The 144179-nt window shown below is 34.1% G+C and overlaps 1 long non-coding RNA gene across 1 annotated transcript, besides 5 other annotated features; it reads left to right on the forward strand.

The window, feature by feature from the left end:
* The first annotated feature begins 30349 nt into the window (after positions 1 to 30349).
* Positions 30350 to 92509, forward strand: LOC105370255 (uncharacterized). Its single transcript, XR_942058.2, has 4 exons — positions 30350 to 30398; positions 61116 to 61213; positions 71446 to 71500; positions 92155 to 92509. It is a non-coding gene; the product is annotated as an uncharacterized LOC105370255 (long non-coding RNA).
* Positions 34049 to 35308: an enhancer, noted in NCBI's record as "VISTA enhancer hs126". NCBI's record gives its function as "enhancer in: limb[6/7]" and the evidence as "EXISTENCE:transgenic organism evidence [ECO:0001131][PMID:17130149]".
* Positions 34049 to 35354: a biological region, named in NCBI's record as "VISTA enhancer hs126".
* Positions 34729 to 35354: an enhancer, noted in NCBI's record as "NANOG hESC enhancer chr13:71344289-71344914 (GRCh37/hg19 assembly coordinates)". NCBI's record gives its function as "activates a minimal SCP1, AML or CMV promoter by ChIP-STARR-seq in primed H9 embryonic stem cells {active_cell/tissue: H9 hESC(primed)}" and the evidence as "EXISTENCE:reporter gene assay evidence [ECO:0000049][PMID:30033119]".
* Positions 48533 to 49947: an enhancer, noted in NCBI's record as "VISTA enhancer hs540". NCBI's record gives its function as "enhancer in: forebrain[6/9]" and the evidence as "EXISTENCE:transgenic organism evidence [ECO:0001131][PMID:17130149]".
* Positions 105498 to 106360: an enhancer, noted in NCBI's record as "H3K27ac-H3K4me1 hESC enhancer chr13:71415058-71415920 (GRCh37/hg19 assembly coordinates)". NCBI's record gives its function as "activates a minimal SCP1, AML or CMV promoter by ChIP-STARR-seq in primed H9 embryonic stem cells {active_cell/tissue: H9 hESC(primed)}" and the evidence as "EXISTENCE:reporter gene assay evidence [ECO:0000049][PMID:30033119]".

Here is a 144179-nt window from a genome sequence, read left to right on the forward strand (position 1 = left end):
CTAAAAAGTAATTGTTAAGATTAGTTTAAACGTACAAGAAGTTCATGGGGGGAGGTCTGTGAAGGATGAAAGGGGAGATAGCTGGAGAAGTCAAGAAGAGTCTTCAAGACCATGAGGCAGTCTACGCCTGTGAAAGAAGAGAAGGAAGAAAGAATCAGGTAAGAGAAGCCTGAGACCTCAGATTTCAACACAGTTCTGAGAAAATCTTTGCTAGGCCAATGGGAAACTCCAAAGTGAAAGTGGTTTTTTAGAGGAGACCCACGTCATGCAAGAATGCCAGTGCTAATATTCAGGTTGTGCTCAGGCATTGCCTCAGCAGCTGGGTAAAGCATGGCTTGGCTTGAATGAATGTGGAGGTGCAGTCGAAGAGGACATACTTCCATGGTCTCCATAAAAAGGAATGATTTTTCTTCTATTATCTTTCCAGTATTTCTGTTTATGTTCTATAACCTATAGATTTTTCAATCAAATACATATTGTAATTGTGAAAAATTCAAGTTTCAAATGATATTTACCATTCATGCAGTATTAACTGTATATCATATGTTATACTATTTTTTCTGCTTATAATAACTAACCATTACCTGAGTCTTCACATTTTATTTTTCATTTTCATTTTTATTTTTTTGAGACAAGGTCTCGCTCTGTTGCCTGGGTTGGAGCACAGTGGCGTGATCATGGCTCACTGCAGCCTCGACCTCCCTCCAGGACTCAAGCTATCCTCCCACCTCAGCTTTCCAAGTAGTTGGGACTGCGGGTGCACACTACCACACCCAGATAATTTCTGTATTTTTTTAGAGACAAGGTCTCCCCGTGTTGCCCAGGCTGGTCTCCAACTCCTGGGCTCAAGGGATCCCCTTGCCTTAGCCTGCCAAAGTACTGGAATTACAGGTGTGAGCTTACAATACGCCAATTAGCCATGTAACCTTGGCCAGGCATGTTCCCTGTTTATAAAGAACTTCCATATACATTTTAATATTTTCCAAAATAATTTTTTGAAATGAGTAATATAGTTGCTCCCCATATTTATATGAATAATTTGAAAAACAAACAAAAACCGTTACTCTTCTAGTGTGGCTGAGCAAATAAATATTCAATTACAAGAAGCTGGGTTCTGGATATCTTGATGTTTTTCATGTTTTTAAAATAATGGAAATGCCCATCCTGTCTTCAATTTGTTTTATCCACATTATTGTGATTTTGGTATGAGTAATGAGAGGCAGCCCAGGGTAATAATTAGGAACATGGCCTCTGGAGCCAAGCTGCCTGGGTTTGAAACTTAGCTCTGTTATTTACTAACTGTGTGACCTTAGGCTAAGTCACAAAATCTGTCTAGGCTTCAGTAATCACAACCTTTAATGGTGATGATGACAGTACCAACTTCATAGGATTAGTGTAAGCATTAAATACTTGTAAATTCTTGCAAAACACTTACACTTGTAAATACTTGTAGAACACTTTGAAAAGTGCCCAGCACAGAGTAACTGCTATACAATTGTAATATTATTACGTAATGGATAAAAACACTACATTTAAGAAATATTAAGAAATTCTTCCAAGGCAAAGGAAATAAACATATTCATTATGATTTTTAAAGATGAAAGAATCAGCAGAGGCAACTTAGTTAAGTACAATATGTCAATGAGCCATGTAACCTTGGCCAGGCATGTTTCCCCTCTGGACCTTAATTTCCTCATCTGTGCAATGGTGTGTTTGTACTAGACAGTTCCCAAGGTATTTCCTGGGTCTATGGTTTTATGGCTTCCAAGAATTTAATTTGGTATCATTAAACCCTGAGAGGAAAAAAAAAGATTTCCTTTTGACCTTTTGTTTCAGGGGGAAAAAATCTACAAAATACTTAATACAAAATTTCAAAAGATCACAAGTACCAAGCATGTATGATTATTACATTACTCAAAACCACAAATAGCATAAAAGAAAGTCATTTCAAGTTAGTGTTCAATATTCAATATTGTGTAAGATAGTTTGATTGTTTTAAATTAAGATAAATTACATGCGCTGTTTTTACTTGCAAGTAATTTCAGGAATTTCTTTAGAAATTTTGCAGTCCAAAGTTTTTGAGATGTGTTGAAAATGGCCACTTTAGATAGGAAGACTTTTGGAAAAACTGTGTGAAACTTTTCTTTTGTTATATGTTTTTTGAGTCAGATCCAGAAGCAGTGGTTAACCTAGCAACACTGACAAGAGTCGTAGTGGTAACTACATTATCATTTGATCTTTAAAACTTTGTTATTCATGTGACATTGAATTATTTCTTGCCTAATTAGCTTAATTATTAGTACATACTGTAGGTAGGACCAAAGTTTTGAATTCATAGCATATTATAATAAAGTGGTATTATAGATGAAATATAAATATCATGGATTAATTCCACTAAGCCTTAATTAACTGTAAGCTAGACATTTTATGTATGTCATCATCGAAATCTCGCAGAGGATCCTGTACAATGTCCTGTTGTTTTCTCCATTTCCCAGAAGAGGATACCTAGTCATCTCAGAAACCATACTATTTAATAATAGCTAATAGCTATGACTTATTTATTATTTTTATATATTCTGTTAAGCGTTGCATGTTACAATGCATAGCAGGATATCTCTCTGGGTAGAGAAGCATTGAAAACATACAGACTGGACTTCCATCTATATGTCTTTGCCTCAGGACTTTTCTCTGTCTCCAGAGCCCACTCGGCTGGGATGGAATTACCTGAAAATTAGTGTACATGCACAAGCACACGCACCTGTACATACACACACACACGCACACACACACACACAAAGTCCAACATCCTCAACTAATCGTCTGGCTCCTTGCTCTTCAGTTAGTTCACTCTGAAGACCTTGTTCAATACAGCAGAGTTAAGCTCTAGCAGCCTTCAGTGATGTTTGCTAGATAGTGCAAATTCTATTAGCCACCTTCCTCTCTCAGTCTCACTTCACCTGTCTCCACCAGACTTTCCTGGAATTACCACCATGACAAATTTCTTGTGTTAGGATACTTGTCCCTGACTGTGCTGCTGGTGGAATCCAAAATGACACACCACGCTATTTAATCCTTTTAAGAACTCAGACGAGTAGGTGTTATTTCTTCAGTTTTTCAGAAGGAGAAATGAGGCTTAAAGAGATTAAGTTATTATACCCAAATCACACAGCTGTTAGGAAGTAGCCTATGGTCATATTCCTGCTATATAGTTTCTAGAATCTAAGATCTTGAACTCTATCTTACTCCACATTTTGAGTAAATGTATTGAAATTCTATATCTGAAAAAGGACAACTAAATCACCATTATTGTATAACAAATATTTCAAAACATGACCTACTTACATTGCCCTAACTCCAAAAATAAAGGGAAGCATATTTAATAGTCCATGAATCCAATATATTTTGTTGAATCTGATCGCAACTATTATTTCACTAATGATCAGTATTCTTCACAGCATAATGCATACCTTTTATTATCATTTGCTGACAAAAATCTAAGGCAGAAATGTATTTTTCTTAAATATTATGGAAGTCTGGTATATTTTTCTTATCAAACAATATAATGCCACTGATAAAGTGGAAAATATGACCCATTCTCCTTAAAATAAAATTTATTTGAAGCCAAAGAAGTATGAGTAGCAAAAAAAAAAAAATTAAATCAGAAGGAAAGTATAAAAAGTGAGATCACTTTTCAACATTTTCACTAAGAACATGCAACGAATTCTAGAGAAGAACTCCTTTCTTTCCTTGTTAATTTCACTAAATGGTGTCTCAAAATTAAAGATATGTATTTACTCCTGAATTTGTGATTGCGTGTTCACTTTCTACCAAAGTTAACTTCAGGAAACATTGAAAACAAGATGTATAAATGGTTGAGCGACCCCAAATTTAAAGTTTCAGTCTCTAAATTCACAAACCATTCCCTTGAACTACCTGTGTTATTTAGAATAGACATATAGATCTCTTAATGGTTCATATTTCAAAGTATATAGGATGACTTATGACATTTCTACTTTTTATCTTTGCAAATTTCAACAAATGAATAATATTAAAAATTCAAACAGCATAGCTAGAAAGACATTAAAGAAGAGTTGAGAACAAATTGATTCCGTGTTTAGATTGATTTGGATGACTGCTGATGGTAGAGATTCTCTGAAAGTTTCTTTGAAGAGTGCATGCTAGAATTCTACTTTGCTTGTTTTGATATACTTTTTCTTTGTTCAACTATTTTCTTTAACTTCTTTTCTTAATTCCCTTTTATAAATACAGTTTGGAAATAGTAAAATAAAAAAACATTTATATAGTCCTTACTATATTCAAAAGATAACCCCATCATATTAATTATTAGTTTATTCATCAAAAATTCCTTTTACTATAGTGTAATCACTATCCACATTTACAAATGAGAAAACCAATATGAAAAGGTGAGAAAGATAAGAACAGGCCATGACAGCTGGAAAATGGCATGGAACTATATATTAGATTTTGGCATTGCTAGAAGCTGGGCACTGTATATTAGATTTTGGCATTGCTAGAAGTTGGCCTCACAGTCACAAAAAGACTTTAGTCGAACATTTTAAAAAATTCACAAAATACGAATATCAGACAAGGTTACTCTCTTCCTATTGTAGATCAGAACAAAAATAATAAAATTTCATAATCATGCTTTACTGGGGGCAAAAATAAGAACATTATCTGTATTATAAAAGTGGCCAGACATTCCCCTAGGAGTGCTGCTTCTTTACCAATTACAGCTTTAGGCTTGCCCTGGTCTTTTCAATTTGTGGATAAGAATTAACAAAATCCCCAAGAAATATCCCCATTTCCTGACAATATTCAATCAAAGCAAAGCCTTATTTCCTTGGATTCTGTCCTAACACCTAATGCAGGTTCAGGTCCCATATTAAGTCCCTTTGGATACCCTCTTACTGAGATGCACACGGTTTCTCATGTGTGTTCTCCTTTGTTGCAGCAGGTTCATCAGCACAGCTTCATTGAACATAGAAATTAACACAAGTGTAGTATGTATTGTTAGATGTGCTACTGGTAGTCTTTGTCTAAAGGACATTGATAAAGATTAGGTAATTTTCCCATAGTCACACCACATGTAAGTGGCAAAGATTAGATTTCAACCTAGGATAACTTAACTGCTTTCATTATTAAACAAAAAAAAAGTGATGTGGAAGCCAATTTAGTATCTAAATTAATATCTTCACCTTGTCGAAAAGTGGAAGGATTTGCCTAATGTCATATAAGTAAGAAGACAGTGCAAGGAAAAAACCGTCACATCAGAACAGATTTTGATTTCCACATACTTTGTCCTGCACATAGGATTTTTTGTTGTTCTTCTTAATTTATTGGTAAAAGTGTTAAAAATATTCTTTTAACAGTGGCTATCATAAACACTATGCTGCTGATTGGTGCTAAAATTGAGATAATAATTTATATTAAGCCTACTCTCAGTGAAAATTGGAGATAGTAATTTATAATAAGCCTGCTTCTGGAAAATAAATTCCTCAGGTCAAAGATTGGAAAATTATTTCTAGTGAAGATACCCAAGAAAAAATCATGCAATATTTTCACTGCTATATGGTACTAAATAAAAATAAAAATTAAACAATGATGATAAAACAAAGCCCTTCAAACTTCATGAATGTCAATAAGTATTCTGATTATTGTGAATAATATTTAGCAAGCTTCCTTTTTAAAGTAAAATTGATTAAGAGCAGTGGTGTATTACTGAGAATGACTTGCTATTTTAATATATATAATAAAAGTATAGCCAGGCATGGTGGCTTGCACCTATAATCCCAGCACTTTGTGTGGCTGAGGCAGGAGGATTCCTTGAAGCCAGGAGTTCAAGACCAGACTAAGCAACATATCAAAACTCCATCTCTACAAAATAAACAAACAAACAAACAAACAAACAAACTGGCATGGTAGTGTGTACCTGTAGCTGGGAGGCTGTGGCAGGAGGATCACTTGAGCCCAGGAGTTTGAGGTTGCAGCTATGATTGTACCACTGTACTCCAGTCTGAGTGACAGAGTGAGACCTGGTCTCTAAAATAAATAAATATATATATACTTATATATATATATACATATATATATATATATATATATATAGAGAGAGAGAGAGAGAGAGAGAGAAACAAGTAGTAATTCTGGAACCAAATATAATTTTAAAATGCTTTAGAGAGGTTTTGTTTATTTTTATATATTCAGAATAATCCAAGTAGTCTTAAAAGGTTATATTTTTAAAAAGTTATACTGATATTTATGTAAAATAATATTTATAATATATTTTATTATACAATATTTAACTTCCTATTTCATTAAAAATATATTAGATGTATATATATCTGGACTTTTAAAATGAACATTTCTATTATTTTTACAGGTGATAATGGGGATACAATAACTTATACATATTTGTAGTGATCAATTGATATGTTTTTATATATGTATATACCCACAAAACATATATGAGTGCATGCATTTGTATACACATATATGTACACTCATGAAACCAGCACTACAATCAAGATTATGAAAATCTCAATCATACCAAAAAGTTTATTACAGCCCTTTGGAATCTCTCACTTCTAACAATCCCCAAATCTTCCTCAGTATCCAGACAACCATTGAACTGCATTTCGTTTTCTGGAATTGTACACAAATGAAATTATATAGTACAAATACTATTTTTAAATTTGGCTTCTTTTACTCAGTATAATTATTCAGAAATTAATCCATGTGTAGTATGTATCGTTAGTACAGTTATTTTCATTGCTGAGTACCAGTCCACTGTATGCGTATACTACAGTTTGTTTATTCTTGCACCTCTTGATGTACATGAGTGTTGATGGACTTGTTGATGCACATATGAGTGTTGATGGATGTATGAGTGTTGATGGACATATGAATGCTGATGGACCTCTTGATGCACATATGAGTGTTGATGGACATATGCATGTTGATGGACCTGTTCATACACATATAAGTGTTGATGGACATATTAGTGTTGATGAACCTGTTAATGCACGTATGTGTGTTGATGGACATATGATTTGTTTTGGCCAATAAAAATTGAGTTGCTGTGATAGCTGTGTACAAGTATTTATTTTAGTTTCCTATTTTCTCCTTTTCTCCCTTTTTTGGCCTTAATTCAGTGGTTTTAAAAATGCCACTTTATCTACTTTGTTGGCTTTTTAGCTGTAATTTTTTTTTGTTTATTTGTAGTCATTATGGTAAGATTTATAGCATACACTTTTAACTTATCACAATAATATCATACCTCTTCACATGTAATAAAACAGCTTTACAATACATTTTCCTTCACATCTGTTATAAATCCCAGTCTGCATTGTTATTATTATGGCTTTAAACAGTAATTTTAAAATTCTGTAATTTATAGTAAAATTTTAGTAAAAATTTCAGTAATTAAAAAACAGTAGGCTGAGCACCGTGACTCACGCCTGGAATCCCAGAATTTTGGAAGGCTTAAGTGGGTGGATTACTTCAGCCCGCCCAGGAGTTCCAAACCAGCCTGGGCAACATGGCAAAACCCTGTTTCTACAAAAAATACAAGAATTAGCCAAGCATGGTAGCATGTGTCTGTAGTCACAGCTACCTTGGGAGGATGAGGTGGGAGGATTGCTTTGTCCCAGGGAGGTTGCAATCAGCAGTGATTGTGGCACTGCACCTGAGCCGAAGTGACAGAGCAAGACCCTCCCTCAAAAAATAAAACAAAACAATGATCAAAAAAATAAAGAATAACCAAGAGTATTTTATTTGATCATCTGATATGATTTCCTTCTGCAAGAAATACATTATTTAATACTTACTACAATTCAGATCTGCTAGGGATAAATTATTTCACTTTTTACATGTCTGAAAAAATCTTTAGTTTACACTTATTTTTTAAAATTTATTTGCCTTGAATATAGAATTTTAGATTTCATGGCGTTTTTAATTACTGTTTTTGTGGTTGTTTTACCTTTCAACACTTTAAAGATATTGTTCCACTCTCTTCTAGCTTGCATTTTTTAGTATAAGAAGTTGGCCGTCACTGTTCTCTTCTTTCATATGTATGTAATTTCTTCTCTGATGCTTGTGCTTGCAGTTTATTGAGCTTCTTTCATGTATGGGTTTATCGTTTTCATCAAATATGGAAAAATTTTGGTCATCATCTTAAAATATTTTTTCTGCCCCCTTATCCTTCCTAGGGCCACTTACTTGTGTATTCCACTCCTTGAAGTTGTCCCAGTTTACTGATGCTCTCTTCACTTTTTATTTTCATTATTTTCCCTCTTTATTTAATTTTGGAATGTTTCTATTGCTTTTTTTTCATGTTCAGTAATCTTTACTTTTGCAGTATATAATCTGTGAATGTCACTCGTGTATTTTTCATCTAATATACTGCACAAATTAAATTTAGATTTGTTGTAAAATATCATTTCTGTCTCTACTTAATATGCTCAATATTTCCTCTGCCTTTTTGAATGTATGAAATATATAAAACAACTTTTTATTTCTAATGTATTACTGCTATAATCTGTTTTATTTTTGTGCCTGTTTCAAATAATTTATTTTCATTCTCATTTTGAGTTGTATTTTCCTGTCCCTTTGCATGCCTGATGATGTTTAAATTGATCTCAGACATATTGAATTTTACTTTGATATTAAGTTTACTTTGATGCTGAGTATTTTTGCATTGCTATCAATATTTCTGGGTGTTGTTCTTGGATGCAATTAAGTTTTTTGAAAAGAGTCTGATGTTTGAGCTGTGGTTCCCAACTGAAGATGTTTTGGATGCCCCCTCAGGGACATTTGTCATTTTCTGGAGACATTTTTGGTTGTCATAAATAGTAAGGCTGCTTGCAAGTGGCATGTAGTGAGTAGAGACCAGAGATGCTGCTAAATACAGCACATAAAACAGCCCCACACAAATAATTATCTGGTCCAAAATGTTAATAGGGTAACTGTTGAGAAACCATGCTTGAGAGGCTTTCTTTTAAGTTTTCTTTCATGACACCAGACCAACCATTAATATTTCCACTAATGAGTATTCCCTTACGAGTATTCTACCTGATATTTCAAAATAATCAGATTTTTCTAATATGGCCTTTGAGGCACAGACAATTCCTAGCTCTCTGTGAGCTCCAGTAAGTTTCCTCACTTCCTTTCATGTTGTTATCCTCCCCATCCTCACATTGTTTTCTCATACTAATCCTCGGAAAGTGTTTAGTTGGACTCAAGAGGGCCCCTCTTTGGATTTCCAGAGCTCTGTATCTCGGAGGTTCTCCTCTTGGATATTCTGTCCTGTGAACTACAGCCTCCTTGGACTCCAAGGTCTCCCAGCTCCAACTTCTCTGCTCAGGAAGATCACAATGCTCCACCTGCATTCCCCATTTCCAAACCCTCCACTGTGGTTTGGAAATTCTACCAGGTAGCACGATGGGGCAGGTTAGGCTCACATTGTTTGTTTCCCTTTTTTTAAGGGAGCTCTGTTTTCCACTAACAGTTTTCCTATGTCTGAAAAATAGTTGTGTATCTTTCATCTGATATTTTTAGTTGTGTATGCAGAAGGGTAAATTTGGTGAGTATTATTCAAATTTGATCAGGAGTTTCTTTTTATTTGTTTTTTAGGTGAGTAGTATTCAAAATTGAAATATAAACATACACATTCTTAGGGAAATGGATTTGTTTCATAAATTTAACAATTTTTTTTTCTGAAGAGCACATGATATATTTTAGAAGGAATGTTTCTTATATATAAATAAATACGTTAGATTGTTGAGATTAAGTGTTACATGTTTTCCCTATAATTATTTTGAGAGTTAATATGTGTCTGGCTGGAAGAATTTTAACATTTTTTTCCTCACTGATATTTGAGTTTTATATACATAGTAAATGATCAGCCTACAAACTTATACACAGGATAGGCAAATATGGCTGCTCTATTAAATACAAACAATTTCTTCCTCTAGGTCAAATCTCTTATACATTTACCAATAATTATAAGAAAAAGTGTTAACAAAACATGTCTTCCTTTTAAGCTGCTATATTATAGATCTGTAAAACATATCACTACTTATGAGGTGGTAAAAACAGACAAATATGGAGGCAGCAGTTTTGAATAAAAACTCCATTCAGTCTTCCTGAGTTTCAATACCTTGGACTACTGGTACATGAGCTAAAGTTAGAGGATGTTTGGGCACTGGGGAGAGTGATATTATCCTCTAGAAATGTTGTGATGATTAAAGGAAATGATTAATACGACAGAGGAGTACAAAACTACAAAGTAAATATATGAATATAAAATAGTCTCCCAAAGACTCTAGGTCTCATTTCTCTTGTTTGAAAATGCGGTTAAGGATACCATTAATAGATAATATTTAGTAAGCACTTTGAGAGCATACCTTTCTACCTTGTGAACAGCCCATTGCATGCGTTATTTGATTCTTACAGGAGTTCTGCTTAGTTACTATCATTCTGTTTCACAGGTGCGGAAACAGAGGCACAAAGAAATAACCTTCATTTCAGGAAGAACAACCAGTGGACTGTTTTTAGTGCCAGAGTCAAGACGACGTCTTCTGATTCCACCTGATACTTATTCCATATACAAATAGCAAGAACAATGTCTTAATACTTTTGATTCTCTTACCCAGCAAAGGGTCCTTAGTAGACGTGAGCAAGAACATGTCTATTTCAATAAACAAACAAGTAAACAAATAAAATCTATCATGTTATGAAACAATAAAAGAGCTTGGTGGATATAGAATGGGGAAAAGAGAATTAGTTTTGAGTCAAAATATCTGGATATGAGTCTTTGTTATGCAGTTAAATCATTCACCAAATATCATTGAGAGCTCGATTCTGTCAGGCTCTCTGACACATAAAAAAAAAAAAATAGAGAACTATGGGCCAGGCACCGTGGCTCACGCCTGTAATCCTAGCACTTTAGGAGGCTGAGGCAGGTGGATTACCTGAGATCAGGAGTTCAAGACCAGCCTGGCCAACATAGTGAAACCCCATCTCTACTAAAAATACAAAAAATCAGCCAGGTGCAGTGGCGCACGCCTGTAATCCCAGCTACTCAGGAGGCTGAGGAAGGAGAATCGCTTGAACCTGGGAGGCGGAGGTTGCCGTGAGCCGAGATCAGGCCACTGCACTCCAGCCTGGGCAACTGAAGGAGGCTTTGTCTCAAAAATAAATAAATAAATAAATAAATAAATAAATAAATAAATAAATAAATAAAAATAAATAGAGAACTATGAATATTTGGGGTTTTAATTGTCATTGCTGTTGTTTTATAAAAGTTACTTTCTTTGATGCCAGGTTAGTTCAGAGTGCTTATCAATCTCCTTTCTCAATTCATTTTAAGTGAGAAAAAATCCTGACCATTTTGAATTAACATATTCTATTGTCTTCTGATAACTAATAGTTATTCAACGTAATGAAAAGAGCTGCTTTTGTTTCATAATATCAATTGTGTGAAACTTAGTAAAAAATATTCTCTTCCTATTTTTCATGAAAGATAGTTCCAGTAATTGTTTCTAGATCTTTAATTGGTTTGGAAGAGATAAGTAAAATTAACCTTTCAATACTTTGTAGAAAGTAGGACTCCAGAAGTTTAGATTTCTACTAATTATAAAACAACTGCAACTCTGCTACTCCACAAACACATCAATAACAAGTTTTTAATACCAATTCACTGTATCTCTGTTTTGGGAAATTATATTTAAAAATAAAGAAAACCTATTTAAAGTAATATTATTTCAGTAATTTTTTTCACAGGTGCAATTTGATACACATTATAATGTCGTGATTCTTTTCTAAAGCCACTTTGTATTGGGACATATGAATACTGTCACATACTGGGTCACTGCAAGCTGAATATATTTTCTAAATCTGTTAGCTATCATGTCAGCAGTTCTTGGAAAACAGATCCAAAACAGCAGATGGCTGAGAATTTAGGCTCCCTGTACTTAAACTGGTAGTAAAGATGTCATTGCTAATCCACAGACCTAACTGAATCTTTGAATTCCTCAACAGAATGTTTCCATATATTGCTTAATCATTTTCCAGACTTGCAGGCTCAAGGTAATCTGACTCTTAAATACTGCATATTAATCTGTCATTACATATAGCTTATGGGATTTTTTCATGGATTGACTTACAAAGAAACAGTTTTGTTGATACATAGTTAAATCATTTTTCATGTGTCTGATTCTCTGGAAAAGAGAAAAACACATATAACTTTACTTAAATCAGTAAAGAACTAGCATTTTAGATATAATTTATCTGTATAACATACCATATTTGGCATATGAATCAGAAAATGAATCATAGAATCAGATTTGACCTCCAACGGAGAAGTGAAAGGGTACATTATAAATCTATATCTGCCAATAGTCACCTCAATAGTTTATGATTTTACAATCAATATTAAATATAATGATAAGTTAATTGTACTTAATTTTGTTTTAAATTGAGTTATCAATAAATTCTGAAATTAGATTTTGGAGAAAAGAACTTTAATTGTATTGGCAATGTGCATTTATGAAATACTTATCAATATACTCTGATACATTTGATTTTGGATGTTGAAAGAAAAACTACATTCATAAATTTTTCTATTAGAATGATGTTAACAAGGTTTGATTAATATACATTACATATACATTGTTTATTCTTAGGAAGAATAAGTTAAAGAAGCAGCAGTTAGGTTGCTAATTTTTTGTTTATTAAGGAAGAAAGATGTTAATTAGTTAGGAGTACATTGAAAAAGTGTTAATATATTTCTGAATATATATGAGACCAAATATTCAAGTTATTGAAAATTAGAACATCTGAAGAATATCTCCTGGTCATTGCTCTCAACAAACTTTTATAGAAGACTTTCAGAAGACAGCACACTACAGTTGTTATGGGATTTCAAAATATACTTTAAATTTGTTAATTCCACTTGAGATAAATGAGAAAAACCACATAATCTCCACACCCGGTCTCAATTATAGTTAAAGTTCTTACTCATTATTGATGCAGGTTCCATCAAAGTGATCAAAATACAGTAATTGGGAATTCTGGAAAATTTTACGGAATTGAATATTATAGTCTGACAAATTTTGGAAACTCATGATTTTCATGGTATTTGGCAAATTGATGTAAGAATAATAAACAGAATCTCCAAATTCTCTGAAGAATATATATGTATTCTTAATATATTATGTGAATATACAATATAATATATGAATATGATATATACATATATTTTTATATATATGGTTTTGCTTTCAAAACTCCCCAAGCAATAAATGGATGTGACTTATATAAGAGCACTAACTGTTTGAGATCACTGAAAATACATCATGAAAACAGTCACAAAACAATGTTTCTTTGAGTTGAATCATATTCATAATTTTGAAATTAAGAAAAAGAGATGCAGTGAAGTAATTAACTTTCCTTACCCATATAGTTAGTAAGTGACAGAAACAGGGTTTTCATTTTGTTCCTTTCATTTCAAAGTTCAGATTATTTCCAGTAGTGCCTTACATTGCCAGAAATAAGTATCTATTGGCAGGATGGAAACATAATTCTATAGAAAACAATACTTTAAAAAAAAAAAGCAGTATGTTGGGGAAGAAAATAAACAACAAAATATATATATATATATATTATCTAGATAAAATTTAAAATATTATGTCAAGCAGCATGATTTTACAAGGTAAAAAACATACATACAATTATTTCAATTTGGGAAAGATTATATTGTGGGCAAGCACTTTGTTTTATAGTGCTTTTTATAAATATCTGCATATATTTACATTAGAGAAATAGGAGAGGTATTGATGGCAGTGGTAAGTCAATATAAAGAAGAAATCATTAACAGTAAGAGATACATAAATAATTGAACTGACTGACTCAAAATTTAGCTACTTAACATTAAAATTGTTCAAAAACAGTTTGGATAACAATAATAGACTGTATCACGTATATGGTTTTGTCTAGTTCGTTAACTAGTTGATATAGTTGCTATCGATTCTAACAACATGAAAATAATTTCAGGGTGCTTCGTTACTTAAAATTTTAAAAAATAAGTCTTAATTACAAATTGGATGTATAATAAACACTAAAAAGTATTATTATGATGTATGAAAACAAATTTATTTTAAAATAATAGGTTGTCATTTACCTAGTCCTCTACATGTTATAATACATTTGTATAAGAACTACTCAGTCTAATGGTTTAGTAATAATTAAAACAAATTGTCAAAAAATTGTTTATATTATGATCAGTATATTTTATTTTTTAAAAACATCAGTAAATATATAAAGAAGAAAAAATATATTAATTTTAAATATAAATTTAGGTTCTTAACTAAAATTTAATTTACAGGTAACTACTTTGTAGTAATTCATATATTGCTCAACTTAAAGAATAAAGAAATTATCATACTTTCATCAGCAGGAAAAGGATTTTGCACAGAAATCACTATGATACATGGTTGTAGATATTCATTTACAGAGTGCCCCTTGTATTTTGCCCATTCTGAAAGAAATATTGTATCAGCTCAAGAAGTACACTAATAAAATTATTTAGGAGTCATATACTACTTCTGCACACACACACACACACAAACTCACTTTTTTTCATTAACTTAAATCAAAGATGTCTTTTGACTAAATTTAAGACTGAGTCGAGAACAAAAGATACATCATCCTTCAAGCTACTGAAGATCGGGGGGCTGCCTCTCTCTCAGGAGTAGAAATCTCTCAGATCCCTATCAGTGAGACTTGGTTCTGGAAATATTTGTCCTTTCTGAATATCAGCCAGAGGCTGATAGAAAAGCAGGAGGCAAATAAAGATATTTCTTAACTTTGCAAGCTCTTTCTTCTCTGGAGCTTTTTCCAAAGAATAGTTTTTATGTGAAACAAACTGATAGCTTCAAGTTATAGCCCATTGAAAGTGGTCTGCTTACTATTATCTGCACCCATACAGTAATGTGGCACCTTATCTAGAGAGTGAGGCCAGTGGACCAACCATAGTGATAAATTTGACATTTCAAGAAAACGTGTTTTTGATGCTAAATCAGCTCACTTATTTCCTTCAATGCCCTCCTACTTTGATTTTTGCACACACAAAAATGTGATTGAAAAGTAAATTGAACAGGAGAATTATTCACAATTTTTCCCCTAACTAACCTACAGACTTTATTTGGATTTCATCAGTTTTTTGACTACTGACCACTTTCTATTCCAGAATCCAATAGAGAAAACCACATTGCCTTTAGTCATTATCATCACAGTCTAGTCTGGGACAATTTCTCTGTGTCTTCCTTGTTTTCATAATCTTGACACCTTTTGAATACACTGGTCAAGTGTTTTGTAGACTGTCTTTTGATTTGGGTTGATCTGATATTTTCTCATGATTAGACTAGCTTTATGAAATTTCTGGGAAGAATACCCCAGAGATGGAAGACCCTTTTGTTATAGCATCATATCAGGTTGGACCTGTCATCAGCATGACATTAGATAATATCCTGATTATCTAAATGATGACAGTTTATTTAAAGTGTTGGCTGCCAAGTTTCTCCACCGAAAAGATAGTGCTTTTCCTTTTTTGGAAGTGAGTCATTAAGTCTAATCCATATTCAAGGGAGAGGAACTAACATCCAACTCCTGAATGGGAAAGTATGTCTATATGTTATTTGAACTGCTTCTACATAGATTTGCTCCTTCTTCCATATTTTTACTCAATCATTTTTATAGCAAGTGTATTTATTTTATACTTTGGGTTATAATCTTCTACTAACCTATTTATTTTGGTGTTCACATGTTCTAGCTTTGTCCATTGGAACTCTGTCATTCCTGTGTCTCACTCACATGACTTTATGCTTCTTCTATTTCTCTCTGTTTCGTTTTATGTCTGGTGAAGTGACATTTTAGTACTGAAAGATGCTCCAGGCTCATATGACATGTTCCCTGTTCTAATTCTAGAATGAAACATTTCTTTAAGAAACTCTGATTTCTTTTATTGGAGAAAGATATTTAGAAAACAAGATCTGACTGTTGGGTATTCCCAATTTAGTTTAAAAATATCATAGGATCATCACATGCTCACAAAATCTGTTTTTTTTTCTAACAAAAGATACTTCTGGTAAAATGTAATCTCAACATTATGAATCATGATATTGGAGGGGAGTTGAGACAGCATCACAAACAAATGTATAAACAATTACACAATTATCAGATTTGAATTTGAAAAGTGTTTAACTGTTAATATAAATGTTATTTATTTATTTATTTATTTATTCCAACCCCACTTGATTGTCTTGTGTTAGGAGGTGAAATACTTGCTCTCTATGTAAAATACAATGGCTGCCTCAAGTGGGTCACAATCCAGTGGGGGAGTTGCCTAAATATATTAATTATAAGAAAATAAAGAAAGTGCAAAAAAGTGCTATGAACTAAGTGCATATGAGCAGAGGGAATAACAAAAGTAGAAAATAAACTCAATGTTGAGAAGACCCTTCACTAGAATACCATTTAAATAGAGTCTTAAAGAAGACAACTTGGAAGATGAAAGTTTAGTGATGCTGATGTGGAAAGCAAGTTAAAAATTCCATACATAGAAAATCTCTGTTCTATACGAAATCATGAATAAAGTCATCAAAGTCATGTGAATATTCATGGCATCATGAGGAATCAGTGTTACTGGAATTGCTCTAGACGTACATGGGAGTGCATTAGAAGAGGAGGCTGGAGAGGTAGATTGGGACAAGAGACTGTAAAGAGAATTTCCCAAACTAGCACATATAAATAAATGGAGTCTCTATTGTAATTCCTATTATCTGAAAAGGTTGAAATTAATTTATGATAAGACAGTTTTGCTTACTTTTTAATTACCAGCTGAAGACTGGGAATGTGCCATATTGATTCTCAGTTTGGTACAATGTATTAGTGTAGTTAGAGAAGGCTTCCATGGTCAGAGGTGTGGGATTGAGACCTAGGCTCTGTCAATTATGAACTATGTAACCTCGAACAGATTATTTTATCTCTCGGATACTCATCTCATCTAAAAACAGTATGGAAATAAACACCTCTTAGGGTTGTTGTAAAGATTAATTGCAATACTACAGGGCACATCTAGACAGAGTATAAACAATAAATGTCAACAAATATTATTTAAATTTTGTCTCAGTGATTATATTGGGCATGATAGATAATAGAACTACAAAGGACTGGCTGGCTGGTCATGCCCATAGCAGCTGACTATGTCTATAGTGAACAAATCCTTTGATAAAGGAGCAATTGCCACAAATAATTGGGGCAAAAAGGATCACAAAGGTGAAAAATACCTTCAAAGTTAGCTTTCTTTTTTTATTGTCAAGGAAACATCTTCAAAATTTAAGCTGACTCAAATAAGGTCACTGAGCAAGTTGGTGCAGAGCATGTGGAGTCCAAGCCTCCCTTTCTTTGTTTGTTATCTCCTTGTCAGATACACAAAGCCAGTGATTCTGATAGATAATTATTGTATTGATTAATTAATGCTTGGATTATCTTCTAAACAAATACACAATTTGTTTAAAAATATAAGTATAAATTAACTCATTAAGAATACAGACACATAAACTCAAAAATTTTAATGGGAACAAACTATAGTATAATTTGCATTTGATCTCTTTTATTCTCAATCTTCTGGCCCCTTTACTAACATATTTGTTCCTTTTTTTTTTTTTTTTTTTTTTTTTGACAGAGTTTTGCTCTTTCGCCTAGGCTGGAGTGCAGTGGCGCAATCTTGACTCATTACATCCTCCGCTTCCCAGGTGGAAGTCATTCTCCTACCTGAGCCTTCCAGGTAGCTGGAACTATAGGCATGCACTACCACACCCAGCTAATTTTTTTTTTTTTTTTTTTTGTATTTTTAGTAGAGATGGAGTTTCGCCATGTTGGCCAGGCTGGTCTCGAACTCCTAACCTCAAGTGATCTGCCCATCTCAGCCTCCCAAAATGCTGTGATTACAGGCGTGATCCACTGCACCAGGCCTCATATTGATTCCATTCAGTTGAATAGTGGGGTAACTTTAAGCATTTCTTCAACTTTTTCTAATATTGTGCATAAAATTATAACAATTTCAAATAAATTAAAAAAAACACAATTTGAATTGCACTTGAATTACTCTCCAGGGGGCTCAATTGTAATCACTATATTCAAATATAGAAGTATTAATAACTAATGACTAAGGTAGCATAATTTATATGAATAAAGATTTTCATTAGGTTTAATAAAATATACTGGTTCTTCTTTTCTTATATCTTTGATAAAACAGTCTCATCATATCTTATGTCTCTCTCTTCACCAAATTCTTAATAATAATGTGGTCAAAATCTAAATTACCACAAAAGATTAACAACTAGCGTATGTTGTTTTATTTCATTGCTAATATTATTCTGTCTACCCTTTGAAAAGGAGACAAAAGTTAAGGGAAAATTTGATGTTATGTGTCGATTTAAATTACATGGTGTTTTGTAGGCTTGAGATAAAATCAGCAAAATTACTAATATTTTCTATAGTGGTGATAATTGACAATACATTGTTTTTCAAAGTATGTACTCAAGAGAACTTCTAAAATATTCTGTGACTCTTGTTAAAATGCAGATTCGTGGACTTAATAACGTATTACCTGAGTTAGAATCGCCAAGGTTGTATATTTAACAAGTTGCTGGTTTGTTTCCTAAGCTGATATGGTTTGGCTCTGTGTTCCCACCCAAATCTCATCTCGAATTGTAATCCCCACATATCAAGTAAGGGACCTGGTGGAGTTAATTTGATCATTGAGGTGGTTTCCCCCATGATGTTCTCATGATAGTGAGTGAGTTCGCACATGGTCTGATATTTTGTAAGTGTTTGACAGTTCCTCCTTCACACTTTCCCTTTCTCTCTCCTGCAGCCTTGTGAAGAAGGTACCTGCTTCCCTTTCTGCCATGATTGTAATTTTCCTGAAGTCGCCCCAACCATGTGGTACTGTGAATTAATTAATTTGCTTTCCTTTATAAATTACTGAGTCTCAGGGAAGTTCTTTATAGCAGTGTGAAAACAAACTAATGAGCATTTTTTATGTTGAAGAACCTCTGGTATGCTGACTCTTTAAGAGTTTGAGTATTAAAAAAAAGTTTTCTGTCCAGCAAAGCCTTAATATTGAGCATAGTGCATAATATTCTCACTTAAGAATTTTCAAATTAGCTGAATAAACATTCTAAAAAATTCTAGTTAATGGAATTAACATAACTTTTCTGTGACTATATGGAAATTATCTTACATACTGTAAATTCAGAGGTATACATAATTAGACTTTGTCTATATCTGTAAACACTGTATTATTTGAATAATTTTGATTGAATAACTATTTTCTAATTTAGATTTATATCCTACCAGCAAAGGTCATTACATTATAACATTTATTTATTTTATTGTGATTCTGAGTTATATTTTTTAAAATTTATATCCTCATTTTAATATTTTATAAACTGTATATAGTATTTATTATACATGAGGTATTGCTTTATGAACTATTCAAATATTAAATTATGTGATTTCATAACAGTTCTAAGAGTTAGGTGCTATTATTTTCTCCATTTCACAGGTGAGGAAACTGAGGTATAGAGAGGTTATAAGATTTGCTCAAGACCTTGCAATTGTCCTAAGTTGATGAAACCAGAATTCAAACCCAGACAGTCTGGCCCAGCATCTATATTTTTAACTCATGCTCTGCCGCCTGTGACATGAGATTGATAAATTTGGTTGAGGTCAAAAGTTGGAAGCTTTGATTTTATTGGGCTTTCTGCCTAATTCTTTCTATAGTAAGTGAGAAAGAGGCCAATTTTTAAAAAAAATCTGTTTGAACAAGTCTTAATAGAAATAAATCCTTTTGGCAGGCTTCTCTAAAATGTCTTATTTTATCTTGCAGAATTTGCAATTAAAAATATTTCTTCAAAAATTAACATTCCAACTTAGTGTGATAAAGTCTGACTTTTATTTTCGTCTTGTAAAATCAGTCATCAACCAAAAAAAAAAAAAAGGAGGAATTGCAGAGGGTTTTGTTTTGTGTTTGACTTCACTATTTCTATTACAGTAGCTCTTCATCACCATGGACTTGAATGTTAAGAAAAAAAATTAATATGGCTTATAGCAGTAATCCTCTTAAATGCTTGAGACTTTGCCAGCTTTCAACTAACAAGCCAGGTTATTAACGGCTGCGGTCCTGCAACACTCTGGGATTATTGTCTAGGTCTGCTGACGAGGCATTGCTAGTGACCAGTTTGTAAAATGCAATCTGTTATTTTATTTCATAACCTGATCAATGATTAAAACTGCTTGAAGTACAAAAATATGCCTTCCCAACCAGCTGATGATTTTTGCAACATAGAATTGAATGTCTCCTTTTATGTGTGATTAAAGGTTCTGATTATTACCTATGTAAGTTATCTGGCAGCTTTTTTGGGGGGCTTTTGGTTTGATCAAGCAAACTTGAAAAGAACATCAAGATTAAAAAAAAATTAACATTACCTTTAACTAAAAAAAATGACAGCTCTGTAAGAAGACTGTCTCCCCTCACCTGATTCTTAATATGGAGTTTCTGACAAGTATAGAGATTTGCCTTAATTATTTATTCATTTCATTGAAATCATCTTCATCTGCTTTAAATTTCTAATAAGTCTATTTAAATAAAGAGAATCCTATTTGAATGTTGATTTTATACTTTAAAAATCATGAAGGTGTCTGTGTTTATAATGAAGTGCAGAGGAGGCAATGGTAATGATTATATCAGTAAGTGGCCAGAATAAAATTGCAAATCCCATTAGCTAATGACATAATGGCATTTCAAACCAAGTTACTATAAAATAGTTCCAGATATCAGTAGATTAGAAAACAATAATAAACCATTATTGCTGCTAGAAAATATGGAAGATGTAATCTGAAAACAAAGAAAAAAATAATCCATACTTTCTCACCTTTATGATCTGAACAAGTTACAACTTGTAGAACACTTGCCTTTGGTACAGCCAATAGGGCAGCTAGTTGCCTTGTTCCCTATGCCTAGGTTCAGGCTTCAAAATCTGGCTTCAGGTTTTGACATAATGATTTGTTTCATTGGTTTGGTTTGATTGTCTTATTAAAAACCCAACAGCTCTGATATGAAGAGTTTCTGAAGCTCTATTTTTTCATTTCCCTTGTGGGGTCTAGATGATGTCCTGCAAATTTGCTTTTCATAGGTATCCAAATTCAGCATAAATTCACCTACTGGCCCCCACCCTTTGCAAAAGCACCTTTTCCAGTAAAGTATGTGTATTGAAAGTGTTAAGTGTTGGGATTTAAATATAGCACAATACATATGAAGATAGGTGAGAGAGACGTCTGGTATGGTGGACGTTTTATTTTCAGTGTAGTTCTAAGGATGGTTTTTCATGTCTTTTAAATAGGAATGGATGACAGGTTGGAAGCATGTTCTAAAAAATTCCTCCTATATACAGACAGGGACATACACACAGATACATGTACGTTTAAAGAATAGTATTACAGGCAGGAGAATAAAAAGCAAGACAAATGTGTGCAGAAAGGAAAACTAGGCAGTTATTCCTACCTGAATTTTCACTCGTAACTCTTCTGAGAATACTATATCCTACAATAATCCTATATGTGTCAAGTATCAAAATTGTATTTTGGTGAGAAAGGTTATAAAGAAAATATGTTTTTCAGCCTTACATTTTGGAAAATTCTAACTTCTTATTTGCTTCTTAGTTGCTCAGGTTTCTGAAAATGAAATTGGAAATCTGAAAAACAAACCTTCAGAATTATAAACTAAATTGTCTTACAAATTTTTTAGATCCTATTGACCAGTCCAATGCCATTCTACCTCATGAAAAAAATAATAATAAAATAAAAATATTTTCCCTTGTCTGGAAGCATTTATGAAAGCTAAAAATGGCATGCTGAAATTTCAGGATGATATGTCTTGTTGTATTTTGTCCCCCAATTCTTTTGATGATAACTCATGGAGCCCCTGCATTTTGCAAATCTTTGCAGTACAATTTGGTAATAATTAAACACAATGGCCAAAAATAATAGCTCTCCATATTACTTTTGCCCCTTTCCAATTTATTTCACCCAATGTAGTTGTTAAATTGCAATCACAAAGTAAAAATTCACCAATCATGCAGAACAACAAGTTTAATTTGTTGATCCATTTTAACATTCAAATCTCCCTACCAATGATTTTAGCAATGATTTATACCTCAATGTAAGAAAGTTGCATATGTATATTTTTAAGTCTATTTTTTTTGTAGGGAGATAATCATGATACAAAACTGAATTAATGAATGAGAAGTTTCTACAAAAGACAAGTTAAAACAAACAAACAAAAAAAACCAGGCTGTAACAAGGACATAATTGAGGGGACAAAGGCAGATACGTCTTATTATTTAGTCTGAAGTAGGAATTGGTTGCTTAAAACCTTTATTATATTTTTAAATTGGTAAATGCAGTGTAATTTTCTATAGATATAACCATTGGTTAAAACTGAGGTTTTATAAAATTATTTTAATAAATTCTGATAACCCATTTATGTCTTTTATTCCAAGAAATCTAATTCTGCATGTCAAGTTCCAAGTGAGTAGCCCAAGAGAATACACTTAAATGTATCCACCTATTATGTACCAAAGTAAAAAACATACATGTTTGTGGTTCTGCATTAGAAGTGGAAAAGTTGGATCTGCATCTCCAATCTGTACTTGCCAAAGATTCTGATATTTCCCAAGTCTATGCAAATATACATAGATTTTCCTCCATCAGGTATAAAGAACATGTGTGAAGATGAAATAACTCAGCACAAGAATGTATTCATACAACATTCGTGTGGAAAATTTGAGAAGTATAAGACGGCATAAATTTTCTAAAATATAGAAAAGGTGTTTCCTTTCTTTTTGTATTTACATATATACATACATATATATAAATATATCTCCTATGAATCTGACAAATTATAATATATAATAATACATTGGACTCTTGTTGCACCTTGCTCCTGAAATTATTAAGGGATGTTCACATTGGTTATCTCATTTGTTTACCCACTATTCTTCTGAGGTAGAAGAAGTTATACTGTGATATCTTTTGTACAGATAGCACTTTTCAAAGCTTCATTTTCACCTACAGAATGGCTCAATCAATGACAGAAGGCAATTTTAGGAAAAATTGTTCATATACCAAGCGGATGGATACCATCCGCTTAAAAATATTATCCACAACATATTTCTCAGCATTGTCTGGTATATAAAGTGGTAACAGAGTACTTTTTAAAGTTTCTTACCACTGAATTATATAACAACTCCTTCTAATCTCCCCAAAATTGGATTAAATCAGATTAAGCACGTGATAGTAACAAAATAATAATAAAATTAGTAATGGAGATGATGGAGGTGGGTAAAAGGGAAACTAAATTCTATATAGTTCCCGATATTCAGAAAGATTTCTAAAAAATACTTGGATTTCAATATACCACACTGAAGATTGAGGCCTTTGTTCATTGTTTTTCCGATGGAAAAGAAAAGAAACCTGAGGCTTTGCAAGATTTTTCAGTGAGATGCTTCTGACAAGTGATCAAATCATTGAACACTCTTCTTGAAAAATAATGTTCAGATGTAGTCTAAGTATACGCCCTGTGACAGCACGAACAACCTTTCCTCTGTATTGACATTCATTCTAATAATAGAAAAATGTAGACAGAATATCTGACACCCCCACCACACCAAACAAGACTGTGACTTCATGTCTGTGATATAAAATCTTATTAATGGAAATATTCTCATTGTTTAAAAATGGTTTTGAAACTGCCTTTTTACTTTTGATTACATGTTACCAAAACAATAGGAAATGTGGTAGATAGAAGCACAATGAAACTTAAGAAATAATAGTCTTATTCAAAGAGTTGTAAACGTTGCCTAGTAAAATGATGGCCCGCATCAGATCAGGAAATTGACATATTTTATTAGCAATATATACATAAATATCTTGTCAATGCTTCTATAAACAAAGACACTTTTTAAAGTCAATCTTTAATATGAAAATTTTCAAACACAAAAAAGTACAGAGTATATTATAAAGACTTTTCATGTACCCATCACCTACAGCCAACTTGATTTTATAGAGATACTACCCAATTAATCACTTGGTTAAGTAAACAGATTATTTTAAAGAAAATCTCAATTTCATATCATTTAGCAGCAAATTACTTCAGTATATATCTCTAAGAAATATAGAATATTTTTCTAAGACATACTTCATCTTATCAAACCTTTCAAACATTAGCAACAATTCCTTAGTATTATCAACTGAGTTAGTTTTCTAGGTTTCCCTAATCATCTATTTCTTAATTGTTTCTAAAAAGTTCATATAATACAATCAGTTGATGTGCCTCTACCTCTTTTTTATTCAGTAAATTAACCCTGCATTCTGCTTTCTATTCCTTATGACTCATTTTTAAAAGGAGCCGGGCCATTGTCATGAAAATAATTTTGTTTATTTCATAATGTCTAGTCATATGCCATGTGACTCTATTACTTACATTTCTTCTAAATTGATAGGTAGCTAAATATATGACTTCTGATTGATCTAATTCAGATTTGAGTTTTTGAGAGGAATGCCTATTTTCTCTAGTTGTAAGACTCAGAATCTTTGTAACTACGTATCAATGAAATACAATGTACTTTGGGACTAATTAAATCTCATTAAGTTTCAGTTCTACCATTTATTAGCTTTAGTGTCTGACCCTTAGAAAATTGTATACCCTATTTGTCACTCAGCTTCCACAAATTATGCTTCTTGTTTCTTCTCTCTCTTCAATGCACTGTGACCTTTAAAAAATAATTTTACTTTGTCAATATTGAAACTCATGCCTTCTCCTCAGTAACTTTTTTTGTAAGGATGGGAGGAACAATTCAGTTATAAAGCTATTGGCAGGCGATCTTTTATAAAATGTTTTGGTGTCTGATTATTAACCTACAGAGGTAAGGAGTATTGTCAAAACATGATTTTTTTCTTGAGTAGCTAAACATACACTAATAGATAGTGGTTACAAGGTGTTTTATTCATTTTCTTTTAATATTTTACAGAAAGAAGCTGTTGAAACAGTCCATCTTACAACCCTTCTCTGGTAAGACATGTGAGTGAACTAAATGCAGCTAACCTAGCAGCAGATGCAAGGAGGGTTTTCACAGAGTCTGATACTAGAGGAGTCAAAACTTTGGAGATCAAAGGTCTTTGGGGCTGAACAAAAAAAAAAGGCGAAGATTAATCTGTTTGAAATTACACAATAATTTATTTTAGAGGGGAAACTGTACATGCTTATTTTTTCTTTTGATGTTTGTGTGTCATTATTATACATTATTCATAGCTAATGTAAAGGGTATTAGTTATGACTATGACTTGGTTTTCTTTCTTTCTTTCTTTCTTTTTTTTTTTTTTTAGAAGGAGTCTCACTTTGTCGCCAGGTTGGAGTGCAATGGTGCAATCTCAGCTAACTGCAAGATCCACCTCCTGGGTTCAAGCGATTCCCCTGCCTCAGCCTCCCGAGTAGCTGGGACTACAGGCACGCACCACCACGCCCGTCTAATTTTTTGTATTTTAGTAGAGACAGAGTTACACCATGTTGGCCAGGATGGTCTTGATCTCCTGACCTCGTGATCCGCCAGCCTCGGCCTTCCAAAGTGCTGGGATTACAGGCGTGAGCCACTGGACCCAGCCATTATGACTTGTTTTAAGCAGGGTCTGAATCCTAAATTGTAATATTTTTAAAGTGCAAGAGGTTTTTTATATTTTCTTTATGTACATCTATCTTATGTTCTGGCTGTGTAACCCATTAACTCTACACATCAGAGTGGGAAGTGATATCCAAAACATTTCTAAAAGAGCACTGGTTAACCCTATTTCAGTGACTCAAATGTCATAAAACACGTATACCACATGATAAATGTTTACTGAGCCCAGAAAAAGCCAGATAGTACAGTTTAAGTCCTAAAAATCACATAATTTAAAAACTGCTGAAAGAATTGGGGACTTTAAACCAAAGACTAAAGCTCGGCTTGGACCAAATTTTTAATTCACAAAACAAGCTGTCTTCATAGTTTTAAAAAGGAGGATTGTGAATTATCAAGTACAGTTACATCTATGTTACATAAAAGTGAGAGATTCTTACAAATAGAGTTAAAGAGCAGACTTATTCTACTTAATATGTGAAATAATTTCTCAATCATTTGAGTTGATTCAAAACAAAATCAATTCTTTCTAGGTGTCACTTAACTAACTGTAGCTCATTTTCACACATATGGCACTATTTTTTTTTTTTTTTTTTTTTTTTGAGGCGGAGTCCTGCTTTGTCGCCCAAGCTGGAGTGCAGTGGCGCGATCTCGGCTCACTGCAAGCTCCGCCTCCCGGGTTCACGCCATTCTCCTGCCTCAGCCTCCCAAGTAGCTGGGACTACAGGCGCCCGCTACCACGCCCGACTAATTTTTTTTGTATTTTTAGTAGAGACGGGGTTTCACCGTGTTCGCCAGGATGGTCTCGAGACCCTGACTTAGTGATCCGACCGCCTCGGCCTCCCAAAGTGCTGGGATTACAGGCGTGGGCCACCGCGCCCGGCCCACATATGGCACTATTGTACAGCTGAGTGATGGCTCAAATAATGAAATTGTTGATTGTTTTTAATTGTATTTTTGTGTCCCCTCAACATTTATATACTGAAACCCCATATCCCCAGTGTGATGGCATTAGTAGGTGGTTCTTTGACAGATAATTAGACAATGTTCTTGGGGCCCTCATGAATGGGATTTGAGCTCATATAAGAAAAACAAAAGAAGAAGAGGAAGAAGAAGAAGGAGGAGGAGGAGGAGAAGGAGGAGGAGAAGGAGGAGGAGGGAAGAAGAAGGAAGAAGAGGGAAGAAGTACTAGAGCTTGCTTACTTTTTCTCTTCTCTCCGCCATGTGCAGATGCAACTAGAAGACAGCTGTTCGCAAACCAGGAATAGGGCCCTCATCAGACGCTGGATCTGCGGGTACATTACAATTGGACTTCTCAGCTTGGAAAGGTATGCCTACAAGGTTTTTGACAAAAAAAAATAGTCCAACTGGAAAGAATTTTTTTTGTATAGTTTAATATTGGAATGGAATCAGAGTGGATAATTCAGTGAAATACATATAAATACATGGTGGAAATTCACTATTTTTACTTCTATTTTGATTTTAAAAGTTACAATCAGTACCCATTCTAGCTCTGTTCAATGGTGAAATCTACTGGCATATTATTAAAGCTGTCAGAGGAAAAGGAATGTTGGCAAGCCATCAGTTGGCAAATGTGAACAGGGGTCTTGGCTCTTATCTTAAGGACAGACATTATCAATTTGGATAAATGATTTTGTACACCAAGAGGTATGTTTTACTTATTTATTTGCTTGTTCATGGTACAGCTGTAAGTCAAATGCTTTATTATTTGTTAAAACATCTAAAACTAACTTCATTTTTGTTCTAGTATAGATTAGAATGATCTAGAGTTTTCCATAATACATACCTAAAAACTCAATATCTAAGGCACATGATCAATTACAGCTTTAAAATCAAGCAACAACAAGCTAACAAAGCACATAAAACACAATACTTCATATTTATCAAAATTTGTATGTCCTTTCTGAGAATTACCTGACTCAATCTGTAGAGAAGTAAGAAGTAGGCGGGATTCCTTCACACTGTCTTCCCCCAAGTTCAGGCACCTAATTTCGACAATGTAACATTTTGCAGATTGAAGAACAAGAATTCTAGCCCTATTATGTAAAGGGAAGTTTAAGACTCAGAAAAGAAAAATGAAAAGACTCAGAAAAGAAAAAAACTTCATGAGAATTTTCTGAGCTATGCCTATGAGGTATGCCTGAGTCCTATGCTCTGATGTCTAATTTGTTTCCCCATAATAAATGTAGAAATGTAGAAAATTCCAATGAAGTGAAAAAAATTTAAAGAATTGAATGTGAAGGTGAGGGAAGACATGGGTTTAGATACAAAAGAATAGTGAGTTTCAAGATTATAAATTAAAATTTTGTTTTGCAGAATTTAAAAACAAATTATAATTTTATGCTAATAAGGGTGAAGTAATTAACATTACTTGAAATGCTAACCACACAAAATACACCATGTATTATAACTAATTTAATACTCACAAACTTGGGGTGCAAAAATGTATAATTCATCACATTTTTTCATTGGGAAAATAGGTGCAGGGCTGATAAGCAACATATTGCCAAAGTACCTATAGAGGCATATGTGAAAGCTAGATTTTCAAACCTTTCCTATAAATATTTCTACTGAACCTGATTATAGAAGATGAGGTAGGAAGGAGTATGCATTTCTGTCCCACTATCCTATATCATAAAGACCTAACCTAAGTCAGTCATTTATGAAAATCATTCCTGGCAAAAATCAAACATACGTATATGATTATAATAATGTAATCCTCTATCAGAGTAAGAAATATATTTCATACAATTTTATCTGCATGTGTAGTAATGTGTTAATACCAGGAAAATATGACTTTGAAGACATTGAAAGCTGACTCTCTCTCTCCCCCTCTCTGTCTCTCTCTCACTATATCTATGTGTGTGTATATATATATAGAGAGAGAGAGACAGAGATCTTTAACCATTATGCCTTAGCTTAGTTCAGTACAGAAATAACTTGTGTTTTCAAAAGGCCAATTAAACACTTACTTCTTTTTGAGAATCTATGAAATAGTTTTAAGTAGCAAAGTCAACAACAGTTAACATAATTAAAATGGCATTTTTAGTAAGAATTTTATTCCAACTTGTATTAATGTTTATTTAAAAATATTCTTGCCTTGTGAACCCATCTGTTTCCTGCCTATTATGCTACCTAAATTCTGTAATCATAGTACTCAAGGGAGATTTTCACATAATTTTTTTCATGATATAGAAAGCATTCTACATTTCATTCAAAAGAAATAATTTGATTCAAACTCCAAAGTAGCTGGGAAGAAACTGTTGATAAAATTAAAAACTGAGACGTCTTCCTGAGTTAAGTTTTTTCTTATTGTAAGTGACTGTATTATAAATTTCCTTCTCTTGACAGAAAAAAAAAAAGAAAGATCTCCAGTCAGTCAATGAGTCACAGTTTTGAACTTTAAAAATTCTCACTAAAACAGCAGCAATATTCTTTTGAATATATGACTTTCAAATCACCTTTTGAGCATATTGAAATCAATTAAACAATAAGTATATTCTCATTTACAAAAGAAATCAATCAGCTGTCATTTTTGATTGATTATTCTTAGTTGGAGTGGTATTTAATTTATGAATTTATTACACATTTTTCAACTACTATAAAATGGCATATGAATTAGGAGTGATGTCTCATAGTAAATGGACAAAAATTTTAGTCATCTCTCAATACATTTTGTGAAGTCTTTCTTGAACCATAGGATCAGCTGTTATTGAATAAGGTAGGTTATTTTTATTAAGCATGAAATGATATTGCCTTACTATACTGTCAAGGACAAGCACATTCGCAAAAATTGAACCTAAAATATGTGCCCAGGGCAAATTAAGCTAACTATATTTTGTGTATGCATATGATATTCAAAAACACCATATGTAATACCTTTCACTGCGAAAATATGCTTTATAGGACCTAAGTAATCTTTGTGAATAAGCTTACCTAATGTACACCCCAGTAACCCTCCACAGGTCACTGACCACTGTCATTGTCTAAATATAAATCAGAAGAATGCTTTCTATATCCACATTTTGAGATTATCGAATTGGAACCATTGATAACAAAAGTAGTATGGTAGGTATAGTCTTCCCAGAGTGAATAAGAATTTTATCACTGGCATTGTTTATAATTACTACAGTTGTCACTGAACCAAACTAGGCCTGGTTGCCTGCACACAATGGAAATCCATCAACACTGAAGCACTGGGTTTTGCAGTAAGAAAGGTTTACTGCAAGTGGACTGGCAAAGGGACAGGAGAAAACGCTCCAATCTGTCTCCCAGAGCTAGGGGCTGGGTGAGGTTTTGCAAGCATAGGGCAATGAGGCATGGTCTGATTGTTCCTTGGTCTTGATCCAAGCCAGGGCTCGATCTGATTGGATCCTGGATCCTGCCATGGGTTGTCTGCTTCTTAATTCAGTCCCCACTCTTCCATCAGAGCACTTAGGTTCTGCCTGTGGTTGCAGGCTTGGTCCATCTGGGCATGCTCAGTTTATGTGACCTTCAACCTGCAGGATCCATGACAACTGAAAACCACCTCACAACTTTGTGACATAAAAGTTGAACCAGGTTGGTTTGACATTTAGTCAGTACTATTATTATTTTTAAATTATCTACTAAGAATCCATTTTCTTATCACCTGTACCATATCAGACTGCTTCCTCTTTCCTCCACCCTTAATACACCACTGCTTGCTATCAGTATTTTTTATTAGTTTCTGAAAAGTAAAATCCTGTCTTCTTCGAAGTGTGGAAACCACATATTTTATTTAAAAATGAAGCTAAGTAGGAAATTCATTTTGTTCTTTGGCAACTTCCTACACCACCACTTTTATTTTTTTACCTCTTGCTTAAAGATTTTTTTTTTCAAAGACGATGCTTCTTCTAGGACACATTTAGCATTGCAGCTTTGTCTCTGGGAAGAATCTAGAAAAGCAAAGGTAAAATCTGCATGGTTGCTAGAGATTGGGGATGGAAAAAAAGAAAATGAACTTAACTGTATCAATGACTGTTTCTTCATGGTGAGGAAGTAATTTTTTATTAAATGTATCTTATTTCATTTACAAAGAGCATGGGCTGTTGAAACTGTTATGGAAGTGGCACATGGTCATGGTACCTATTTTTGTGATCATGAAAAGAGCAGGAAATTGTTTGAGTTGCATTAACCTACAATTAGAGTTATGACAAAATAAGCAAAAAAAAAAAAAAAAAAAAACAGTCTAAAATGGGAGGGGAGCATTCATTTAGACTCCATTGTGTGCCGAAGTTTATGGCAGGCATGTAAGCATATAACATGTGTTATTTTACATAACATTTTCAACAATCCCGCAAAGTATTTATCCTTATCTTCATTTTAGAGGTAGGTAAACTGGAGATCAAAAAGTTTTAATAACTTGCCAAAATTCCCAGAGCTAGTAAGTAGCATAAAGAATTTGTAGCAAGATTAGCCTAACAGTTTGTTCTCATCTCATTGTACCCAAAATGCAAAAATTTAAAAGAAAATGTATATGACAGTTGAGTCTCAGCTCATAAAAAGATCCTTATGGGAAAACTAAGGCAATAATAAAAAATAGTAATTCTTATTGTATGGTCATTATATTTTAGTTTGCAGTGGAAGAATTCCTATCTCTGATTAAGGAAGGTAGGAAAAATTGGTAACTGAAGAATTATTTCACAAGCTCACTTCTATTAACTGCTGTCACTAAAGAACCAAACAATTCATCCAACCAAAGTCCTCAACGTGTGTGTGTGTGTGTGTGTGTGTGTGTGTGATTGTGAAAGTGTGAAACTATTATATTGAACATTTGGATAGAAAATCTTCCAAAAATGTGTATAGATTCTATAATCTTTAAAATATATTTTGTGCAGTATATTTTTAAGGTATATTAAAAACACAGGCCTGGCGTGGTGCCTCATGCCTGTAATCTCAGCACTTTGGGAGGCCAAGGCGGGCAGATCACTTGAGGTCAGGAGTTCGAGACCAGCCTGGCCAACATGGTGAAACCCTGTCTCTACTTAAAAATACAAAAATTATCTGGGTGTGGTGGTGCATGCCTGTAATCCCAGCTACTTGGGAAGCTGAAGCAGAAGAATCATTTGCACCCGGGTGATGAAGATTGCAGGGCGCTAAGGTCGCGTCACTGCACTCCAGCCTGGGTGACAGAGTAAGACTCTGTCTCAAAAAAAAAAAGTCAGAATGAAGACCACTTACTGTTTGTTACAAAGGAACGAAACCATAGGAATCTGCATAATTTATTACATGTTTCACACTTTGTGATTACACATTTGATATACCTGTTACTCTTACATCTTATACTTTTTAAAGAGAGCATTCAGGATCCAGTGAAAAATAATTTCTGCTATTCACAATAACAAAGACATAGAATTAACTCAAAGGCCCATCAGTGATAGACTGGGCAAATAAAATGTAGACACCATGGAATACCATGCAGCCATAAAAATGAACAAGATCATGTCCTTTGCAGGGACCTGGATGGAGCCAGAAGCCATTATCCTCGGCACACTAACACAGGAACAGAAAACTAAACGCTGCATGTTCTCACTTATAAGTGGGAGCTGAACAGTGGGATCTCATGGACACGGGAAGGGGAACAACACACACTGGGGCTTAGCGGGGGGCAGGGGAAGGGAGATCATCAGGATAGATAGCTAATACATGTGGGGCTTAAAACCTGGGTGATGGGTTGATAGGTGCAGCAAACCATCATGGCACAAGTTTACCTATGTAACAAACCTGCACATCCTGCACATATATCCTGAAACTTAAAAGAAATAAAATAAAATAAAATAAATAAAATAAAATCCAAAAAAAAAGAAAAGCAATGTCTGGTACAAACATAAGCTTAAACAATGTTTGCAGAGTAAATGAAACAGCATCAAAAGATAAAAATATATAGCCATGTTTAGAGTACTAATCCAAAGATCTCAGTCTTTAATAATATTTCCACCAGAAAATTTTAGTATTCAAATATATTTGGCAACATAAATTCATTAAAATTTGGTTATCCAATGTTTTCTTTGTTGACTGTTACAACAAAAATATACCTCTCTGAAATTTTAAATTGTAACAGAATGAAGGAAACCACTGGATGATGTTATATCAAAATACCCTAAATTGTGTTAATAAAATCGTATACTTACTTAAGATATACTAAGTAAGAGGATAACCACCTCTCAATTTCAATGAGAGAAAAGCAATATGTTTACCTAGTCTACTCTGGAAGAAGTTGTTTTGTAATCCCTTCCAAGAAATGCTTCTCCCAAGAAATAGACATGTTTTCGAAGACATAAAAAACAAGCAATACGCATAGAACACAAGGTAAATTTAAGAACATGTTGCTCTAAATTCATTGTGAAAATGTATGTTATTTAGTGCTAATCCATTCCTTTGGTTGGGAGGGTGTCAGTTTTGACTTAAACCTTCAAAAGGCTGTTGAAAAATTGCTGACCACTTCAGTCTTCAAGGCACTCTACAAATTCTACCCCATTTATAATGTAAAAAATGTATTCAGCTAAAGTCTAAATTACAAAATAAGATGATTAGGCCCTGTTAAATTATATTGTTAATAATCAGAGCTTAGAAAAATAACACAGCAATCCTTAAACACATTTTGATTCAATTGTTTCTGCTTGCATGAAAAAACATTTGATAACAATGAAATAGAAAACTTAGTTTTCTATAAAGTTTTCAAACTGTAATAAAATGCTGTACTGTAAATCCAAAATGACCTGCAAAACTCAGGGGGAAAGTGAATATGATCTCTTTCCAGTTATTCTAGCAGAGACAATATAATTTTTGAACTTCCTGACAGCTCTATTGCTTTCTCTACCATGAGCTGGCAATGCGTTACTGGTGCCTTCATCAAGAACTGTTCTTTCACCTAACACTGCAAAGTCAAAATTTCACCTATCATGTGTGTATGACACTGTAGCTTGAAACAGACAGAACAAATTGAATTATGCTGAAAATACACAGGAATTATAGATTAATAGTAGCAAATTAGTATTCTCTTCATGTCTTTCCATGTTTTAAACAGTGCTATTTTAAAAATTCAGATGAAAATGTTTTCATTTGTAGAGAAATGTTATTTGTGATGAATATGTAAAGATATTTAAAAATTTTTATTTAGATTTCATAGAAGTAGACTGAGCTTGCTGATTGTGTTTAATACTTTAAAAATTAGTAAATACTGATTGCTTGAGTAAGAGGTAGTGTATGGGCAGGACACTGATTTTTATTCATCTTTAGTGTTTTCACAATTTAAAACATATGGTTGAAAATAACAGGAAATTATCTTTTTCCATCACAAATTAAGAAAAAATGACATTTTTACAGCTTTAAAATAACACTCAGAAGATTCTAGCAAAAATAGTTTGACTATAAATACAAACATTATGCTATTATTAGATGTTATACTGATAGCCTTCCCAGGCTTGAATGTAATATTGTGCTTCAGGACAATGTATACAAAAATAAATGGAAAAAGTTTTATCCACATTTATGTCAAGTGTTTTGTTTGGAGAGTGTACTATACAGAACAATTAACTTAAAAGGATCAAGTCCATGTGGAAAGGAAGACTATCAGAGGAGAATGCAAGGAAGGAAATGTTTTGCAGATGTACTGCATTTAAATTAATAAAATCTCATTAGGTTTTATGTTTGCCAATAACGGCTGGAAAAGTTACCATACATTGTAGGAACAATTACCCAAATCTTCACTGTCTCATTAGGTTTGTCATACTGTTTTCATTATAATACATTAGAACTTGCAAGTGAGCCTTCAGTAATGACATATTGTTCCAATTCTCCTTTCAGCAGGCTCTAAGATATTTTAGTATTTGTGCTATAAGCCAGCAGGTGTCTTCACTTTGCTTTTTCTGAATCAGTTTTATACACAGACCTCCAGACACAGAATGGAATGTAAAAGGGCTTTCAACAACCACATAAAACTGAGTCTGATTAGAGTAAAGCAATACACACTATTTTTATGATTTTATGGTAATTCAACGCACGAAAAATGTGCACCTTTAGAGTATATGTCTGTGCTAGTAAGACCTGTTAGTGAGAGCTGTATTAATGTAGATAAACCATGCAGTATATAAAGTTTAAAGATTTGCATAACAAATGGAAGACATAGAGCTGATTTGAATATCTAAAGCATTATAAACTTCAATAAGAACAACCAACACTGTTTGAGCTTTCAAGGCACTTGCATTCAAATGAGAAAGATTTAAAAAGGATACGATTTTTAAAATGCTTTGAAGCTTCCTATTAAAGGTCTTAGGCAGCTCAAGGTTAAAATAAATATTGGATTTAAGGTGGGTGAGAAAAGACTTAGAAGCAATTTAAAGTAGAAATCACTTAGCAGTGGAATAGAATGAATGTTTATAGTTAGTGTAATTGTCACCTGACCTTCAAAAAACAAAGAGCCACTCTACACCATCCACAAGAATGAAAAAAGTTAGCCAAAAAAGACATCCAAATTTCTACCCTAATCATTTCTTAAAATTAGAGTAAATTATGACTCAAAAATGTTTTTCCTAGAAAAATAAATGTCCCCCCCAACAAGTGTAGCTCAATCTAAATGCTTGAAACAATAAAGATCAAAGTACCTGCTAATGCACTAAGCTATCATTATAGTGAAATAGCGTTCTATGATGTGTCCTTTTCTGAAGCAGGTGAGAACTCACAGATATCTTCTCCTATCATTGTGCCAAATAAGGGAACAAAAGCTGTCGCTAAATGGGTTACAGTACTCTTAATAGTTACGATACACGAATTGGTGAGTGTTGGGCAATTTTTTAATTTTATGATTGAAGGATAATAAGTAAAGACTAAAAGAACAATCTCTTAGAAGGACTTTTAAAATGATCAAATACTTTTTGACATTAGAATATAGAAATATTATTTTGTGGGATATAAATGTACCAATATATTTATAAGCACTTATATAATGCATCATGCATATTTTACAGAATTACTATCATAAAATATATAAAAATACATATTATACAGAAAGAAACAAAGTACAGGCCTTCCCTCAAGCAAAAAATAATGGTTTACCAAACCTTCTGATTACAAATTACTTTACTTACAGTTCTTTAGAAAGAAAGGAAATAGCCATTCACCCACAGGCTCCTCTCCCACAGCAAGTCACTGGTGACATTTCCTGTATGCCATGTGTGGACTGTTGGGAGAAGGTGGCTTAATTTACTTTGCTTGAATTCTGCTGTGCCAGGGCATCATTTTAGCAATTATCTAACAAGCTTCTGAAATCTATAGAAAAGCATCTGCAGCACACTTTTCATTGCTAAGTTGGATATACTAATGAAACACTTTTATAACCACTATCTATTATGTAAAGAAAATGTTTTCTTCCAAGTATTTGTACTCAATGTATATGATTATTATATATAATATTTGCAAATTATTTTTTCCAATAAGCATGGTTGTTTTCAAAAGGACCCTTACAAGGGTCCTTTTTGATAAATTCAAAATCAAGCAAGATTTGAACATAGCTTGGAAAATTATATATATATATATATACACACACACACTCAGTATATATATACTTTTATATATTTGTGTGTGTTTTTGTGTTTTATATATACACACACAGATATAAAAGTATATATATGGTGTGTGTGTGTGTGTGTGTATGTGTGTGTGTATATATATGTATATATATACATATATAGCTGAAAATAACAGAACTGATTAGAAGACATCTGTAAAGTCCTTTGCCTTAGATAACTTAATTGTATTAAGTTACAAAGAATAAGAAAATTTAGTCCTCAAACAGAGTCCTGCTAACCTTTTAACCTGTCACTTCTTGTACGTGTCCCATTCATATCTCACATATTTCTTGAGGGAATTGAACACCTATTTATTGATTGCTTAATCTGAAAGTATGGATACAAAACATGGATGATCTAAATTTCTGATGCTTTATCAGTGTCCTTTACCTATATTAAGCATTTTATTAGAGCATACTTAGGAAGAAGAAACTATCATTATCATCATCATTCCTACATACAGATGAGAAAACAAAGACACAACGAGGCTAACCAAGGTCAGATAATAAGTGGCTTAAAAGGAATGTGAAACCAGAGGGCCTAGATCTGTAGACTTAGAGATGTGAAGACTACATTCTCAACCATTAGTTGTACATACAATCTTCTCAAGAATTCGTTTGTAGTCAATACGAACATTTTTACAGGAGGTGTTTTGAACCCAATTTCCAAACACTCTCTGTCTTTGTTTCTGTCTCTTTCTCCCTCACACTCTCTTTCTGTCTCTTTCACTCTCTCTCATTCTCTTTCATATATATAGAGATATCTATGATATACTTCTAGGTCTATCATTTATGTGTGTACGTTCATGAAAATTATTGAGGTACATTTAGCAACAGGTTTTTGCCCTGTTTGTCACACAGAAAGAACAATATGTCTATGAAACATTATCTGTCTTTAAAGACATCGTTCTTTTTGTCTATACATATACATGACAGGAAGAGTTCATGAAGAGATTAATTTTTGAAGACTTGCGTTCATTATCATGACAGGAATATGTCATAAATGCCTCAGAGTTCTTATGGACTCCTCTCTTGAGTTATCCTCTCTAAATATCTACGTTATTTCAGATAGTCCATGAGAAAACAAGGTAGTCGAGTTAGATCACTGCTTTTCAGTTCAGTTGTGGAGACATAGCCACGAAGATTTGTATATAGTAATGAATTTTTCCCTACTGCTTTTTTTTCCTGACTAGTATCAGTTTCTAAATAATAGTATTATAGAAATAAAATATGTATGCACATGTACATTCATTGCAGCCCTATCTGCAATAGCAAATACATGGAATCAACCTAAATGGCCATCAATGATAGACTGGATAAATAAAATATGTTATATATACACTATGGAATACTATGCAGCCATAAAAAGAATAAGGTTATGACCTTTGCAGGGACATGAATGGAGCTGGAGGCCATTATCCTTAGCAAACTAACACAGGAGGAGAAAACCAAATAATGTCTGTCCTCACTTATAAATGGGAGCTAAATGATGAGAACACATGGACACTTAGAGGAAAACAACACACACTGGAGATTATTGGAGGGTGGAGGGTGGGAGGATGGAGAGGATCAGGAAAATTGACCAGGGGATACTAGCATAATATGTCAATAATGAGATAAACTGTACAACATATCCCCATGACACAAGTTTACCTATGTAACAAACCAGCACATGTACCCCTGAACTTAAAAGTTAAAATAGGCCGGGTGTGTTGGCTTATGCCTATAATCCCAGCACTTCGCAAGGCCAAGGTGGGCAGATCGCTTGAGGCCAAGAGTTTGAGACCAGCCTGGCCAGTATGGTGAAACCCCGTCTCTACTAAAAATGCAAAAATTAGCCGGGTCTGGTGGCGCCTGCCTGTAATTCCAGCTACTTGGGAGGCTGAGGTGGGAGAATCGCTTGAACCCGGGAGGTGGAAGCTGCAGTGAGCCAAGTTTGTGGCTCATGAAGGAGAGAGGCCCTGTCTCAAAAAATAAATAAATAAACTAATTAATTAATTGATTTAAAAAGTTAAAAGAAATATAAGGTAATTGAAAGGAATGACGTGATATGTTCATCAAGAAAAAGTAGTTAGTGGGTACCCCTGATCCTATAGCAGCTTCAAAAAATTTTTCCAAGAAACATCTTGGCTTTAGGTACCTGTAAAAATAATGACATATAATTAGGATTACACTGGTACCATGATAAATCTTACTATGTCTTCCTTTAAGGCTGGAGAAATGGCACAAATATGGATATACTATTCCGTATTTTCCTTAATGTTTTTTAGTTTTAGGCACACACACACACACACACACACACACACACACACGCATGCATGCTTTATATTTTAAATTTTCACTTAGTGCTTTGTAAGGCATACATATAAAAAATAATACATTTTGGTTAAACAACATTTTAAGAAGTAAGTCCTTATTTTTCACTACATTATGAGACAAAAATTCCTAGAAATATACCAGGATATCTAATCTCATTATTATTCTTAATAAACTTTATAACCTTGACCAAATTGCATTAACTTCTCTTGGCCTCATTTTCAGTTTTAATTTTGGGCTTAACATTTTTAATTCCAATAATTTTGCACTCTAATCTTCAAAATTTTTTTTATAAATCTTTTCCATTCGCAGGTTGTTCAATGCACTTTTTGTGTAAGTTCGATTAGCCAATATTCTGGATTAGTGAGATACATTTTACAAGCAAATCTCAAATGACCACATAATCTAAGAATTGTAAGATATTTTAAAATGGATATTTTTGTTAACATTTCTCTGTTTTGCTCTTAAGATATTAAATATGCCTACTACTCTTATTTTATCCAGGTATGAACTGTGTCCTACTAGACCTTGTATTTATATGGACTTTGAAAATGACTTACATAACTGAGCTGGTAGTTAGATATACTTCCAGATAAAGACATACTCCATTTTAGCTCATTTCTTAAAAAAAAAACAAAAAAAACAAATTTGTCTTGATTTTATTTTTATTTTAAAATCAGCAGGCAAACTAAAATGTTGGTTCAAGCCAGTACTCAGCAAGTCTATATAGATTTTAATTAATTTAACTAATTAATTGATTATTTTTAAGTGGTAAGAAGACAATGGAGGTAAGAAAATAGAATCAAACTGCTTGCCACTTTATTTTGAAAACAACTTATTTTCCTTGTAGTTTGGTTCTTAGTATTTACTAGAGAATGTCTTTTCTCATTTGCCTTTATAATGTCTTTTTGTTGGCTTGTCGGCATCTCATTACATTATTTAGTTTTATATTGCATTTGTAGTATAACAAATTACTCCCTAATGTAAAATGACCAACACTTAGAAACAAACATAAAATTGAAAGTAACAAAATTGTTATTAGAGGGAAATCATCCATAATAAGGAAAATAGTAGACTAAATTGTTTTCAGTTTATTTATGAATATATGCTCATTATAAAAATTATTTAACTTAAAAAAACTTAATTTTACATCTGTCAAGTTCTATGACATCTGTGTTTATCTACTTTTCTGGATTACAGCCGATCTCTTAAAGGAAAAACTAGTTATCTCCAGGGATTTCAACTACTTTATTTTAATTAGGTCTTTTTTAAATGGACTTTTCCTTGGAATTAGCAAATATGAATGGTTTTAAAATGTAAGATACAAATTCTGTCATCTCTCAAATACTCACAGGAATAGAGGAAAGAAGATGTATAGATATTCCAGTAGAAAAGAAGATTCAAAAATAATTACATTTGACTTTGGGATAGACTGTGTTGTATTGTTCCCAGGCAGAAAGTCCTTCTTAATTTTTTTTCAGCTACGTGTAAAATTGGTTTGCATTTATTAAATATATACTAAGGGGGGTAAGAACTTATTCTATGTATGGTAAAATATATAAGTAGTGTATATTATGGCTAGAATTCCACATATACATTCCTCCAGACAGGTAACCATTAATGAAAGGAATAATAAAAAAAGTAGCCATATTTAATCAAGAAGTCATTGTTTTTAGGTCTTAAAATGTTATTTCCTTTATAGGGCTATAAAAAATAAAATGCTGAATTCTTTCAAGAACACTTTTATTCATTAAGCTAAATGATTTTGGTTTCTCATAAAATAATTGTAAACTACTTTAAAAAATTATGGATCTTAGCGCTTAATGAATGTCTTCATTATTTGTTGTCTGTCACATTCTATGGCAAAACTTACTAAAAACTGTGATACAGTGAAAAAGCAAATCTGAACAAAAGCAATCTTGTTTTATTATGTTCAAAAGAACACTTTTAATACAACTTTTTAAGGAATCAGTTACAACAAATGCAATTTTCTTCAGGGCTATTGTTCAGAATGATGAACCACATATATACACATCTGGCCACCTGAAAAAAGAATCCAGGAAAATTTGAAGATACTCCCACAGAAACAACATTTGATGAATAGAGCCTTTTATCATCTTCTCTATACCCCTACCAAAATGAAAGGGCAAAACATCTCTGAAAATTTGTAGAGCAGTCACATATTCATTGCAAACCACCACCAGAGATGCTTAACAGGACACTATATCCTACCAACTTGTGATTGCAAACAAGTCAAAGGCTTATATTATGAACAATATCACCAGAAAACAGTAAACTTCATGATATAAATGTCAGCTTGACATGATGTATTAGTGTGCCACCCCCAAATATTATTCTTTAGATGTTGTGGCAGAGAATGTTCACTTCAGCCAAATATATAGGGACTTGTGACCTTTTGAATTTAACATACCACAGGGGACACTACCCAGTAACTATGAAAAAAATTAACAAATTCTAGATTAGAAGCTCCAATACTAAAAAGGCATTAAATAAATGAAATTGCCCAGGGTTTTGGTGAGTTACAAGCTTTGGAGGCTCTGTATGAAAACTGTAACATAACTCATTATGGCTTCGGGCACTAATAAGTTATGAGGCACTCACATGTATGAGATAAACCCCATAACTTACTGAAGTCTATATCATCCCTTCATTATATCTAGGGACATGTGAAATAGCTGAAATTCAGCTCGAAACCCCAAAGTTCAGTAATAAAAGTGAATAGATCAGCACATCTATTGATTTTGCTGTCTTTTTTGTGCTTTTAGTTATCCTACTCCCTTTCACATCTGAAATATTCCAGCATTTTTCTTCTGAGCTCTTTCCATGTTGGCATTTTAGGTATGCTGGCAAACATCAAAATAAACTAGGTTTCTTCTTTGCTCTCCTCTCAAGAGTAATTATATTAGTCAGTCAAAAGTCTTAGGCACTTTATTCTTCTAATAAATAAATTGTATTACATTATTTCAAAGGCAGAGCTGTAGAGACAAATTCAAAATCCATACTCACATCATAATGTATGATGAAAAACAAAGAGAAATATGAGAAAACAATGTGGTGTATTTTAATATTGGTATAAAAGGCTGTGTTTATTTGATTAATGGGGAACTTAAGAAATGGAATAATAGAAATCAATCGTTTAAGAATTCATCCTACATTGCTCATTTCTGAAGTAGGTACGTCTTCATGTATCTAGGCCTTAAAAATCATCAAAATGTTCACAGAAAGACTTTAATTTTTTTATTTTTAAAGCTTAATGTGAATTTGCAAGAACTGGGAAAAGTAACATAGGTAATATTACTGTTACATTAATCTAACAAAAATAACATAGTCTAAGAAAGATAAAGATAGCATAGGTGATACTCAAATTTTTAAATAATAAAAAGATCCCAAGAATGTGATTCAAGAAGAGATAATGCAAATTATAGGAGCTTATAGATTTCATCATTTAGTGTTATCTCCAAAGAAAAGCTGAATGGAAATATTTGCCATTCTCAACAAATTTTTGCACAGTACTTGGCAATGTCAGGAGTTATGCAGCAAACAGATATTTAGTGGAATATCAAGATCAAGAGGAGTCTAGGCACAGATGTTTTCACTAGCTAACCGGGATGAAAGAGTGGTTTAAGCAGTGGCTGCTTGGAGTCAGAAACATAGGAGGGCTTAAAGACTGTGAACCCAAGGCATTAACCAGGGAGTCCAACATATTGTGGTTAAAAATAAGCCAACGATTTTGGGACCAAAACAGTGAAGCAGATTTCGATTGACACCTGTGTGAAATACACATTTATGGAAGCACAGTCATGAGGAAAGGCTAAAGTTGAAGATCTCTATCTATCTTCTGTCTCTGTCTCTATCTCTATCTCTCTCTATATATATTTGTGTATATATTTAGATATATAAATACTATGTGTATATATATAAATATACTATGTGTATATATTTATATATTATACAGTATATGTATGTATGTGTATACAAATATATAATCCATATACATATATGTACATATTATATGTTTAAATTGTGTGTACATATATATACATATATATTATATACAGTGATTTATTGCATATTTAACATATATTCTGGGATTTTACATTTTCAGGATAAGACCCCAAATCTGACTAAGCTTATGCTCTTAGCCCCTGCTGTACTCACTCCAAAATTTTGATCTACAAACTGTTAAGTGCTTAAATGCTTTACATATGTCATCTTGTTTACCCCTCACAATAATATCCTGAGATATATAATATTTCCACCACTTTACATATGAAAATAACTTGCTAGAGGTCACATATTTTAAATGACCGAGTTTGGAGCTTACATCTTCACATGCATTTTTTTTCTGTTTTTATTTGTAACATTTTAAAATTTATTTTACAGTGGCATTTCTTCTTACTTAAAATTTCCACTTGGGGAGATTTAAAAGCCGTGTTATTTGGCAACTGGCAAAATTATCTGTCAATATATGAATCACATTCTCAAGGGATAATTTAAAAAATAATAATATATTGATTGGGAAAAAAATAAAATTAAACTAATGATAAAACAGAAGCAGAGAAGTTAGTATGTTGCTTCTTGTTTATTGTATTATCCATTGAATTTTGGAAAACTTAAGTTGTGAGTATCAAACCTGAATCTTAGAAGAAAATAATTAGAAAAGGTTAGGGAGATGATATAAAAGAGAAGACTCATATATAGCAATTTACCCATTGTTCTGTACTATTTAAGAAAAAGTAATTTTGTTAAAGTACTGGTCGTGGTCCTTCTTTATACTAATCAACTGGAGGGGACAAATCTTTCCAGTGTTCAGAACAATGTAGAAAAATAAAATATCTGAAAACATCACTCTTCATAAAACATTCCGTATGTCAGTTACACAGTGTAGTTCTGAGATTGTCTCACACTTGTTTTTCTGCCACAAAAATACATTATGTTTAATCTTTGTTTTCTTTTTTGTTTGAACTCAGATATTGTGATCACCCAGTTATTTTCTTTTCACTTAAATTAGAAGCATAGATGCAGGGGCTTCCATGACAGTTAAATGGATGAGTTACAATATCAGTTAGAAAAATATCTGGACATTATGATAAATGATTTTATAATTCCTCAGTTAAAGGAAATAATTTACTCTCTGAACAATATCTTTATTACCTTAGGGCATTTAAATTTAGGTGGGAACTAAGGTAAATTTCCTTACTTTCCATGGAAAAGTAAGCCCACTGGTAGTTGTAAATTTCTATATAAATGTTAAACAATAAGAGTCGGCTAAATGGCTAGCAAGTGTTGGAACTTTATAATGCAATGAATTTGGCATATGAAAAAAAATTCTACACCCCTTGGAAGTGTGTTTTATGCTTGTTATAGCTGCATAAAATACAGATTGAAAATAAACTGAACATTTTAACTTTGGCAACAGGGGAGAACGTATCCATTCCTATTTTTCAAGGAAAATAATACCATGCATTATTGACTCATGCATGGAATAAAATATATAATAGTTTGAAGCAGGGCTCTTACAAAGAAGCTATCCTTTGTTCCATACAGGGACTCAAGGAATAAACATAAAGGAAATATTCTTTATTTATCCAGCTCATTCTTTTTCTCCTAACACTACTTTTATGTATCAGGAGATCCTTGCAATATATTTGCTATTGTTTTAAACAGTTCATCACCTTCAGAATGATGATGACTACCACATCTTTAGGCATGCTGGTGCTCATAGGATATCTTGGGTCATATACTCACAGAGAGGCAAACAAATCTGAAAGCCTTCCACTTATAGGGAACATTCCTCTGATCAGAGCATCGGATGGAATTCTATTTTGAAAATCTGGAATTCTTTAACTTCCTTATGTATCAGTTAAAACTTACAAGAATCAAAATCAGTAGTGCTCTTCCATACTGATATGCTGGAAATCATATAATCTCTAACAGCTAAAGAAGAGGGAGATTCATCCTTATAGTTCATTACAAATTATTAATCAGTCTTGTTTAAAAATAAAATAACGTCTGTAGAAATGCATTTTACTTCTGTATGAAACAAGTTAGAAAAATTTATAATTGGTAGCACTGTTTTTTTCAAAGAGCTGTACACAAATATTGAAAGAATTCATAATAATTTTGTCTTCTTCAAAGATATTGTTACTTCTGAATAACTCAAAAGAACTCCTATCCAAGACATACTTATGTTCTTTAAATGGGTAACGGTTCTGCTGAGAACATAAAACTCTTGAGTCTCTGGAGGGCCACTTTCCTCAAAGACCTTATCCATCTACCCAAATTTTCTATACAAATATTATCTTTCTTGTGAGCTATGACATAAAAAGAGTGGGGAAAAACTGAAAGCTATCACAATCACAACAGCATATGGAAAACGTAAGAGCATTTTTATGTGCACTCTTTTATGTATACAGGTTATTGTACATATTTATATCTGGACAATGGTTCATATTTTCAGTATATTAACTTTGCCAAGCTACAATAAGTTGAATGGCATGATCCTTTACAATAAGTTGAATTGCATGATCCTTTCTTGATAGTAAAGTGTTCAATTTCTCCTTTGACTTTAAAGTTTTATTTTTTACAGAGTGTATTATATATAAAATCTTTTTATTCCATTTTCTCATTTTTATATTATGAATTTAGGTGAATAATTATGTTACCTAGATTTATCAATTGATGAACTATTTAGCTGAATTTCACATTATTTTCACAGAATATGATATGTAATCATTTGAAAAAACATTTTTTTTTCTTCTTTTCTTTTTTTGAGACAGAGTCACACTCTGTTACCCAGGCTGGAGTCTAGTGGTGGTGATCTTGGGTCACTGTAACCTCCGCCTCCTGATTTCAAGCAATTCTTGTCCCTCAGCCTCCCCAGTAGCTGGGATTACAGGCACCTGCTACCAAGCCCAGCTAATTTTGTATTTTTAGTAGGGACGAGGTTTCACCACGTTGTCCAGGCTGGTCTTGAAATCCTAACCTCAAGTGATCTGCCTGCCTTGGCCTCCCAAAGTGCTGGGATTTCAGGCATGAGCCACTGTGGCCAGCTAATAAACTTTTTTAAAAAGAAAGTTGCCTTAAACTTTTACTTATATAGAAGATTTTTAGAAACTATGAATTTATATTTACATTATTTCCATTATCCAATATTATAGAAATGTCACTACTACATACTATAGTGTACCTAATTCTTATTATGATGATTTTATAAATTTTGACATATTTTAAATTCTGCATATTTTTACTTGAGGGACACTGGTTATTATAAACGAGTTGGTATAATTATCATCTTGCTATTTTTATGGAGAAGTGAATGCTACTTAAAAATTTTTGTTTATGTTGACTCGTATTTTAGGTAGGGACTTTTGGTAAACCCTTTTCTCTTGTTTGTTTTAATTTTCTCAACTCAGAGAAAAGGATGCCATTTGTTCATGTCTATAAAATTAAAGTCTCAAGACCATTTGATGTAGACTACACATTGTGTGGGAGTCAGGGTTATCTAGTCGGATGACTGGATAATTGATCTTAGCTATATGGCCTCAATTTTTTCCGGCATAAAATTAGCTGTTTGGAGATTTCCTTCAGTTTTCAAGATTTGAAATTCTACTTAAATATGAAAAACAAGACCTGAAATATGTGTTTGGTACTTCTGCATCTATGAAACGTCTACAAATTATTCATCATCTGTCCAAGTAGCCGTTTGCTATTTAATCAACAAATATTATTGAGCATCTGCTTTATACTTGACTATGTACAATATAGTAGAATTAAAAAAAAATAGTAATCAATTTTTGCCTTTAGGAGATTCAGTTCAATTAATGATAAATTAGTTAATTATTTATGAATATTTTAATTATCTATTATATAATCACTGTTACGTGTTAGGCACTGGGAAAAACATTAAAAATTAAAGAATAAGACAATTCCTTGAACTGAAACAGATAAAGACTGTATTCTAATAGGATAAATACTATGAATTTACGATGTACTGTGGGGGCACAATAGGGAGTATAACTAACTCTGAAAATGTCCTGGAAGCTTTGGAAAAAAGTGACATTTGAGATAAGCATTACATGTACCCTAGTTGGAATTTTCAGTGTTAGTGTACTCGCAGGGCCATGAGAGCTATTAAAGGCTCTTCATCTGTGGGCTGTTGTAATCACATGTGCCTTCCAAGAACAGAAGTCCTAGAGCACTCTTTCCCTTCCTTACACTTCAAGGGATTTTGGGAATCAATTTTGATTATTCTTTTTAAAGCTATGATTTCCCTGGGTATTCTTCTTTGATTCCCATAGCAAGTAGTGTCCTCTGAGAGTAAATAAAAGCAAAATAAAAAATGAGGCATTGTCTTATGTGGGTAATTTAAATTTCAACACATCGAATTTCAACCATATCAAGAGATATGGAAGTCCATAGATCTCTGCTCCAAAAAGTTTCTCTGTGGTATGTATCATTTCTTCACATCAGGAGCTTTGTCCAAGTGAATGGAACTTAAAACATTGTGGTTAGATGAGATTCATTCAAGATAATTTTCTAGCTAATTGAACTTGTGTGAATTTACATTTGGGGCCTACTTTGAGTTTTTTCATTGATGCTATATTTCACATCTTGATTTACTCAGCTTTCCTCTCCTGTCTGTTAATCATTTACTAGAAAGAATGTGACAGTTGGTTTCTTTCAGGTCATACTTGCACTGCATATTTGGGCTCTTTTCTTAATTTACAAGGCATCTGTCTTTATCTTATTTCCTGGGTGATTATTCTAGTATGTTCAAGTTGCTGTTCTGCTCTGTCTTCAAACATCTGTGTTTCTTTATTTTAATTAATGTGATTTTTTTTCCTGGTCGTGGACTTACAATTTTTGTATTGTCTTTTATTTCTGATGTCAAGAGTTTCTATATATAAATAGTAATATAAGGAAAACATTAAAACATGTCCCCCTTTTTATGTGTCTATTCTGTAAGAGTTCAAAGCTTGCTTGCTCTTACTTTAACAGACTACAAATTTGTTTATACAACACTTATTAAGAAGTTACCATGCTAAAGGCTACTAAGGACTATAAAAAAGGAAACCATGTAAAGTCATTGCATTTGTTTTTTAAGGGCTAGCATAACCAGAAAACAAAACTTTATTTGAATATAAAACGAGAGCATGTATAATTCTAAGCATATCAAGAGCTACTGAACCTTATATAACAATATAAGATAATGTTTGGAGATATACATTGTTATAAAAGACATAAATATTTTGGTTTTAATTGACATTGAGTAATAACGGTTGAAATAATTTTGTAAAGTTAGGATAGTAAGGTATTTTTTAAACAATGGTTATCTCTTATCTACTCTTCTGAAATGTATTTTAAAAATCTAATATTAAGTGAAGTTTAGAGATAGCTTCATAGATTTTTGATCCAATTGATTATATACTGATGTGTTCAATTCCTTTTTCAGTCATGAGAACTTTCCACTAAGACTAACATTATTGGAAGCACAATAAAAATGAAAATACATATTGTAATAAAGTTCTCAGCAATAATGTAATCTAGAAAACATACACCAATTGCATGATTAAGTACAAAAATGGCCAGATCAATAACTTCATTTCTGTTTTTATTTCTCTGGGATGCCTAGAAGTTGGAAGATGATTCTCATTGTGGATATTTGCTAATAAGTCTTTGTGGAGAACCCATAGGTTAAATTCTTTGTGATGAAGGTTTTTATTCTTCTAATACAGACTAAGGCAGCACTGTCTAAATTATTATTGTAACGCATGCAGGTGTAAGCACTCAAGTTTGATTTCCTGAAGTAGAGCTTTTGTGTATGTGTGGGACTTAAAAAAATCTGTTGGCATGCAGTCTCCCAAGTCTCCATGTTTATCTGTTTGTGATGTCATATGCAAAAGCAACAAATCAGTGGATGCATCTACTAAAGCAGATTTTAAAAAAAATCACCCAAGCTTCTCCTGAACTATAATTCTTGCCTAGTAAAACATACATATATGAAAAATGTATAAAAATCAAATCAAAAATTAAGACAGTAATAAACACTTTAGACAGATTTCACATACCTAAGTCAAATGGTAGTTCTAACACAGGCATTTATATGGGCCAATTATATAAAGCCATTTTGAAAGGCTGCTTTTCACCATGTTTCTTCAATTCTTCAGAGTCTGCGGTGATGACCAACATCAGATACTATTAAGGAGTCTTCAAGCGTGTAAAATAATATGATTTCACAATGATTACATATTCACTCTACAGCTGGCTGAGTTTTTACATCTCCATTTGTCATTGACGATTGTGTCCAATTAAATGATTAGCTTTTAAAAACTGCTGCACATTATGAGTGTGAACTTGTGTTCCATTGCACTGAGTGATGCAGAAACAAACTCATTACAGCATGTAATTCACCCATATTAAATAACAAACAGATGGCTGCTGTAAATGAGAGCTCCTTTTTCTCTTCAAAAGTGCCAGGAAAAAGGTGTTTTTATTTATCTTTGTTTCCAGCTTCTTTCTGTTTTCTTGACAAGTGGGCAGCTGGTTGCTGAGGTTTTCAATTGGTGCAGAAGAATGAAAAGCCTGTTTCCATTAATTTCCCCATAAAATAAGTCTTTGAATCATTTCTGTTATAAATGCAAGTGCAGTAGCAAGCTGCTGCTTGATTAATTCACTTATTATGAAGATTTCATCTTTTATAAGAGGGCCTGCAGGTAATTTATCTTGTTTAGTAAGATTAGAAAAATGTAATTATCTTGATACCTTTGGACCCCTCTCATTTTAATTGTGTTCCCATAAATTTCAAACATAAAGATGGGAATTTTTTGTGCACAAATGTTCCAACATGTGGTCGAAAAATGTGCTTTAAGCCCTGCACAAAAATGTATCAAGTAAAATACATTAGGACTGTACTAATGCAGGAATGCATACAAATAAAGCTAGCACAGAATTATAGTCGTGTGTACAAACAAATATTTGAATTTCTGGTTCCCTAGTCACCAAACAGCTGGGGTGAGGTAAAGGAATTTGGGATTTGTTAGACTTTTTTTATATGTCCCTGGGGAAATGAAATCTGTCTTATGTATACTAATAAAATTAAAATTGTGTTTGTCTTCAAATCTTCCAAACTCAAGTCAATTTCTACTGGGTATATATTTCATGGACTCTCTTCCCATCACTTCCATTATGTCTCTTAGCATCTGTGGATAATTGGATACATCTCTAATTTTACAATGATAATATAATTTATTTAAAAAAACACTAAGTGTATGAAGAATCTTCTATTTAACTTCAGATATTCTGTCTTGCAGGGATCATGCTGTCAGGCTTGGAAGAAATACCTCCTTTTCTCCAGTCTTTCCTTCAGTTCTGCTGGAATTGGCATTTTAATATCTTTAATTTCATTTGATTTATAGTATTTAATTTGCCTTTGCTAGATTTGTAAAATATGTTATGATTTTCTACTTAATTACTTCTTATTAATCAAAGTATATATTTCTTTCAGCCTATGCTCATTGTCCAGGAAGAAGGAAATCACTAATACTGTATTCTACAACTATATTATTTCAGAGTTTTCAATCCTTTTCTATGGCTACATATAAGAAAGCATTTCATTCTTTGTGGTCCCTTGAATGGCATTGAACTGGTCAAGTGATTGTTTTTGATAAGTTCTATAGATCTGTGCTTAGGCACTTAACAGGATGCAATCAGGGTACACTGAGATTTGCTATGTAAGAGCCTCTGTAATTAAAATGATGTATAGTTACATCTCTAAATATAATGGTTTCTACTGATAAAACACTTTTCTATATATTTCAATAAAATTGCAGAGCTTATAAAATTGAATTAATATAATGTGATAGAAACACAGATGTTATTGAAATAAAATGATTGTATGTTTGTATATTCTTCTTTATCTTTGTGATTTACTCATTTTATTGGATAGTTACAGTTGCTGCCTTTAAACATGTCTGCCCTTAGGGCTCTGTGTACAAAAACACGAATTGAGGATATTTTTATAGTATTATTGGATCAATTTTATAAATATATGCTAAATCTGGTTTATGTGTAAGACTCAGTGTCAGGAATAAGAAAGTTCCTCAATTTATTAAGCTGTGCTGCAACCCCACCTTATTCTCTGGGGGTCTCTGTTACCTTAGCTGTAAGTGCTGCATGCTGTATACTGAATCACGTTCCCTAAAATTCATAGATTAAAGCCCTAACAACCAATGTGATAGTATTTGGAAGTGGGATGTTTGGGAGGTAACTAGGTTGAGATGAGGTTAGGAAGTTCCGGTCCCCTTAATGGGATGAGTGTTCTTACAAGAGAGGAAGAAAGGCTAAGAGACTGGAGCACTCTTTCTCCCGTTACCATGTCAGGACATGGTGAGAGAGCAGTCATCTCCAAACTAGGAAGAGGCTCCTCATTAGGCACTGAACTAGCCAGCACCTTGATCTGGAACGTCCGGCCTTAAGGGCACTAAGAAAATCAAATTCTGTGGTTTAAGCCACCTAGTGTATGATATTTTGCTACGGCAGTCTGAGCTTGGGCAAGACACTATTGCTGCCCTGCCTCCACAGCAGACTTTTTGTGAGGATTAAATAAATCACTTTGAAGAATGAATTGGTTTCATTAGTTATCTTTTTTTATGCTTAAGTCTCTCAAAACTCCCTATCAAATATTTAGTGTTAAATAAAATTGTAAAATGTTTATCATGGTTATTCCATTCATTATTATTCACAAAATTGATGAAAAGACAAAGGAACTAGGCATTTTCTAAAGGGTACATATGTCAGGGTAAATATACATCTGCTAGAATTCATTAGCTTGTTGCAATATTAATGGAAGAAATTACAATTTTAATAAGTATTTTATCTCACTTTTTGATCATTGGCAAAGATGAAGTGGTAGCTTAGCATTTTCCTCTAATTTCTTCCTCTAGTATTGGGGCCTAGCTATGTCTCCCTTCATCTGTCTGTCTTCTTATATTATTACCTAATGCTAGTTAATATCTTCTTTATGTCTTAATTTAGAAATTTCTATGGGGGAAGATGAAATATTTGTTCTCAAGACTTTCAGAGCTTCTTTTTGATTAAGATAGAAATAAGTAAAAGAACACTTCTGAGATTAAATCTTAGAGCAGGCAACACTGAGGGGAAAAAAAACGCCAAAATGATTCGTTATCTAAACTGTAAATTTGATCATGACCCTCCCCTATCCTTAGGCTGTTGCATAAAATGAAATCTGATTTTAAGGAGAGTGGAGGAGAAAGTTACAACATTAAGGAAAGGAATTGAACAAGGCTGTCCACTGGCTCAGGGACTGCTTCGAGGATATTTCTCATATCTTGTTGAAACAAAATCTCAATGTGTCAGTATAAAAATTGGTTCTGAATTTGAGCCAATGGGTTTGAGATAAGTTTCTGCCAGATTGAAAAAAAAAAAAAAACAGTAAGTACAGGAGAAAAGCAAAACAAACAACCACAAAAGAAGTCTGCTAAAATGAATCCAGAATGCTTAATGTACCTTATTCCTAAGAAGGCTGTCTGTTGACAGATGTTCATTTCCAGTTGGAACACGGTATCATAAAGGCAGTGTTTCATCATACTCATGAAAAACATCTAAAAGCAACAAAGAAAACAGTATATAAAAACACAACTTCATTTCTTTACAATCCCAGGCTATGAAGCAGGTGTAAGGGCTGCTAAAATCAACAGAGAAACAATAGGGATAGAAAGATGCCATGCAGGGAGAAATGAAAAGAAAATGCCACCAAAAGAGAAATAAACAATGAAAGGAGCTAGCAGTTGCAGCTATCAGATGTAAAAATTGTACTGCTTAAGGGTAAATTTCAACACTGAGATCCAAATCTATACTTACTGCTTCCAATAGCAGGAATAGAAGTGGCAATAGTAGTGCCCCTCCAGTTAAGTAGTCGTTTCAATTTTCCATTACAATGCAACAAGCCACCCTAAAAGTTAGTGGCTTAAAACGACAACACTTTATTATTGCTCATGATTACATGATGAGGGCAGATCGGCATCTCTTCTTTACAGGTGGTGTCAGCTGAACTGCTGAGATGACAGAGAGGGACAAAATGACCTCATCACATGGCTGTCAATTGTTGCTCCCAGGGCCTTGATTCCATTGGTCCTCTTCCCATGGGCATTTGAGATTCCTCATAGAATAATGGCCTTAACATAGAGAGGCCTCTGACATGGGGGCTAAATGCTACTGAAAGGTGGAAGCTGCCAGGTTTCTTGAGTCTTAAGCCTGTAATTTTCACATTGTTATGAGCATGAATAATGGGATGTGTGATACATTGGGGCCCCCAAGTAAAATCTATCATACAAAGCTGTTTGAAGAATATCATCGACAAGCCATACTCGCAGGAAGCGGTCTGACTATGATGCAATGGATAAAAAGAGACTCTCTGAATAAAAATATAATAATAATCAGGGAAATGCAAATCGAAACCACTATGAGACATTACCTACATCAGTTAAAATAGCTAGTATCAAGGAACCAAGAGAAAACAAGTGTTGGTGAGTTTGTGGAGAAAAGGAAACCCTCATACACTGTCATTGAGAATGTAAATTAGGGCAGCCATTATGGAAAACAACATGGAGGTTCCTAAAAAAATTAAAAGTATAATTACCATATGATGCAGCAATCTGTCTTCTGGGTATATCTCCCTAGGAAATGAAATCTGCACCTCACAAATACATCTGTGCCCCTGTGTTTATCACAGTAATATTAACAATAACCAAGATATGGAAACAAACTAATGGTCCACCAATAGATGAATAAATAATGTGATATATATATATGTGTGTGTGTGTGTTTATATAACACACACAGGAATATTATTCAGCCTTAAAAAGGAGATTCTGCCATTTTCAACAACACTGATGAATCTAGAGGACATTATTCTAAGTGAAATAAGCCAAACACAGAAGAAAATTATTGCATAATCTCATTTATATGTGAAAACTAAACAAACAAAAAGCCAAGAAAATCTTGCATACATAGAAACAGAGAGTACACTGTTGGTTATCATAGGTAGAGTGTGGGAGTCGATGGGAAAATGAAAATCCAACAGTACAAAGGTTGAGTTATGGAGGATAAGTAAGTCTGGAGAGTTAATGAGCAGCATGAGAACTATAGTTGTTGTATACTGTGAAATTGTTAAGAGTAGATTTTTGTCACTTTTACCACCACGACGAAAAGGGAACTATGTTAGATGGTGGTTGTTCATTTGTTTGACAGTAGTAATCATCTGACTATGTATATGTACATCAAAACATCATGTTGTATACCTTAAATGTGAACTATTAAGAAAAAATTAAAAAGCGTATTCTCTGTATCCACTGGCTAAGGAAGAACAAAGATTTTTAAAAAGACACACTAAATCACCTCTCATAAGGAAAGTTTCAAAATTTTGGAATAAAGCCCTGTTCAACTCCACCACCATCAATAAACCACACTGAATATGAACTAAAGCAAATGGCTAGAGAAATTTACCTCTTTTAATGGTGAATATTTTTTAAGCCAATACAGTATCTATACAAAGATGTTACATGTAAAAGAGGGAAAGGGTTAAGATAAAAAAAATAATAATTGTAAGGATCCTTACCAGAAAGAAAAATAGTATGGAGTGAGTAAAATCTGTGAGCAAATTTAAACCATGAATCATTACAACAAAACAAAACACATAAAATTCCCAATAATGCAATCATTCCTATAAAGCAAATTCACAAAAATAAATACAAGATCTGAGAGAACAGATGGTGAATTAATAAGAGGAATGCAACATGAAATGCACATGAAAGTATTCAAAGCATCTGTCTGAGAAATAAAGGAAAAAAGAAAAAGAAACAGAGAATAGACATTGTAAAACAATACAGGATATAGAAGATAGAGATGACAGAAATGTGCAAATAAAAAATAAAATAATAAAAGTAGATCAGATGAAAAATGACAGCCTAAGGAAACAAAGAATGACTATTTAGAGGATGCAAAAAAGAAAACTGAAACAAAGGGAGCAGCTTAAGAGTAAAATTCAATTTATTTGTCAAAATGTTACACAATGAAAATATGGAGGGTCACACTGTATACTAGGATGAATGAGATGAGCATGACAAATATTCATTCATATTCTAGGAGTTTCTGTAATTCAAATGTGAAGAAATTATTTTGGCATTAAAACAAAAATATTCTCATTTCTATGGTCAAAACTTTTATTCTGTGCTCAGACTAATATATACAGAATTCTCAAAAGAAGAAAATATAACCAATATTTTATTCCCGACAAACTGCCACTCAAATTCAATGGCAACAGTTTCAAACATGCAAGAACTTAGGGAATATCATTGCTACAAATTATTATTGAGAAAGTTGCTAAACAACAAACTTCAAACAATAGACATGTGATTGCAAAAACTACAGCAAAAGGACTGAGAGTAAGAATGAATGCATTAACAAAGCAACTAGACTGAAACTAATGTGTGCTTTAAATTTACAGAAAAATAATGTAAACTTTATAAGCCCTGACAGTACAAAATAATAAACATGTTTTCCCTAATCCCACACTTTTATATACAGTCCTTTCATTAAATTTTTAAAGGTAAATTAAACATTTTATTTGGGAATCACAGAATTGCAGTTTGTGGAATACAAGCAGATCAGAGTGGTCTTTGGTTTGTCCAAAGAACAAAGACAAGGGTGGGATTTTGTTAGAAATAAATTTTATGTATTATTTTGAAAGAAATCTCACTGTCACTAGAGAAGCTTTGGGGAGCGGTCAAGCTCTGATTGGTGAGTGATAGTAACAAGTAAAACTAGTCTTATAGCCCAGGCAGTTTTTTTCAGCAGCTACCAGGTAAAAATGGTCTGATGGTTACAGCAGGCTATTTCAGCACCTGAGTTTGCAAAAAGTTCAATTTTTGGAGCTGGTATTATGTGTCTGGAGTGCTTTTTCCTCTTGGTCCATTCACTCTGATTCAATTGGGTATAATAAGAATGACCAAATTTGTGTAATCAACTTTCACAATGCCAAACATATGTTTTATTCCTGACTGTATTCTTATCACAACTCAGAGAAATATAGTTTTTGTGGTTATACAAATATGAAATGTAAATTAAAAACAAACAGAATAACAATCCAAAAAAAGAAAAACTACAAATCTAAGGAAATAAGAAAGAAGTGATACAGATACAAAGGTTAAAATTAGCACATAGGAGAATATACTAAAACTTATACATCATTTCTGAAAGTTCTTTTTGCAGAAAAACTAATAAAACAGTTAAACCTATATCTATCTATCTATCTATCTATCTATCTATCTATCTATCTATCTATCTATCGTCTATCTATCTATATATATATTTTAAACTTGAATGAAAAGTGTGGAAAAATTAAGAAAATTTTAGGAAAATATGCTCTACCAAAAGTGACTCCTGAAGTTAGCAAACTTAAACAAATTTCCCGAGAAAAATTAGAAAAATATATGAGGACTATAAAGTCCTGTTTTTTACTTTTCCTTACCTCCTCGCTTCCTCCCAAAAGCACCAAACTCAGATATTTTCACCAGAAAACTCTACCAAAAATTTCAAGTTGAGATAAATTCAACAGTTTGTCCAAGTTATATAAATCTTCACATACTGCATGTCATATATAAAAATGAAAATAAAAACCTTCTAAGTTCTTATTAAACAAAAATAATCAATATTAAAACCTTACACGTTTCAATGGAAAAAATAGCTACAACCCAAACCCCCAATTCCTATTATGATATTTACATAGAAATTCTTAGTAAAATTTTCAAGAAGAGAATGCACATATTACAAGTGTAGTAAACCATGACCAAATAGGGTTTATTTCATAAACGTAATGATGTTTCCATATTAGGATGTATCTTATATTACCCATCATTATTGTCTTAGGAGAAAAAATATTATCCCCATACACCCTGGTCAGGTATTTGGGAAAGTTGAAAATCCTTTCTTGATAAATAAATTCATGTTAGATAAATATCTTTTAAAAAAAGAAGAATGTAAACACATCTCAGTACAAGAATGAGCAACATACATAAAATATGGCATCTCTCCATTACATGTCATCCCCTCTAGAAGGCAGCACAGAGAAAAAACCTCCTTCTGTGATCCTGCAGTTCCATCCACAAATCACTGCATAACACGGACTGTAACAATTGACAAGTCAATCTTCTCAAAATCAGTTATGATATCTTAGTCATCCTTTTATTACATTATCTACCTGGGTTTCTGGCCTGTACGCCTCAAGAACTGTGAAGGGATTGGTATATCCCCCCACTTACAAGCTAACGAGTTAGCCTTCCATAGTCTCCAGGATACTGATAGAAGGCACCAGGCTCCTGGGTGGAGGAGACTCCTGGCAGAGAAGGCAACATGAGATCAGCTCCTTGGTATTAGTTACCCTTGCTTCCATGTTGCTCAGCAGCAACATCAATGGGACAAGCTGGATGTCTGCACACACAGTGGGTTGCATTTCAGGAGAGGAAATTTGATTTCATAATGGTATTCATCATGCCTGCTTTTTGTCCCAAAAGGAAGAATTATTTTTATTGCACAGGACCATAAACATGACTGGCTTTTGTTCTATCTATATCATCCAAAGCTGTTTACTATAAAAGAAAAAATCTTTAAAAGCATATTCTGTAACAAAGAGCAGTCAATATGTTGCTTTAAGAGATGAGCAGAAATACATGGGACCGGCGAAGATGTGTCAGATATTGTATTTAAGATTGTCTAAAAAGACAGAAATTCGATCAAAATGCATTCATTTCACTTAATTAAACAAATATTTTGTTTTAGCTCCTATTGTTTATTCTTATAACACAAATTGACTTTGTCTCTGTTGTCCCATTAGTGGGAATGTTACACAAGGACTGAGGTCTGTTACTAACCCCTTGAATTGAATATATTAGAAATTAGTTTTGCTGTTTTATGGAAGTTTCATAAATAGAGGTGATATTTGATACAACATGATTCTAAACAAAGATACACTGGGTGCATCTTGCTATGTAGCCCATATTTTATAAGACATATCTACAATATGAAAGAGTCTGTGGGTTAAATTTTTTATATTTATTTTTTTCCATATTTTATTTCACTGGTCAAGGGAAAATGTAGCTAAAGAAAATAAGGCTTAATTTCAATGACTTGTTAATAAATATTTACTAATTTGTGTTTTAAAACTATTCTTCCAGAAAATGCTAACCGTAAATGGAAAACTTGCTCCACTAGCAGGTGTTTTCTAATTGAAAATAAATGAAAAATGTAAAATAACTGACAGTCTTTGTCAAAATAATTAGGTTATTTGAAAATATTTGTGTAGCACACAGTAGGTTTTCAAAACTGACTGAATAAATATATGAAGGAATGAGTTGCTGATATATAAATCTGCACGTTGTCCCTGGGTATCTTAGCTGGTAAAATAAATATGGACCAGAGGCTCAATCATCTTCTCCCTTATATCAAAACTACACATTGTATAGATTGAAAACACAAAGGTAAGAAAGTTGATAGCTTCAGAAGTCCTTCGAGAATAATGTGTAAATGGGAACTTGGCCCGACTACCCCTCCCCCATTTAATAAAAATTTTACTGTTCAAGCTGTGAATCAGCATAGCCTATAAACTGTAAGCTTCTCTTCCATGCCTTTGATACTTGACAGCCATAATTGACATATATAAACTCTTTCAAAATGACTTCTGGAAATTTTCTCTGGGGTAAAGATTTTAGATACAGAGGCAGATGGCTAAGTACACACATTAGGATATTTTGCTTTTGGCCTGCTTATTCTGAGTTTGTTATATTTTGTATTGTTTGAGGATTGCCAGTACAATTAATACAACAATTAATAGGGCATCGCATTCTTCACTATTTTATGCAGGATATGATGTCATCCAAATCTAACATATATAATACATATAATGTCAGAAATAAGTTATTTTTGGGTTGTACTGGCTTTACTCTCTCCACGGAAAGAAAAAACATCTAAATATTTTATAGATATTAATTGAAATCTTTCAAAATATTCAATAGAAGTGAATCATTTTTCTCAAACTTGAATGGAAATATTAACATTTGAGATCTGATATATTGAGTGTTTTATGCAATTTTTATTTATTGGTGGAAATAAATTATCACATTATTTTCCAACCATATCAGAGCTGAATCTTACAATATATGGAATTTCTAAAAGATATAATTTACCCTTCTATTGTCAGTGTATGAGAGTACTCATTTTTCAAAGATGTTAGTAATGATCTTAAAATGGGAACATGAGTGTACTTTTTCCTCTAGTCTTTTGATTTTTCTGTTTTCCATTCTTTTTCTAATGATTGTGTGTGTTTAATAGTGGAAATTTTATATTTTATATTTAAAATATGTAGTAATAATATTATTTTATAAGTATATTTCAAATGTTATTTAAACTTTTCATGGGATTTTAATGTTTTTGTTGTCATTTATGTTTCTAGCTTCGAATTTACATTAATCATGGTTGAGCAATTTGAAGTGACCTCTGAACAACAACAACAAAAACTACTAACTCCCCTGAGACCATATGGCCAGAGAAATTTCTCAGTAATCTTTTTACCACCTATGCTAGTTTTTTAAGGCACATCTTTGAAATTCAACAAGTGTATTTTATCTTAAGTTCCAGGTTAATATAATGATGGCCTGACCCTTAACAATCCTTTATTAGATTAAAATATGTGTTTGTTAGAAAATTCAGTTTATTTAAAATGGAATTGAATGATGTCACTTTTATTATTTTCTGAAAAATACATAATTATTATAGTTTCGATATCTCTGTATTTCAGAAGTTTCTGTGTCCTTTAAACATATTAAAGAAAAGTTGAAGCAGCATTTTTCTCCTAAAAATCAAAATTTGTTATTATTTAATTTTTCTATAATTAAGTGTAATAGGCAGTAAAGGACCTTAATTCATTTAGTACTGAATACATCTATATGACTGAATATTACTGTCAATCATTGACTGAGAATTTTATCATACACTCCCAGCCTGTTTTTAAAAGTTGTATTCTGAGATGAGTGGGATTAGAGAATACAAAGTTATTATGATGGTAACATATCATATATGTAACTCTTTTCCATCAATACTGTCAGTACCTGCTTTTTAATTAGTTGAAGTGTTTCACAATGTTTTATAATTTTACAACAATAATTTTACAGAAAAAAGTGCATATATCTATCATCTGTGTACAGAAGAAAAATATACATGCATAAATCTCTCTCTCTCTCTCTCTCTCTCTCTCTCTGTCTCTCTCTCTCTCTCGTTTTCCCTTTTTCTACATTGGCATCATGCTTGGATGGTTCTCACTATTTCACTCCAAAAAGACAAGTATTTTTGGCATTTGTACTCAGGATGCCTACATTAGCTAACCTAGACGACCTTTTATGTATATCACCACCAGAGGGACTTGGACTTTTCATAGTGATAGTATTTTACCCCATACAAATTACTGTATTCACTTTGCAATACAGCTGTACCGGCAGGCTTTAGCAGTTATAGTGTTTCTTATCCTCCTACTGAAAAAAAAAATGTTTTAATACTTATTCTTAAAGCTCTTATTGCTATTTATGCCTCATCTGGCCACCAGATGTACTTCCTATGAAAGAGGTTGTTTAGGCATTTGTTATGTTGGCTATTAGGTTTGTTCATATCACTACTCAGCATGGTTCACCCTTTATAATACGGTGCTTCGTGACATTTGAAATTCACAAACTTGCATTAATTGTCTCTTTTGATCATCTCCACAACTCTGAGAGTTGGCAAAACTGATACCAGGGTACACGTATTTTTTTCAGATGCTAAAACTGAGATGCAGAATGATTAAGTAATTTATGAAAGAGGCAACACTTATGCAGTTGAGCTGAGAGTAAGAACTCATGTGTCATGAGTCTTAGTCTAATGCTCTTTTGACTAAAATCATTCTTGAGAACGCTTTGCAGCTACTTTCTCTCATTTCATAGTCACTTGAATTCAAGGCCCTAATAAAATTATAAAAGCCATTCTTTTTACTTAAGCTAACTCTGGACACACTAACTCAATGCAGGTGTATAACTAAAAACCATACAACTGAATGAATGAATGAATGAATGAATGAATGACGAATGAATGAAAATAAATAAATATTATCGTCAGGCCATAGTGTATATGAACCTAATATCTAGAGGTCATCAACCATTTATTTATTATGCACCTTGCACTGTACTAAGTATTTAAAACATTGTGTTATTTATTCTCTATAAAATTGGTTAGATGTCATCATTCTTAATTTACAGATGATACCAGTATGTTCAAAGAGTTCAAGCAGCTTGTCCAAGGTCATGCAGTGAAGTGGTAAAGTCAAGATTTTAATCCATTTCTACCGGCTTCCTAGGTTATAATTCTTACTACATTTATTTTTATTAGTGTGATAAGTGATTATATGTATAAGGCACTGCTCTAAAAAATTATCAATATCACTAATTTAATACTCATAATACTCCTTTGACTGCAGTATTCCAAGTGCCAGCACTTTTTATTGTATGTAGAAAGTCTGGACTCCATTCCAGTTCATTAATTTTTTTTTTCGAGATGGAGTCTTGCTTTGTCACTCAGGCTGGAGTGCAATGGGGGTAATCTTGGCTCACCGCAACCTCCACCTCCCAGGTTCCAGCGATTTTCCTGCCTCGGCCTCCTGAGTAGCTGGGACTACAGGTGCATGTGACCACACCTGGCTAAGTTTCCTGTTTTTTGTTTGTTTGCTTGTTTGTTTTTTAAGTACAGACGGGGTTTCACCGTGTTGGTCAGGCTGGTCTCGAACTCCTGACCTCAGGTGATCCACCCACCTCTGCCTCCCAAAGTGCTGGGATTACAGGCATGAGCCACCGCGCCTGGCCCATTACAAACTTTTAATAAATCCCATGCTTGTTTTGCTCTCAGGCACATGCAAAATGCCATTAAAAAAACACAATACCAGCCTGGTCAGCATGGCAAAACCCCATCTCTACTAAAAATACAAAAAATCAGCGAGGCGTGGTAGCATATGCCTGTAATCCCAGCTACTTGAGAGGCTGAGGCAGGAGAATTGCTTGAACCTGGCAGACGGTGGTTGCAGTGAGCTGAGATCGCGCCACTGCACTCTAGCCTGGGCAACAGAGTGAGATTCTGTCTCAAAAATAAAAATTAAAAAATTAAAAAAACTTAAAATAGCCTTTTCCTATGGACTTTTAAACATTGTACTTCTCTTTATAATACGTTATTGCTAACTTTTAAAGTTTTAACATGATGTAAATAAATAACATAATTGTCTTTATTGGTCTACTCACATCTCTGTGATTCTAGTAGTTTTCCCATGCTACCTAACTTCATAGTTTAAAACAGAACATTCCATAAAATTCTTTTATGTGAGTGATTTTTGTTGATGACTTACTGAGCTACCTGTAGCTAATAAAAATATCCTCATGTTGTGCTATAAATAGTAAAATGTGATAACTCTAACAGGTAAAATCTGCCCATTTTATACTGTCAACAGCAGAATGTGATAAGCATAGCAGACAAAACAGTGCCCATATTATAAGAGGACATGAAGAAAATTTGAGTTTAAAGATCTCATTTGAGGTTTTTATGAATTCATTAGCTTTTAGCACAGTTGCATTACTTTGTAAAATTTCTTCATTATTAAAACTGGAGTTGTTCCATATACATATTAGAATAAGCTTGTCCATGTTGGCAATAAATGTTGCTAGCATTCTGATAGGAATTGCTTTAACCCTATAGCTCAATTTGAGGAGAACTGACATATTTTCTATTTTGGAACTTCCAATCCATAAACACAGTATATCTCTCCATTTTTTAGGTATTCCTTAATTTCTTTCATCTTCGTTTTGTTATATACATATATATATTAGAGACAGAATCCTGCCCCATCACCCAGGCTGGAGTGCAGTGGCGCGATCTCTGCATTTTGTAGTTTTTCACAAATAGATCCTATACGTGTGTTTTTACTTGTATACTTTGGCACTCAATTTTCTTCACAGTGAATCTAAATGGTCTTCTATTTTTTAATTTGTTTTCCATACTGTTAATATATAAAAATGTGACTTTTTGTGTGTGACAATATTGTACTGTGCAGTTTTGCTGAATTCATTTATTAGTTGTAGGACATTTTTGTAGAAATTCCTTAGGATATTCTATGTAGACCAGAAAATAGGAATAGCTTTAGTTCTTCCTATGCAGTTTGCATGACTTTTATTTGTTCTTCATGCCTGATTTCAGTGACTAGAACTTCTAGTACTAAGTTGAAAAAGAGTGGTGAGAACAGTCATCCTGGCCTTGTCCCAGTCTTAAGGTGAAATGATTGAGTCTTTCATTATGAGTATGCTGTTAGCTATAGGCTTTTTTAAAATATGCTTTATGAAGTTGATGTAATTCTCCTTTATTTTTAACTTGTCAAAGTTATTTTTATAATGAACTAGTGTTACCAGAGATTGAATATAATTAAGAATGGGGAGGGAAAATGAAAGTGTGTGTGGTTATTAAGGGCAACATAAGAAATTATTTTATTGGACTGTTTTAGTTTTTGCCTATGGTGTTGGATACACAAACATATACTGGTTATAAAATTTGAGAACATTATCACACACACACATAAATGAGTACAGGTAAAATATCATGAATATGGAAAAGGTGGGTGTATCGTGTCACTGTCAGTATCATGGTTGTGGTCTTATAGTTTTGCAAAATGTTACTTTTGGGAGGAAATTGGCAAACTGTACAAAGATAGCTCTGTATTATTTCTTATAACTACCTGTAAATTTACAGTTATCTCAATACAGCTTTCGATTTAAAAATTGGAATTTAAATTATTTTTTGATAGAACTTTGATCCTTTGCAACAGAATTACCAAGGCAATTACATTCAGATACAGACATTTTATATGTGTTTTGTTTAGATTCAGTTGCTGCATTAATTAAAAGTTAAAATTGGGCCAGGCACGGTGGCTCACGCCTGTAATCCCAACACTTTGGGAGGCCGAGGCAAGTGGATTACTTGAGGTCAGGATTTCAAGACCAGCCTGACAAACATGGTGAAACCCTGTCTCTACTAAAAATACAAAAATTAGCCGGGTGTGGTGGTGGGCACCTGAAATCCCAGCTACTCTGGAGGCTGAGGCAGGAGAATTGCTTGAACCTGGGAGGCGGAGGTTGCAGTGAGCTAAGATCACGCCATTGCACTCCAGCCTGGGCTACTGAGCAAAATTCCATCTAAAAAAAAAAAAAAAAAAAAGAAAAAAAATTAAAATTTACAGAATGCATTCGTTTAAATTATTTCAAACATATAAAATACATTCATCAATTAAAATTTTGAGTCTATTTATATATTTATAATGTTTAAAATGATTAACCATTAAACATAAATTTAATGTGGATACTATAGCCTTACCTGACAACTTAAATAAGGTGGCTTCATAGATGTTAAAACCAGCTGAATAATAAACTCATTAGCGTCTAGAATATTTCGTATGTGTATGTATTTTGTGAGTTTCCGCTATTTTTTATTTCTTCTTGAATATGTCTACTAGGTGACTGCAATATAGTTTAAGAATGAAGTTATTTCATTCGCTTTTGGTCTTTCATTTGCAAAGCACACATCAACCAGTTTATAAAACCAATTTCAATTTAGAAAAGAACCTCAAGCTATCATCTCCACCCCTTTCTGGGAAAAAGTCAAACATAATGCCAACCTTCTCAAGAGAACACCTCCAAGCAAAAAAACGTCACACTTAGGCACAGCCCTCAGATAAGGTACTCACTAATGGCCAATGCCTGCAGGAAACACTGAACTTTTTTCTGGAGAAATAGGATTACACCACTGCTGATTTTTGAGCTCTGCCTGGTTAACCTAGAGAAACTAAATAGCACAGTTCCCTCTAATGACTCAATTAACAGGTAGTTTACTATGACTGAGTTAATTTGAAGCTGATAGTTCATATTTCTATACAAATCTTTAGTCTGATCGAGTAATACGCACAAATCAGATGTAATCTAGAATTTATTGAACAATGTCTTCCAGTCATAACACTAATTATTGTGAATGTGAGCTATAAAAAATAAATCATTTATAGTAAGAAAAACATAGAGAATAAAATCATAAATTTAACTGATACATGCTTCCTCTTTCATAGCTACATAGTGAAACAAGGGGCTAAAATTTAATTGATATCATTAAGTGAAAGCTAGACTTGTGTAGCTTGTATCAGTTCAGGATGAGAAAATATCTGGGGATGCTAATTTGAAGAACTCTATTAATGTAGTACCCATGGAAATGGACTAGGAAGAAAGAAAGAGAGAAAGAGAGAAATGAGAAAAATGAATTTGGCCTTAGAAAAGTCACATATAAATTTACATACCTTTACTAATACATTTAAAAATTTCAAATAATTGAGAGTGATGGAAAAGAATAATTTATATGTTTAGAAAATATGGCCAAACACAATGATTCATGCCTGTAAACACAGCCCTTTGGTAGGCCAAGTTGGGAGGATCACTTGAGCTCAGGACTTTGAAACCAGTTTGGGTAACATTGGGAAACCCCCATCGCTACCAAAAAAAAAAAAAAAAAGATTTTTAAGTTAAAAATAAAACAATAGCTGGGCTTGGTGGTGCACATCTGTGATCCCAGGTACTGGAGAGGCTGAGGTGGGAGGATTGCTTGAGCCTAGGAGGTCTAGTCTGAAGTGAGCCATGAGCATGCCACTGCACTGCAGTCTGGGCTACAGAGCAAGACACAGTCTTAAAACAAAAACAGAACAAAACAAAACAAAAGAAAATATGAATATATCTGTGCATAGATATGGTCACATTGAGGATTCTCGTAAAGGGAATCCCTACTTCTCAATGGGTGGTGCAAATATTTAGAGTCCTTGGGGTATCACTACTTTTGTATTTTCATATAAAATAGGGAAACAAAATATACTACATATGAAATTAAAGCTAGTTAATCCATATAACATTTGACCTAATGACAATTCTCAGATATACAATGAGAATGTCAATAAAAAAAAGAATGTCAACTAAACACTGTTAAAAAAATTAGATTTGATTTATACAAAATGCATGATGCAGTACATGTAAGCAAAGCAAGAGAAGTTCTTTAAGTAAACAGTAAGTAAATTGTAGTCTTTGACATAAATGAAATTCATTTTGACCCTTTACTATCTAATTATATGGTTATGAACAGCTGCTTTTTATTAATAGTATTAGAAAATTTTACAAACCACTCAACAAGTCTAACTTTGCTATTTAACTTTCAAAAAATGTATTTTTGAGATAATGGATTTTTAAGTCAAAGAAATCATACGTGAAATATGGAACAAAAATGTCATTCCAATAAAAAAATAAGAAAAGAATAGGGAAGGAAAAATATTTGTTTTACTTCAAAGGAGACATATTCTTCAAAGTCATCTCAGTATATTCTAGCACTTGCCATTACAGGTAAAAGTATAATTCCCATTGGTCAGAGATTTGAACGAATTGAGCAATATTTGATTAATTTTGGTTTTGTTTATAATATCCCACATAGCATTGAAAAATTTGAAAAAAGTACACACTTAACATATTTTATAGCTCTAGATATTGGTTTAAATAAGTGTAAAAATAATGATAAAATATATCACGATCATATAATAACAGTAAAGTGTTCTGTAATTTTTGATTGATTATCTTCAGCTACCTAATTATAATGTTTAAACATAATATGTCAAACTCATGGTTCATTTCTCAATATAAATATTGTTTAAAAAATGATATTGACAATTTAATTGCTACTCTTTCAGCAGAACAAAATCTCTCCAAATTCAACAAATCAGAAGTTTGTCTAAATTGGCATTTCTGTCACTAGGACACAAAATACATGAAGATCTTGATTAAAATAACATAATTAGTAATTTTACTGAAAAGAAGGCAAAATTTTATGAAATAATATGTAATAATGTGAGAATTATGCATGTCTTTACTTGATTACTCACCTAAAAATTATCACCCCAACCCTTAAGTAAATATCCACACATCCAATCATCTCTGAGGTTTTACCAAATTTCCGTTATGAGAAAAGACATAGCTTTACACACGAGGTCATAATACAGTAATATTTATCAACTTAGAAAGCTAAAACACATTCTCAAATATTTCGATTTGTAACTGGTGCGATGCAATACTGAAAGCCTAGGAAAGTAATTTGTATGTGGAAACTGCCTCAAAGTTGAAGGTGGGAAAGTTGGTTCTACTTCCTATGGTGTACCTCCTTGTTCACTATAAAACCCTTCGGTTTTCTTAATTATCAAAAATATCTTGTATATATTCACAGTGCTAATTCAGTAGGTTAGTCCTGTATTGGCTAGTGTGATTTTTCAGACCAAGAAGCGACTGTACTTCCAAATCTCATTTGCGTTTTTTGACACAGGAAGAGAAAACATCCGAGGGAGTTAAGGTTTTCTCACTTTTTATACAATTACAAAAATTTACCAATTACTATGGGCAGCAATTAGATAGAAGAAGGGCCCAAGATTCATAATGCCCTAGAAAAGGTAGTAATGTTCAGTAGGATTAAACTTACTAAACTTCTTGACTGCTACATAAGTTACCAAGGATTACCTTTGAAGATTTCAATAAGTAATTGAAACAATTAGATAATAGCTTATTGAATTAAAGGATAAGTATCAAAATAGGAATACTATAAATATTAGTTGAATATAAGGAACTAGATGCATACCTAAGAGGTTATCAGGGCTTTTCTGAACGAAACCTTTATGACTGCAAAAATTATTTTCTGTAAGTTAAACAAATCTATATAGTGCAGTGAAGTCAGATGACAGGCACAATTTGTGAGATGGCATTAGATCTATAGCTTGACCTGATTTCTCCAACTGATTATTTATAAAAGTCTTTTCATACTTTGGCAGAACCAGAAGCAATGCAACTTGGCCCAAAACAAATAATCTTTGTTTTACCTAAATAATACTACTTATTGGTTAATTATCGCATCAACATTACTAATTTATTAGTGCAAGTTATTATAAAATTCCTTGATTATAGTCTTAATGTCTATATAATTTGCAATCATAGCTCCTTATACATTCTTAATATTTATAATTTGAGTCACTATTTTGTTTAGCCAGCCTTTCTTGTGGTTTATCAATGTTTTCAATGGTTTCAATCTGTTTCTTTCCCTTATCTGTTTTCACTCATTAATTTTCAATTTTACTTTTATTATTTCCTTCATTTAAGTAGCATAATATTCCATTTATGTTCCTTTCACTAGTTTCTTAAGATGGATGTTCAGGTCATTGGTTTTCAGTTTTTCTTCTCTCAATATTAGTATGTAGATTTATTAATTGCTTTAACAGCTTTCCAAAAATTTTGTTATTTGTTTTCCTTATTATCTAACTGAAAATATTTCTTTTGTCTTGCCATTTCCTACCTAAAGGATTATTTGGAAGTGTGTTAGCTAATTTTCAAGAATATGGAGATTTTCCGAATATAATTTTCAATATAATTTCATTCCAAATATGACCTTTTCGTTATGATCAAAGAATCTTATCTATGCGATTTCTTGCAAATTTTTAGTATCTGTTTATAGTATAGCATTTGGCTTGTTTTTCATTAAGCTTAAAAAGTTTGTATTCGGTTATTGAATGTAGTGGCCATAATGTCAATTATTTTTAATTTTTTTAATAAGGTTCTTTAAATCTTCTACATCCTTACTTTTTTTTTTTTTATTATTATTACTTCTATTGAGTACTGAAAGAAAAATGTTTTAAAAAGTATCCATTGTAGTAGTCCCAAGCTATTCGGGAGGCTGAGGCAGGAGAATGGCGTGAACCCCGGGGTTCGGAGCTTGCAGTGAGCCGAGATCGTGCCACCGCACTCCAGCCTGGGCAACAGAGCGAGACTCCGTCTCAAAAAAAAAAAAAAAAAAAAAAAGTTTCCATTGTAATTGTAGTTTAACTTATTTCTGTTTAAGTTCTATCAGTTTTTGTTTCATGTATTTTGAACATCTGGTAATAGTAGTGTACACATTTAGGATTGTTGCATCTCTGATAAGTTGATGTTTTCACTTTTATAACATGTCCTTCTTTACTTAGTATTCTTTGCCTCAAACTTTGATAAAATATAACTTGATTAGCTACCATGTGGTTAGGTTTTGCATGCTATATCTTGGTCCCAACGTTTTACTTTTAATCTGAGTTTTTATAATTAAAATACTTTGGGGGATCTCCCTAATTATCATTTTGATGTTTGTTTTTAATTTAATTTTTTTTACTATATTCTGAATGACTTGCCTCTTTTAGATGTATCCAGATTTGTTTTAAGGCCCAGTACATAGTAAACCATATGAATTCAAAATAATTATTCTGAAATGATTGAATATATAGTTTCATATATATTTATTAGGTCAATGTGGTAGACAGTGTTCAATCATCTATGTGTTTGGTGACTTTTTCTAGTTGTTCTGTCATTTGATAAAAGAGAGGTTCATCATCTCTAACAATGATTGTAGTATTGTCATTTCATCCTTTAGTTCTGTCGATTTTTTTCAGGTAACCACTCACATCAACATATATAATTTCTATCTTTTCCTGATGAATTATTTATCATCATAAAATTTCATAGTTCCCTGCTAACAATCTTTTTCTTAGTATATATGTTGACTGATATTAACACCCATCCTAGACTTCTTATGCTTACCCTAAACATAGTATGTCTTTTTAAAAATTTACTGTCAAATTATTGGTTGCTTTTTAGTTAATGTATGTATCCTGTAGAGAGTACATATTTAGGAATTGATTTTGTTTTGTCCATTCTTTCGGTCTTTGCCTTTAATTGGATTGTTTCTCCATAATTATTTAAAGTAATGGTCAAATAAAAGTACACCATTATATATTTTCTGTGTGTCTCTTTTAGTTTTCTTGTTTAAGTTTTCCTAATATATTTTGGATTATAAAATTTGTCAAAGATACTTTTAATTTTCATATTGTGTTTTTAATTATACATTTTGTATTATTTGGCATTTGACTCTAAGGATTAAGATACACATGCATTAACTTTTTCAGTTACTTGGAAGTTAGACTGTACTAATTCCCACAAATACAAAAAAACATGAAAACATTCAGTTTATATGTTCCCCTTGTCATCTTCTATGCTATTATTGCCCTGTGTACTTAGATTATAAACTGCACAAGTAAATGTTACAATATTTTTCCTTAAAACTCTCATAAGTATTTTAAAGAAATTCAGATGAAATAGTTATTTGCATTTACCTACATATTTACCATTTTTGATGTTCTTTGTTCTCTCTTAAAAATCTGGATTTTCAGTAGGGATAAAGGTCCTCAGGATAAAGAATATACTTTAGCATTACTTATAGCATCAGTCTGCTGGCAATGAATTACATTAGTTTTCTTCTATCTGAAACTTTTTTATACTGGATATAAAAATCTAGGTTGGCATTTTAGTTTCTTTTAGCATTTTTTTCCCTCTACTCTTTACTCTCTTCTAGACTTCATATAGATTTAGATGAGAAATGTATTGTATTTTAATTATATGTGTATGTATATTTAAATTCTGAACATTTATGTGTCTAGCTATATGTTTATATAAGTAATGTGTAATTTTTTATTCTTTTTACTTTCAAAAATGCCTTTGTATGTTTAATTTTTCAGTCATTTAACTCTGATCTGCTCAGGCATGATTTCATTCACATTTATCCTGCTTTGTCTTTCTATTGATTTTAAAAAATACCGTTCTGTTGTCTTCTGACTTGTATTGTTTCTGAGGAGAATTCAGCCATCATTATTATTGTCATTCCTTAGAATTTGTCTCTTTCACCTCTGCCTGCTTTAAGAATTTCTCTTTAACTTGAGTTTTGAGAAAGTTGACTGAGGTATGTCTGTATGCGGTTTTTCTCTGTATTCATCCATCATGGTTTTGTTCTTGATGCTGCTGCCCTTTCTATTGGTGCTGCTGTTGCTGTTTTAACTTCTGGAATTATTAGTTGATGTTTTAAATCAAATTTTAAAAAAAATTACCATTTTTTTCTCAAATACTTTTTCCACCCTTTTCTCCTTGGAGACACCAGTTATCTTAACAATTTATTACAGTACATTGATGCATCTCTTTCTGCCTCAGTTTGGATAACTTCTATTGAGCTACCTTCAAATTCTATAACCTTTTCCTTAGGTCCAAAATGCTATTAATTCTCTTGAATGAATTTATGATTTCAGAAATAGTATTTTGTTCAATTTTTATCATTAGGGTTTCAATTTATTTTTTGAATAGACTATATCTTCACATTTTAAGTGTGTAAATATTTAATACAGTATAGCGGTTTTGAAATCCTTTTCTTCTGTTAAGGAGTGATTGCTTTTGTCCTCCAAAATTCATATATTGAAGCTCTAACCCCCAGTGTAGTTATATTTGGAGATGGGTTACTAAGCAAGTAATTAAGGTTAAATGAGGTCATACAGATGGTGATCCAATAGGATTAATCTACTAATCCAAAGGATTGATGTTTTTAGATGAAGAGATACCTGAGAGCTCACCGTCTGTCCCTCTTTTTCTATCCACACAGACTAAGGAAGGACTATACATGGAAAGAGCAATAAGAAAACTTTCTGCAAGCCAAGGTAAGAACTCCCACCTGAAACCAAAAGAGCAAAAGCCTTGACTTTGGGTTTCTAGCCCCCAGAACTGTTAGAAAATAAATTTCTTTTGTTTAAGCCACTGAGTCTATGGTGTTTTGTTATGTCAGCCTGAGCAAACTAGTACACCTGCTATCTCAATAACTAGTTTATCTATGTACCTCTTTTTATTGATTGCAATTTTTCTTTTTAATGTGTCACCTTTTTCTACTTCCTTCACATCACATAATTTATTAGTGTATTCAGAAAATTAAGGAGAATGCTTTGTCTTGTTTTTAAAATTTTTTTATTTTACTTTTCTGCACAGAACCTGAGCCTTTCTCTCAGTCTGGTGATTAGGGGATGAAAAACTGATCATTCAGATTCTTCAGGTCTTAAGTTCAAGTGTGTTATACTTGAGCTATGGTTTTAATTCTACTGAGCCCAGTTGTGATTACTCCAACCTCCATCTACTTTATTGCTGCTACTTCTGCTGCTGCTGCCACCTTTTTGATCATGTCAGCATTTGACCTGGGCTTTAGATTCAGCTGTTTTAGTTTACTGGTTCCCATTTATATGCAATTTCTCTAGGGACACACATTCCAAACATTGCCACAATGTATATGACTATATGAGTCCTCTCTGCTTTTCAGCTGGTTTCTTGACAAAATAGGGGCATGATGTGTAAAGGATAGTTGTGAAGCAAACAATTTGTTTTGCATTTGGACATTTTTCTATTAATTCCATCTTGCCAACTTATATAATCATTAAGGTTTGACTAGCTTCTGCTCCTTCCTAGAAAGTCACCATCTATGACAAGGGCAGCCTTTCTAGGCTCATACCTATATTATGCAAAGAAATTTCAAAAAGTCTGTGGAAAAATTGAATTTAAAGATAAAAATAAAAAAATATAAACTTTATTTCTCACCATAAGCTCCATGAAAGTCAAGACACTTTTGTAAATGATAACAACAACCATTTAGTCCATCCTTAAGGAACTGAGGGTCCTGGGAATTTGGTCAGGTCAATGTTATTTAATTTTTTTACAATATTAACTGAAGAAAAATTGGTACCTTTAAATGTTTTTTAAGGTTAGAAAACAAAACGAAGTCAGAAAAAGTCCAATCATGACTATAATATGAATGCCTCATAACTCCCCTTCAAAACTTGCAAAATTGCTTTTGTTTGATGAGAGGAATGAGCAGGAATATTGTCATCATGAAGAAAGACTCTCTGATGAAGCTTTCCCAGGCATTTTTCTGCTAAAGCTTTCATTAACTTTCTCAGAACAGTCTCATAATAAGCAGTTGTTATCTTTATTTGTTCCTCCAGAAAGTCAACAAGCAAAATCCCTTAAGTTTCCTACATAATGCTGCTATGACCTTTGCTCTTGACTGGTCTGCTTTTGTTTTGACTGGACCACTACCATCTCTTCATAGCCATTGCTTTGCTTGTGGCTTTGTCATCAGGATCATATTGGTAAAGTCACATTTCATCTGACATTACAAATCTTAGAAGAAATGCTTCAAGATCTTGATCCTACATGTTCAAATTTTCCATGGAAAGTTTTGCTCTTGTCTGCAGCTGTTGTGGGCACAACAGTTTTAGCATCCATCAAATGGAAAGTTTACTCAATTTTAATTTTTCACTCTCAATTGTGTAATCTGGACCAGTTGAGATGTGTGTGGTGTTGGCTATTTTTGCTGTTTATAATCAGTCTTCTTCGATTAGGGCACAAATAAAATTAATTTTTTTCTCACAAATTGATGTAAATGATCTGCTGCTGTCAGGTTCATCTTCAACACAGTCTTATATATCTGGGATTATCTTTAAAAAGAGTTATCAATTTTTAAACTGTTGATTTCTTTGAGGCATTGGCCCCAGAAACATTTGTAAAATAATATAGTATGGCTGTGTCCCCACCCAAATCTCATCTTGAATTCACACATTTTTGTGGGAGGGACCTGGCAGGAGGTGATTATATCATGGAGCACAGGTCTTTCCCATGATGTTCTCATGGTAGTGAATAGGTCTCACAGGATCTGATGGTTTTAAAAAGGGGAGTTTCCCTGCACAAGCTCTCTTCTCTTGTCTGCCACCATGTGAGACATGCCTTTTACCTTCCGCCATGATTGTGAGGCCTCCCCAGCCCCATGAAACTGTAAGTCCAATAAACCTCTTCCTTATGTAAATTGTCCAGTCTTGGCTATGTCTTTATCAGCAACATGAAAGTTGACTAATACAGTAAATTGTTACCAGTAGAGCGGGGCACTATTGAAAAGATACCTAAAAACGTGGAAGTGACTTTGGAACTGGGAAACAGGCAGAGGTTAGAACAGTTTGGAGGGCTCAGAAGAAGAGAGAAAGATGTGAAAAAGTTTGGAACTCTTGAGAGACTTGTTGAATGGCTTCGACCAAAATGCTGATAATGATATGGACAATGAAATCCAGGCTGAGGTGGTCTCAGATGGAGATGAGGAACATATTGGGAACTGGCGCAAAGGTGACTCTTGTTATGTTTAAGCAAAGAGACTGGTGGCATTTTGCCCCTACCCTAGAGATTTGTGGAACTTTGAACTTCAGAGAGATGATTTAGTGTAAACGGTGGAAGAAATTTCTAAGCAGCAAAGTGTTCAAGCGGTGACTGTTAAGGGCATTCAGTTTTAAAAGGGAAACAGCATAAAAGTTCTGAAAATTTGCAGCCTGACAATGCAATAGAAATGAAAATCCCATTTTCTGAGGAGAAATTCAAGCTGGCTGCAGAAATTTGCATATGTAACAAGGAGCCAAAAGTTAATCCCCATGACAATGGGGAAAATGTCTCCAGGACATATCAGAGGTCTTCATGGCAGCCACTCCCCTCACAGGCCTGGAAGCCTAACAGGCAATGATGGTTTCATGCGTAGGCCCAGGACCCCCTGCTCTGTGCAGCCTAGAGACTTTGTACCCTGTGTTTCAGCTGCCCCAGCTGTTGTACCCAAGCGAGTCGGAGAGAAACGCCACACTTTGGGACAATTTCAGAAGTCCTTTATTTGCCCATGACTGAGAGACAGCTAGTGCTCAAAATTCTCTTGGCTCCAAAGAGGGGGCTAGATTTTCTTTTATACTTTGGTTTAGAGAGGGGAGGGGGATTCTAGCTGCAGCAACTTTACAGAAGAGAAACAGACAAAAAAAGTTAAAAAGACAAATGGTTACAGGAAAAACAAACAGTTCCAGGTACAGGGGCTTTAAATTCATCATAAAGTGACAGGGTGATAGGTGAGGGGGCTCTGGGCATTATCTACCAGATAAATGTGGAGGCTTTATGGTACCATCTTTGAGTAAATTGTTGGGAACTGTGGACACCAGCTTGCTCAGTGCCTTATCAGTTAACTGGACTCTGATATGCTGAGAGCCAGCTTATACAAGTTAACTCCTTAAAGAAGGGGGTGGTTAAGGAGTCCTTGATGTCTTGCAAATGAAGGAGCCAAATGGAGTCCTTCTGGTGTTCTCAGCTAAGGGAGAGTCTATTCATATTAAAACAAAGTTAGGTAGCTAAGGGAGAGTCTAACAAGGAAAGGTATTACACAGCCATGGCTAAAAGAGACCAAGGTACAGCTCCAGCTGTTGCTTCAGAGGGTGGAAGCCCCAAGCCTTGGCAGCTTTAACATGGTGTTGAGCCTGTGGGTGCACAGAAGTCAAGAATTGAGGTTTGGGAACTTCTGCCTATATTTCATATAATGTATGGAAACACCTGGATACACAGGCAGAAGTTTGCTGCAGGGGAGGGGCCCTCATGGAGAACTTCTGGTAGGGCAGTGCAGAAGGGAAATGTGGGATCAGAGCCCCCACACAGAGTCCCTACTGGGGCACCACTTAGTGAAGTTGCATGAAGGGGGATACCATCCTCCAGACCCCAGAATGGTAGATCCACCAACAGCTTGCACCATGCACCTGGAAAAGCCACAGACACTCAATGCCAGCCCTGAAAGTAGACAAGAGTGGGGCTATATCCTGCAAAGCCACAGGGGCAGAACTGCCCAAGGCCATCGGACTCCACCTCTTACATCAGTGTGACCTGGATGTGAAACACGGAGTCAAAGGAGGTCATTTTGGAGCTTTAAGATTTGACTGCTCTGCTGGATTTCAGATTTGCATGGGGCCTGTAGCCCCTTTGTTTGGGCCAATTTCTTTCATTTGGAATGCTTGTATTTACCCAATTCCTGTACCTTCATTTTATCTAGTAAGTAAGTAATCTGCTTTTGATTTTATAGGCTCATAGGTGAAAGGGACTTGCCTTTTCTCAGATGAGATTTTGGACTGTGGACTTTTGAGTTAATGCTGAAGTGAGTTAGGACTCTTGGGGACTACTGGGAAGGCATGATTGGTTTTGAAATTTGAGGACATGAGATTTCGGAGGGGCCAGTGGCAGAATGATGTGGTTTGGCTGTGTCTTCACCCAAATCTCATCTTAAATTCCCAGTTTTTGTGGAAGGGACCTGGTAGGAGGTAATTGAATCATAGGGGCAGGTCTTTCCCATGCTCTTCTTGTGATAGTGAATAAGTCTCATGAGATCTGATGGTTTAAAAATTGGAGCTTCCCTGAATGATCTCTCTTCTCTTGTCTGTGCCACGTGAGACACACCTTTCACCTTCCACCATGATTGTGAGGCCTCCTCAGCCACGTGGAACTATAAGTCCAAAAAGCCTCTTTCTTTTATCAATTGCCCAGTCTTGGGTATGTCTTTATCAGCAGCACGAAAATGGACTAATACATAAAATATAAATTATTCATCCATTCCTCTACCTGAGCATTTCCATAAATTTGATGTTTGTTCTTGCTTCAATTTTAGCAGAATTCATGTTGTTCTCATAGGGACTCTTTTTAAAGCTGATGTTTTAGTCTTATCAGTGTCACAAACTCAGTCTTGTTGAGGCATGTTATAACAAGTTAGTACAAGTTTATTTAGTGCAAAAACCTTTGAAATTCATGCATAGCCTTTTTTTATAATATGTATTTTCCATGAAGTCCCATTGTACATCTATACCCAGATATGGAAGCTGCCATGTCTATATGCTCATCTATGAAATGTCCTTTCTCTCTGGATTATAATAAAAAACATCTTTATGGCAGCCATCCTTTTCTGCTAGCCTCAGGGAAAAGTATGATTTTAATTAATTCCATGTTTATCTTATTTTTTCATAGAAGAGAAGGACTTAACTTCAATATCTTTCTCAATTTTAGTAGGAAAAAAGAATTTCCTCAATAGCTTTTTCACTTACATTTTTTCCTCAAGGCTTGCCACTCAAACTGTTTTGTGCCAAAGTTATATCTTAAAATACAAATTTTATTACCTTCATTAATTCTCTGCTCTTTGATATTTGCTATGAAATTCTCAGAAAAGATCTTCAAGGAGGAGATTCTCAATCATAGGACCAATGCTATACACAGATCAGACAAGGAGAAGACTGGCAAAAGTTAGAATAATCTGTCCACAGGCCATGTTTGTTGACCTCCAAAAAAAAAAAAGTTGAAAGGTGAGGATGGATATTAGGTTGCAGAGGGTTTAAGAATTAGTGGAAGGTAACATCTTTATAAAGAGTGTTTGCAATGGCTTATATTAGACAAATCAATCATAAAATCTACCCCTTCTGTGGGAAACAGCTTTGCTCTTAGCTCTCATGAGTCACACAGCTTTTAGAAATCCTTGTTATATGAATAATCAGACTTAAGGTTAGCCTATTCATATGGTTTGGCTCTGTGTCCCCACCTAACTGTCATGTTGAATTGTAATTCCTAATGTTATGGAGGGACCTGGTGGAAGGTCATTGAATCATGGGGTTGGATTTTCCTCTTGCTGTTCTCATGATAGTGAGTGAGTTCTCACAAGATCTGTTTGTTTAAAAGTGTGTAGCACTTTCCCCTTTACCCTCTTCCTCATGCTCTGACCATGTGAATACATGTCTTGCTTCCCATTCACCTTCTACCATGGTTGTAAGATTCCTGAGGCCTCCCCAGCCAGGAAGAACTGTGAGTCAATTACACCACCTTTCTTTGTAAATTATCCAGTCTCAAGTATGTCTTTAAAGCAGTGCAAAAACAAATTAATACAGAAAACTGGTACCAGAGAAGTGGGCCATTGTTATAAAAGTACCTGAAAATGTGGAAGTGTCTTTGGAACTAGGTGATGGGCAGAGTTGAAACAGTTTGGAGGGCTCAGAAGAAGACAGAAACATGAGGGAAAGTTTGGAACTTCCTAGAACTTCCTCAAGGGTATCTGGCAGAAGAAACTTCTAAGCAGCAAATTGTTCAAGATGTGACCTGGCTGCTTCTAACTGTATATGCCAATATGCATACACAAAAAAAGACAGTCTGAAACTGAAACATATTTAAAAGGGAAGCAGAGCATACAAGTTTGAAAAATTTACAGCCTGGTCATGTGGTAGAAAAGAAAAACCCATTTTCTGGGAGAAATTCAAGCTGACTGCAGAAATTTGCTTAAGTAAAGAGAGGTGAAATGCTAACATCGGAGATAATGGGAAAAATGCCTCCAGGACATTTCAGAGACTTTCATGGCAGCCCCTTCCATCAGAGGCTTGGAGCCCTAGGAGGGAAAAATGGTTTCATGGGACAGGCCCAGGGTCTCACAGCTCTGTGCAGCCTCAGGACATGGTGCCCTGCATCCCAGCTGCTCCAGCTCCAGCCATGAATAAAAGGGGTCAAGTACAGCACAGGCCACTGCTTCAGAGAGCATATGCCCCAAGACTTGGTGACTTCCACATGGTGTTGGGTCTGTGGATGCAAAGAAGCCTCTGCCTACATTTCAAAGGATGTATAGAAATGCCTGGATGTCCAGGCAAAAGTCTGCTGCTGGGGTAGAGTCCTTGTAGAGAACTTCTACTGGAGTGGAAATGTGGGGTTAGAGTCCTGTAGTAGTCTGTTTTCATGATGCTGATAAAGACACACCTAAGACTGGGTAATTTATAACGAAAAAGAGGTTTAATGGATTAACAGTTCCATGTGGCTGGGGTGGCCTCACAGTCCTGCTGGAAGATGAAAGGCACATCTTACATGACAGCTGGCAAGAGAGAATGAGAGCCAAGTGAAGGGGGTTTCTCATTATAAAACCATCAGATCTCATGAGACTTATTCACTACCACAAGAACAGTATGGAGGAAACCCTCCCCCATGATTTATTTAACTCCCACCAGGCCTCTCCCACAACACGTGGGAATTATAGGAGCTACAATTCAAGATGAGATTTGGGTTGGGACACAGCCGAATCATATCAAGTCCCCACACAGAGTCCCTACTGTGGCAGTGCCTACTGGAGCTGTGAGAAGAGAGCCACCATCCTCCAGATCCCAGAATGGTAGATCCACTGACAGCTTGCACCATATGCCTGGAAAAGCCTCAGTTACTCAATGCCAGTCTGTGAAAGAAGCTGGAGTCAAAGGAGATTCTTTTGGAGCTTTAAGATTTAATGACCGCCCTGTTGGGTTTCAGACTTGCATGGCATCTGTCTCGCCTTTGTTTTGATAAATTTTTCCCACTTGGAATGTGAGCATTTACCTATGACTGCACCCTCATTGTATCTTGGAAGTAACTAACTTGTTTTTTATTTCACAGGCTGATAGGCAGAAGGGACTTGCCTTGTCTCAGATAAGACTTTGGGCTTGAACTTTTGAGTTAATGCTGGAATGAGTTAAGACTTTGGGGGACTGTTGATGAGGCATAATTGTGTTTTGAAATTTGAGAAGGATATGAGATTTGGGAAGGGCCAGGGGCAGAGTGATACGGTTTGGCTGTGTCCCCACCAATCTCATATCAAATTGTAATTCCCAATGTTGGGGCAGGGACCTGTTGGAAGGTGATTAGATCGTGGGGGTGGATTTCCCCCTTGTTGTTCTTCTAGTGAACTCACTCTCACGAGAACTGGTTGTCTAAAAGTGTATAGCACTTCCTCCTTTGCTGTCTTCCTCCTGCTCTGCCTATGTGAAGACATGTCTTGCTTCCCCTTTACCTTCCACCACAATTGTAAGCTTCCTGAGGCCTCTCCAGTCATGTGGAACTGTGAGTCAATTACACCTCTTCTCTTTATATATTACCCAGGCTCAGGTATGTCTTTATAACAGTGTGAGAAATAACTAATACATCTATATACCAGTTATCCTTTGTTCTGTGAGTTGGCTTTTCATGATGGATGTGGTCAAGGGAGAAGATGATACCAAAATTGAACAAATTTGACTTTCCCCATTCCCAGATTTCGTATTTTAAAGAAATTCACAGTAAGTGGCAGGAAGAGAAGCTGAAAAGACATGCAAATAGAGACCAAGATACCATGGGTAATTTGAAGTCTTTTATGTGAACCAAAGTTGTGAACAGTTTGAAGCTAAGATTTTAGCAGGGCCTATGCTAACTCAAAGTATAAAAGAAAAAGGATTTACAGAGCAGTCAGGAGTACTGTGGTAACCAACAGCAGAAACTCAAATCAAATCAGTGCAATCAAAGAGGAAAGAAATATATTAATTCATTTAACAAAACATTAAATTTATCATTAAAGTGGAAAAAATAGAACCGGTAATTTAAAGGACAGATTATTTCAAATGGCGGAATCATCAAGTCTGCGAAATGAGAAAGAAGGCTATTTTCTGTATACTGTGGCATAGTAGAGTCATCAAAGTTATGACCTTGAGGTACTTCTAACAAAGTCATTTTGGTTATTAATAGAATACTATTTAAGTGATTAAAAAAATAGAAGTAGATATCAAGGAGCAAATGTTTACCATGAGACCAGCATTTATTTTTGATAAACGAGAAGTACCCAAGCAGCAAGTCCCAAGTGCCTATTTGTCTAGTTGGGTCTTACAGTAGAAGGCTAGTACTGTGTTCCAAAAGTTGCAGTCAGTGTTGCCATTGAATGGAACTGTAATAGTCCATCCTGACAAAGGTATCAGTTATGATTTTCATTTGATTTTCATTGTTTTCCTGTCTCTTCTTATTTAGTAACAGTTACATAAATCTATTATTATAAAATGTTAATAAAACAGGGTGAGAAAAAGATTTAGTTTCTCCTACATACAAAAAAAAAAAAAACTCTGTGTGCATACCTATACATAATCTACCTCCACAGTATAGTTTTAAATATTTCTCATTTTTAACATTTATTAAATATTTCCTCTTTTTATTTTTGTGAATTTCATTAATCTGCATATTATATTTTGATTTTATAGATAAATATTATAATTTTAAGCATACACAACAAGAAAAATAAATACCAATACTTATTTTTACTTATGTATTTTTTGTTTTTAATTACTCTTCTAGATTTGTCATTTTTGATGGTCTATTCAGTAATTCTCCAATTGCTTCTTCCTTGCTATATCTAAACAGAATTACCTAATATTAGTCTTATGAATGCAGTTACTTTTACTAAGGATTTATGCATTTAATTAGTCACAGGATTCATTACAGAGGTGTTTGAAATCAACTGTGACAGAAAGATTGTCAATTAGTTTCACTGGTTACTATACATGAATAATTGAGTTTATTTTACAAACAACTGTTAAAATAACTTCTCCAATTAGGAAAAGTTACCAGAGAGTAACTTAAAATAAATATGTTATAAACAAAGAATAACACATTTACTGCCCAAGTGAATCACAGACAGCAGAATTTCAAATTATAGTAAAATGTTTTAATGTGGTATATAAACTGAAACACTTAAAGAAACAGCATGTACTATTAAAAATAAGCTTATTATATTCTCATCCTGTTTGGATAGTAAAATTGCTGTCAATAACTCCCTTTATTAGAGTGCTTCTGTATAACTAGCTTGTTCTTCTCTGTCTACATTATACTAGGTCTTCATTTCTTGACCAGTTTTTTAATAGCATAGTTTAGGGATATTTTTAGCAATACCCATGGAAATAGAGATAAAATGTTTATTTTATTTTGGAGATAATTGCCCTCTATAGATGCTGCAATTTGCAAATATGCAAATAAAGAAAGCAGCAGAATAAATTTTTTAAGGTATTGCCATCCTTTTTCTAGGAGGTACCTTCATTCTCTGGCTTAGCAATAACTAATTCACACACTCGTTACTACCAATGCTCCTCGCAAAACTGCCATGTTTATAAAGGATGAATCATAACTTATCGTTTACTTTTCCAAGTTCTTCTGCACAGTGGTTAAGAAATTCCAGAGTCTGATGGCTGGAGTTTGAATCCTGGCTCGATCACTTGCTGAAATTTAACAAGTTTTTCATCTCCTGTGCCATACTTTCCTCATTTCAGATAGTATTTGATGCGACTTATTGCTAAGGTTAAAGAAGTTAGCTCTAAAATAGTACCTGACACATAGTAATCATTTCAAAAGTGTGAGCTAAGGGTATCGTGTGCTCTATTTGTGTAGTAGTGTTTTCATGTTTTATTGTAGGTGGTTTGTTTTTTCTGGATTATTCTCTCTTCCTAAAATCATTCTCGACAGCATAGATGCTTGCTGATTCCACGTAAACAAAAAGACGTTTTTCTCACTTATTTTTGTTTGTGGGCATATGCATGTATATCTATTCTTAGTGCTATGGGACTTTTTCTCTGATATACAAACCAGATAACTTGTAAATAATTGAATAAAAGTATATTATATACACTTCTTTTCAGAGATATGGTAGTCTTTTCTAAACATGCCTGATAACTGAAAATAATCCATTTCCCTGTATGCAATTCTGAGTTAGCTGGGGCGTTCTGGTCAAATGAAGATTACTGAAAATTTGACTTAATCCTTAAATTCATAATTTGGGAGACCAAATCCCACTGTTTAACTTCTGTGGTTTCATCACAGCTATTTCCTCATGGCTTACTAGTTTCTTGTTTCACATTCTCATTGGATGGGTCATTCTGTCCCACACAGACCTGGATTTAGAGCTCATCCCCTTTAGGGGTTTCCAGAAAAATATCTACTCACATTAAATGTCCAGTGAGTTTTGGAATTTATTGGAGATTTAGATGTTATGAGAAAAGACTTCACGTTGTTTTCAGTCTTCCACTATCCTGTAGCTCCAAGTGTTATTTTTTCCCCTTCTCTCTAATGAAAAAAAAAAAAAAAAAAAAAAAAAAGAAAGAGATCCTTCCTGGGCTCATGCACAGCAGTTCCAGACCCTCTTAAGATCCGATATTCTACTCTGTTTGATTTGCAAGAAAGATTTTCAACTAAGATAGGACTTTACTTGTGAGATTCACATAACCTCTGCTATCAGAAAAAAACAAAACTTTTGTTTTTCTTTTTCTGACCTTTTCAATAAGCGAGCATTACTTTGGTTTCAGAATTATTATTTGTCTTTTACAACTACATAATATCTTTGGAAGTGGCCAGCCTCATTGGGCACACTGCATGACTTTGCAACTTAGCTAAGGAAGTACGGGGATTTTAAGGTTTGACAGACTTCAGTAGAGGGATTTGAAGATTTTTCAGAATCAATTAGAAAGTCTTGCCAACTATACGCTTGAAGAAAACTCATTCTTATGGCAGGAAATTTCATACAAAGAGCAAAGAGGCAGGTAGTATAGGTCAAGGGGTAGTGGATTCTACAAGGCAACAGAGAATCTTAAAAAGTAGCTGAGAAAAACGATTTGCACTTTTTGGTCAGGAAACACTTGGAGGGTAGTGCACTAACAATGTTAAATTTCAAAATGTTATGTTAAACTTTCTCATATGTGCTCTGTCCTAAACTAGGTGTCGTCCTAGAACGGAGAGAGTTTTGAGAGCTCTAAGCCATAAAAGTTCATAGTCAAGATCACCGTTCTAAAATTAAGTAGACAGGAAGAAGAATCCTAGCTTTACCAGTCACTAACTGCAGGGTCTTGAGTGAGGTCATTTATCTGACTAAAAGTTCAATTTTCTCATCGGAAAAACTGAAAAAATAATATAGACGTGACTGAGGTTTTGTGATGATTAAAAGATGTAGTATATGTAAATCACCCAGAGAACATTTGGGAAGTAGAAAGCAGCTTCTGTGTGGTGTTTTTAGTAGTACATGGGGGCTGAGAGGAAGGTCAACAGGTAATGTTGCTTCACCTCTAAGGACAATAAAGATTCATATATTAAAAGGAAATACTTTTAATGCTTTTTTAGCTGGGAATGGTGGCACGTGCCTGTAGTCCTAGCTATTTGAAAGGCTGAATTGGGAGGCCGAGGCAGGCGGATCACGAGGTCAGGAAATAGAGACCATCCTGGCTAACACAGTGAAACCCCCTCTCTCCTAAAAGTATAGGCATGCACCTGGAGTCCCAGCTACTCAGGAGGCTGAGGCAGGAGAATGGCGTGAACCCGGGAGGCGGAGATCGCAGTGAGCCGAGATCGCGCCACTGCACTCCAGCCTGGGCGATAGAGACTCCGTCTCAAAAACAAACAAAAAAAAAAAAAAGAGAGAGAGAAAACAAAAGAAAAGAAAGAAAGAAAGGCTGAGGCGGGAGGATAGCTTGAGCCCAGGAGTTCAAGGCTGTAGTGAGCTATGGCCATGCCACTGTTCTCCAGCCTGGGAGGCTGAGCAAATTCCTATCCCAGAAAGAAAAAAAAAGTAAATGCTTAATAATTGAAATACAAAACTGAGTATATGACTTGGTGTCTGATTATGCATTTGATTCTTAGGCTTTAAATTATATCTAGTTTCAAACAAAATTAAGTTGGTCATATGGAACTATGATAGATACCTAAATGTTCATTGTTCAGTGAGCTGACATTTCTTCTGACAAATGACAAAATAATACAAAAGCATTAGCAGAATATTGCTTCAATATACAACTTAAATGCAAATTTTCTATACTCATTATCAGAAATTTGGGAATGCTAGTGTATTCCGTTTATGAAGGTTTGTATACAATTTTATATTCCTTAACAACCATCTATTCAATTTTATACATTCTTAATATATTGTAATTTTTATACATTCTAAATATATTTTTCACAATTTTACCCATTCTAAATATATTAAAAGAATGAGTAGATCCCTAAGTATTGGTCTAAATAAATAATACTAAATACTTGAAACATTAGTAAGAATTATCGATAAAAATGTTTAAACGTCCAAAATTTTAAGAACTGGAGTAACTTTCTGAAGTGCTAGTTTAATCCTTATTGCCCATGTGGATGATCAGACTGAATACTACAATCTATTTTATTAAATAATTTGAATACAAAATTGTAATTATATTTCTATCTTTTTGGAACAAATTTTACTTCAGCTATTAAAAAATTATTAGAGATGTGCATATGAGATTGTTAATTATACCACTGGAAAAATATCCTTTTATGGACATCATCTCTCTAAGTGTCCTCAAATGACAACTTCTTACAGTCACAAACATATTGGATTAAGGTGGATTGAAACAGACTAAGAATATGTAGAGAATTTATTATAAAAAATGGAAGCAATGAAAATGACGAGATAAGGAAAATGACAGTTGAGAGGGCACACATTCAATGTATATCAATGTAACAAAAAGATGCCCTAGTATTGCCATACTTCAACCTTGTCATCATCTATCATTTGCTTTTTGAAACCAACTTTAATTCTTACAAAAGACGCAACCAATACAGCTTTCATGGCATAGAAATTTTAAGAGACATTATGAATGTTATTCATGTAATGACTGTTTCATGTATTTTTAATAGTTCTTTATTTATGTGATGGTGAGAATTCTCCCTAATAAACAAGAAATTATAAGCTCAAACTAAAACAAGGAGAGCAAAGCTTGAAGTGTAAAATTCTTGACATCATTAGAGAAAATTAAAATCTGAAACAAAAATTTATGGACACTATCCTGCTCTCAAAGATTCTATGTATTTCCTTTATTTTTAAAAAAAATGCATTTTAATCCACAAATACTGATATCAATGGAGAACCACAGCATCTACATGCATATGGTTTTAAAAATGGAAAATGATGTGTCATAACTCTGATATTTAGAGAGGTAACCCATTTAATAATGCAACTTGTTATATCTCATAAAAGCTTAAGAAAGGTGACTCCAAAACTCTGATTTGGAGGATAACACTGATATCTGATAAAATAAACAAAAATATTACTTTGCCTCCCACAACAAGAGTATTTGACTTTTACAAACTGAGCTTGATTATAGTCTAAGCAAAGAAATAATATAATTACATTTTTGAAATGAAAAGTAAAAGGATAGAGGGAATCAAGGAAGAAATGTTTACACTGGGTATTCGGAATTGTCTAAAGCAGGTGGTGTCTTAGCTCATGGGACTTATTTTTCAAGTATCCAGGGCAAGACTATGCTTGCTGTAAACATGAACATAGAAAGTTTTTTTTACTGTCAATGGGATTAGATGTATGCATATTGTCAGGTAACTTTCTACATCTTATAATTACTTTATATTAATTATATATTGCCTATGTACAAATTACCACAAATCTATGGGTTTAAAACAACAAAAGTCTACTAGCAGATGTCTAACCTCAAGAAATTGGCAGGGCTTCAATCTTTCTAAAGGTTTTGGGGGAAAATCCACTTCCATACACCTTTCCAACTTGTAAAGGCTGCCTGCAGTCTTTGCCTCATGGTTCCCCAGTGTTGAAAGTGTATCACTGCTCACTCCAACCTCTGGTTCTTTGGTAACATCTCTTTCTTCTTTGATTCCATTATCTTCCCCTTATAAGGGCTCTTGTGATTATATTGGGCCCAATTTTAATAATTGAGAATGATCTCCTCATCTCAAGGTCCTTAACTTAATCATATCTGCTAAATCTCTTTTTAAGGTAACATATCCATAGGTTGTGATGATTAGTATCTAATCATCTTTGGGGGAGCCTTTATTATCACACTTTTCCAACCAAAATCATTTAATTTGGCCCTGAAAGCTTGTCTATAGGAAATGGGCATGCTGATACATATACAACTCTTTTTTTTTTTTTTTTTTTTTTTTTTTTTTTTTTGATACAGAGTTTCGCTCTTGTTGCCCAGGCTGGAGTGCAACGGTGTGATCTTGGCTCACCGCAACCTCCGCCTCCCAGGTTCAAGCGATTCTCCTGCCACAGCCTCCATACTACTTTTATTTTTTTTATTAATTCAATTAACATTTTAATAATACCTATTAGGCTAGGTACTGGTGAAACCAAGTTTCATATGAAATGATAACCTAAGGGGCAACAAGGAAGACCAAATAGATACATCAATAATAGAAATAAATGAGTAAGCCTATGAAAATAATTAAGGTTTTTTTTGTTTTGTTTGTTTGTTTGTTTGATTGTAATATAGAGAGCAGACACCAAAAAGGCAAAAATCACATTTTGACTTAAGTTTTCAATGGTATGTGCAAATTATCCACAAGTAGGGAAGAGATTGCATTCAGTCCCTGAGTCTATGTGCTAAAATAGTAAAGAATAGGAGATTCTGTCACTTTTAGCACATGCAAACAGTTACATAGACACCTACACCTGTATAAAGGGTATCACTGGAGGATAGCACTACTCCATGCTAGAAAAATAATCCATACTTAGATTATTAATAATCTCGTAGACTAAGCCAGGGAGTTTAAATTTTGTCATAAATACCATTGTGATCAAATGGGCACTTCAAAACAAATAAACGATATAATTATAGTTTTATTGGAAAGCAGTCAGAAAGGGGGGTTGACAGGAGAGTGTAATGGAAGGAAACACGTGGAAGATGTGAGAAATAAATAAATTTAGCAAGCAGTGAGTTTGGAAGAGACCCCTAAGTCTCATTTGGGGGCCACAGTCCTGTCTAAACTTTAATTTTAGTCTGATGAGAATCTGAGCAGAGAAACTAGTCACACCATTTTAGACTTCTGACCTACAGAAACCATAAGAAAATACTTAAGTGTTGTTTAAAGCACTATATTTGTAGCAATTTGTTATGACAGCAATCGAAATCTAATATAGTAATTATATGGGTGCTCATTACTCCAGTTTCCACAGAATATAATTTCCAATTTGATAAAGAAGAGAAAATGCCACATGTTGTTTATTCAACATCATTGAAATATTACATGACAGGTGACTTCCCATGAAGAGGACACATTTGTTTTTTCAATCTGCATTCACTTGTGACTGTAATTTTTCTCTTATTCTTTATATATTCTCTTCAGTAAAGAGAGCCGCAGGGAACAGTATACGGTCCAGGCCTGGCTAATCACCAATCCAGCAGTGATAACTTTTTTTAGGCACAGTGATTGTGCCAATCAGAATTATCTCTAATATTTGTCCCTCGATGGTAATGATAGTTTTGTGAACTTGCTTTTACCTGACTTTATTAATTTCTTCTTCAGCATAAGTTAGCCTGAGAAGGATTCCTATATTTTGTAACTCAGAGAGTTCTAATTCACCCTTCAATTGAAGCTAATAAAAGTCTATGCTTATGGTGTGATAAAATTATAAAGTATATTAGTGATCACTTATATTTCTAGATTCATTTTCATCATAAGTTAAATGAGTATTATCACAGTCTATTTGTGTGAGCCAACGTATTTAAAAGTGTTAGATGTGGGTTCATTACTATAAACAGATTCAACTAATGAACATTATGCTATGTCTCTTAATTAAAAAGTTTTCATTGTAAGGCCTAACGACAAATGAAGTTAAGTGAATGTTACTTTCAAGAGCATATTTTATTAGTGAGTTTAAAGAGAAATGCTAACATATATAAATATAGATATATAGAGATATAGAGATATAGATATATTATACATACATGTATGAGTAGCTGAATGGCATTTAAAGCACAGAACCCAACAAGTTAACATAACATTGAAAAACACATCCTGATAGAAGATGAGAAGCGTCAAGAGTAGCAAGTCAGGAGCTCCACTCTAAAGGTTAAGTGAACATTCAAAAAATATAGAGCACCACTCCTTAACAGATTCAGACTCAACTAGTTTTCACTGATAGTTTGAGGCAGTAAGTCACGCCACACAACCAAAAGGTGTGGTACCTGTTATCAACCAAATTTTACAGATGAGATATTATAAAAATATTGAAGATTTAAAATACAACCAAAATTATCCAGGTGGTAGTAAAGAGCCCTAGAATATAAACCTAACACCTTCACCCCAAGTTTGTATTAATTTCACTGCAATATGTCACTTCCATATTACACTCTGTTTAACTGACTGGAATACGCTGAAGAAATTTCCAAAGTGTATATATACTTCTAATATAATATAATAAATAAAAATCTTAATTATTGTATGTATTAATGCCTAATACATTTTAATAATTACAAGTATACTTTAATAAGTATAATTCCATTATACTCAGGAATTCAAAAGTATTTTTGATAGAATTTCTTCATTTTGAATTCAAAGAGTTTATATTCACATATCTTGTTTCTTACATCATATATTTGTGTGTATATCAATGTATGTATATTCATATACTTACACATATTTTTATAAAGTTTTTTTCCTGTGGAGTTATCTGTTCTTTATTTTCAAATTATCTTTGTTTCTTCAAAACACTGAAGTAATAAGGAAGAATTTTTAGCTCAAGACAATGTTCAAATGCTTAAGCTAAATTGACACAATAAAGCTAAGAGATTATTGCCTATCAGGTCAATAATTTGTGAACTAAGAAGGATTAATAGGATTTACAACTCTTTTCAGCTACATGTGGCACAAGTAATACTAATTATATTTTCATTAACTTTTGAAGCTAGATCATGTTCTCATAATTTAGTCCTGTTATGGACTAATCCATGGTTTTATTGTTAAATAAATTTTAATGATTTAAAATCATAACATGTTATGATTTTAAAAACTCATAATAATACACCAAATTTGATACTTATTTTGAATTTATCATACTCCTTTTGAATCCAATATAAATGTCATTTCTAGTTTATTATTTTCTTCAGAATGTGCAGATTTGAGCACTCCAAACCCACTGAGGTAATCCTTCACTGCGCAATATTCATACTTGAAATGTATGTTATTTGCTGAAAACTTTGCTCTAAAGAAAAGTGAGGTAAATACATGAGAAAGTTGTTACCTAGATAGTATCCTCTCCTTTCTCTTGTCTCCTATGTTTTCAGCATATACTCCATAGTGCTTATGACAGAGACTACTAGTTTCCCCGTTCGTCACTGGTAATAGTTATAGCTAGGTATAAGGACAATAAGAAAGAGATTATATATTCTAAGCTCTCTTGCAGCTAGATTTGGTCATATAAATGTGTTCTGTGCAATGGAACAGAAGTGATTATTTCAAATTTTGGATTGGGCCAATTTTGGATTTGGAAAGGATTAGATGTTCTTTTTGCTTTTTTTCCCCTTCCTTATGGCTAGAAGGTAGATGTGATGGTGGCAGCTGGCATACCTCCTAGACTTTAGAAACTGATGTAGAGGTTGGCAAAATAAAGAGCTAGAAAACTTTCATCCGTACCACTAAAAAACTTGTGATATGAACTATGGACTGACTTTGTTTGACACTTTCACAAAAAATTCTGTCTTACTTAACCCACTAACAGTTTCTCCTTTTTTGTTTTTTTTTTTCCCAGCAGTGAAAGTGGCATTCCAATACAGGTCTTTATTTGAATCACTCGTTTCACATACAGCTTTAGCTTCCTTGTTTTTCTCCCCTCATCACATATCTGCCAGGAACACTATGATCTTGATGGAAGCCAAAAGACCCTCTTCTCTGATAAAATCAGAAAATTGGGAATTTTGGAAGTTTTGTACATTCGTGATCATCATCCTAAAATGGACAATGTTTTCTTAAAATTTTAATAAAATTCTCTTGTAAGTTTCTTCTCTCATTCGCTGCAATATTTTATTCTCTACTTTTTAACTTCTCAAGTTCATTCTCCCTCCCTTCCTCAGAATATCTCTCGTAACTTCATACTCTGCTAAGGAAATACAAAAACAAAAGCAAAACAGAAAACATAGGCATAGAATTCAAATTTCTCATTTTCTGTCAGAGATATAAGCCATTTTGGTAACCTTTTCCATCATATTTTTCCCTCTACTCACAGAGAGTGAACTCTTTTCTAATGTCCAAATCACCGCAAATCCCATCCACTTTTAAATTGCTCATTTCCGTTCTCTTCTGTATTTTAAAAACTGGTTTTCTCTACTGGAAAATTTTAACTAATATCTAAACTGGCTACAATATCTTTCATTTTGAAAAAGAGCACACACTTGTCCTCCAACTTCATTTCATTTTCTTTCTTCTCTGCATATTTTTTTGTTTTTACCATAGCTTTTTAAAAAAGTATTCCACACACATAGTCTCTATTTCATCTATCACTCAATTCACCAATCAACCCAATCTATACTGATTTTAGCAATTAATTATTAGTCATCAAGTTATATTCACACTAAACATGGAACATAATTTATATATATATCACAACTTGCGATAATATAGTTATAGTTCATAGTAATGATTAACATATTAAAGATTAATTTATTCTTCAAATAATGTCAATTCTCTTTAGTTTTCTGTAAGCATGCATTACATTTTTTACAAAATCTACTTTTCCAACATTTTTCTTATTTCTCTCTTACATTTCTTTTCCTTCTTAGTCCCCTTTGCTAGCTACTTCTTTTACCACCTTTTAAAGTTTCCTCTGGTTTAGTCCTGAACTCTCTTTATTTCTCACTCTCTATTGACTCACTAGAAAATCTTGGCTGTCCTCATGGGTGTAGATGTCATTTTATACCAGTGGTGCTGAAGTTGTGTTGCTAGGTCATATCTTACTTCTAAGTTTCAAGCAATATATTCAAATGCTTATTTAACATTTCTACATTTATATTACATTCACACATTAGCTTGCCCAAACTTAAAATCTTTATATAATCTGCCTTTCTCATCTGCTTTACTTTCTACATTCTGTGCTTTCAATTTCCAAATAGATGTAAAGCTTTTCATGTCTCTTCCTCTGCTCTAATATAACCCTACTCTAACTTGCATAGGCTTTTTTCCCTTCTATTCCTGGTCTCTTCACTTTCGTTTTTGCCCCTGCACAGTTTATACTCTATCAAGCATTTATATTATTTTTGTCATTTTTTGTTTTTGTTTTGTTTTGTTTTGTTTTAATACAAGGAAAGGGATATTTTCCTTAGGAGCCTCCTTTCAGTGACTTGAAAGCCAAATTCTTCCTTACCTTGGTGTTTGCACATAAGCAGTCTTCTCTTTCAAATGTGCTTCTTCTAAACTTTTCACCCAATTAACCATTTTCAGATCTTAGCTTGAACACCATCTTCTCAGGACATGAATACTTTTGTCTCCAAACTATGTTATGTCCCCATGTTCTGTGATCTCCAAAACCTGTAAGCCTCTTTGTACTAGTAATACGACATTCATTTATCGATCTATCTCCCTGTTTATTGCTATTTGTAAAATATCTGTACTTTCCACTAGAATATAAGCTTCTTGATGGCAGCAATCTTGCCTATCTTTGTTAATGTATCCCTTTCACCTGGGAAAGTATCTGACACAAGGCAGAGTTTCAATAAATAATATTTTTAATTCTTAAGTGAATTGATGTTAACTATATTATATACTGATAATGTGGCTTTGAATGTGTTTTGTCTACAGGGAGAAACATATGATAGCTAAACTAATTCCAACAATTTGTGTTTCCATTTATTCTTTTACTTATTATTAATTATTATGTTTATATTCTGTTTTATTTTTTCAGATTGAAGCATTATCCAGTGTGGGGTCAACTTTGGGTCATGAACAAAATAATTTTCTCAACTTCAAGGCACAAACAATGGGCAGTGGTGAATCTCCCAAGTTAGGTACAACCATATACGGACTATTCTCAGTGTCCTGCTGACCTTCTCAGGGAACACTCATTCTTCTCATTGAGCATTTATTCTAAATTACTTATGGTATATTTAGATTAGGTAGAATTTTCTTTGCTAGCTTGAGCACATACATATTACCTAAAAGACCATTTGTAAGGTAATACATATTCACAATTCAACATAGAAAATTTTAAAATTGTTATAGTGCAACCTTTTGTAACTCCTGAAATCTGAGTATAAAGAGAATTTCTTACAGCTTCTTAGGCAGAAAGAAAAACTTACTAACAAAGGAAATCGCATTAAACTTTCATGTTCTCTTCTCAAACATTAGAAGCTAAATAAGAATAGAGTAGCATCTATCAACCAATGAGAGAAAGGGTCAGAAATGTAAAACCCTGTAACAGTCAAAGTAAAATTCACCTGCCATTGTAAAATAAACTCACTGGAGTGCATGCAAGAACTCAGACCATATTTCATTCATCCCTCTTGTCTATGGATAATGCTTGGAGAAAGATCCTGACCTGATACAAATAAATTCTTCCTAAAACTACAAGTGGAGAAAAATATTATAAATAGTAAAACTTTACCTCATATATATGGTGTGTGTTTGTGTGTCTAAATATATGTATATATATGTGTGTGTGTGTATATATATATATCCTGCACATTTATGGGATGTACAAAAAATTATACTCCTATTAAAATATTCTAAACAGAGTGGATATTTCCAGAGGTCTTGACAACGATTACACAAGTGAACCCCTTTTGGTGCTTTAATAAATGATAGCTGTCCTACTTTTAGTTTTTTGAGGAGCTTCCATACCACTTTTCATAATGGCCAACCAATTTACATTCCCACCGATGATGTGCAGCCACCGTTTCTTTTTTTCCACATCCTTGCCAACATGTGTTATCTTTAAGGTTTTCATACTAGTTTTTCTAAGAAGTGTGAGGTGATATCTCAATGTAGTTTTCATTTGCATTTCCCTGAAAATCAGCGATTAGCACCATTTCATATATAGTGAAACTCATAACACAAGTTATCCAGAGTTGGGAAGGAAGAAATGGGGAAATGTTAATCAAAGGGTACAAAGTTTCACTTATACAAAATGAATACATGGGGATCTAAGGTATAGCAATGTGATTATAGTTAACAATACTGTATTATAAATTTATATTTGCTAACACTTAATCTAAGTGTTCCTATCACAAAAAAGAAAAAAAAAATGGGGCTGGGTGCGGTGGCTCACGCCTGTAATCCCAGCACTTCGAGAGGCTGAGGCGGGTGGATCACCTGAGGTCAGGAGTTCAAGACCAGCCTGGATAGCATGGCGAAACCTCATCTCTACTAAAAATACAAAAGTTAGCTGGGCGTGGTGGTGGGCGCCTGTAATCCCAGTTACTCAGAAGGCTGAGGCAAGAGAATTGCTTGAACCCGGGAGACGGAGGTTGCAGTGAGTGGAGATAGTGCCATTGCACTCCACCCTGGGCAACAAGAGTGAAACTCTTCTTGTCTCAAAATAGAATAAAATAAAATAAAATAAAATAACATAACATAAAAAAGAAAGAAAGAAAAAAGAAAAGAAAAAAAATTGTAGCCTGGCACAGTGGCTTACACTTGTAATTTCAACATTTTGGGAGGCTAAGGCAGGAGGATGATTTGAGTCCAGTATTTCAAGACTAGCCTTGGCAATATAGTGAGACCTCATCTGTATAAAAAATACAAAAATTAGCTGGGAGTGGTGGTGCATGCTTGTGGTCCCAGATGCTTAGGAGGCTGAGGCAGCAGGATTGATTGAGTCCAGGAAGCTGAGGCTGCAGTGAGCCGTGTTCTGGCCACTACGCTCCAGCCTGGGCAACAGATTGAGATGCCATCTCCAAAATAATAATGATAATAATAATAATAATAATAATAATAAGGTAAAATAAAATAAATGGAACTATGTGAGGTGATAAATATGTTAACTACCTTGTGGTGATTATTTCAAAATGCATATGTGTACCAAAACAACTTTGGACAACTTAAATGTGTACATTTTTTTTTTAATTTGTCAAATATACTTCAATAAAGCTGAAAAAAAAATAACGTTGTCCTAGATACATTAAAATAGTATATCCTGTGGTGGGGCCAGGCAAGTGTAATTTTAACTCCTCCACTATAGCATCGATCTGCTTTTTAAAAATAGACTTTCTCACCTCTTTAAATGAACATAAAACCACACTTACAAACCACAGCTCTTGGTGGTTTTCTTTATTCTTACTGATGTTAAGTGGTTGGATTTTCTTTTTTGAAGTTGCTCTCTGATGATGAGCTGTGTCTTGACTGTTCTACAACTGTATGCTATGCGTCTGGCGGTCCTTGCCTCTCCTTCTTATACCACAGGTATAACTTCACAGTCCACTTGCTCAACTGAAGCTGAGCATGTCTCTGGCTGAGATCAAGTATTTTTGACATTGGCCAGGGCTATTATTCTCTGTATGATTCCTGTCTTAATTTAAGTGAATGTCATAAAAGTTATCGCTTTAGATTTCAAATGTCCGATTTTAAGATTCAAGTTTTAAGACTAAAGTGACTTTTGAGTATACTCTCAATTACATCGGCTAACATGGAAATAGAGTGGCAAGGATAATCCAACTGTCTTGGCAAACTAGAAAGCACTTATACAGCAGCTTTAACTCCACTCACGCTTTTCCACCTGGAGAACTTAAGCCATTAATATTTATTCTGTGCTCTTTCTGTGCCAAGTTAGGGTTACCAGATGCCCAGTTAAATTTGCATTTGAAAAAAAATACCTATTTTTAGTATTAGTGTGTCCCAAATATTTCATGGGACATAACTAAAATGTTATTTGCTGTTTTTCTGAAATGCAATTTTAACTGAGTGTTCTGTATATTTATATGCTAAATCTGGCAATCCTATGTCAAGCTCTACTCAAAGTAATGGAAGGAAGCAGAGATAAAACAGTACCAAGTACTATTCTAAAAGATTTATGATCATCAAAATCAATCTGCATGTCTATTGTGATTGTAAAGATGATGGGATTTTCAGAAGTGTCTCTTTTATTAATGGGAGTCACGCAGCTATTTTTAAAATTATTATTATTACTATTATGTATTTTTATTTTTTTGAGATGCAGTCTCACCCTGTCACCCAAGCTGGAGTGCAATGGCACAATCTTGGCTCACTGTAACCTCCGCCTCCCAGGTTCAAGTAATTCTCCTGCCTCAGCCTCCCGAGTAGCTGGGATTACTGGCACGCACCACCACACCTGGCTAATTTTTGTATCTTTAGTAGAGACAGGGTTTCAGCAAGTTGGCCAGGCTGGTCTCAAACTCTGACCTTGTGATGCACCCACCTTGGCATCCCAAAGTGCTGGGATTACAGGCATGAGCCACTGTGCCTGGCCTAAAATTATTTTAATGTAAGTATTTGAAAGTTTAAAATACAGAAAGAAATTAAATGGTAAAGAAAGAATTTTTATCATTCTGCTCTTGATAGTCAAAATTAAACCAAAATGTACCTAAGACTTTAAAGATGTTCTTGCATATATTAGAATAAGTCCATGTTGGGGTCTGTATGAGGCCTGCTCCAGATGATTGGCTGTGCATTTGAAGGTTTAAAACTAAGACTAAAATTCTCTATATTGGGAAAGGGTTTTATGAAACTATTTCTGAGTTCATATGGGTCAAGACATCTAACAAATATTTTGCAAAATTTTTCCATTTTTAATTATCCAACTTCTTCTTTTCAAGGGAAATGATGGTATTAAAGACAGACTACTCTAGTCTAATATCTTGAAGTAGGAGGCATTAGGTATCATGCTTCCATGTCCCCTATTATGTTATTTGCATGTCAGTATGTAATACTTAAAGGATTTATTTAAAAAATAATACCCATTGGTTTATAAAAAATTGATTTACAGAGGAGAAGGAGAGTCTTAGGAACTACCAGAGTACATGACAATTAGGTTCAAGTTTTAAAACACATAAGCAAATATCAATTCAGCAGAATTTGTTGTATACATCCCAGTAAAGTAGTCAAAAAACAGTATAGGTTCAAAAATACCTTTATTTGTCCCAGCATAAACACACAAGAGAAAGGAAGTTCAATTTTTTTTTCCTTGATGCTAAAACTCTAAAGCTTCAGGAAATTTCTTTATTACTTAGTACTGTATGTTCTAATCAAGCATAAAGAAGGAAAGTGACTACTATCAAAGGACCCATAAAAAGAGTTTATGATGTTTCAGAATCAGACAACATAAAAAAGGACATATTCAAATTAGAAACACTATTATAAAGTGTGATTCTATAAGGAATCTCCATAACAGTCTTAATAATGTGATTAAAGAGACAAAGTAATAGCAATATACACAAGTACTAATTGGAACATTGAAACCATTACGCCTCATGTGGGAGACAAGTCATAAAATTCAAAGAATATTTGTAAGAAACACCATCAGACTGGCTTTTAAGTTTTTTAGTGCCTGAGGCTAATTTTGTGAACTTGTGGTAGCAGTTGAAAATGTTTAAGATAATTCAATTGCCCTAATAACGCATACTTGTTACAGAATCTGATTATGATATTAAAAAATTAGAAAAAAATTACTTTTTCTCCACTCGGCTCAATGCTACAGTTTAGGTGAAGTCTAAAACTTAAAACAATTTCCATAATATTCCAGATAATCAAACTCCACTTAAAAAAACCCAAAACTATGTAACAATTATTGTGCTGTTGTGAGTTCCAGGTGGCTACAAGTAATAATAAGTATATATACAGTTCTGTAATTAAAGCAACATTATCAGTTCAGCATTTATGATACCATCATTCATTTATTTTTTATTTGGAAAAATGAATTTAAGGTATTGAAGTATGTCATATAAGGTAAAAATAAATTGTAGTTGAGAATAATTATTTGAGAAACTCAGAGCAAAGCAACAATAAAATAGGAAGCCATGATTACTATGTAGCCTTATACATGTTCTAATATTTGACTATAACTTAGGTCGAATATTTGACTATAATTAAGTCAAATATTAGAACATGTATAAGGCTATGTAGTAATTAATCAGGCAGCAGTTAGGTTAAAAAATATTTTAACCTTTCTAGTGGTTACGTTAAAGAAAAATATGGTCAATAAAGTCAGTTTCAAAAATATTCGCTGAAACTCTAAGAAGAAAAGTACTTTGGACAGGCCAACTTTTATTTTCAACACACATACTCTAGGAGATTCAAGTTTATATATAACAAAGGCTTGACAAATCTGGAGAAGAAATAACCGATATTAACTTGGTTTCTTTGTTAAACCAACACATTTATTAGCAAGAAGGATAACTTGTTTTGTTTTAATCCCCAAGCACCTATTAACAATATCTAGAACAGATTTTCCTTAAAAGGTGTTTGGAAAGCCTTAATTGCATTATTCACAATTAGCAGAAGGAGAAATAAACTAGTTACTCAAAAAAGGGCAAACTATCTATGATGGGAAGCAGAAATTTCTCTCATACGCTCATGAAAAGATGATAAAACAACATATAAGCAATAGTCTTAACAGCACTCATAATTATAGCAAAGAGTTTCACAGAGTTCTTTAATAAGAGATTTCAAAAAAGGTCAATAATATAAAGGCCAAGTGCAATTCATAAAAAGCAATACTAAGAAAAGAAAAAATAATGCAGTTTAAGTTGTAAGGTTTCTGCTGGTCTTGAGCGAGATGTGAAAAAATAACTATAGTGTGCACATGGATTTAAAGAATTGAAAGAATGGTCTGCCCATCAGACAGGCCTCTAAGTAACATGCTTTTCTACACCACGAAGATAAAATAAAAGTTTTCTCCTCCCTCATTAGCTAGTTGGTGTGGCTAGTTAATTACAGGGCCATATGCTTTTAAGGCAGTTAATCCAGAGGTAGAACTAATGCCTCATCAAAGTTGAGGAATCTCAAAAGAATATTTTTTTCTGAAAAGAAAGACTGCATATTGGCATTCATACATCATGACTTAATGTCTTTTATGTATCATTTTTCTCACCTATAGTTTGAGAATTTTAAAAATACCAACCACATAGGTCTGTTGTAATAATGAAATGGTGTTGATAATTGTATCTGGAAGGTAGTGAATGATATAAACATTTATGTGTTGATGGTGGTGGTGGTGGTGGTGGTGGTGGTGGTGATGTATTTGGTAGTGGTAGTGGCAGTGGCAGCAGAGAAAAAATAACCTAAAACACAGATAAGATTTCAACCAAAAATAATCTTCTAAAGATATTGTTAATTTCATACAAAAAAAGGAAAAATTATTCATAGACATGTAAGTGAATGTCTGCCATGGCATGGTGGCAACCTATTTGCCTCCATATAAGCCACAGAAGGAAAGCTCTACTGCACCCTCACCTAATTCTTGGTAGATGCTTTTGATTCTCCCTGGAACATGTCAAGGTAGGCAGTCTTGTGAAGAACTATCATAGGAACATTTCTCATCTACCTCTCTATTTCGTGGGAGACTCTGTCTCTTACAGAAGACTCCGATGAGACAATTTCTCATCCAACTCTCTGGAGCTAGTGAGGCATGGAAATTTTAGTCTTGACTCACTAAGGTAGAATAGAAGGTATGAAACCACTTCACTGTAGTCTTGAATTGGCTCCTTAGTGATGAAACAACCCATTGCTCATGGTGTCAATTATCTGATCCCTCTAGGTTAGTGTCATCCTTTGTTGACACAACTGACTGACATCATGCTGATCAGGCTTATGCTGTTAACATAATAAACTAACTAAAGTTAGTTTATTATCATAAAGGTCATGTTATTTTTTGGTAGGCTGAATATATGCAATGTTGGCAAAGCCACTGTGAAGCTGCAGTAGTCACTGCTACTTAGGAACTGTTGATCTTTTGAAAAACTAAAGATTCACTCTAACCTAGGAAAAATGTCTAACAAGGTTTTGGTATAAATGACCACAAATATTTGACATAACTACTTGAAGAGAGTAGAATAGTGGTTACCATGGGCTAGATAGGGATGAGGGAGTTGGGGAGATGTTGGTCAAAGAATACTACATTTCAGTTAGACAAGAGGAATAAGTTTGGGAGAGTTATTGTACAACACAATAATTGTAGTTAATAACAATGTATTGTTTGCTTACAAATTGTTAATTAATAGAGTAAACTTTATGAGTTTTCCCCATAAAAAGTTGTGAAGCTATGCATATGCTAATTAGTTCCAGTTAATCATCCCACAATATATAGCTATTTCAAAATAACATGTTGTACATGATAAATATATACAATTTTTATCAATAAATAAAACCAAAAAAACTACTTGAATTACAACTGATGTCCTTTTGTGACAGAATATTAATAGTAACTATAATGATAATATAATAATAGTTAATTAATATTGGTAGTAATGTACTCTGTTAAATCCTTAACATGCATTATTTTATTTAATCACCAACATATTACCAAGAGTTATTGTGGTTTATTTTGGCTGATATTAACATAGGTACTCAAATTTTTTAAGTGGCATTTTAAAGAATAACATAGATACAATGAAGATTTGGTGGGTGGAGCATATGAACCCAAGCTTTCTGACTTTGCTGTCCTCAAGATGAAACACTCTGTTGTATTATCTACCAGAATGTGGAGAGCAGTTTTATTGAAAAAATAACTGAAGAAAACAGTTACTAAAATAACTTCATAATTATGAAACAACCAAAAAAATGAGGACTAGAATACCCTGCTAAGTTTAGGATTAATTGAAGCATTTACACACAATTATTAAACACTTGGATTTCATTAAAAGTGGACAGATGTATACCATATGTCCTTATTTATCATTCGCTTTATCACATATTCTGATCTTCCATCAGAAGAAGCATATGCCACAGAAAACAGAATAGGATCAAACTAGGATTTTCAAACAGTCTTTATTTAAATTATAACTTTGGTGTACTGCCAAAAGACCATCTGCCTTATATACTAATTAGACCCATACCACTTAAAACATACAACTTAAAAACATTATTTGAAACATGGATTTACAGTTTGAAATTTCAAGATCACATTATATTTCCTAATTTAAGAAAATAATTTATCATACTAGTAGTTATTTCAAATCTTCACTACAGAAAATATTAGAATGGAAAAGGAACAATGATATGCCAAAAGAATGATCGTATTAAAGGTAGTTTTATTTTTCAAGTGCAAATTGTAGTTCAAAATAAACTAAATAGACAGGTATATCTGTGGATAGGGGTTATGTGGGAATCTTTCCACTGCAAAGAGGATCGATTATTTCCAGTTTACTACGAGCGCACAGGGATCAATTATTAGAAGAGTATACTCTGGTGGAATTTGAAGAAGGAAGTATTATCATCTAAATATAGAGCTATTTAAATTATCTATTTCTTCATGAGTAAGCTTGGATAGTTTGTGTCTTTCAAGGCATTTAAATATTTAATTCAATATGTTCAAGGTATTGATATAAAATTATAATATCCCCTTACTATTTTTAAATATCAGTAAGATATTTATGGTAGCTTTCTTCCTTCTCTCTCTCTGTCTCTCGCCTCCTCTCTCCATCTCTTTTTTCTTCTCCTTCTCACTCTCTCTCACTTTTTAGTTCACATCCATCCATATGCCTATAGATTTATTGGTTGTATTGATTTTATTTGAAATACCAGTTTTAATATCATTGATTCTTCTCTGATGTGTTTCTATTTTCTATTTTATAAATTTTGGTCATACATTACATATTTCATTCTATTTGCCTTGGGGTGAACATCTTTTTTTGGGGGGGAGGGGGTTCTAGTTTTTAAGGTAGCTATTTATTCCACTGAGTTAAACAGCTATGTTATGATATAAAACTGAAATCTATAAATTTCACTCTGAAACACTACTTTAGAACTTTAATTGCATCCCACAAAATTTGCTATGTTGTGTTTTTATTTTTATTTGATAGTAAATATTTCCTAATTTTCTTTATAATTTCTTCTGTCATGTATGGGTTACTTAAAGGTGTCTTCTTTGATTTCTACATAATTTGGGATTTTTTTCAAATATATTTTTATTATGTATTCCAGTTATTTCACTTTTGTTAGAGAACATACATTAAATAATTTATTCATCTGTATTGAAATTTTTACATATCCCTGAATATGTAATCCATGTTTTATTATTCTTCGTGCACCTAAAAAAAAGCATCTTCTGCTTTTGGAGTGTGGAATATTCCATAAATATCTGATAGGTAAAGCTGATTGACAGTGCTCCTTGAATCTTATGTATCCTTGATGATTTTCTGTCTACTTGCCCTATCACTAAGAGTGTTTAAACTGAAACTATAATTGTAGATTTATCTCTTTTTATTTTAAGCTCTATCAACTTTTGCTTCATGTATTTTGAACTTCTCTTATTAGGTTAATATATATTTAGGATTATACTTTCTTGATGAATTGACTTCCTTATCATTATGAAACATTGTACTTTATTTCAGATATTTCTTAATTGTGGTTTATTTTGGCTGATATTAACATAGGTACTCAAAGTTTTTAAGTTGTTATTGCAGGGTAGTTAGTTTTCTATCCTTCTATTTATAATGTGACTTTATATTTTAAATGAGTTTCTTACAAATAGGATACAGTTAAATCTTATGCATCTACCTAATATGGTACCACCTTTGCCTCTTAATTGGAATATTTATGGCATTTGCATTTACTGGATTTGCTGATATTGTTGGGTTTCAATACATCTTGTTCCTTGTTTTCTATTTGTCCTAATTCTTTTATCACTTCTTTTTCTCTTTTTTTTTTTTGCCTTCTTGTTGATTATTTTTATTATTTGATGTTGTTTTCAAAACTGCCCTTTTAGCTGTATATGTTGTTTTATGTTGTTACTGGTTATTATATGATTTGTGAATACATCTTTAATTTATCACTGCCTATCTTCAAATAATGTGTCACATAATCTATTCGCTGAGAACCTTAAAACAATACTCTTGCATTTCTTCTTCTTGCCGCTTTTAATGTGCTTTGGTTGTCACATGTTTTCCTTCCACATATGTGATACACACCACAGTACATTATTATTGCTTTAAACAGCCAATTATCTTTAAAAGAGATTTAAAAATTAGGAAAATGCATTTTTCTGCTCTTCACATACTTACCATATCAGACACTCTTTAATGCTTTGCATACACTGTATTCAGATTTACATTTTCCATCATGAAGAACTTATTTTAAATTTCCCTGTAGTACAGTTCTGCTAGTGATTAATTCTCTCAGCCTTTGCTTGTTTGGAAAGGGCTTGTTTTATCATCATTTCTATAATATATTTTTAGTATTTAATTTTAAATTGTCAAGCTTTTGTTTTCTTTTGTTTTGTTTTTCACTACCGTGAAAAATATCCTTGGACATACATAATTTCTGATAAGATATCTGCTGTAATTCTTTTTCTTGTTTCTCCATGTATAATGATTTCTCTTACTCTAGCTTCTTTTAAGATTTGCCTCTTTATCAGCGGATTATCAGAAATTTGCTATGTGCTTGAAGTGTTTTTAATTAATTAATTAGTTAATCCTGCTTCAGGTTTGGTGAGCTTCTTGGATGTGTAAATTTGTCACTGAAAGCAAAATTGGCTATTGATATGGTTTGGCTCTGTGTCCCCATCCAAATCTCATTTTGAATTGTAATCTCATAATTCCCGTATCTTGTAGGAGAGACCTGGTGGGAGACAACTGAATCGTGGGGGCATTTTCCTCATACTGGTCTCCTGGTAGTGAATAACTCTCACAAGATCTGATAGTTTTATAAGGTGTTTCCACTTTTGCTTCTCTCTCTTTGCCTGCTGCCATTCATGTAAGATGTGACTTGCTCCTCCTTGCCTTCCGCCGTGATTGTGAGGCCTCCCCAGCCATGTGGAACTGCAAGTCCATTAAACCTCTTTATTTTGTAAATTGCCCATTCTGAGGTATGACTTTATCAGCAGCGTGAGAACAGACTAATACAGTTTTGTTTATCCATTATTATTTCAAATATTTCCTCTCCCCTTTCTTGAACTTTAATTACACTTCTATGATAACACTTACTATTGCCCCACTGGTTATTGAGGTTATTTTGGTTTTCTCTGTATTTACTATAGTTTGGATAGTTTGTAATGCAGTGTCTACAATTTCACCAGCCCTTCCTTTGATAATGACTAAGTTTCTGTTAACCATCCTCAAACCAAGTGGCATTAAACAGTGATAATCATTTATTATTTTTATGTTTCATGGTTCTGTGGGTTTGTGGGTTAAATAGACTCAAGTAGCCAGTTCTCGCTCAGATTTCCTCATGCAGTTGCAGTCAGACAGCAGCTGAAGCTTATGTCATCTCAAAAGTTTCCTGACTTATATATTTTTTCAATTTAATCTGGATGCCACCAGAGACCTCAGCAGATCCCTTAGTGGAACCTCAACTTATGAACTAGCTGTCTCACAGCACGGTGGCTAGGCTAAAGGGTAAATATCCCAAGATAGCCAGGACCAAGAGACATTGCTTTTTCTATGCTAGATTTAGAAGTCATGAATCATTACTTTTGCTACTCACCAGCTAGTAAGAGAAAAAGTTGTTACATAAACCTGGTTTTATCTTACATGTAAAGTTCATTAATACAAGACATCAAGATATAGTTAAAAGAAAATTTAAATATTAACATTATTTATTTAATAATGAGATATAGTCTCTTTTAAATGTATTGTATTTATCTTTGAAAATGTCTGCAATTTTGCTCCACAGGGATCAGGAAGAAATTATATTAAATGTTAAAACCATATACTGAGTTATTGTTTGCTTAATGTACATTTTCAATTCCTTCCCATTATCTCATCACATGATTGACAGTATTTCTGTAATATTTTAAATATGTTGTAAGTTACAAGTTGTAAATATAAAATTATTTAGTTTATGCTAGCCATAACAATTGTTTATTTAGGGTTCTTCTATTCAACAAATATCAAGAAGAGTCCCGATACAGATGTTGGACATAAAATGAAGAGCAAACCAATCATGTCTTCTTGTCTTAATCATGCTTAAAGTTGGAAGCATATATTAATCAAATAACTGTTTAAGTATTAACTAGCTATGAACTTTTTAAAAAATCATAAGGACATATATCAGGGAGCTATAAGTCTGGGTAATCAGAAAAGTTTCCCTAAGAAAATGATATTTCAGCCAAAATATAACGGGCAAGTAAGAGACAATTGGTAATGTGAGGAAAGAGAAACAACCTTCATGGAATCTCTGAAGTAAAACATAGGATGGCTAAAGTAAGGTCAATGTGAGATATCAGCCAACAGGGAAAGAAAAACTGATTAGCAAGGAGTCTGCAGAAATAGACAGAAACCAGATCAAGTAAAGCCTTATAAAAGAAGTAAAATATTAATATTTTTGTTTGTACATAAGCATAGTGAAGGGTAGGATAAAGAGAAACAACTTTATCCTACTCGTCTTTATCCTGTTCTTCTTTATCCTACCCAAGAGAAACAACTTGAACAAATGTGCATTTAATAGGTTCCAGTTCATGATGGCTGACTACAAGCAGCTAGTGGGTGCCTCTCTCACAGAGAGGAGTTAAAATAGCAAATAAATACTAACACTTTAAGGGAATCCTTGACGAAAGCACTCTGAAATTCACCAGAGAAGCAACAGGAACCATGAAGAGCAGAAGAGAGTGAAGCCGAGTAGACTGCACAGCTGGGAGCTACATGAAGCCAGGAAAGGCTTCCTAATAAGGGGAAAGGATGAGTGAGTGACAGACCCCCGTTTCAGAGGCGTTTGAACCAGAGCAACTCCATCTTAAATACACACTGACAGAAATAAGGCTGAGACCTGCTGGCCTGCATTCCCAGACAGGTTATGCATTCTAAGTCACAGGATGAGATAGGAGGTCGGCACAAGATACAGGTCATGAAAGCCTTGCTGACAAAACAGTTTGCAGTAAAGACGCCAGCCAAGACCCACCAAAACCAAGATGGCACTGAGAGTGACTTCTGGTCGTCGTCACTGCTACACTACCATTAGTGCCATGACAGCTTACAAATGCCATGGCAACATCAGGAAGTTACCCTATGTGGTCTAAAAAGGGGAGGTATGAATAATCCACTGCTTATTTAGCATGTAATCAAGAAATAAACATAAAAATAGGCAACCAGCAGCCCTCAGTCTGCTCTGTCTATGAAGTAGCCATTTTGTTATTCCTTTACTTTCTAAATTAAACTTACTTTAACTTCAGGGACTCACCCTGAGTTCTCTCTTACACGAGATCCAAGAACCGTCTCTTTGGGTGTGGATCGGGACCCCTTTCCAGGAACACCAGGGGTTCTGCAACTCCAACATGGACCTTTACAATCCTAGTCACTGGAGAGCATCATCGATCCCCCAGTTTCTCCGGACTGAAAGAGGGAGGTGCTTCAGACTGAGGAGAGGTACTGCTCCAGCCGACGTGGAATCCAGCAGGCTTTTGATCCCCAAGCAGCCTGGCACCAGCTGTTGCTTGGGGATCAAAAGGAATGAAAGCCGGGCATCTTCGTCCACCTGGCCATAGTATAAAGGAGCAGGCAAACAATGCAAGGCGGAATCCCCTGCCTCCACTGTGTCCAGCCAAATGGGTACCCACCCCCACAACCAGGTCCCCCAGCGCAGCAGCCCTTCACTGCCTGAACACCGCAGCTCCAGATCAACATCCAGAGGCCACAGATAGGCCCTCCGTCGCTTCCACCACTGCTGCCTTTGCCCCCACCATCTGCAGGCCAGGGAAGGAACAGGGAGGTGGGGCACTTCCAGGGACCCCGCCAAAGCTGACTCGGCAGTCCTGGTGTGGAGGAGTGGGAAGCCAAGGCTTTTGCTGTGCTCTCTCAGGCAGGGTTTGACTGCTTCAGCTACAGGCCCCCGGGTGCTGTGCAGCTACCCTGCCCCCACCTGAAAATGCAGCCATTGTTTAGCATGCAATCAAGAAATAAACATAAAAATGGGCAACCAGCAGCCCTCAGGCTGCTCTGTCTATAAAGTAGCCATTTTGTTATTCCTCAGCATTGCTCTGAGAGCACAACTCCCAGAGGTTTCTGCTAGGCCCTTCCCAGTCACTGTCACCAAGGCTTCTGCCTCTGCCTTTGCCCTTGCTACCCAAAAGCCGGGAGGACATGAGGAGCCAGGACACTTCCATGCTGCCTAACGCAGAAACTGCAGCCACGGTGCAATGCACAGGGAGCAGACCAATACACAGCACTGGATCCTGATTCCCTGCCCCTATGGGGCATGCCTACTTTGGCAATGAGTCCCCAAGTGCACCCACAGTGCACTTGCCCTGCCCTTGCCTAAGCACTGCAGCTGCAGCTAAACTTCCAGAGGCTGCCAACTCCCAGAGGCTGCCAATACGCCCTGTGCAGCATCCGACACTGCTGCCTCTTCCCCTGCTGCCCGTGGGCCAAGAAGGGCATAGGGACATCAGGCACCTTTGTGCACCCTCAACAGTGAAGTCCAGTGCCACTTCTGTGGGAAGGAAGTGTGAGTGAGCCACAGGCCCCACAGCTGCCACTCTCCACTGCCCCAGATGAGGCCCATCACCTGAGCCTCTTCCTGTCCCTCCCTGAGAATTCTGCTGGTGACTTGGGAACCAGCCCAGCCATCGCTGTCACAGTCAGTACCCAAAATCTAGGCTGACATCATCCTGGTCCAGCCCATTTCAGACTTGTACACACCATCCAGTGAGCCACCTAGTGGCCTGGGAATTGGGAAATTATCTCAGCCCAGCCCGCCACTGCTGGCACCTGACCACCACCAACAGGGGCCACAGGTTGGGTGGACCCACCATCACAACTCACATCAGCCTAAAGGTGGAGCCCCTCCCCTTCCCTACACAAAGCAGCAGCATTACCCCTTGGCAGAACAGGTGAGCCATAAATCTGTCTGTATTAGGAGGACTGAAGAGGTTCCACCTGGAAACCACTGACTCCTATAGAGAGCCATGAAACAGACATTTTCCTTGGTGCTCAGCTACACAGTGGCCTGGAGATAGACAAAAGTGTGCATCTGAACACTGGAATGGGCACTGGAATAGGGGTGTGATAGAGAAGCTGATCTCATTCCTGCTGATCTAGGACATACAGCTGGTGTAGCCCTTCAATCCTCTGCAGAGACCTTGGTGCATCTCACCAGGGCTCCCTTAGCCAGACCAGTTCAGAGTTGGTGCTGCACTAGTCATTGAGGTATCCATGGGCAAGCCGGGAAACCAGCTCTGCTCATTTGTGCCCCCCTCAACTGTTGAACAGGAAGTTCAGGGCACTGGGCACTCCACTGACCAGCCCATCACCTGAAACAAAGACAGCATTTCACAGTAAACAAAAATTGAATACATATCTAGCTGCTTGTGCCTCAACTGGTTTTACCCATACAGCCACCTACTGACCTGCAGGTCAAACTGCATAGGCCAATATAAAACATGCTGATGGAAGTGCACAGGGCTATAGAAGCAAAGCCAAAAGACCCTAACCAACATACTCTATACTCACACCTCCTGGGGGAGGGGATATATATGAGAGAAAAAAAAAAACCTGAAAAAAAAGAAAAAAACATCTTCCTAGATGAGAAGGAACCAGCATAAGAATTCTGACACCATGAAAAATATAAACGAGACATCACCAAAGGATCTCACTAGCTCTCTAGCAATGGACCCTAAGCAAAATGAAAACTTAGAAATTACAGATAAAAAACTTAAAGCATGGATTGCAAAGAAGCTTAATGAGATCCAAGAGAAGGTTGAAAATCAACACAAAGAAACCATGAAAGGAACCCAAATAAGGAAGGAAAATATAAATATTTTTAAGAAAAAAATAGAGAAAGAACTTCCGAAAATGAAAAGCTCACTGAAGGAATTTCCAAATACAGATGAAAGCGTTAACAATAATCTAGACCAAACGGAAGAAAGAATTTCAGAGTCTGAAAGTTGGTATTTAAAATTAACCCAATCGAACAAAAATAAAGAAAAAATAATCTTTCAAAATGAACAAAGCCTTCAAGAAATGTGGGATTATATAAAACAAACAAACCTACAATTTATAGGCATTCCTGATAGAGAAGAAAACAAAGTAAGCCACCTGGAAAACATATTTAAGAAAATAATTGAAGAAAACTTCCCTAATATCTCTAGAGAGGTAGACATCCATATACAAGGAGTTCAGAGAACACCTGCTAGATACTATACAAGATAAACATTCCCAAGCTATATAGTCATCAGATTATCCAAGGTCAACACTAAATAAAAAATCTTCAATGCATCTGGAGAAAAGGGTCAAATTACCTATAAATAAATTACCTATTTATGTAAAATCCATTTCCCTATAGAGTAAATGTGTATAGGTTTTCACATGCATCTAATTTGTCATAAGAAGCTTTAATTAACTGTGTAGCTACCCAATAATCCAGATGACAGCCAAAGGAAATAAGAAAATTCTTAAAAGGTCCAAAGCCATTCCTAAAGTTTCTGCAAATTTTTAGAAAACGTACATTATCTCAGTAACCTCTGTCTTCATTCTGTACCATGGTGATCCATAGAAATGAAGCTTTTTTTATGTCTTCCCATCCCAAATAAATACCATGTACATAATTAATGAGTGCAACAGAATGATTTTCAATTTTTAAAAATTTAGTTTAATTGATAAATAATAATGCCACAGGATCCTTAGGGTGTCACTTCACCAGCCAGAAACTTGTGTGGCTGGAGGCACCTCTGCCTGAGGTTTGCTCCAGCCACTGGGCTAATTCACCCACTCAGCCTAGAAGGCTGAGCTCGACTTGCACTACTGGCCCAGATCCCATGTTTGCCAAGGGTGAGCCAGGCACAGAGTGGCAAAGGGCGTGTGAGTGAGTGAGCGCTGGTTTCAGCCACTACACACAGCCAGGCACAATGGCTACTGCAGCAGGGCGGGAAGGTCCAGGCACCAACAAAGGTGCCAGCTCCGTGCAAGGCTGCAGCTGGTTCAGAAGTACCACAAGTGTCTTCCACTGTGGGCACCAGTGTCTGGATGAGGGGAACGTGTTGGTTCCCAAAAGCTCAGAGACACCAAGAGCCACAGATCCCCAAAGAGGGTGTTACAGCATATCAGAGCCCTGGCTCAGGGAGCCCCAAGGTCTAGGCTCCCAGAAGGGCCACAGCTCTTCTCTCTTTCTCCTCTTCTGCTGCCTTCATCTCTTGGGCTGGCCTAGCCCTGCCTCTGCTTTGCATCATGTGTGCTGGTCAGGTGGCACTAGCAAAGATGGAGGGCTTTGGTGTTATAACCCCTTTGGCTCCTGTCAGCATGGAGAGCTGGCCGTGGATGTGTTACAGCTCCTTGTTTGGGGGAGTCTCAAGTTCTTATCTCACATCCAGGGAAAATGAGGTTATGTGGACAACTGGAGGGTGAGCAAAACAGAAATGAGCTTTACTGAGTGACAAAACAGTTCTCAGTCTAGAAGAAAGCTGAAGTAGGTAGCTCCCATTGGCAGGCAGGTCGTCTGGACAAGTGTCTGAGTCTGAGTTTGGGGTTTTTATAGGCTCAGAGGAAGTGCATGCCGATTGGTCCATGAGCAGGAGGAAGTGTGTACTGATTGGTTCATGGGAGGACCTGGAAAAAGCCCCACTTGATTGTCTCAAAGGCATCAAGGAAATTCTCACTACCAGTGTTGCACCTCACCTGGAACTGGCAGCCCAGACCCCCGGCTTCAGGCAGTCCCTGGCTTGAAGGTGGTGTTTCAATGGGGACACACCCCTTTCTGCCTAGGAACCTGTCTGCCTCCCACTGCCATCAATAATTTTGTATGTTTTATATATATATATAAAAATATAAATTATATATATACACAAAATTATTGATGGCATTATACATATGCATATATATATAGGTACAATGCAACGTTTTGATATAACATTGTCAGATGATTAAATCAAGCTAATTAACAAATCCAGGACCTCACAAATCATTTTTTATGGTGAAAATATTTAAGGTCTACTATTTTAATAATTTTGAAATAGAAAAGACATTATTATTTATTATAATTACCATTCTGTGCAATAGATCACTACAGCTAGATTTCTCCTGTCTGACATTTTGTGCACTTTAATCAACATCTCTCTTTCTCCATCCATCTCCCCTCCACCCAGCCTTTGATAACCATGCAATAGAATTTTTAAAAGACTAGTGATGTACTATATAATACAAAGATTCCATGGAAGTATTTATTTTTAAGGTAATAAATTATAAAGTCTCCTCAGAATTGTACCCTGGATCAGGAATCAGGAAGAGATGTATCTATATTGGATACTGTTACTATGTAACTATTCTATAAAAATCAAATAAATTCACTTATTTCAAAAATTAAAAAATTGCAGTGCCTTCACTGAATTATAATTGACATACAATAAACAACATCTACTTAAAGTGCATCCTTTGATAACTTTTTAACCGGGGTATATACACTGCTAAACCATCACTCCCCTCGAGATAATAAAAATATTCATCACATCCAAAAATTTTCTTATCCTCTATTGTAATCCCTCCCTCCTGCTTCCCCCTGTTCCCATCCCAAACAACCATTGACCTTTTCCTACCACAGATTTGTTTGTGTTTTTTAGAATTTTACATAAATGAAAATACAGAGTACGTACTCTTTTTTGTCTGGCTCCATATTTGGGGATTCATCCATATAGCGTGTATCAAGTGTTCATTCTTTTTGATTGCTGAGTAATATTTCATTGAATAGATAGTCCTCAATTTCTTTATCCTGTCAGTTGTTAATGGAAGTGAGGATTCTTTCCATTTCTTGGCTGTTATAAAGTGAGGTACTGTAAATAATAAGCACAAGTCTTTGTGTGTATATATGTCTTCATTTCTCCTGGGTAAATACCTAAAAGTGGAACAGCCAGCGGGATCATATGTCAGAATTTTCTTCCCTTTTAAGACTGAATAATGTGCTGTTTATATATATACCACATTTTGATTATCCACTTAGCTATCAGTGGACACTTGGTTTGCTTCCATGTTTCAGCTATGTTGAATAATGCTGCTATGAACTTGGGTGTACAAACATCACTTCAAGACCCTAATATAATCCCACTCTCACTTTGATTTTGGTATGTTGAGTCTTCTCTCACTTTTTCTAAGTCCATTTAGCTACAGGTTTGTCATGTTGTCAAAGAAGCAACTTTTCATTTCAATGATTTTCTCTAATGTTTTCTGTTTTCTTATTCATTTACCTCTGCTCTCTAATATTTATTATTTCATCCCTTCTGCTAGCTTTGCACTTACTTACTTTACTTATTTTGCACTTACTTTATTTTTCTAGGTTTATGCTATGGTTTGAATGTATGTATTCTTCCAAAATTTATGTATTGGAAATTAGCTCCCAAGGAAATGCTATTAACAGGTGAGGCTTTTGGGAGATGAGGCCATGTGGGCCTCATGAATGGGATAAGCTCCCTTATAAAAAAGGCTTATGGGAGGCCAGAGCTCTTTTATTCCTATTTACCATGTAAGGAAGCAGCATTCTTCTCCTCTGAAGGATTCAACAAGGCATAATTTTGAAGCAGAAAGCTCTTCTCACCAAACACTAACCTTGCTGGTACTTTGATTGGGAACTCACAGCCCCCAGAACTGTGTGAAATAAATTTTGGTTATTTATAAATTACCCAGTTTGGGGCATTTTATTATAGCAATACAAATAGACCAAAATAGTTTTTTAAGTTGTAAAGTTATGTTGTTGATTGGGGATCTCTCTTGTTTTTTAATGTGCATTTATAGATATAAATTTTTCCCTTAGCAGTGCTGTGTCTCATAAATTCTGTTATGTGATATTGAAGTCTTCAACTATTATTGCAGAACTATCTATTTCCCCTCCATCCTACCAATTTTTAATTTATACGTTTTGATGGTCTGTTATTAAGCTCATAAATGTTTATAATTGTTATGTCCTCTTGATGCACTGAACCTTTTAGTAATATATAATGTCCTCCTTGGCTCATAAGTTTTAGTTTAAAGTCTATTTTGTCTGATATTAGTGCAACCTCCTCTGCTTTCTTTTGCATGGAATTACTCAGTTGCATGGAAAATTCTTTGCATGGAATATCATCTTCCATCTTTTCACTTTTGATTTATTGGGGACTTTGGACCACAATGGAGGGAAGTACAACAACAATGTCCACCTGTCTCTTTGCAGCTCTGTGATCAAAAGCAGCAATAGGTGATTAAAGTATAGACCCCTAATATTTAGAGGACAAGGTACTTTTTTATCCACTTTGGCTTCTAGAAGCTGTGTACAGGCTGCTCTAGGAACATATGCACATGTCCCTTCCACAGGTTTGGCAGTGGGAAATGGGTAGCTGCTACTGTGCAAAGAGCAGAAATAAATTGAATTTTGCCCCTTTTACCATCCCAACGGGGTGAAAGTTGCAAGCCTCTGATAGACTCCAGGGTTCCAAAACAGTTACATTAGGCAGATTCTGAAAGTGCAACTGTTTTCTAGTTAGAGAGACAGATTTCTTGTGTTCCAGGAATTTATTATCTTTCTAGAGTTTTGATTTCAAGCTAATTCACTGTTCGAAATCACTGGTTCTTTCTTCTTCTGCAATCAGGATTAATAATGCTCTATTTAACTTATACCACTGTTAGAGATCAAATGAGACAAAGTAAGTTATATAAAAAGAATGGAATGTATCGTTAAATACATTTATAGGAGGTCATTGATTTGGACTGAGCTCCTGCATTATGATCCAATAGAGCAAACCAAAATGGAGTAATTCATGCTAAAATCCCATGTATCCAGACAGAAACTAAGTTATTTATCTGACCTTCTAAGAAATAAGGACAGAGATAGCCAAATTCTGAAACAGGCCAGTTTTAGCTGGCACAATTAAAAAGTCCTATCTGCTTTAACCTTTACAAGGAAAGTAACCTGATGTAAACTGATATTGAGCAGTCTCCTTTTTGCTCTTTCCTTGTGCCTGATTAAGCTACCTTATAAAATCTGACAGTGTGCCATGCCCAGCATAGCCCCTCTGTTTTTTGAATGAGATGCTCCCCAATTACTGAATTGCAAATAAAGACCAATTAGGTTGTTTAACTAAGTTTGTTGACATTTTGTCTTTTGATATTGTAATTTCTTTTCTAATACAAAGTGTTATTATTTATTTGTATTATCCAGTTGCTTATTATTTGTGAACTTTGGATATTTCTGTAATTTAAAATATATTTATAAAATAAAATTTTATGTCTCTTTCATCTTGTTCTGATTAGTTGTATTAAAAATGTTTCTTGTCCTTTCAGTTGATAAGATTTTTTAAATCAAGTTCTGTCTCTCTCACAGGAATAAAATTTATGAGATAAAACCAGGATGAGCAGAAAGTGATGTCTATTAATTCAAATCTTTCTATTTAAAAAGTTAAATACAAAGGTAAAAAGAAAATAAGGGAAGGGAGAAAAAGAGAAAAGGAAGGAAGGAAGGAAGGAAGGAGGGAAACTGCCCTTTAAATTATTTTATTGCCTCCCATCAGTTTCCTCTTCTTCCTCCCTTGCCAAAACCAAAGCCTGTTTTGGCCGTGTCTCAAAAGGACCACAAGTTTTTTGGTATTTACTGTTCTTTAATTTTCTTCCCCTACTTCTGCTTTAAACAACGAAGTTGACATTCTCAGAAATTGTAGCAGTTTTGAATTCATGACCGAAACTTCCTGTGTGTAAAGGATCCAAGAACTGTCATAAAGTCTATTCTATAATGATGTGTCACTGTGTCACTTACATGATTCACATAGGGCTGGGTGGTTGTTATTGAGGGTTTCACACTGGCAGCCTAGAGTATGGAATCTCATTTTAGGTGAGTTACTGCTAACACGTCTAACATGTAAATTTTTTATTAATGTTAGCAAAGAATAACCTGGAGGAAGTGTAAGCACAAAATGAATTAGGTTATATCAAAACTCAGGGGAAAAAATGACTAATTGTCAATGTCATTGATATGCTATGATAATTCTCCCTTGGCATGGGTCTTCAGAAATTAATATAAGCTAGTTTGTTTAAGAGATTGATATGTTACAAATCTCAGGATTTTAGAATATTTGAATGGTTCTTATTCTCTATTTGCAAGGGAAGACTTCAATAAAGCAAGATGCAAACTCTGCTGTTGCTGAGTCAAGTACAATAATATTAGCACAGCCCAGTCTTTTTTTAGACGCTTGCTGGTTTTTGAGGGAATAGGGTGAATTTGCTAGTTCTAATCATTGCCTTTCACTATGCTTCCCCCACGTCTTTCCTGATGCGTGTTTCAGAACTAGTTTTCACTGTTTGTCTCCAGGTATATTATGTTAATAGCAAGTATCTGTAACTCTAAGTAATCAAATTTCATTCTTCATGTACAAAGATCATCAAAGGCATTTCTCTCTCCCCTTGAGAAATATACAATGCATTTTTCCTCCATTTTGGGAAACACAGTACAAATATGTGTTAGAATCAATAATGAATTTGATGAGAAATAATAAAATGATTACAATGATGAGTTAGTTTTCACCATCTGTTACAGACATGCCTGAGTTCATTTTCTGCTTTACCAATTTATGATGTTAATTTTTTTCTCAATTGTTAAAACTTTTTAAATTAAGTGAAGAAACTCCATAATGACAAATATAGTCATTAGATTGTTTTAATAATATTAAAATAAAATCATAAGCCGTGATGTCATAAACTATTCTATCAGTTTTAAAATTTATGACAACATTTTCTCATTTGATTTTAGGGGTTTTTATTGAACAGGGTGGTAAGCCAGTCAATAAATAACTATTTACTAGGTGTCAGGCACTGTTCTATATATTGGGAGTGGGAAGTTGAAAAATGTATGGTTTATGAGTTGATTTTAAATGTGGACAGAGACAACGCCAAATTTACGGGTTGTGGATCCATTCCCATCTATTTCCTTCTAGAATCATAACTTCTTTCTGTGTTCCTTTCCAGCTGGTGTGTAGACAGGGGGAAATTACACACAGGTGCCCTCTGTAGTTGAAAGCAATCTAGGTACAGCCTGCCATATCAATTCTCGGTAAAGCCAGGGTAGCCATATGACCTGAACACAGCCAGTGGGGTCCTTTTCCCTTAATCTTGAAAATGGAAGAGATAAGGCAGTTGTGATTCATTCTCCCAGTGGCTGCACCTTGACTGGCTAAACTGTTCTTTGCTTATTTGTTCTTAGCCCTCTGAAGGCTCTCTGGATGCCTGTCTTACCCAAGCCTGCTGTAGCCCACCTCTCCATCTATTTCATCTGTTCCTAATTTCTTTACAATGAGTTCATTTTGGACTTGGTATTCTTATTGCTTGCAATTAAAACATCAAAATTCATATAAAATTTCTAAATTTTTTTCTACTGAAGAACACAAAATATATAGATATATGAGAAATTAGAATATTCTAAACTCCCTAATTACTGATGGGCAAAGATTTTACAACTTCTCCCTCTCTAGTTCCTAATCACTCTTGCACTAGAAGCATTATCTTTCTCACCATGTTCTCATATAATTTCATGCAAAACATCTCTCAGTTCCTGGTTATATCAGGGTGCTTTGAGTTTTCATGGTGTAGAATGGAAAAATGTCATTGCTTCAAAGTAGTATGCCTTGAACAGGCTTTAGCAATTCAGAGGAAAATAAAGAGCTTGTTACTATACAATATGTTTAACTTTTTCAGAAACAGCCAAACTGTTTTCCAAAGTGGCTTCACTTATTTACATTCCCACCTGTTTCTCCACACTGTTGCTAACACCTGGTACCATCAGTCTTCTTGACTATAGCCATTCTATAAGGAGAATAATGGTAGCTCACTGTGGTTGTAATTTGCATTTCCCTAATGACTAATGATGTTGAGATTTTCCATATGCTTACTAGCTACTCATGTATATACAAAATGTCTATATATTATCAACAAATAATCTGAACATAAAATCAATAAAACATTCCATTTATAATAGTATCAAAAATAAAATTCTTGGGAATGAATTTAATGAACGAAGTGCAAGATGTACCTTGAAAACAACAAAAGATTGCTGAGAGAGAGTAAATAATGTCTAAAGAAATAGAGAGACATGCCACGTTCATGGAAATAATCTATTCTATTAAGATGATGATTGTCTCCTAAATTGATGTGTAAATTCAATAAAATACATATCAAATTACAGCAGAATTTTTGTAGAATTTGACAAGCTTATCCTAAAATTTGTATGGAGTGCAAAGAAGCAAGAATAGCCAGTACAATTTTTTCCAATACTTGGAAACAATATAAATTAAGTACCCATCAACTGCTTAATAGATAAGCAAAATGTGGCACATAATTATAAATACAAGTTAGAGAAGTTACAGTACTTGATTCAAAATTCATTATCAATCTACAGTAGTGAAGACATTGTAGTATTAGTATAAGAACAGAGATATAGTATGGATTCAAATCATTTGTCAGACATTTGATTTGCAAATTCCTTTATTTGGTGGTTTATTTTGTATTTTCATTTTGATAGATATATAGATATAATTAATGTATGTGTATTAATTTTATATTGAGTACGTATGAAGGGAACTCACATTGTTGAATTGTTCCAGATCATAGGAGTAAATTATTTATTTCCACAATTAAGTATAATTTACCATAAGTTTTCCATACATATTATTGATCAGAAAGAGGAAGTTTTCTTCTATTCCTAGGTTATTGAAATTCTTGTAATGAATGGATATTTGTTGTTATCAAAACAAATTTTTGGGCATCAGTAGAGATGATCAGGTACTTTTTCCCTCTTTATACTACTTATACGAATAATGACATTAATTAATTTTTAGATGCTAAAACACATTTAAATGTTTAGGGTATTTGCTAATTTTGATTAGAATTTGATAATGTTTTTAAAGTATTTTTGTGTTAGTGTTTCACGAAGGATGTTGCTGGGTAGTTTCACTGAAGTTTTTATTCTGATATCTTTGCCTAGCTTTGGTATCTGGATAATATTGATCCAATAGAGTAAGTTGTACTTACTCTGTTCATGTACTTTCTGAAAGACTTTTTAAGGATTAGTATTATTCCACTGTTACATATTTGAAAGAAGTCCTTAGTGAAGTCATGTGATCCTGAGATTCTTATTGAATAACTTTATTGGTTATAGATCTATTCAGATTTTTCTAAGTCAGTTTTCAAAATCTGTTTCTTTCTAGGAATTTTATCACTTGCTTCAGTTGTCTAGTCTGTTTTTTGATATACAAAAAAACCTGTACATTATTTAATGTATAAAACTTGATGAATTAAGAGATAAATATCCACTCGTAAAACCATCACCACAATCTATACCAAAATCAAACATTTCCAAAAGAGACCTCCTGTCCCCTATATTTATTATTTTGGTAAAACAACCTAAGATCTACTCTGGCTTTTTTTTTAAGTACACAATATAGGATTGTTAACTATTGGCACTATGTTTTAGAGTAGAAATCTAGGACATATTTATCTTGCATAATTGAAATATTTTACTCATCGACTAATACGTTCCTCTTTTTCCTCCTCATAGGTCCTGACAACCAACATTCTACTCTGTTTCTATGAATTTGATTATTTTAGATTCATCATATAAGTAGGATAATGTTATATTTGTCCTCTTGAGTCTGTTGATTGAATTTTCCTTTGAATATTGGATTTTTTGGATCTTTGTCTAGGAATATTAGATTATATCTTGTACATTTTGAATATTATATTATCAGATTTTGGGTCTTATTACAGATCCTCTGGAGAAGGTTATTTGTTGTTGTTATTATTGTGTTGTTTTTGTTTTGTTTTTATTTTCCAATCCACTGAGGTTCACATAATAATTTCTCTCTCACCTTCTGTGGGTTCTAATATCAGTGCAGTTTTTAAAATCTTTTCATTGTTCTTTGAGTTTATCCTGTACATGCACAGTTCATGAGTTATTCTGAAACTTGGGCCATAGTTTATATTGTAGTTTAATTCTCAATTACTTTCTATTATGCTTCAGGTCTGTTGAACACATGCACAGCTTGAGATTCAGCACAAGGCCGGTGTCATACACATAATTAGGCATCCCCTAGTCTAGCTCTCTCTCTCTCTCTCTCTTTTGTTTTGTTTTGTTTTTGTTTTCAATTTTCTCCTCAGTCTGGCTTCCAGCGGCCCTTGAGAGTTTTTTTGTTTGTTTCTTTTTGTTTTTTGAGACGGAGTCTTGCTCTGTCGCCCAGGCTGGAGTGCAGCGGCACGATCTCTGCTCACTGCAAGCTCTGCCCCCTGGGTTCACGCCATTCTCCTGCCTCAACCTCTCAAGCAGCTGGGACTACAGGGGCACTCCACCAAGCCCAGCTAAATTTTACGTATTTTTTAGTAGAGACGGGGTTTCACCGTGTTAGCCAGAATGGTCTGGATCTCCTGACCTCGTGATCCGCCCGCCTCGGCCTCCCAAAGTGCTGGGATTACAGGCATGAGCCACCGCGCCCAGCCGGCTCTTGAGAGCTTTTATCTTCCATCTTCTTTCTACCTATTCAGCTGTCCTAATGTCGTCCAAGCCTCAGGTTAAATACTAATTTCTCAGGAAGCACTCCTTTGCCCCAAATAACACCACATTTACTTCCAATTAAGTAATTGTATGTGTATTTCTCTGCTTAATATTATTTATCCTTCTATATTACACAAAATAGCAGATCAAGAAGTATTTGTGTATTGTCCCCTGCTTCACTGAACACGCTTTGCTAAGTGCTTTGCACAGTGGAGGCCTATAACGATGTGTTAATATATTGACCTATCATCGGATGAATGTAATTAAATTTGGAAGATAAGAAAACTATGTCAATTATATTAAAAGAAAAAAATTGATAGAATAGTGGTGGTTAGAAAGTGTTTTAAAGATTTAATATATATATAATATATATGTTATGTAATATATATATAACATATATGTTATGTAATATATATATAACATATATGTTATGTAATATATATATAACATATATGTTATGTAATATATATATAACATATATGTTATGTAATATATATATGTATATTTGAGATGGAGTTTCACTCCTGTTGCTCAGGCTGGAGTGCAATGGCGCTATCTTAGCTCACTGCCACCACCACCTCCCAGGTTCAAATAATTTTCCTGCCTCAGCCTCCCAAGTAGTTGGGATTACAGGTGCCCGCCACCAAACTTGGCTAATTTTTGAATTTTTAGTAGAGACAGGGTTTCACCATGTTGGCCAGGCTGGTCTTGCACTCCCGACCTCAGGTGATACGCCCTCCTTGGCCTCCCAAAGTGCTAGGATTACAGGCGTGAGTCACTGCGCCCAGCCTAGAATATATTTTATAACCAAAATAAAAAGTTCCATTTCCAGCACTGTCAATCCAGTCATGTCCAAATGGTTATCACTTGCTGGTCTCGATATCATGTTTTCACTTTGACACCAAAACTCAACCTCAGCAATGAATTTATGATGACTCGACCCAACCAAAGTTCTTCTGTTAAGACTTGCAAAACTAGTATAAGACAGAGTCATAATAGGATAGTGATCTGTTAAATGGCATCTCACTATATACCAAGATTTGTGGGACTTGGCATTTAAATCTTAATTACACACTAATACCAACATTTTGGGAGGCCGAGGCAGGCAGATCACTTGAGGCCAGAAGTTTGAGGCCAGGCTGGCCAACATGGTGAAATCTGTCTCTACTAAAAATGCAAAAATTAACCAGGCACTGTGGCATGCGACTGTAATCCCTGCTACTCGGTAGGCTGAGGTGGCAGAATAGCCTGACACTGAGAGGTGGACATTGCAGTGAACCGAGATCGCCCCACTGCACTATATCTAGCCTGGGCAACAGAGTGAGACTCGGTCTCACAAAAACAAACAAACAAACAAAAAAAAACAACCCAAAAACAAACAAACAAACACCTTAATTACAAAAAAAATTAATGTAAGGTATTAAATCTCTACAGGGAAACTTCATGAATCACAAAAGATAGAATCTCAGTACTAGAGATGCATTTCACATAAATTTAATTGGCTGATGTAGTATACAAAATCCAGATATATTACAAAAGACATACCTGCAACAGATTTCTGCCATTTATCTGAAAGAAAAGGACTCTTCTCCTAAAAAGGGAATTATATTATAGATTGTGCAAAATGTTCAGTGAATAATAGATCACCTTGACTGAGAAGTTAAATTTGCCAAAACACTAGTTGTTTAGAACTTCTTCAGTGCGGTGAATGTTTAAGACCTAAGACCAACTCTGAGTTTCTCCATGAAAGAAGAATATTTCAAATTTGCAAGTCATGCGTATATTGTAAAAGAAAATAAATAGGATATGGGAGAAATACTTAGCTAAGGAAGATGCAGAAGATTATTACCAAGTGAGGGGTTGGTGATATTTTTCCTTTCAGGAGTGCATCTGCCTATCGTCAGTGACAGACATTATGGCTTCAGTAAGTAGAAATGTGAAGGAGAAGCCAATTTACAGGAAAGCATTTCCTAGTTAAATAGAGATCACTTGCAGATTTGGGGAAACAACAAAATAGTTCTGTCATACATGATTTAGGACATTAGAAGCAGTGACAGTTTTCCTTTGATACTTGCAAAGTGTCCTAGTTGTACAGTGCATGACTGATTTACTCTAGATAGAGAATATCAGTGAAAGTGGTCAGAGACAAAAGAAGAAAAGAGAAATATTTTGAAACCCCTGAGGAAAGTACCTGTATCTACTGCAGACTCATATGACCATTGGGAAAAATAATATATTATTTTAGAACATGTGTTTGTGGGGATATATCCACCCACCTCATTCCACTCAAGACCCAAGAAGAAAAACAATTTGTTTTGCTTTATTTATCCCAAAGTTAGTTGCTTCTTAAGAGACAATGATTAACGATTAGAGTTTTCTTGTTTTATTTGTTAACATAGACTTGTAACGCTAATAAACCTAAATCAATAAAATGTGTCAGAAGGTTTTCTACAATTTACGCATATGAAATCAGAGAGTATGCTACTTGAATATCACAAAGCCTTTTTTCCTGCTTCCTGGTATCACCTTTCCATTCAATAGGTAAATCAGATGGCTCAGATACTTATCTATATATAGGAGAGTGATGCCATTTTCCATAATCCCTTTATTACCCTGTCAGTGGTCACCTGAGGTACTGGGGAGTGGTTGGTAAACACTTCCTCCTGAGTCACTTTTCTCTGCAGTTCATTCAACCACTTTGCAGAACTCCTAACCACGGCACCAGCTCTGCTCCATGCCTGTGCTCTCTAGACCTGGAGCACCAGGATATTCGTCCTTTGTTCTTCATTTATCAAAAGACTAGGCACATAGAGTTAATGTGCAGTAGACTTTTGCTGCTGTTTTCATGTGTAAAAAGGGGAACTTATCAGTTCAACAAGAAATAATTTTGAATGTAATCCAACACGACATTGTTCCAAGAAGTATATAAGCCTTCCTCTCCATATAGAATTCCTCACTATTTTGAACTGCAGTCCCAAGCTTCCTATCCTCTCTTGTCTGCTTCTTAGAGAATCCATTTTCTAAAATAAAGCAAGAAACAAACCACACAAAACAAAACAAAACCCCTGTTAAGCCATCAAAATTGCAAATACTTGTTACTTTATTAGGTAGCAATTTAAACCTATCCTTAAAATAGTTCCAATTTATGTCATACACAGCAGGCCTTATCTTTTATTAAAATTTACAAATTATTCTCTGTCAAAAAAAATACAATTTTTTCAAATGGGAATTCAGCCGTTTCTTTCCAGGCCAGCCAGTTCATATAGCAGGCAGATTTTAATATATCATTTCTCCCAAAAATAGATGTAAAATAGAAAATGAAAATTTTGTAATAAAAAATTTAGACTACATTAAAATTGTAATAAAACATATTAATGCTAAGGCTATAAAACAGAAATCATAATTCAGAAAAATATTATGTTTGACAGTTTTAATAATTTAATATTTATCAAACAAGTATCTTGGGATATTCAGATAATTCCCTATGGAGGAAATATTATAAAAAAGTTACAAAGGGGTAATTTGGGATCATTCTTGATTTTTTTTTAGCAATATCAATTAATTTCTTAAGAAATACCTTGAAGTATATTGACCTTCATAGATCAGGCATAGCTCTTCTTTTCTTGAAACAAAATCATAGTTAGAATAATTAATATTCTTATGAGCATTCTTGAAGGATCAAAGAAATTCATAAGTAAATATGTGTGTATAATAAATTATAGAATTTTTCCCAATGCTAGATTGCAATACATTAAATACATTGATATATATATTCCAATTATACATATTTTCTAATATATGTACATATATAATCAAAGTGTACTTTCAATATTTTTATTCTGTTATATAAATTCATTTATCAGCTATACTCAACAGAATAGCATTTTTAAGGAGATAAAGAGGAATAAAGTTTTTACTACTATCTCTTATTTTGTGGTATTTTGTAAAGTAATTTCTACATTCCATCATAAGGTTGAATGTATTTTCTTCTATTTCTTATAATTTGTACATATTACCAGTTTCAATACATTTCTGTAAATCTATATATACAGTATATACAGTAGATTTTCACACCTGGAAGTGTTCTGCAACAGCTAGATAGCTGGATTTCAGCCTATATACACACAAGCATGCTCAAAGGCCAGAGAATTATCACCACCATCCCCTTCCCAGCACATGCCAGAACAGCACTCATCTGTTGGATAAGTGGCTAGCGGGACTTGCTCTGTCAAAACACAGCTACTTTTTTATTAACTGTAGCCACCATATTGTATTCTTGAAATTGCTGAAAAAATAGATTTTAAGTGTTCTTACCACAAAAATGATGAATTTGTGAGATAATGCACATCATAGTTAGCTCAACTTAGCCATTTCACAATATTTCAAAACATGTTGTACAACAAATATATGCATATTTGTCATTTAAATATAATTGAATAAATACACAGCTACCTTGCCCATCAGGCAGTATCACTCCGAGACACATATTCTACACTTACACCCAGATATTCCCAATATCATCCTAGTTAACCACAATGGTAACTGACTTGACAATGCACAGTGTTCTAAGCTCTGATGCACCACTATGATTCCCCTTCAGAACTGAAGAACTTGTCCCTCCATTTGCTAGGAACATTGTGAGTTAAAGCCCTGAGCAGTCAGCCATATGAATAAATTGCCCTTAGGTGGAAACAATGATTTCTCAATGTCACACCCCTTCCCCTGGGCAACCTGCATCCACTGATAGAAAACACAGATAAATAAAGACCTAGCTCCCTTCCTCTAACTGAGGACAAACTTAAAGGATGCTTACATTACTCTACTATTTCCTATAAATTAATCTCCATCTTAAGTTCTCCTTTCCAGGAAGATCAATCAGTAAGCTTGAGGAAAGAGTAATCTCTGAAAGGAGATGCCAAAATGGGATTCTACAGCTAATTAACTGTCAGCCACCTGGCAATGAGGACTTCATTGCTTGTTGTGGAGGGACATGTATGGGAATGTAAATGTGCCCTAGAACTTTCACTGGTGGTGAATGAGAGTAGTATACCAGTGGAAAGAGATGTGCTAGTTAGAGCAAAGTATCAGGACTCTGATACAAGGGAGAGATAATAAATATAAAGGCAATGAAAGTGGATAGTTACTGCCATTTATGCTTTGGAAGAAGATAACAAAAGACTAGAAGTGAGTAACTGACAGCACAAAGGTGAGTGATAGAAGGCCTCCTTGGTAGCATATAAAAAGATACTCATTGTCAGCAGACAAGGGAAGAGGAAGCTGAAGCTCATGCCCTGGACATAATCATAGGTCCAAAACTCCAAAGGAAACTTAAATCTCAATAGAGACAGATCTATATGCCAAACAACTGAAATCTCAATATAGACAGATCTGTATACCCAACTCAGGTCTCGTTGCAGGAAGAATGAGACCATGGAATGGGATGAGGATATCTAGGTATATATGCCCCAAAATCTTAAATTCCCAGATTCTCTTGAATTATTTGATCCTATAGATGTGGTCCACCCATCCCTAATAATATGACACACACTTCTTGCTTGAATATGATACAGATGTCTCTTTTCTGTAAAACAGCATGTGACTCACAGAATCTGGCTACATCATCCCTTTTTGTCACAAGGTTAATAACTGGAACTAAGTCACAGTTGAATCCACCTGGGATAGTGCTGGATCTGCTAAGGAAGGAAATGGACTATATCCAGAAGAAACTTCAGGTCATAGCCAACAAGTACCAGTGAAAGCTAGGAAAGTATTCATGAGACTGGCTTCTGAGGATGCTGGATTAAGGGATGCTACATTGGCGAGCATTTACTAGTCTGGGAACATAGAGATATCAACACCCAGCCAAATCTTCAAAGCTCCAAAATCATCTCCTTTGACTCCATTTCTCGCATCCAGGTCATGCTGATGCAAGAGGTGGGTTCCCATGGTCTTGGGCAGCTCCACCCCTGTGGCTTTGCAGGGTACAGTCTCCCTGCTGGCTGCTTTCTCAGGCTGGCATAGAGTGTCTGCATCTTTTCCAGGTGCACGATGCATGCTGTTGGTGGATCTACAAGTCTGTGGGCTGGAGGACTGTGGCCCTCTTCTCACAACTTCCATTGGCAGTGTTCCAGTGGGGACTCTATGTTGGGGCTCTAACCCCACATTTTCCTTCTGCAGTGCCCTAGCAGAGGTTCTCTATGAGGGTTCTGTCCCTGCAGCAGTCTTCCGCCTGGACATCCAGGCATAGCCATACATCCTCTCAAATCTAGGCAGAGGTTCCCAAACCTCAATTCTTGCCTTCTGTGAACCTGCAGGCTTAACACCACATGGAAGTTGCCAAGGCTTGGGGCTTGCACCCTCTGAAGTCATAGCCTCAGCTATACTTTGGCACCTTATAGCGATGGGTGGAGCAGCTAGGACACAGGGCACCAAGTCTCTAGACAGCACAGAGCTGGGGGACCATGGTCCCAGCCCACAAAACCATTTTTCCCTCCTAGGCCTCTGGACCCGTGTGATGGGAGGGGCTGCAGTGAAGGTTTCTGACATGTCCTGGAGACATTTTCCCCATTGTCTTGGTGATTAACATTTAGCTCCTCGTTACTTAGACAAATTTCTGCAGCAAGCTTGAATTCCTCCTCAGAAAGTGGGTTTTTCTTTTCTATTGCATCATCAGGCTGCAAATTTTCTGAAATTTTATGCTCTGTTTCCCTTTTTTAAATTTTTTGAAATAAGATCCAATTTTTAACCATATCTTTGTGAATACATAAAACTGAATGCTTTTAACAGCACCCAATTCACATCTTGAACACTTTACTGCTTAGAAATTTCTTCTGCCAGATGCCATAAATAATCTCTCTCAAGTTTAAAGTCTCACAAAACTGTAGGGTGGGGCAAAATGCCTCTAGTCTCGTTGCTAAAGCACAAAAAGAATCACCTTTGTTCCTCATCTCCATCTGAGACCACCCCAACCTGGACTTCACTGTCCATATCACTATCAGCATTTTGGTCAACCATTCAGCAAGTATCTACAAAGTTCCAAACTTTCCCACATTTTCCTGCCTTCTTCTGAGCCCTCCAATGTGTTCCAACCTCTGCCTGTTACTTAGTTCCAAAGTCAGTTCCACATTTTTGGATGTCTTTACAGCAGCACCCCAGTCTACTGGTATCAATTCACTCTATTAGTCCATTCTTATGTTGTTACTAAACAGATATCTGAGTCTGGGTAATTTACAAGGAAGGAGGTTTAATGGACTCATATTCCACATGGCTGGGGAGGCCACACAATCATGGTGGAAGGCAAAGGAAGAGCAAAGGCACACCTTACATGGCAGCAGGCAAGAGGGCATGTGCTGAGAAACTCCCCTTTGTAAAAGCATCAGATCTCCTGAGACTCATTCACCGTCAAGAAAAAAGCATGGGTAAAACCCCCATGATACAATTACCTCCCAGGAGGTTCCTGCACAACACATGGAGATTATTACAATTCAAGGTGAGATTTGGGTGGGGACACAGAGAAAAACCATATAATATCTGTCTCTTTTTTGTTATCTTTATATTTTTTATATTTGTGGTATTTTCTAAATTACAATTCTAGTAATGAGCTCATATAGATACTGCTTTTAAAATTCCCTATGTCCTTCCTATGGGAAATAATGAAACTTGCTATTCACTCATATTATTTCCACAATTATTTTAAATTAATATTTTAATACCAAGTTAATACCTATGATGTAATCAGTAATCTTCTCCTTCTACCATATTTTTAAAAATTGTATTTTACATTTATATTGTTAAAACATTTAAGTCAGTCATTTTATCCCTATAATTTAGTCTTAATTACATATATTTCAAAAATTTCATGAGATAGTTTTCTGAAGTTTGTGCTAGTTTTTTTTTTCTGAAGTTCTGAATCTGAAGGTCATCCTCTAGATTACTTCAAAATAAATCAAGAAAACAATTCTTTAGATCTGACATGTTGATAATTTAACTGCTGGTATCTGGGCTTCATATTTAAAGTCAGTTTAGCTGAAATTAAAATCTTGGTTAATGTTTCCATCCTTGACTATCTTAAATTTATTACTCTATTGTGTTTTGGATACTCCATCATAGATAAAGGGTCATATAGGGATTTTCCTTTCTTTATAAGAGACTAATATTTTGCTTTTATATTTATATATTTAATATATAATAAATATATATACATATACGTATACATATAAAATATAAAGTCTCAGCTGCTTAGGTAGAATATGGGTTTGTACCATTCTAGAATTATTTCTCCATAAATAGTGTGCATTATCAATATGATGTTTCTATTATTGTTATTTCTACTACTAACACTACTACTGCTCTTTTAGGAAAAATATATCAATATACACAGACAGACACACACAAACATATGTATATATACAGTATATGTGTTTGTATATGTATGTTTCTTTTTAATTGCTTTGCTCTTTCTTCCTTTATACACATTCTGTATGTTTTCATTCTAAGTTGTTTTCTTAATTTATCTATTTCTTTTGTTGAATTATTAATTTTTTGTTTTGCCTATGTTCTCTTTTCTTTGTTATATATGCCATGGTGTCTATTTACTTTTATTTTTCTTCTAGTATAATATTTATTTGCTAGTGTTATTTTCCTTTCATTGTACCCTTGCCCTTTGCTCATTATCTTGTTTTTGAGCTTTATACTTTCTGATTTATCAATTTTCTTGTACTTCCATAACTTTCTTAATTTTTAAGCTCATTTTGAGTTCATCTGATTTACACTCATATTTTCTCTCTTGCATTTATTATTTACACAGGATTTAACTCATTAACATATTTTCCTTAAAATATTTTTGCATCAATTTAATCATAGTATTTTTAGTTGTTCATCTTGAAATTAGATAGATTTTTCTGTGCTTTTAAAAGATGAGTTCTGCCTAATTTTGAATTGGGCCAGTGTACTATTCCAAGTTTAACTCTTAGAGAGCTCTCTCCTATCTAACTTACTGCTAATTATTTACAATTCGTGTAATATGGTTCTCAGATTTACCTCCTATGGACACTCCTTCAATAGGTGAGTATCTTCATATTTTAGATCCAATGTTGCTGCCTTGCTATTTTTGAATTCTATGTTCAGCAAATTTTTGCTTAAGCTTGGTCTCTCTCCTCCTGTAAGGAAGTTTTTGTTGGGAATTACAGTGAATCTTAAAGTCTTAGGCCTGCTCTTCATATGAATTCTAGTAAGTGCCCATGATCTCTTATATTCACCTGCAATTTTCAAACTGTGGTATCTTAGAAGTGATAAAGTAGATTTTTATTTCCTAATTTTATGAGAATGATAAAGTGAATAAATAAACAATATTTTATAAACTTTGTAACTTTTGGGTACAATTTCATGTTTTCTAGCTCTATGTGGATGTGTATTTCTGTGACTTAGCCTGCAATCCACAACAGGCTAGACTCGGGTCAATGTGTCTTGTGGCTTCATCCAGGTCTGTGATAGTGATACGAAGAGTTAATTTTAATGAAATGTTACCAGTGTATTCTCAGAATCACTCTCAGGGTAAACTGTAACAGATATATGTTAGTATACACAGCATTTGGCTCCAGTTCATCTAACAGCATATCCATCTAGTGAACTATAAAAATGTCCTCTTTTCTCCACTTTTGATAGTAAGATACTCTAAGATTATTATATTCATTGTTGTAAACAGCAATTACAGAGTAATGCAATCATTTAGGCATGATGCTTTAAATATTAGTAGTATAAAAGTTGTCTTCAAAGAGAGATGTAAAGTGTATTTATTTAAATATACAAAATATTTTAATACAAATGTATATATCAAAAAGCCACATTTTAAAGGGGCACAGTAAACATTTAACAACAAAAACCAAAAAGCATACAATTCCTCAGAGTTAATTTCCAACATACTATGCATTCATAAAAATGTGACATACAATAGAAAAAGAAAACCTTTAATATTGAAACCAACCAGCCATATGAAACCAAGGAAGTTTATATTTAGTGAAGTTCTTTTAATACTTCAGAGTTTAAAATTTGGAGTAATGAAAATTCTATTTTCATATGAATTAAAATGTTTGATATAAATTAGGATTAGGCTATCTTTTGTTGTTTGATTTTTTTTCCTAAAATTGCTAACTTAGAACTAATTTTCAATTGGGTTCTGGCCAAATTGTCAAGGAAATTCATTAAAAATAAAAGCTTTACTGTTCATAATACCATATCAAGAAGATTGATTTGTACAACATTTATTATAGGCCAAACAAATGTTAAAGGTGCATAGTCCATATAACTGCCTCAGGTAAAACACTGCAAGAATCATTCATCCAACCAGCAATAAATCTAGTCAGCATATGTGAAAAAATTATATTGTTAATTTCCTATGATTCTGTAAATGAATCCGAGTCATTGATTTTAACTAAGAAATAGAACAATGTATTTGGGACATTAAATTGCATGCAGTTTTAATGTGCAGTCTTTTTGTTTCAGAAAAAAATAAAATAGCACATATTTTTAAATTCCAGTTGTGGTAAAATACACATCACATGTAATTTACCTTTGTAGGCATTTTTAAGTGCATAATTCACAGGCGTTAAGTATATTCATAATGTTGTGCAACCATCACCATTATCCATCTCCAGAAGTATTTCATAATCCCAACTGAAACTCTGAACCAATTGAAAAATAATTCCTCATTATCACCTCCCCCTGGCTCTGGTAACCACTATATTGCTTCATGTCTATAAAATGGCCTATTTTAGAAACCTTATATAAATGGACTTTTATAATATTTGCCCTTTTGTGTACGTCATATTTTACTTAGAATAATGTTTTCAAGCCTCAACCATGTTGTAGCATTTATCTGTATTTTTTTCTTTTTAAAGCTGAATAGCATTCTATTGCATGTGTATGCCACATTTTATCAATTAATCTATTAACGAACATTTGGGTGGTTTCCACCTTTTGGCTATTGTGATTAATGCTCCTATGAACATTGGTGTACAAGTATCTGTCCCTATCACTGCCTTCAATTATTTTGGGTACATACCTAGATGTGAAATTACTGAATCATATTAAATTCCATGCTGAACTTTTTGAGCAACGATTACGCTGCTTTTTATGTATTATATTTTAAGTATAATGACAGCATTTTAAAATTTAGTGGTTAGAGTATATCATCAATAAGCTAATAAAATAAAGTAAAAATAATTTTGGATAAAAGTTGTACTTGTTTTTTGTAGAAAAACAAACAAACTGAGTATTTAAATGTTGAAAATTATATTGTTTTTCCTAATTTTACGTGGCCAAGTGACTTCTAAAGTCTGAAAGCAGGCATACTTTCATATATAAATCATTATAAACAAAACAAAAGAAAATCTGTTATTTCACTCAAAATTTATAATTACTATTCTATTAAAGACTGTTTTCTAGACTGTTTTCTATGTACGCACCAAAAAACACAAAAAAGATACTATTATGTATATATTGATGTATGTATTTTATTTACTTAACAAGAAATCTCTGTATCTTTCCATATAAACATATTAGCTATATTGTTCATCATTATGTGGACAGATCATAATTTATATTACAAAATTTCTCAAGGAGACCTACGGTGTTTTCTAGATTTTGCTATTACGAATAACACTGCATTTAACAAGCATAAAGACATATATTTGTCAAGTTGTGTGATTATTTTTCTGAATAAAAAAGGATTAGAGGAATTCATAGGTAATTAGTTTATACATTCCAAATATTGCTAGTTTTATAAAGATGTATTTTACCATTAGAAAATATTTTTCTATGTAGCATCACATTAAGAAGAGTATTTCACAATCTAAGATTATAAACACATCCTGTATAGTTTCTCACAATATTTAAAAGTTATATTTTAATATATGCAATGTGTTATTTTCATGGTGCTAAGTAGAAATCAATTTTAATTTATATTTTCCAAGAAGCTTCAAATATATTTTATGAATAATTTAGACTATATGATAAAAGAAATATTTCTTTACTAGATTCAATTAGCCCAAATTTACATGTAGCAAGGCTTATTGGAAATCTGCTTTATGTGAGTTTTAATTTCTTATTCTGGATACACTTGAAATCTGTGGTTGTTTCTTAATGCCCGAGTATGGTAAAGTAAACTGAACTTAAATAAGCTTAAGAGAAGCATGATAAAGGTTAATGTGTTTGGAATTATTGAAAGTCATAGAATCACAATGTAAATTTTGTGGGAAACATGCAAAATGAATGGAATTCATTTGGAAAAATTTTAAAGTCTAGCTAGAGATGCCAACTACTTTCATGGACCAGAAGAGAATATTATTAATTTCTGCCTTCAAAGATGTTACAATATATTTGAAGTCATAATACACTAAACTCCCCCCCCAAAAAAGGTTAATATATATTTGTGAAATTAATCTACACTAACATTTGTTGATATCTACAAAAATTAACAAAGGAAATGTAACTTAATCAAATAATACTATTTTAATGTTTGTGGTAAATGACAAGACTGACTATTGAAGTTGCTTACTGTTCTTCCATAGTATAGGCTAGTACAGGGTTTAGACCCATGTATTTTTTCATTCTTTTGTTCATTTCATAAAAGCTTTTTAATAGATACATCTATATAAGACAAATGACATACAAGAGGATAAAAAACTGGATATTAATCAATATACTACTTTATGAAGATTAGAATTTATTTTAAATAGCTTAGCATATTTCTATAGTTTAATAATAATCAAATAGCAGCTATTAAACTTATATGAAAGAAAAAAATCATACTCCCCAAAGTATAGTATATTTACTTACAATATGAATAATTGGGGAAATATAAATTTTTATTTTCATTTTTTCTTCTAGAATGATTTTCTCATATTTATAAAATTAATTTCTGCATTGTAGAGCCTATGATCTAGGATGTTTCCCCATATTTGTCTCCTACCGATGGAACTTTATTTCCTTCATGATTAATTACTTTAAAAATGAAAGCACATTTGCAAGACTATCATTCTTCATATGCACAAATAAAAGGAGGCCTTGGATTTCCATTAATATAAGGAAGTTTTCTCTTCTCTTTGTCTTATCCCTTTTTTAGTGTAGAAAAAAATGATGATATAATGGAGTTTATCATCAGCCTGAATCAACTTACGGATGGATATTAATGATGGAAAAGTAATGTATCACAGAGTTCTTTGTGTTATATTACTTTAATGCACAAAATAAATTGCATTTTAGGTTTCAGTTTCAGTGGTGTTTGTTATGATTTCTGCAAGTAAGCATAACTTTGTTTAGCAACCTGAATTCACAGCAGAAGCCAGACATTGCTGTCAACTTAAAGCAGCCACTGAATCTTTCTATTTGCTACTAATATCCTAGCCATCCTTATGCTGATTCTTACATCTCAGCTTTCAGAAAATGAGTGATTACATTTTCACATCCTTTCTTTTTGTCTTTATAGAATGAACTGAATTACTTAATAGGTCTTATTCTGCTCTTTAAATTCCAGGTCTGAATTCTCTGCTGAACTGTCTTAAAGCCTCAAAAACAAATTCTCATTGAAGTCATAGCATACATTCCTCTTTCACCGTTTATACAAATATCACAATGCCCTATTATATAAAGTTAATTCAGAGCATTATGTTACATATTCTCTCATCCTTTAGTCAGCTTTCAACTTCAGTGATTCCTCCTCATCTTTATTATGAATTTCAGAGACATAGGCAAATGAATACAAGGGAATTAGCTAATAGAAAAACAATATTTAACTTTATATAGTTTGAATCATGAGAAATATACCATTTTGAAAAAAGAACAGATTTTGATTATGGTTTTATCCTTCCAATAGTATTATTTCAAAGATAATTAGTCCAGCTTCGTGGTATAAAGCATATAATCAAGTAATAAAGCAAAATCTGACACCAAGTAATGGAGTTCTGGAAATAAAATGGTGGTAAGATGAAATCCATAATATTTAACTGCATTACCAAATTATATGTGTCAAGCCATATTTGTATTTAGTAAGTGCTGGTTATATATCTTTGAAATTATGTGGTCAAAATATTATCTAAACGACCTGAAAGAAATAATGATAAAAATAGGTTGCTATAATAGAAAAAGGAGAAAAACAAAAGAATCATAGACCCTTAGTTGTGGATGTGAACTTAGAAATAATTTCAGCCAGGTGCATGACTTTAAAATGGGTAAAATATATCCCAAAAATAGAAATGAAATTGCGTAAGTTATAATGTGTACAAACTAGATACAAGAACTCATGTTCTTTATTATACTAGTGAACTAGTAATCCAGTATCATGCAAGAGAAAGGATCATTTAGTTTTAATTTCTCAATGCTCTTATATAAGAAAAATATATAAATGGATTAGGAATTTCATATATGAAAGCTATGTATATGTAGACTCCCAAGTAGCTGAAACTACAGGCATGTGCCACTGTGTCCAACTAATTTTTAAATTTTAAAAATATTTTTTGTAGAGACAAGGTCTTGCTATGTTGTCCATGCTGGTCATGAACTTGTGGGCTCAAGCAATCTTTCCTCCTAGGCCTCCCAAGAAAACAATATTTACGTCTATAAATTTTGAAGCAAATTTTCTGTTCTGTGTTTCATATCCTATGAATATTATTGAGATTAGGCTCAGACTTATTTTGGATATTTCCACATAAAAGTTGCACTTGCACAAATAAAATTCAAAGTAAAAAAGAAGGAAAAGTATTTAGAAATGAGAATAAAATTTGGCAGTGGCAATATTTTCTTTTGGTAGAACTAGAAGAATTAAAGAATATATAAAGTGTGTAGAAAAGAGAGATGAGTGATTGCACTTTCAATTGAAACTACTTTTTTATAATATTTACACAATTAAATGTTTCTGAGTATCACTGTGTTTTCATGGTAAAACAGCATCTTTGTGAATTAGATAATTTGGAAACATATTCATTCTTCAAAGTACTAGTGTGGAATTCTCTTCATAATGTCCACCTGGTTGGAGTATCAGCTGAAAGCGTCTTTTCATTAGTGATCTCCCACACTGTGATGTTGCATTATTCTCCATTCTGCAACTTCTGTGCACAGATTGAAGAGAAAATCTGTGCTAAATTAAAGGGAGAAAGTGAGAGCAATGTCTCATTTTCTAACTTTCTCCACAACCTCAAATTCTTGGCCTTATATATTTTTTACATAAAGAAAGTGCTGAAATATCATCTGATTTAAAAAATTAAACAAAACAAGCCAGGGCCTTATTTAAACTAGAAAAATAAACGGACTATAGCGCCGAAAAACAATAGTGAATTGTATTATCTGTGGACTAGCCATTTGTAAGGAGATTCTAGAAAGTAATTCGGATGGCAAAAGTAGAAGATATCAATTCTACACATGTTTATTGAGGAGTTATTATGTACACCTCTTTGTTCTAGGCCCCAGACTTACAGAGCAAAACAGATACGTTCTCTCTTCTCCCTCAGTTGGAGAGATCATTCCAAATAAAACTATATCATCCTCGATTTCACACCAGTGGTAAGTGTTCTGAAAGATAGATAGTGCTATAAGATTGTCTAAGAGGGAAAAGTGGATACTTTGGGGAAGTCAGAACCAGTATTGACATCTGTTAAGGTTAAGGTGAATTCACAATAAGGGGATAAAAAGAAATACAAGATAGTAAGAGGACGAGGAGGAGACAGGATTTTAGAACAAATAATGAAAAATTTTGCTAGTCTTTCTTATGAGTATAAATTATGTCTCATTTATTACTGTTAAATAAGATAGTTAAATATTTAATTTTTGTCCACCCGCAAGCTAGATACCGTGTCAAAATCCAGTTTTTCAGGTCTGGTTCGGTCACTATGTACCTAGCCAACTTGTGTTTGAGGTCAATAACAAATTGCTTTAAAGTTGTTGTCCTTGTTGATGCCTGAGCTACCACAAATAACAAATCCTATTTTAAACGTGCATTTTTAAAGGATCAAAATAAGTCAGCATTATTAGCTTTCAAGAAAGAGTAAAATATGAAAAGTTAACTGTCTTATATGGTTCTTTTAGCAAGTAATGCTTTATGTTGGATCTGTTCACTATTGACAGGTAAAAAAGGATAGTTAATCAATTTGAAGGAGGAAAAAAATCAGTTGGCCCTAGAATTTCTTTTTTCCTGCCTTATAAACTATTTGGGTAAAAGTTCACTAGCTTGAAGTTGGTGACTATCTTTGAGATGATTTCATGCTTCTCTGAAAGCTTCATCTATAAAGTCTTTTAAGACAATACAATTTTATGATTTTGCACCGAAATGCCATTGAAGGCTTCCTATCTATTCCCGAAAGAATGTCTAGAAGATAGGAATTATCTTTCCCCATCCAGAGAGACAACGTCCTTAAGTCTTTGGATAAGACAGCAGATGTAGAATCTACATGCTTTTTTGGATTTTTAGTAATTTATTTGAAGAGATGGAATAAAACAATTTTTATTTTATCCTAATGGATACTCCAAGAAAAAAATATTTGATATGATTTTTTTCAATTTTTTTAAAGACACACAAAACAAAGCTTTGCTGGATTCATATCTTGTTGGGCTTCTGTGATTTTGGACGATAATAATGTGCTTACCCTTGCTTTTACTTTTTGTTATTGTTTTACTTTTATATTTATTGATACAAAAAGTTGGCTAAGTTTAAATCAGGTCTAGACTTATTGATTGCAACTTGCCATTTAATTGTATATTCTGTTATATAGTAAAAACAGAAAAAGCATTCTGAGATGTTTGCATGAAGGGTGTCATGCACAGCAAATATAAATGATGGATGGATTATGTACTACGTTTTTAAAAGTATTAGCTAACCTACTTACTAAACCACTTAAAAATATTTTTAAAAAATCTTGGGTTCCAGAGAGACAAGAAAGAATGGAGGGTAACAAACGCTGTATTGATTATTTTTAAAAGTTAAAAAGAGTGATCTCAAATAACTTTGAAAAATGACATCAATACTTAATAAAATAATGCAACAGATATTCAAAGAGGAAATGTTAAGTCCAGAGGCAATGAAATCAAGAACAATATGAAAGATGATTTTTCAGGTGAAAATTATGATAGGTTATCAATATTCATTCCCAATAGAATTTTATAAAAAACTAACAAGTAGAAGAAAGGAAAACAGTGTGTATGTGCATACAATACTCAGTTAATAAATGAGGTCTAAAAAGATCTATGATTTTATTAAGTTTTCTCAAAGTCACATTCAAGTACAACTACTCTTATGCTAACCAGAATTTCTTGTTTATATTCTCAGCTTTAATTCTTATCTGTCCCAGTGTACTTGAAATTTTATGAGTAAAGCTAGAATTATTGAAAGAAAATACATAAAAAGAACATGTGCAGTACAATATTAAATTTCGCTATGGGTTTCTAAAAGCAAACTCCTGTCTATAATAAAGGGCTATGGAATGTAACGATATGAGTGTAAATTTTGGAGATCTGGGTTAAATTTTCTAATATTCTAGATTTATAACCATAAACAATCTGGATAATTTTTCTTAAATTATTTCTTATTTTTAAAAATGATTTCTTAGTGTCTTCATATATATACTATTGTGTTAGTCCATTTTCATACTACTATGAAGAAATATTTGCTACTGGGTAATCCATGAAGAAAAAGAGGCTTAATGGACTCTCAGTTCCACATGGCTGGGGAGGCCTCACAATCATGGCAGAAGACAAAGGAGAAGCAAAAGCACATCTTACATGGTGGCAGGCAAGAGGGCATGTGCAGGGCAACTTACCTTTATAAAACCATGAGATTTCATGAGGCTTATTCACTATCAGGAGAACAGCACAGGAAAAACCACCCCATGATTCAATTACCTCCCACTGGGTCCCTCAATGACACACAGGGGTTATGGGAACTACAATTCAAGATGAGATTTGAGTGGGGACACAGTGAAACCATATCACAAATTCTTTTCACTTTCACAAGCATTGCAATTATTTCATATGAAATATCTAAATTATAATAAACACTATAATTTGTAGTTTATTTAGTAACACAGTTTGGTTAATTGTAGACATTTTATGACCTTAAATAGTCTTATATAGTAACAAATATTAGGGAAGAACCTACTTAAGTCTAGGTACTTGGTTGAGCAATAGTTAGGCAAGGAGCTTTGGATCCTGATCTAATAGAGATATGACCTAGTTGAGTATTAAAACATAAAATTGCAGCAACAATAACATCTCAAAGCACACTAAATATGTAATTTTAAAGAGCAATAAAAGCTATACAAAGAAATAACAGATGCTGAGCTTAGCTTTCATTGATTCTGAATATCTTTGTGTGAGTACCATTTTTAAACTCATGATCCTTTATTCACTATCAACTACTTTTTTACAGGTTCTGGCTATTTGACCTTTACAAGATAATTCAGCATTATGCTAGCCCCATCTTCCACACAATCTTGCCTCCAATCATGCTGGGACACGGATGCCTTGAGGGATAGGCTAACCATGTCCCTGCTTTCTTTTTTCTTTTCTTTTTCTTTTTTTTTTTTTTTGAGATGGAGTTTTGCTTTTGTTGCCCAGGTTGGAGTGTAATGGTGTGATCTCGGCTCACCACAACCTCTGCCTCCCAGGTTCAAGCGATTCTCCTGCCTCAGCCTCCCGAGTAGCTGGGATTACAGGTGCCCACCACCACTCCTGGCTGATTTTGTATTTTTAGTAGAGATGGGGTTTCTCCATGTTGGTCAGGCTGGTCTCGAACTCCCGACCTCAGATGATCTGCCTGCCTTAGCCTCCCAAAGTACTGGGATTACAGGCGTGAGCCACCAGGCCCGGCCATCCCCACTTTCAAGTATCACTTGACACTGAAATTTTCCCTGATCTCCTTATTTAAAATAGAAACCAAGGACTCACCAACTCATCATTCTCAATTTTTATCTTATCACTTAACATAAGTTACTCTTTAATTTAATATGCCCCCTCTCACTAAACGTAAATCTGAGGAAACTGAAGAAAGTGCAAAGGTTCTAAGGCACCTATGGAATGATTGGGAGCTATAGAGGTAAGTGGGACTCAGCATATTCAAACCCCATAAACCACAAGAGGGAGTTTCCTTTTACCCTGACGGTAATGGAAGCCAGAGAAGGGTTCTCTTGGGAGAATAACATGACCATATTTGCATTTTAGTGACAATATAAAATCAATCCTCAACTATCTACCAATTACTCTCACCAACACATTGCTCTAAATTCCTTTTTAATATTCTTCCTATTTTTGAACTCTCTCTGTTTTTTGCTATACCCACAGGAATCTCAGTTTGTTTACTTATTTATTTATTTATTTATTTATTTATTTATTTTTAGACGGAGTCTCGCTCTGTTGCCCAGGCTGGAGTGCAGTGTAGTGATCTCTGCTCACTGCAACCTCTGCCTCCCGGGTTCAAGTGATTCTCCTGCCTCAGCCTCCCGAGTGGCTGGGATTACAGGCATGCATCACCACTCTCGGCTAATTATTTTGTATTTTTAGTAGAGACAGGGTTTCACCATATTGGCCAGGTTGGTCTCGAACTCCTGACCTTGTGATCCGCCCGCCTCGGCCTCTCAAAGTGCTGGGATTACAGGCGTGAGCCACCGCGCCCGGCCAGGAATCCCAGTTTAATGTAAAAAAAAACTATATGGGCAACCTTCACATCATCACTTTGGGATGAGTGGGCAGTTCATCCCACGGGGGAAAAAAAAATGCTCTTTAGCATTCTCTAGTGGAGGGCTTTTTGGAACCTCAGTACCTCCGTGAAGAGCAGGGACAGTATTGTCCAACCACTCCACTGCTGCTCCTGGATAATCACTCCTCTTGCCCTCAGTTAAAACACTCTTCTCTCCTTTGAGACTTCTACAAACTGCCACAGTGCTCCTTATCTCTATGCTCCTGTCTCTTCACGTCAAGGAGACTTCCTTGATATCTTTTTGTTAATTGAGGATATGGCACCTGTTTCATAATAAATCATCAAATCTTATTACCAATCTGTAAGGGTTCAATGTTTTTGTGGAAAGCCTCTCCAACCTCATTGTCAAAGTGAGTTGTATAGAACGTAAATTAGAACATGTCACTATTCCTTCGAATTTTTCACAGTCCCTTTTTTTCCCCTTCTAGATTAAAAATTATCATACTCTTTAGCTTATAAGAGTAATTATCAACCAAGGGTAATTTTTCATCCTAGGAGACATTTGGCAATACGTGGGGACATTTTTGATAGTCACATCTGGAAAGGTGTTACTGATATCCAGAGAGTGAGGGCCAGGATACTGTGAAACATCCTAAAATACACAGAGCGGTCTCCCACAGCAAGTCATTATCTGACCTAACATATCAGTAGTGCTAAGGAAGAGAATCCTTGACCTAAAAGTTTTCAATGATTTGGAAGCTTTTTATAAATTCAACAGAATCTTCTTACTTCCTACAGTTGAGCCATGACAGCCTCCTTTCTGGTTTTTTTATATTGCCAAACTTTTTCCTGTGTCAAAAGCCTTACTCATTGTTATTGCCTCAAACAGTTTCTCCTGTCCCATTTCTGAATGGAGAGAAATGCACTGTTGGGAGTATGCAAATAACATGAGTGGGTCGGGCCTCAGTCGTGAAGCTGGAGAGCTAAGAAGGCCGAGCAGACTTCAAGGGATTATTAGGTATGTTTAGGAGTTGAGATTTTTCCCAAAGATGAGAAGAAGCCAGTGATCAGATAGATGTAAGCAAGGGAACAGTATGTAGAAATTTCTGTTTTAATATAATAATAATGTTAGCAAGAGGAAGTATTTATAGATTAAATGTCAAGGGTCATGATTTAGGCATTTTCATACAGCTTTTATCTTATATAACCTCCCAATAGCTTCATGATAAAGTGAATATCATTCACTTTATGTAATAAAATACATTGAAGTGAATATCTCTATCTCCCAGAGTCTCACGAGCTCACAAGTAGGACAGGCAGGATTCAATTGTAAAAGTATTCTGATTCCGGATTTAGTGCTCTTACTATCTTGCTATAGAACAGAGTGGAGAAAAGTTGATACAGGCGACAAGATAGTGATTATATGTAAAGGTGAGGGCTGGGGGCAGATTAGAGGCATTGGAGATGTAATCCAGTTAGTGACTCTGGAGATAAAAAGAATTAGATGGGCTTGAGAGAGAACTGGAGCATGCAGTTAGGAATTGATAACTGGATGTGAGAATGAGGAGAAGAGGAAAATTTCATAACTTGATTTATTTTAAGCCTGGATAACAGGTTATATGAAGTTATCATTTTTTATTTCTTATTACTGTTGAAGATGGCAGTGGAGGAAATGGTGAATGGTTAATTCAAATAAAAATTTTAGTTTTGCAATTATGGAGAAGTGTAGTATCTAGGTGGATATGGTTCAGGAGAGAGGAAAGTTCCCCAAGTTAGATTAGGGAGTCATTGGTATATAATTATTACTGAATACCTGAAATTGGATGAAGGTCATCAAAGGAAATTTGTAGAGTGAGAAGAAAAGTGTTCCTAGACTATAATCCAGAGGAATCTTAGCAACTGTGAAAGTGAAACAGGAAGACAGCTCTGGAAAAAGAGTGTCAAGGAAAAAGCTACTAGAGTAGTCAAAGAAAAACTAGGCAAGTCTAATGGCATGGCTATACAGGACACAGAGATTCAAAAGGGAGAAATAGGAAAATGAGGCTGAATGTTACTTGAGCTCAAGTACAATAAGGACTGAAATGGAGTGATTTGATGATGGACGTGGTGCTTAGTTAGAATCTAGATGAAAACAGTTTCTGTAGTGTAATGAGAACAACAACGAAATTATATGAGGAACAGAAGTTTATCAAAAGATAAGTGGAAGCCACGGAGGTAGGAACACACACACGAGAGAGAGAGAGAGAGACAGAGAGAGAGAGAAAATTTGATAGCAATGGCAGGCTACGAAGAGAGTATATATTTTCCATTTCATATGGGGAAAAAAGAAGAAAGGGAGACTGTAAATGCAGACCAAGAATTTGTGCAATTAGTTACATGACCTTTAGGGTGTGTTTTTCTGTCACTATTTTTGCAGCGTGGTGAGTGTTGAAGCCATCTAATAAGATCAGTAGTCAGATGGAGAGGTCAGGCACAGGTATTTAAGAAATAGAGAAAATATATGATATAGCTAAAGATTAAGGGTGAGAGAGCAATCTAAATCCAACAGTTGGAGCTGTAGAATGGTTGACTATGCATTGGAGAAGATGCTGATGTGTAGAGTTGTCCAATTTTCTTTAGGAATGCTTAGCCCCCCCGAGTAAAGATCAAGACAAGGCAGAGATTTGTATTTCTTTGAAGATGAGAAGTCATGAAAAAGTTAGACTGAAAAAGTAATGAGACAAATTGTTGACCACACTCACAAGAAAGAGATGAATGTAAGATGGAATTGAGATTTTACTGAAGTCAGAGTAGTTAAATAAAAAAGCTTAGAAGGATAAGGGGAAGTGGTCAGATATTGACGTTTCTGAATATATTATTTCTAGATTTAAGCTAAGCCGACTGATAACTATGTCCATGTCATGAGCTGCAGCAAAGGGCACTGGAGATAATGTCAAATAAATTTAAGGTCAGGTGTAGAACGATTATCCATCACAGGTTCTTAACTTCACTCAGGGTGGACAGTGGGCCCTGTGCAGAAATCAGCCAGATGCCAGTGCTTTCTAATGTCTCCACCACCCCTACCTCTTTCCTTGCTCTGTCAATCATTTTATCTTTTTCTACCTTAGTCTTCTTTTCATATACTTTAAAAATATTAATTATATATATTTTACTGTTTTTCAACAAATAAGCAACTGTTTCTCTTTTTTAACTGAATTTACTGAGAACATACTCATATTACAAAAATTATTTAAAATGATGTAAATTTTTAGACAAATTTAACATCAATACCTTAATGCACATAAACCATCATTGGTTTGTAACAGCATATTTTTAAAATAGTATTCTTAAGCTCACTTGGCACTATTGAAGTTTCTTGATGACAGGTCATGTATGCAGAAGACTGAGAAAGAAGAATGATGTTTCAGAACATATAGAATTTATAATAAAATCCTGGTTTTATTATATTTATGATAAAAATCACTAAGTATCTACTTTTTTAATCTATAAAATGAGCATTTAATGTTTACATATTGGAGATAATATTTATTAATTGAAAATCTACATTAAAATGTCTATCCTCCTGAATAAAAAAGATGATATACCTTAAACCTCCATTATCAACACTTAATATTTATTACAGACAAAAATGAGCTAAAGGGAGATAAAGTGGTCTTTAACAAACGTGAGTACAAGGAGATTTGAAAATCAGGAGGTAAAATTGCCTTCCCTTTAAAATGAATTAAGTTAAATCAATTTATTGCCAAACCATGGATGATAATTTATTTAACCATTGCTTCCAGGATTCAAGGGATCCAGATGTTAGCTCTGATAGATTGCAGAACTCAGTTACTCGGCAGATGTCACCAAAGACTTTGATGTACTTATTGATAGGGCAGACATAAAATCAGGGAGGTCTTAGGCAACCTCATTAATGCAAACATACTATCGAACGATATTAGATGACATCCTCAAGGATAGGTTGAAAGATAGGTTTGACCTTTTCTTTTTCTCTCTTTTCAAAATATTTTTTACTCTTCTTTCTAAATTCTTCCTGCTCTTCCAATTTTTATTTGGTTATACTATTTGATAATTTCTTCTTTGAAATGACAAATCCACTTTCAGCAGAAGCTCTTTCAATTTTTCTTTGAGATGTTCTGAAAAACGTTCCTAAGACTAGCTTTTTTAAAAGTAATATCAACCACAACTTGTCTGGGTTTACATAACTTGAATATTTTATTAATACTTTTACTCTTCAAAAACTGGAAAAAGCAACTTCTTGTTTTGAATTTTCTCATAAAGCCTGGGTTCATGTGTCTTTTCCTTTTTGTTGTTTTGGTTTTTGTTTGTTTTTTGTTTACTTTCCTTTGTGTGTCACTTGCATTTTTCTCCCTGGGTCCTCGAAAGATTCTTTGCCTTGAATTTCATAGACATCACTAAGATATATCTCAGGAATAATCATGATGTAAAAATGTTGATTGCAGCACGATGTGTACCATTTTGACCTACAGTTTCACGTGTGATTTTTCAAATTCTAGAAAGAAAAAATGTTACATTCAATTTTAAATACACATTTTTTTTTGTGTTCTAACTTGGAAGTGAAGTTTTCTAATGGTATATGCTCTCATATCTGTAATCCTGTTTCTGATGTCTCTGATCTTTACCTTTTGTCCTCCATTTACTTTTTTGGTTCTTTGATTAACTCTATGGATTCTTACCGAACTGAGTTTGATTTGCAGTAATCTCTCTAGAGTTGCCATTACCACTTCCCTCTAATACAAAAAATGAACATTTATTCCAAATATACTGTTTTTGACCACCATGCTAATAGTCTTTAATACAAATTGGGAGTTTATTGGGACCATAAATATGACTTCTTACTGCAGTATTTGTCGACCATGCAATCTGTACCTCAGTCACCACGTAATTTACTACCACCTACAAATTTCTCTTTGCTTCTTTATTTATTTTAAATACATTTTACTGTGTATATTTGAGGTAAAATAAGATACATAACATATAAAAATAAGATACATACATATAGTAAAATTGTTACTACTGTGAAACAAAAACAAAGGTCAAATATTTCATTTTTTTCACTCTAAGAGTGAAGGAGTTGAGTCTCATTTCCCACTCTGCTCACTGAATCCAGCACTAGGTCTTGAATTTAATAGATGGATGATAAATGTACATTAAGTGATATTCTGTCACATAAATATTGATATCTATCTTTCATAGCAAAGCCTTCTATTTTCTCATAATTTTAGAGTATTGTCTGTCCCATAATGCTGCAAAATTACAAATGCGAACAATCATTCTTTGTGTTCTGATATAAATTCCTCAAGCCAGAGAAAATAAAATGGTCATCCCTGGCCTGTTTCATTCTGGTGAGTCAGTAGTATTTTTCCATGGTAGTGAGAAATTTGTTCTACTGAAGAGCAAATCATGTATATTAATATGATTTCCTCCTAATCTCCGCCATTCACTCTTCTATAAATTGAGAAATACAAGTAAGATTTTTAAGAAAATTTTTTGTATTTACTTTCTTTTCACTCTTTCCCCATTTCCTCTTATTACTGCTTCTTAAGAGTTTTGTAGGAAATGAAATTGATTCCCATAATTCTGTGTTTCTGGCATATACAGTTCAGTTTATCATATATCATATTAAATCTTCCTTAGTTTGAGAGTTGCTG

This window comes from Homo sapiens, chromosome 13, assembly GCF_000001405.40.
Source record: "Homo sapiens chromosome 13, GRCh38.p14 Primary Assembly".
NCBI classification, from domain to species: Eukaryota; Metazoa; Chordata; class Mammalia; order Primates; family Hominidae; genus Homo; species Homo sapiens.